Source organism: Quercus robur, chromosome 10 (assembly GCF_932294415.1).
Source record: "Quercus robur chromosome 10, dhQueRobu3.1, whole genome shotgun sequence".
In the NCBI taxonomy this organism is placed as follows: domain Eukaryota; kingdom Viridiplantae; phylum Streptophyta; class Magnoliopsida; order Fagales; family Fagaceae; genus Quercus; species Quercus robur.
In genome coordinates, this window is record NC_065543.1 from 5505237 (window position 1) to 5649415 (window position 144179).

The following is a 144179-nucleotide window of genomic DNA, read 5'->3' on the forward strand; positions in this document are numbered from 1 at the left end:
ATGTTATGCACCCTTGATGTCTGAGCTATGTTGCCTCTAAAAATTTGGTGCGACTTCAATGCGAGTGCAAGTGCTAAAAGGAAGTGTTGTTGTGGCTTCATGGCAAAAATGAACGTTGGCATGGCTTCGGCGAAAATGGAGTGTTAACGTGGCTTCATGGCTTTGGCACAAATGAAGTGTTGTCGTGGCATCATGGCAAAAATGAACGTTGGCACGGCTTCGGCGAAAATGGAGTGTTGACGTGGCTTCATGGCTTTGGCACAAATGAAGTGTTGACATAGCTTCATGACAAAGATGAATGACGACATAGCTTCGGTGCAAATGAAGTGCTGACGTAGCTTCATGGCATGGATGAATGTTGTCACGGTTTCGGCGAAAATGGAGTGTTGACATAGCTTCAATGGCAATGTGCAGTGTTGACATGGCTTCATGAATGTTGGCATGACTTCTATGCAAATGAAGTTTCGACGCGGCTTCATGAATGTTGTCATGGTTTCGGTGAATGAAGTATTGACGTAGCTTCAATGGCAAAGATGCAATGTTGGCATGGCCTCGGTATAAATGAAGTGTTGACGTGGTTTCATGGCAAAGATGAGTGTTGTCACGGTTTCGACATGGATGAAGTGTAGATGTGGCTTCAATGCAAATAAAATGTCGAGGCAGCTTCATGACAAAGATAAATGTTGGCACGAATGAAGTGTTGACGTTGCTCCATGACAAAGTTAAATGTTGGCACGGCTTCAATACAAGGACAGATGCTGGCACGGCTTCGTGATAAAAACTCTTGATGCGGCTACGTTGCAAAGACTCTTGAAATGGCTGCAAAGACAAGTGTTGGTGCAGCTTAATTGCCAAGGAAAGCATGCTACATAACAAAAACAAGCAACAACAAAGGGCTTATCAGAAGAAAATCTCATGGTACGTCTAAAAAAAAAAAAAAAAAAAAAATCAAAGAGAGAGCTTCATTTCCAATATCTAGCCTGTGAAAAAAAAAAAAAAAAAAAAAAAAAAAAATCAAAATCAGTACGAATAAAGCAAGTCATAAAGAAAAAAAAAAAAAAAAAAAATATATATATATATATATATATATATAATAAAAAAAAAAAGGGAGAAGAAGAGAAAGACATAATTTCTCTAAGCTTAGGGAATTATGCTACTTATCAAAGATGCTGCTTGTACAAATTAGTGCATGTCTTGAATGGCCTTATATAGAGATTTGTGGAGCTCAAAGTCAGATTTTACAAACACTAGAGGTCAAATAAATCTGCGCCAAACCTTGAAAAGAAAATGGTGCTCATAAATGTATCATACTGTCAGAAAGAAAATATTACGCTAGACCTCAGAAAAGATGGCTTATAGGCCTGCAAAAGTACGCATGTCATCTAAAAAACCATACAACTAGACCTGGGATGAAAATCTAGCCCACATATTTTTCAAAGCTGCCGACCTTGAAAGCAGAAACACATGCTGGACACTGTCAGAACCGCCAAAGACTATAGATCCAAGAAACCGACATCACAGAAGTCTTCTACAACCTTCGATCCACCAAACCAGAAAATTCCAGGCCCAGATGCGCCGCCACAAGCGGCCACAAACTCCTAAACGACCCGCGGCTTTCACACTCGAATCTGTGCAAATCCAGACACCACTTCAGGAAACTGAGCATACCACTCGATCCAGCGTGCCCCGATCTGCAAAACCCAAAAATTTCAAGACCAAAAACGGCCGCACGCGCCACCACGCGCCGCCCCGGAGTAGCGACGACCCGCGGCCTAGTGCTTCAAATTCGTGCAAACCTGCTTAGAATTTTACAAAATTGACCATACAGGGGTCTTGTACGGCCTTAAAACTACAAAACCTGAAAATTTCACGACCAAAAGCTTAAGCACGCGCCGCCACGCGCTGCCAAAATATTCGGCGGCGCGGCCTTCAAACCCCACGCGCCGATCAAGCTCTGCCAGAAGTCGCACCTGCCGCAGAGTCCTGTGACGTCATGGATGACGTCATCCTCCGCACGTGCCACACGCGTCCAGAGCAGTGACGTCATCCGTGACGTCACCACCCACTACGGACCGACCCGGTTTGACCCGGATCCAAACCGCCTAAAAAAAAAAAAAAAAAAAAAAAAGTGAGAGAAAATGCTTGGACCAAGCAGACTTTTGACCTTGACCAGAAAATCAAAATTTTCAAAACGGACTTGTCCCACTCGATTTTTCGAGTACATTCCGATTTTGCGACCCGTTTCTTCATTCGAAGTTCAGAAATTGTGCAAACATCCAATTTCCAAAAAAGTTGACTTTTGTGCAAATATTAACCAGAAAGTCAAAATTTTCAAAACGGACCTGTCCCACTCAATTTTTCGAGTACATTCCGATTTTGGGACCCGTTTCTTCATTCGAAGCTCAGAAATTGTGCAAACGTCCAATTTCCAAAAAAGTTTACTTTTGTGCGAATGTTGACCAAATGTCAAAATTTTTGAGATGGACCTATCTTGCTCAACTTTTCGAGTACATTCCGATTTTGGAGTCCGTTCTGTCATTTGAGACTTGAAAATTGCAAAAATGACTCAATTCCAAGTGTTCAAAACTTAGGTCCTCAAAAACAAAATTTGAGATTTATCCATTTAATTGGGATCCTCGCAGGGTTATTCTCCAGATTCCATCAAGGCTTGCCTTTCAAAGTACAAATGAACTCTCACAAGTGTGTATTAAAATTACACTAGGTCATTAGTTCAATCTGCTATTCCCGTTCGGTGCCTACCATTCCCACCTACCGTTCCAACCTACCATTTCCACCTACCGTTCCCACCTACCGTTCCCATCTACCATTCTCACCAAAAATTCTCAACTACCATTCTCAACTACCTACCTACCATTCTTCATCTCTCTACTATAAATAGGAGGGCCGGGTTCATCAAAAAACTCATCAAAAAAAAAAACACTGAATCATGAAATGAAGATTTGCCTCTTTCAGATTTTCAAATCCTCATTTTCACAACCATTTCTCACTATGACCTCATCATTCTCAACACCTAGCAACCGATTTTGCTTCATAATCGGTTTGAGATCAACCCTCCCATGGTTCGATCGAAACCCTATTTACAACATTATTGCAATTTTGAGATCCAAACAAACTTTGTTTCTCCACCTAACGACCACCTTTGTCCATAAGATTACTCATAACAAGGTCTGCATCGACCTCCCATGTTTCCGTGGACTTGGTTGGCCAGGGAATCCAAGTCCAGCGGACACACCTGTTCCTAACCTCAGGGCTCCTGTAGTCTCTTTCCAATTGCTTGATCTTCCAGCAGCAGCAGTGGTTCGGAACAAACAGCAACTTGTCTGGTTTCCAAACCAGGTTCACAAGTTGGTTCCATCTTTCATTTTTTCTGTGCTTTTCCAACAAGTGGCAGTAGATGAAGATGGTAAAAAAGTGTTGGGGTATCCTACAAATTGTTTTCCATCAACACTTAAAACAACCTCCAAGGCGCCAGCTCATCAGAATTCAGCCTTTGGTGCTGGTAAATGGTCATCAAAGCCTTATTCCATGTCCCCACTACTGGGGGACCCAAAGGTCATCGTTGCTGGTACCTCAAAACTCATTTTCTGAAATTACTCCAACTTAAAATCAGCTTGAAGAATTTCAGAAGATACTCTTCTGAAATTACTTCAACATAATGTCCGTTGGCATGGTCCCATTACACAGGCGCATTCGATTACTTACTGCCGGACCCCATGCAACGCACAGTCAGTCCCATATTCAAAGTTGCACTTCCCATAAACATCTACACCAGAAGGGTCCCAGCATACAGGGCCAGTACCATGGTGGTGTACGCTTTGCTCGTTTGCTTTGCTTCATCTCCATCTGCTTCATTGCCGCTACCAGCATACCCAGAATACATAAGCTTCTGAAATTACTTCAACTTAATTTGGGTGATACAAATATGCAGGTGCATTCAACCATTTTCCCACCTGTCCTCGTTGAAATCCAACGCATGATCTTCTGAAATAACTTCTCCAGAAGTTCTTAAGAACACGAGGTTAGTTCCATGACCCTGCATGCTGTATCCAGCCACCATTCTCTCATCTTCCCCATCTTCAACATCTTGTGATCGCCGCCAACGATCCAAAATACTCTTCTGAAAGTACTTCAACTTAATCTTATCCTCCTGAAAGCTCCACCACCTTCAACAGCTCCACCACCTTCAACAACTCCATTACCTTCAACTACTTCACTTAAAGAGTCAAGTACCAAAAATCCATTTTCGAAACTCATTCCCACACCACAACCATCAATCTTTGTGCGTGAACGAGTCTCGAGGGGGCATTTGTAGAGAGGGAAAATTCCCGACCTATCACAAGCTGACACATCACATTATCAAGTCCACAAAATACAGCCAATTACAGAACACCATGTATTGCTGCTAGGTTTTGCTATCACTATTCAGAAGCCAACAGAAATTTGCCAAGTGTCATGCAAGAGCCAATCACGCATCAGCGCACGTGTAAGCGATGACTCAAGCAGCCTCGCACGTGTAAGCGATGACTTAAGCGGACCAATCAAGCTGTGACATGTGTCACCAATCAAGCTCCGCCACGTGTCGCTCACCCACCCCAAAACTCCTATAAATAGAAGCCTTCCTGAGACATTTGGGAGGACCAGGATTCAGAAGGGAAAAAGCTCTGCGAAGATCAAGCCTCAAAGCCTTCAAGAACTTCAACCCCAAAATCGAAGAACATTCGAAGCAGAATCATCCAAATTATCTGCCTAGATCTCAAAGTTCACTGGAATCAAGCTCAAAAGCCTCCAGAAACCTCAAGAAATCACAAATCAGTGAAGCTCAACGGATTCAAGCCTCTAAAAGCCCCGAAGAACTTCCACCACAAACCTTCGAAGACGAAGAACACACGAAGAACACGAAGAACACAAAGAACACGAAGAACAAAGAATTTCTAACAAGCTCATAGCCAGAGATTCATTGTAATTCTGTTCCAAAGATTTTCGATCCATTCCTCAACCAAATTGAAGGATATCTTGTGTTCAAAACAAAATCACATCATCACAAATCCAATCAACAAGTCTTTTAAGGAGATCGAATCAGAGGATAACTCTTTTGTAATTACAGAGAATTGTACCACACAATCATCAATACAAATTCGCATTTGTGAAACTATTTTACTTGTTTGATTTATTTCGAACTAGAAATTTAGTCGCTTACAGTGGGTAAGTCACCGGAGATGCAGAGAGAGGGAAGGAGGAAGATTGGCAGTTCAATTTATAAATTTTTTTTAACTTTTTTTTTTAATTTTTTTTTTCTCGATTTATAACAATCTTTGTTTTCTTTTTCTAAAAAATCTGTTTGGATTTTGGTGGCGTAGCTCTGTGATTCAACATTAGGATTCACCTTCTTGTAATGAAAGATGCGAAAACAGACAAGTAAAATAACTTAAAGAATAAGTCTTGGCTGAAATGATAACACACAAGCCCAACGAATTTGTGGTGGGTGGGTGTGTCACCAGAGAGAGATGAAGACAAATTTGTGGTGGGTGACAGAAGAGGGATAGAGATTAGTTAGTGGAGTGGTTTTCCAGATTTTATTTTTTTATTTTATTTTTTATTATAAAAAAACAGCTTGTGATGGAAATTCTGGTTGAGTAATTCTTTTAATATATAATTAGTCGCTAACCCGTGCGATGCACGGGATAGTTAAACAAAATTTATACACATTTATTTTTATTGGTACAATCATTTGAAAATAATTCTAACTAATACCCAAATGTAAGAGACACATTGACTTACTATTTAAAGTAGTCTTCTGAAGAATTTACACATATTGTACAACTGAGCCTTAATTTCTCATCAACAATAAATACATGGAACTTCAAAACATGGAAAGAAAATAAAAATTACAACAATTAATTCCATTATCTTTCATGCTATACTTTGTAATTGTACAGAATTAAGTCAACTCAATTTAAGTAGTTGTAATAAAATTGGCTTCTACTATTCTCTATTCTATAGAGATATGAAAATATTGGATTTCTCAAACAATTACCGGTATTGCAATAAAATGATTTATTATTGAAAATAAGAAACAAAGAAAATCTATCTATAGCTTAAGAAACACAATATACTAAAATTAAAGAGATAAAATTTTTGGAGGACAAAATATTATAGATAATTTTAGAAACAGATTATACACTTAAAAGGGTTAGTAATTTATAGCACTTACCCCCCACTATTAGTATACAGACACCAAGTGTGGTCGTCGTAACCCTTTGAAAGAACCTTCCCCAATTGGACCCTATCAAAAAAAAAAAAAAACACCCAATTAACAAAATTGATCCAAAAGGGTCTAAAAAGCACACAAAATCAATTCAAAAAACAAAAATATGAGACAAAGTAATTACTTTCCGTTGCCAATGAAATCGTCTTTTGTATTGCTGTTCCAAACTGCAACACTTATCTCTCTAAGACCTTCAATTAACGAAAACACAAACTTCTCTTGGAATACCGGAGTATTATGACCATCTATACACACACACACACAAAACAAAATCAGCATAACTCACTATAACTCTATAGAAGCCTCAAAAATATAAAGAGAAATTAAAGGGGTTGAATTTGATATTTACGTTTGGAGAGAGAGAGAGTTTGCAGAAACTGTGGTTTTATATTTCTTAACTTGAGAGAAGGGTAAGGTTGCTAGGGTTTTGAGGTGTTATAATGTTTTTATTTTTATTTTTTTTTTTTTAAATATTGTGCTGACGTGGAAAATTGTGGTGTCAGCAGAGGTTTCGGTTTTATATATATATATATATATATATATAGACTAGCCATGAACTCATGCGTGATAATTATTTTTATGGTAATTTTATTTAAAAAAAATTTACAATTTAAACTAATCTAATAATGAGTAATGTATTTCATAATTATATTTTTATTTATTATAGGAACAATCATAAATGCAATATAGATCCAAAACATCAAAAAAACGTAAACTAAAAAAAATTAATAAAACTTAACAATGATTAATTGAACCAATATTAGGATAAAATTTTGTTTTTGATAATCTATTAAGGTTATTTTCTTTGTAGAAATTATAATTTCGACCGTCTAAAACATATTATCAAATAAATAATTGTTAGCAAAATCTAAGAATTAAATTTCTATACATATTATCAATTATATCTGATTATTTTTATTTGGCTAACCTTTGTTTTTCTTTAAATGTTACAAATCAAGTCTCATACTTTCATTAGTTTCAAAACAAATGCTTGACCTTCAAAATCGTATTAATTTAAACAATGGACATTTCAAGTTTGATTGGAAAGTTTCACTTCATACAATTTTAAAATTCTAAGTTTGACTTGAAACAAACGAGACTATATAGTTCACTTTGAAACCAACCCTTAAGTATAAGAGTTTAAAATGCAATTTGCCCAAAATTAAGTTTAGTATAGGCACGAGAGATTAATATCTATGTATATTAGTGTATGACCTGTACATATGCATGAGTACAATCTATATATATTTTAATAGACAAAACTCAGAGAAAGTCTAATTAGAATTTCAAATTAGAATCCAATTTTGCGTCATATGTCTTAAATTATTTATTTTTAGAAAGAGTTTTATTTCATAATTTTAGAATCAAATGTGAGATCACATCATAAATATTTATCCAAGTGAGTTATTGAGTACAAAAACCAAAGAGTTTTAAATAAATGAATCGTTAAAAAAAAAGTGTTTCATAGTAACAAAAATTAAGAAGCAATAAAAAAAAACATGGACAGTTTACATTTTGAGATTAAATTCAATAAGGACAGGGTGTAAACCCTTTGGTTTACATCAGCCAATAAGGACATGCCATATCAAACTTTTACTTAAACTCATTGTAAAATCAATACATCTTAATACACCTAATAACATCTCAACAAAAACTGAAAAACATCCTGTTGTGACTAATAATATCTCAATCAACTCCTACTTTTACCAACATCATCAATTTCATAACAAACTTAAACCCAAATCTCATCAATTCCTAACAAAAAAAAAAAAAAAAAAATCTCATTGTTTTAGCAGCATCGTGAATCCGTGATAGAGATTCTACGACCTCAAGGTTTACCTTTTCTTGATTGGACAAACTGCTTGGATGTGCTCCTTATATCTTTGAGTTGTAATTGATTCTTATTTCTTGGTTTGTTTACCTTTTCTTGATTGGACAAACTGCTTGGATGTGCTCCTTATATCTTTGAGTTGTAATTGATTCTTATTTCTTGGTATAAACCGCTAGCAAGATTCTATGTTAACACCAACTCAAATTTAGATTCGTTTCTATGTTAACAAAAACAATAAAAAAATAAAAAACAATGTTCAACAAAATCCGTATCTATTTCAAAATTGCAAAATAGCTAAACCCAATTCTATTTCAAAATAGCAAAACCCATACCTAGATATCAAAATATAGCACAGGCCATACCAAATCAATGAAGTACATAGCAAAACATGAAATAGGGCCTTTGGGGTAATGTGGCGGAGGACAGAGGTTCGGTGATGTAACGTGGCTGAAGATGGAGGAGCGGAGAAGGGAGATGAGATTTTAGGGCCTTTTCTCATATCTAGTCTAAAAACGTGAATTGGGGTGTTTTTTGAGATGTTACTAGGTGTATTAAGATGTAATGATTTTATAATTAGTTTTTAGTAAAAGGCTGATGTGGCATATCCTAATTGGAGGGTGTAAACCAAAGGGTTTACACTAGGTCCTTATTGAATTTATTCTGTTACATTTTATACCAAATATACCAATTAATATTCTTACAGGACTTTTTAAAGAGTTAACAAAATATAAGAATGACTATCAATAGTATTTAAATTATATATATAAGAATTATACTATGCATCTTATTGTATATCTTTAAGTGTATCCATGTATATCTTTTTGCACTCAATAATTTACTTGCCATAAAAATTTAAAAATTATATTAGACGTGGCACAAAATTAAATTCCAATAGAAATTCAACTTAGAATCTAATTGGATCTGAACTCTTCGATTCTTACTCCCAATAATTCACTTAGCACAAAAATAAAAAATTAAATATGACATATGATGCAAAACTGAATTCTAATTGAAATTCAATTTAAAATCTAATTGGATTTTTTCTTAGCTTTAACTATATATATATAAAAGGAATAGAAATCATCTATCCCAATTTAGGTATTTCACTTTATGTTCTACTATTTACACAATGTCATATGTTTTAATTTTTTTCCCTAATTTAAACTTTGGCTACTTTATAAGAAAAGAAAAAAGAAAAAGAAAAAATGAAGAAGATATGTGGCAGGTTATGATTGCGTATAATAAAGTGGAACGCCTAAAATGAGATAGATGATTTTTATTCATGTATAAGAGGACACTTGGGTCTCGGTTGATGTCAATCGATAGAACATAAAGTGGAGCATAATTTGTACGAAAAATAATTTTTATTCGACTTGATCATAGATATAGGTCAAATAGAAATCTCATGACCCATTTTTTATATTTCATTTTATGTTGGTATGCTATGTATTTGATTTTTTTTTTTTTCATTTTAAAATTTGGTTATTTTATAAGGTAAGTAAAAAAGAATACATTCTAAGTTGTGATTGTTAGAACATAGAGTAGAACACAAAAGGTTGGACTGAGAATTTTATTCAATATGGGTTGGGCTTCACTTGTTATATGATGAGACCATTGTTTACTTTTCAAACATCCTATATAATTCTTGAGCAAAAAAAAATCCTTTATAATACATTGCAAAGATTACACTATATTGTACATGTGTTGCTCATGCAGGATAAATTCCATGTTAAGATCCACTAGTCCCAACTCCCAAGTGAGCCCCATAATCCATGTATTTGATATAGAAATATAAAATAACATAGAGTGAGATATGTGGAGGATTCTGGCATTTTACCCCTAATTTAAAAAAAAAATTAGCAACATGCCCCTGTTTGCAAACTATATAGGAGCGTGCCTCTGTTTCGATACTCGATTATCCTAAAATCGAGTTCAATGAAATACTCGATTTGTAAATAATCGAGTTATGCCCGATCAAACTTAAAAAAAAAAATTTCCATGGAACTCGAGTTTCAGGAAATCGAGTTCCATGCAAAAAAAAATTTTATAAGTGTGATTGCCCTATATTCAGGGAGTCCTATAATGGCGTTTTTAATCTCTATAGTGACGTTTTAAAGCCCTATAGCGGCGTTTTCCTGCAGATTTTTTTATAAGTGTGATTGGCCCATATTCAGGGTGCCCTATAGTGGCGTTTTTAATCCCTATAGTGACGTTTTAGAGCCCTATAGCGGCGTTTTCCTGCAAAAAATTTTTATAGTCCCCATACCAAGTTCAAGGGGCCCTATAGTGGCGTTTTTAAGCCCTATAGTGACGTTTTAAAGCCCTATAGCGGCGTTTTGGAACTCGACTTCCCTAAAATCAAGTTCCATGCTTTTTTTTTTTTTTAGTTTTATTCGGAATAACTCGATTTTCTGCGAATCGGATATTTCATTGAAACTCGATTTTAAGGTAATCGAGTATCGAAACAGGGGCATATCCCTATATAGTTTAGAAATAGGGGCATATTGCTAAATTTTTTAAAAATTAAGGGCAAAAGGCTAGAATCTTTGAGATATGTGTAAGTGTACTGAATGTACTGGATTGTACTACCAAATTTCCATGTACTGTATAGGACTTGTACTGCCTGTACCAAAAATGTGTCGCTCTATATCTTAACTCTTTTAAGTTCAGCCTATAGTTATAGGGAATGCATGACAGTCAATTTTTTTTTTCTTCATCTAGATGATATCAGAACTCTTCTTCTAAATTGTCCTACCATATATATGCACTCTACTAAGGTCCATGTTCTCTTCTTCTTCACATATCCGCTCAATTTTATATTTCTAACCCCTCAATGTCTCAGCTATATATGCTTCTCAAGTTAATACTTTAATTTGTTAATTGCATCTCATATATGATATATATACCACACCCCATCTTTACATATTTCTTATGTAGATTGTAGATCAAATTAACGGCAATATCGCTTTGCTTTGATGATGTTTTGTCTTTTTTTTTTTCCCAAAACCTTTCCCTTCCTTCAACATTCTAGTGCAAGGCATGCCTAAAAACGTGAGCACATAAACACGTGCCAAAGCATAGTACTACCACTCTTTAGTTGGTAAAGTCTTATGTTGTCATACATAAGGATAAGGTTTAGGATCAAATCATTATTACACCTAATCATGTAGGTGTTAGGGAAGAAAAATGGCTTCCTTCCGCTGTGTGGTCCATAAACTTAACTCTTGATTTTTTCTATAATAGATAAAATCTCGAGCTCATCTTAAAAGGAGTATCCAATCTTCAAGGTAATGAAAAATGTTCATAAAGTCACACCTCTTCTCACTACTAGCTGCGTATAATATATAATTCATATTATACATAAACATGTCCTATATCATAGTTTATATTATTCTTTATTTAGTAAAGTCTTTTGATGTCTCAGATTATTCAAATTTCTTGTACCTCAAGGGAGGGGAAACTGTTATAATTGGCTCATATTTGAAAAATTTTTTTTTTCTTTTTTTTTTTTTTTGTTGAGAAAAGGCTCATATATGATAGTGGGCCACTAAGTTGAGGGCTTTAAGTTATGATGCAAAGGAGTAGAGTAGGCGAGTGAAACTGCACATAGACACACTACTAAACCACTAAACAAATTATTTTACAACAAAAGGCCAGTTCAAACATAGGTAAAAGCTAACAATCTCGTGGTACAATTCGTAAACCTATGCAACCGATTTTTTTTTTTTTTTTCCCTTTTTTTCCTTCTAATAACAATTGTGAACCCCTCCTTGTGGTGAAGTCGTAATTGAACTCAAAGGTAGCTCAAAAATTCAACCCTCATGAAGCAAATTTGCATCCAAAATGATAACTTTTTGGTCCCGTTAAGCAAACATATACGGCGATGTTGAACGGGCAAACCTAGACAATGTTGTTTCTTTTTTTTCTTCATTGACAAAAGTAAGCATGATAGGATAATTATGATCGATTTTGGTACAATTTTTCCCCCTTATTGGATTGCTTCTCGAGACATTAATGGTCTTCCAACTTGTCGGTTCGATAATAGAGGTCGGGCCAAGTAGTCAAGACAAACACCGAACGAAAGGTCAAACAACGTGCCCATCAACTTTTGGCATTGAAAGTTAGATGAATGCTCATTTAACTCGTGAGGGGAAAGACTACAAATAAAATCCAAAAGAAAAGTCAATCAAGGTGGCCATTCCATCCATCATACTTATTTCCTTTTTTTGTGGCCCATATCTTGTTTGGTAACAAGATAATAATACTTTAATTACCAACATCCACAAAATCTTTCAAGCAAAAAAATAAATAAATAAATAAATAAATAAAAAACCACAAATATTGTTAATTATATTTTATTTATATAATAAAGGGTAATGTACTAATGTTTCTTTCATTCCTTTAGGCTCTTAAATCTTGATAAAGGAATAATTTGATGAGAAATTTTGGTTTTTATGCATCATTTAGTTCAATTTTTTTTTTTAAATGATGTACATGTAATTTTATTGATATTTAGAGCAGATACTTCTTTCATAACGTTATCACTAGTCTACGCTGCATATAGATTATTCTCTTCGAATATACTGATAATTTGCATAAGAATTGAAAAGTCAAGAATAACAATTTGACAATTCTGCTTATATAACCTTAACATGAGAAAAAAATAAAACAAACTGGGTTCTTGTTAGAACAAAATATTTCAATCCAGGTACGTCACGTGCCATTGTGTGTATGGGTCTTTATTTATTTATTTGAGAAGATGTGTCATATGCGTGTATGAGTCTTTATGTGTTTATATGTATAAAGATAGTATATTATATAGGATGCGTTTAGATACCACTTATTTTTATTGAAAATTAAAAACTAAAAATAATAAAAATAATAATTAAAAAATTATTGTTTACACGTGGGTTACTATTTATTTAGCTTAATGCACTATTTATAGGGACATGAACGATGCAAGTGCGCTGATCTTATAAAAAAACGCAGACGCTGAACGCACATCAGTACCATCCCGACGCTGCTTTGGTTTTTTTTGGCCATTTGTCGCACTGTAATAGGCAACTTAGATTTCACTAAGACTTCTTGGCCTTATCTCATTTATTCACTGTTACATGTATGACATATCACTGTCTCTATCTTCTCTTCTTTCATTATATCAATCTCTTTCTCTCACTCTCTCTCTTCGCAGCCACCTACCAACTTTTTTTTTTTTTTTGAGAATCACCCACCAACGTTAATTTTCAACCTTATGTGGGTGGTGATAATAAATGCCCTCCATATAGTAGCTAGGATTCTAATGTCAACGAAAAATCTAATCCTCTTTGAAAGTTCTCAATTAATTTCCACATGGTGGTTATTATTTTCATTATGGATGAATAATAATGGTGCAATAGACCCAACTAATTTGACAATTTTTTTTTTTTTTTGCATCTTATTAAGACGACACTATGTAATTTTTGTCATTTTTTCGGGTCAAATTTTACTATATACTAATTATAATTTATTACGAAAAATGTTGTGAAATTAGACAGTAATTTATCACCATATATTGAGAGTCTAGTCTTGCACAGTTCTCCCATAACCACAACCATGGCTTCTCTCTCACAACCATCCCTTACTACCGCCACCAAGACCCACATTCCCCCTTCCTCTCTATCTCCATTCTTTCCCAAAAAAACCCAACTTTCTAAACTTCCAAAACGCAACCATCACCTTGCTCCTAGAGTAGTCTCATGCAAAGCCCAAAATGATGACCAAAATGGACAAGAACAACAATCTCCTCTAGGAAAGTTTGATAGGAGAGATGTACTCATTGGCTTAGGAGGCCTCTATGGTGCTACAAATCTTTACAATGATGACCCTTTTGCCATGGCTGCTCCTGTGTCTGCCCCAGATCTAACAAAGTGTAGCAAAGCTGATTTACCAGCTGGAGCAAAACCAGTCAATTGTTGCCCACCACGATCCACTAAAATCATTGATTTTAAGCTACCTCCACAAAACTCACCCTTGCGTGTTAGACCCGCAGCTCATTTAGCTGACAAAAAATACATAGCCAAATATTCACAAGCCATCAAGCTCATGAAAGCTTTACCAGCTGATGACCCAAGAAATTTCACACAACAAGCTAATGTTCATTGTGCTTATTGTGATGGTGCATATGACCAAGTTGGTTTCCCTGACCTTGAAGTCCAAGTTCACAACTCTTGGCTCTTCTATCCCTTCCATCGTTACTACTTATACTTCTATGAAAAAATCTTGGGAAAGTTGATTGATGACCCAACTTTTGCTTTGCCATTTTGGAACTGGGATTCACCTTCTGGCATGAAAATGCCAGCCATGTTTGCTGACCCCAAATCACCACTTTATGATACTTACCGCAATGCAAAGCACCAGCCACCGACCTTGCTTGACCTTGATTATAGTGGCACTGATGAATCAACAAGAAGTCAAGACCAATTGTCTAGCAACCTCACCGTCATGTATCGCCAAATGGTGTCAAATGGTAAGAATCCTAAGCTATTCTTTGGCGATGCTTACCGTGCTGGAAGTGATCCCGATCCGGGTGCTGGATCGATTGAGAACATTCCACATGGTCCTATACACTTATGGTGCGGTGACACTACTCAGCCTAATCTTGAAGACATGGGCAACTTCTACTCAGCAGGTAGAGATAAATTAATTAGTGATAAATTACTGATTCTCTCGTAACTTTAATCCTTTAGGATACAGTGAGTTCGATCATTTTGATCATTATTCTTAATATCTAGCCTTCCATCCATCATAGTATGTAATGCGTCTAAATTTTTTTTTTTTAAAAGGTACATATACTAGAATTAGATCAATTTTTTCTATGAAAGTTTTACAAAATGATGTATTATAAAAAAAAAAAAAACACTTATTATATTATTTAAATTACAACAATCACATTTATATATTGTCGGCTGTCATAATAAAAATTAGAGTCTATTTGGAATCCACTTATTTTGTAGAAATTGAAAACTTTTTACTGAAATTATTATAAATAAAGACAAAAATTAGCTAAAATAGTACAGTGAAACTCATAAATAGAATAAAAAAGTGCAGTGAAACTCATAAATAGTAATAAAAATAAATTGAATAATAAAATAAATTGACAAAAATAATTTTTGACAAACAGACTTTTAGAATAGCTTTAACATTTTCCTTAGATATTATTGAGGGAATTTAATCATTTGAATGTTATTCTTAGCAGGTAGAGATCCAATATTTTTCTCTCACCACTCCAATGTGGATAGAATGTGGACTATATGGAAAACATTAGGAGGGAAGAAACGATCTGATCCAAAAGACAAAGATTGGCTAAACACTACCTTTTTGTTCTACGATGAAAATGCACAGCCAGTTCGTGTTAAGGTTAAGGATTGCCTTAAGTCTACAAACCTGAACTATGTTTATCAAGATGTGGAAATTCCATGGCTAACGTCTAAACCAACACCGCGTAAATCAAAAACCAAGAAAGTAGCCAAGTTGTTTCAACTAGGAGGAGGTGTAGGTGTAGCACAAGCTGCTGAAACATCATCCTCGAGTGTTAAGTTCCCAGTTGTTTTGGACAAGGTGATAAGCGCTGTGGTGTCTAGGCCTAAGAAAAAGAGAAGCAAGGATGAGAAGGAAGAAGAGGAGGAAGTGTTAGTGGTTGAAGGGATTCAGTTTGAGAGAGATTCGGCTGTGAAGTTTGATGTGTATATTAATGATGAGGATGACTCGCCTAGTAGACCAGACAAGACCGAGTTTGCTGGGAGCTTTGTGAATGTGCCTCATAGGCATAACCATACGAAGAAAATGAACACTATCTTGAATCTTGGGATCACTGAGTTGTTGGAGGATTTGGACGCTGAAGATGATGATAGTGTGGTGGTGACCTTGGTGCCAAGGTTTGGCAAAGGGCTAGCCACAATTGGTGGAATCAAGATTGAGTTTGTTTCTTGAAATTGAATTTTCAACGATTTTTGTGTTGTTCTGCTTCTTTCTTTCTTTGTTTTTTGCTAATTTTATCGAGCAATAAGGAATGACAACTTTCTGTTTAGCACTTTACCAAAAAAATATAAATAATAATAATTAATAACTTTTTGTTTTGCACTTTGTATATTTTACTACTTTTTTTTAATGTATAAAATTATAGTCCCGCTGGTGTAATGAATAAGAAAATCACACTTTTGACTTTCCTTAAATAGTTGCGTAGGGCTTTTTGTGGTTATAAAACGATAGACAGAGAGAGGATAAGGAGGGATTGAAAAAAAGCTATTGCACGGTGCAAGTAACCATGGTGTGTGAGAGAGAGGGGTGAAAAAATAAAGTGTAAGTGAAATAGTAAAAATTTAAAAGTTAAAAAATTCTTATTTAGAGTTTGAGATTAAAAGTGAATTTTGTAATTTTTAATTTCAATCATTAATGTCTTATTGCATAGTGCAATAACTTTAATTATTGCACAAGATTTCAATCCGGATAAAGTGTGCTGAGAAATCGATAGAGGTTCATTGAATAGTTTCACTTTCACTTGGATTTTTTTGCCAAAAATGCAAGGAAGAAATTGTGGCAGGTTTACCTACGGTACCTACCAGTCTACCACCAAAGTGGACCACCACCAACAATCATAAAGTCAAAAGATAAAGCAAGATATAGATAAATTTTATATTTGGGTACACCTAGGTGTAGTAGTATACTTTTCTTTTGAAAATGACTCGTATGAAATTAGATACACTTTTATGTGAAAAAAAATGGTGTAATATGTCATAAATACTAAATAATTTCAAAGACGAGATGTGTAAACCAATAATAAAGTCAAAAGAGAAAACGATGGTAGAAATATTCACTCTCTTCTGTATACGTTTTTTTTAACTTGTTGTCGGCAAAACTTATTCAAATTTATTAATTGCTTTGAATTTTTTTGTTATAAATAATTTAATAATTCGTTTTTTCTTTCTTATATAATATATAATTAACTCCTTTACTAAAGGATAAAATTTAGGTATAAATTCTTAAGCGTTCTACATATTTTAAAATTTTCAATTAAATTTAAACAATATAACTTAGAGAGGCCAGTAGTTGGTGAGACTTATCCTTGACAACAAATACCTCAAAGTCATAGCTAGGGCATGCTAATGGTGTAACCTGGTAAACAAGTCAGTTTGATTGGGTTTGGGTTTGACCGGACGAAGTTCAGATTAAAAATAAGTCATCATAAATTGGTTGCAAAAACAATGATTCTTAGGACCCGTTTGGTAATGTTGTTCTAGTAACATTTTTTAAGTGTTGTGGAAATACGTATGGGTGAATAAATATTGTGAAAATATGTGTTGTATTGTTTAAACAACACAACCAAATAGGTATTTAATTACCCAATCTTTTGAGGATCGAGTCAACCTAATATCACCCATATTTTTTCACAAGCCAAAAAAATTATTAAAAAATAAATAAGAAACTTGATAATTTTTTTTCTTCCTTTCGTTACAAATAATATAAAAGGATAAATAAACAACAAAACTCAAAATAAAAGTTAAGTAGTACATAGATCTTAAGTTTAGAAGGTTCACTAAATTGAAAGCTTCAAGCATCGACTTCGTGTGGAAAGAATGTACGAGTGTAAGGAAAAGATAAAATAAAATAAAAAGGAAATAAAGAAAATAAAATGAAGCGAAAACACAATATCTTTCATTGGCTATACTATGTACAGTAGCTCAACAAAATGGCTTGACTTTGCCTTTCTTTTTCTTTTTTTTGATAATCTAATAGTTACAATAGATGAGACAAAGATATTATAAACACATTAAAAAATACTAACTAATTGAGTTACGAGCTCTTAGCAACTTTTACTGCTCTTGATTTTGAGTAATTGGGAATGGAAGATTCATTGAACCTCTATTTCGCGAGTTTAATCCCAGTTTTGATCCTTTGGAGGGCCTATTCCCATCAATCTGCTATTCTTATTAGGCCCAAACTTTGTACATTCGCCAATCCTTTTTAATCCCCAATATTGGCGTTTAATCTTAGTCCAGTGTCATGCAACCAATGGCCCTCTATCATTTACATAAATGCTACCCGTACATTTTGTTTTCTGAATTAAGTAATTTGGACTTTGGACTTTGGAGCACTTGATGGATTAGAGTACGAAACACTGGGCCTAGGGTTGAGTATAAGACGTATGGAAATTGAAGTTTCAAGTTTCAACACCGTTCGAGGACAAGTATATGACTTTTTTTTTTTTCACGTCATTGTGAACTTGTGAATTCTTCTTAAAATCATATCATATGGCGTAAGAAATAGACCATATACGGGATCTAGTAATGGTTTACAACAAGTCTATAAGCACAATTAAATTCACAACAAATTTAAGAACTATCCAATGTAGCAAGTAGTTAGTGGTGGATAATAAAATAGTATCGGTGGTAAGTACATATGAGAATCAATAATAACTTGCCAACTCAATAAAATTTGCTTTAAAAACTGTTGTATCTTAAGCATGGCTCATAATCCAGGATTCTAGTAGTAATAGTATACTCTATAACGTCTCATGTCTATAATTGGAATCTCATCTCCCCTTCCCCATTATATGCAGCCTATCTACTACCTTGAATTAATGGATATAGGTTATAACCTACTCAAAGAAGTGTAACAATACTCTGTTATAAATTTTGGGGTTAATTTCATTAAAATGAGTTTCTCATTAGATTATAGTCTAGCCGACGCTTAAAACCTCAAAATGTCATCCAGATTTGATAATACACATCACTCAAATTTCAACATGTTATTTTGCTTTGTTAAGTGTGTTAACTTTGACTGGAGAGTACGATCAAATCTAAATGATTTTAGTTTCAACATGTTTGCTAATTAACTAGACTTTTATTTACACGATTTTGTTTTTGTGTGTGTGTGAGCAGGTGATTAATCAGTTTGTTTGGACCTGGTGCATATACGAAAATGATGTGCTTCTTGTTGTTCATGCTTAACTAGTGGGTACATTAGGTGCTCCTTGTTCTTACTTTTTCTTTTTCTGAAGAAGAGCAGAAAAGAAGATAACCAGTACAAGCACAACCAATTTTCGTAGAGGACTTGGTTGCCAAAAGAGCTAAACCAAGCTAATTATACAAACTTTTCTCTTGCTAGTAAATTTAGACACTTGATACAGTTGCTTGCTCAAGTACCAAATATTCTCCACTTATGCACAAATAAGTTCGGGTAACACTTGGCAATTCTTGGAGATAAAGAGCTTAGCTAGTCCCTGGTAGCTTTTGATTTTGTAGAGGATTCTTTTCCAAGACAGGTTGTTTAATTAAGGAGCCAAATCGAGTAGAGTATATAAAATATTTCTCTAAAGCTTTTTTTAAAGAGAGTTTCAACCTATGACGTCTTCTCCTAATGCTAGTTTTTTATTATCAAACTAAGACACCAATTAGTTTTTGGTGTATGTGAGGATTGAATCTCAGATCTTTTATTTAACTATCAGAGACTTTACCAAAACATTTCTCTGAAGTGTGTGTGTGTGTATATTCACCTATGTTCATGTGTAATAGTATGAAAGGTGTTGATCGAAGTGGACCGATCAAATCAAAATGGACTGAAATAGACCAAACTGGATCGCAATGGAGAGAATTGACTAAGTGGATCTAAATGGACCGAAATAAACCGAAGTGAACTAAAATGGAGCATATGAACTGAAATGGATCGTAATGGAGCGTATGGACCAAGTGGACTGTAGTGGATAGAAGTGGACCGAATAGACCAAATTCGAGCGAATGGACCAAAATTAGACCAAAAATAAACCGAAATGCTATGTGGCTCAACTAAAACTTAGCAAAAATAAATGCTAATTTTCAGTTTTTAGATATTATATATATAAAGATTATGTTAGGTATATTCTTAAAGAGAATAGTTATATCCATAACATTTTTACAACAAATCATAGGTAATAAGTTATTACTAATTTTAATTTAAATCCATCGCTAAAATTATTTTTTTGTCCACTAATAACAATCTGCTACTTATGATTTGTTGTGAAAGTATTGTAAAAATGTTGTAGACATACCTTTCTTCATTTTGAAATATGTTCTTGCACATGCATGTTTATGAATTATGAGCTAGTTGTCTAAAAATTTAACTATAAATCATTTTTTCTTAACAAGGAAGTTTTTGTTAGTATTAATGAGATTTAATTTCTTTTACCTTTCATAAGACTTAAATAAAAATAAATAAATAAACCACCACCGTACACCCTTGGTGCGATGGTCACTTCACAAGTATAAGTATTTATGGGGTGAGGGTCGGGGTTCAAGTCTCCAAGAGAAAGTTTTACACACATCTACACTTAAATTAAGTTAAAATAGAATTTCTATCTTGTATAAAAAAAATTTAAAAAACTATACCGACATTGACTTTAGAGATCAAAATAATAAATCCTTAAGGAGTTTGTAAGTGTAACCCCATTAGAAGTGGTCTCCCAGTGCTTATCCAGTGTAACCCCATGTTTGTCACTTGGTGATTTACATTATGTTGAAAGCAATAAGAATAGAGAAATAATTTTTTATATAATTATTCAGGGGACCTAAAGTGATTTTTTTTTTTTAAAAAAAAAATTACTGTGATATATTGTAATGGATACCTAATGAAAATAGTGTCACTAATAATTTTAAGTGAAAATGATATTATTTAAACTTAATATATAATATCAACAATCATGAAAAATATTGTGTTTTTAACATTAAACATTTCCAAAAAAAAAATTACAAAAAGTGTCATAATAAACTTAATTCTTTTAAGAAGTACAAAAGTACATTTCATGCTCATTTACAAGCTCAAAAGTATACGTGTCAATTCTTTTTCTTTTTTCTTTTTTTTTTTGTGACTTTATATTCTATCAATTATAAAATGCTATTCTTTTTTTTCTTTTTTTTGGTTATTTTAGAAGATAAACTTTGGTTATATATAAATAAATGCCAAAAACAATTATGATAAATGTAAAAAAAAAAAAAAAAAACTCTATATTATATTATAGATAAGAAAAGTAAAAAGAAAATGTGGTACATTGTGATGGAGGGAATATTAAAAAATAAAAATAGTTAGTGAGATCGAACTTTTGTTCCGAGGAATCTGGTCGTTTTTTTGATAAATTACCGAGGTATCTACTCCTTTCCACTCCTTTGCCACACCCACAACAACTCAATAACATTCCAAGATTGAATGTATCCTATAAGAGCATTCACATTAAAGTCTTGATTTTTAGAAGAGTGGCTCACTTTTTTCATATAAAGCCAGCAGAAGCAGAGGCAGGGCAGAGGTCAACAACACAAACACCAAAAGAAAGACAAAGCAAAGCAGTAAAAGAACAATGGCTGCTGCTTCGTCTGCTTATCTGATCAATTCCAAATCTGAACTCTTTGTTACCGACCCTTCTCGTACTTTGAGACAAAAAACCACCTGGGTGGGCCCCACCACAACAAACACTTTGAGGTTGTTTAGGAACACCAAGAATTCTGGAAGCATCAGCATCAGCAGCAACAGCAACAAGCTCTCTTCTTCTTCTTCAGGTTGTTCTATTGTCTGGAAGGCTGTGTCTGTGAAAGTCCCCACTGAGATTGAGGGTCTCAACGTTGCTGAGGATGTTTCTCAGGTCAGATTATAAACCCAATCTGTTGTCTTTTTTTTTTTTCTAAGGATAAATTTGAGAATTAGGAATTGGGTCATTTTGGTTTCTTGGTAATTTTGATTGGATTTGGCTAAAGCTGATAAATATGATAATCATATGAGAGTGAATAATTATGTTGTTCTTGGGATTTTTTTTGGATGCTATGGTTCATTGGAATTGGAATTGGTTGTTCTTATTATTTGGAATTTTCAATATTGATGAAAATGTCATTAAGGTCTGGCAATAAAGTGTTTTTTTACATGATAATTAATGGAAACCATAAGCTCCAAACAAACAACAATAAGCCTTTAGCTAACTCACAATGAAGAAAAATATGATCCACAGATTCTCCATTAAATCTACACCTTCAACCAGTATGTAATAATTATATCCTGTCTCCTTAGGTTGTCCATTGTTTAAATTTCACCCTTTTCTGCAGTCTGGGAAAAAGAAAGCCACATGAGGGAAAGCTTTGACTTGCCAAAGAGCTTCCCAAGGAAAGTTCGCATTGCCTCTTTTGCTCAAAGCTTTATAATTACTGTTTACTTTAAAGCCTTGACTTTTGAAAGGCATCCAGATAATTCCATCCTCTTCTAACCTTTGTAGCATATAAATCATCCAAGAAGGATTCTATGGACTCTAATCTTATACCACCCAAATAGAGGGTAATGTACTAATGTTTCTTTCATTCCTTTAAGCTCTTAAATCTAGATAAAGGAATAATTTGATGAGAAATTTTGGTTTTTATGCATCATTTAGTTTCAATTTTTTTTTTCTTTTTTTAAATGATGTACATGTAATTTTATTGATATTTAGAACAGATACTTCTTTCATAACGTTATCACTAGTCTACGCTGCATATAGATTATTCTCTTCGAATATACTGATAATTTGCATAAGAACTGAAAAGTCAAGAATGAGCTGTTTTCAGCTCCCTCAGGGCCTATGTGAGGATCTGGAAAGCATGACAAGGAACTTTTGGTGGGGCCAAAAGCAACATGAATCAAAGATGGCTTGGGTTGGTTAGAAATAAATGTGCTATCCTAAGTCCAAAGGTGGTCTGGGCTTTAGAGACTTGAAAGCCTTTAATCTGGCTATGCTAGCAAAACAAGCCTGGAGAATCCTTACAAATCCTACTTCCCTCATTGCCCGGGTCCTCAAAGCACGTTACTTTCCTTCTGGTGACATCCTCAGTGCAACACTTGGCTCTAATCCTTCCTACTCCTGGCGAAGCATATTTAATAATGTGGAAGTCATTCGTAGGGGAACCAAATGGAGAGTGGGCAATGGCAAACAAATTCACATATGGGATAACAAATGGCTCCCCACCCCCACCACTCATAAAGTCATCACCCCCCCTAATAACCTTCTACCCTTACCCATGGTCTCTTCCCTCATTGATCTGGCCATTAAATGGTGGAGAGCTGATGTCATTCGTGCTATCTTCCTCCCATTTGAAGCGGACACAATCCTAAGGATTCCTATTAGTCGACGTTTGCCCGAGGACAAGCTAATTTGGATGGGAAACTCTCGGGGTGAGTTTACTGTGAAGAGTGCTTACCACATTGCCTTCAGTATGTTCGAAGGAAAAGATGATGTTGGTAGCTCCAAGGGAGACCCGCTTAAACCCCTTTGGAAGAGATTGTGGCACCTTAACCTTCCTGCAAAGATTAAGATCTTTGCTTGGAGGGCCTGCATTAATGGGCTGCCATCAAGGGAAAAATTGTGTGCCAGAGGTATTAACACAGACAAAGACTGCCCAATATGTAACAAGGTGATGGAATCCGTTCACCATGCTTTGCTTCACTGCGATTTTGCTATCCGGGTGTGGAGCTTTTGGGCTGATGGTGTGCAATGGCTCCAAAGAAACAATTGGACCTTTCTGGATTCAGCTATGTACTTTCTTGCACATAAGTCCTCTCAAGTTTTAGAATCTTTCTTCACTATTGCTTGGGCAATTTGGTACAATAGAAATAGAACCATCCACGAAGGCAAATGCTCTCACCCCTCGCAGGTTTGGCAGACGGCTAGGAATTCCATAGAAGACTTCACTAATGCAGCTTATACAGACCTTCCCTCCTCAAGACCGACTCTTTCTAGCTGTTGGTCGCCTCCTCCTCCTGGTGTATTCAAAATAAACGTGGATGGGGCCTCATTAGAGCTTGAAGGAACTTCTAGCATTGGAGTCATCATTAGAGATTGCAAGGGTGATACAGTTGCTGCCCTCTGCAAACCCCTCCAGTCCCATTACCCGGCGGAATTAGCGGAAATCATTGCCTTGGAGCAAGGTAACTTGCTTGCTCAAGAGATGCATCTTCCTTGTGTGTTGTGTGAAAGTGATGCCTCTAATGTGATTAATGCAATCAATGACACTGCTACTGGGACTCCGTATGAACACATTATACAGGATATTATCCAAGCTCAAGCCTCCTTTGCTTTCTGCACTTTCAGATTTCTAAGCTGGGCCTTCAACCATGCAGCCGATGAACTAGCTCAGTTTGCTCATAGGACCGGCTCTCACCAGGTGTGGTATGGGGTTACCCCTTCTTTTTTAGAATCCATTGTACAAGCAGACCTTCTGATCTAAGACCGGCTCTGCAGGTTTCTTTTTGGCCTTCTTGGTCTTCTCTGTATTCTTCTTCTCTGTTGCAATGAAATCATACTTTTTCAAAAAAAAAAAAAAAAGTCAAAAATGACAATTTGATAATTCCACTTATATAACCTTAACATGAGAAAAAAATAAAACAAACTGGGTTCTTGTTAGAACAAAATATGTCAATCCAGGTACGTCACGTGCCGTTGTGTGTATGGGTCTTAATTTATTTTTTTGAGAAGATTTGTCATATGTGTGTATGAGTCTTTATGTGTTTATATGTATAAAGTTCGTATATTATATACTTTTTGTTTTTTTGGCCATTTGTCGCACCGTAATAGGCCACTTAGATTTCACTAAGACTTCTTTACCTTATCTCATTTATTCTCACTGTTACATGTATGACATATTACTATCTCTATCTCCTCAATCCTCATCTTGCATCATATCAATCTCTTTCTCTCACTCTCTCTCTTCATTGCCGCCTACCGACTTTAATTTTCAACCTTATGCGGATGGTGATAATAAATGCACTCGATCGATGTAGTAGCTAGGATTCTACTGTCAAGGAAAAATCTAATCCTCTTTGAAAGTTCCTCAATTATTTTCCACATGGTGGTTATTATTTTCATTATGGATGAATAATAATGGTGCAATAGACCCAACTAATTTGACAATTTTTTTGCATCTTATTAAGCCGACACATTGTAATTTTTGTCATTTTGTCGGATCAAATTTTACTATATACTAATCTATATATATATATAAAACCGAAGCCGTAGAAGTTCCCACAATTTTCCACATCATCATTATTTTTAAATATCTGAATTATAAAACAAAAATTCTAATTTTAATAACTATTTCTCCCCGATACTCCTTCTCCTTCCTTATAAAAACCGATCAACTCTTTCGCCTCCCATCTTCCTCTATATCACAAGCGCAGCACAATCCTTCGCCTCCCATCTTCCTCTATATCACAAGCGCAGCACAATCCAAAACCAAATCAAAACAGTAAACGTAAGCACAAAACCAAAGCACAGTCCCAAACCAAAAGTTTCTCCAAAAAAAAAAAAACCCCAAAATAATCCCATCTCCCTCTTCGTCATCTTCCTCCTTATTCCATCCACCTAGAAACTCCATTAAAACACCTCTGAAATTCCAACAACCCAGAAACTCTATTAAAACCAAAAAACCAAAAACAATCCAAAATTCTCATATCCAATTCCATTAATCAAACAGTAAAATCCAAAATTCCTCATAATCGCTTAAAACAAAGGCAAATAATAAAGAATCTGATTTCTCGGAAACCAAACAGAGTCTGAAAATTAGCGAGAAAAGAAAAAAAAAAAGTCATAGATTACCATTTCACGGGCTTGAAACTCCTATGTAGCATAGTTGTTCAAAATTTGTGACCCACAATTTTCCACATCATCATTATTTTTAAATATCTGAATTATAAAACAAAAATTCTAATTTTAATAACTATTTCTCCCCGATACTCCTTCTCCTTCCTTATAAAAACCGATCAACTCTTTCGCCTCCCATCTTCCTCTATATCACAAGCGCAGCACAATCCTTCGCCTCCCATCTTCCTCTATATCACAAGCGCAGCACAATCCAAAACCAAATCAAAACAGTAAACGTAAGCACAAAACCAAAGCACAGTCCCAAACCAAAAGTTTCTCCAAAAAAAAAAAAACCCCAAAATAATCCCATCTCCCTCTTCGTCATCTTCCTCCTTATTCCATCCACCTAGAAACTCCATTAAAACACCTCTGAAATTCCAACAACCCAGAAACTCTATTAAAACCAAAAAACCAAAAACAATCCAAAATTCTCATATCCAATTCCATTAATCAAACAGTAAAATCCAAAATTCCTCATAATCGCTTAAAACAAAGGCAAATAATAAAGAATCTGATTTCTCGGAAACCAAACAGAGTCTGAAAATTAGCGAGAAAAGAAAAAAAAAAAGTCATAGATTACCATTTCACGGGCTTGAAACTCCTATGTAGCATAGTTGTTCAAAATTTGTGACGAAAAATAAAAAAAGAGGTTTCAGATCGTTGGAGTTGCAGAGCAAAATTAGGGCTTTCCGAAAGAGACTGATATGTGATTTTGAATTTTCTGATTTTTTTTACAGTAAAATCCGAAATTCCTCATAATCGCTTAAAACAAAGGCAAATAATAAAGAATCTGATTTCTCGGAAACCAAACAGAGTCTGAAAATTAGCGAGAAAAGAAAAAAAATAATATGGAATTTTTTGATTTTTTTTTTTAATTCCAATAATATGGAATTTAAATCAAAGAAGAAGAAGAGAGAATCTTAGGAACGAAGAAAAACATGTGAAAATGAGAGGAAGAGAGTAGAGAGTGTGAGAGAAAGAGATGAGAAAAAAAGCGGAAAATAAGAAGAGAGAGGTCAGAGGAGTCTGAAGTGAGAGGAAGAGAGAAGGTAGAGAGAATGCAGAATAGAGAGAAAGAGAAACAGTGAGAGAGAGATGACATTTATGACACCATCACATGCCTTATTATTCACAAAACTGCCATTACAACATTTTATAAAAATATTTCTTTTAAATAAATAATCAGATAATCATTTTTAAATATTTTAACTTAATAATAACAGTAAATAAATTCTGACAAAAAAAAAAAAAGTAAACAAATGACTTATTTCAATTTAGGGAAAAAAAAAAACTTATTTCAACCCAAAAATAGTAGAAGTAATAACCATATTATTATTGTCTAAAGTCTAACTAAAATGCACAAAAAAAATTGCATAGGTGATAGCTTCAACTCTTCATTCATTTTTTTTTTAATAAAAAAATTTAAGTAATAGCTTAAATTCTTCATTCATTATTGGAATTTTTTTCATAATCAATAGTTTTCCCGTGCATCGCACGGGTTAGCGACTAGTTATAATTTATTACGAAAACTGTTATGAAATTTGACACGTCTCTGTAGTCTGTATATGTGAACCTATATATTGAGAGTCTAGTCTTGCACAGTTCTCTCAAAAACACAAACATGGCTTCTCTCTCACAACCATCCCTTACTATCACCACCAAGACCCACATTCCCCCCTCCTCTCTGTCTCCATTCTTTCCCAAAAAAACCCATCTTTCTAAACTTCCAAAACGCATCCATCACCTTGCTCCTAGCATAGTCTCATGCAAAGTCCAAAACGATGATCAAAATGGACAACAACAACAATCTCCTCTAGAAATGTTTGATAGGAGAGATGTGCTCATTGGCTTAGGAGGCCTCTATGGTGCTACAAATCTTTACAATGATGACACTTTTGCCATGGCAGCTCCTGTGTCTGCCCCAGATCTAACAAAGTGTAGCAAAGCTGATTTACCAGCTGGAGCAAAACCAGTCAATTGTTGCCCACCATCAGCCACAAAAATCATTGATTTTAAGCTACCTCCACAAAACTCACCCTTGCGTGTTAGACCCGCAGTTCATTTAGCTGACAAGGAATACATAGCCAAATACTCCCAAGCCATTAAGCTCATGAAAGCTTTACCAGCTGATGACCCAAGAAATTTCACACAACAAGCTAATGTTCATTGTGCTTATTGTGATGGTGCATATGACCAAGTTGCTTTCCCTGACCTTGAAGTCCAAGTTCACAACTCTTGGCTCTTCTATCCCTTCCATCGTTACTACTTATACTTCTATGAAAAAATCTTGGGAAAGTTGATTGATGACCCAACTTTTGCTTTGCCATTTTGGAACTGGGATTCACCTTCTGGCATGAAAATGCCAGCCATGTTAGCTGACCCCAAATCACCACTATATGATACTTACCGCAATGCAAAGCATCAGCCACCGACCTTGCTTGACCTTGATTATAGTGGCACTGATGAATCAACAAGAAGTCAAGACCAATTGTCTAGCAACCTCACCGTCATGTATCGCCAAATGGTGTCAAATGGTAAGAATCCTAAGCTATTCTTTGGCAATGCTTACCGTGCTGGAAATGATCCTGACCCGGGTGCTGGATCGATTGAGAACATTCCACATGGCCCTGTACACTTATGGTGCGGTGACACTACTCAGCCTAATCTTGAAGACATGGGCAACTTCTACTCAGCAGGTAGAGATAAATTAATTAGTGATGAATTACTGATTCTCTCGTAATTTTAATCCTTTAGGATACAGTGAATTTGATTATTTTGATAATTATTCTTAATATCTAGTCTTCCCTCAATCATGTTTTGCGTCTAATTTTTTATTTTTTTTATATGTACATATACTAGAATTAGATCAATTTTTTCTATATAAGTTTCACAAAATGACGTATTATTAATAAAAAAATAATAAAAAATTGAATTATTATATTATTTAAATTACAACAATAACATTTATATATTATCGGCTGTCATAGTATAAATTAGAATAGCTTTTAACATTTTCCTTTGATATTATTAAGGGGAATTTAATCATTTGAATGTTATTCTTAGTAGGTAGAGATCCAATATTTTTCTCTCACCACTCCAATGTGGATAGAATGTGGACTATATGGAAAACATTAGGAGGGAAGAAACGATCTGATCCAAAGGACAAAGATTGGTTAAATACTACCTTTTTGTTCTACGATGAAAATGCACAGCCAGTTCGTGTTAAGGTTAAGGACTGCCTTGAGTCTACAAACCTGAACTATGTTTATCAAGATGTGGAAATTCCTTGGCTAAAGTCTAAACCAACACCACGTAAATCAAAAATCAAGAAAGTAGCCAAGCTGTTTCAACTAGGAGGAGGTGTAGGTGTAGCACAAGCTGCTGAAACATCATCCTCAAGTGTTAAGTTCCCAGTTGTTTTGGACAAGGTGATAAGCACTGTGGTGTCTAGGCCTAAGAAAAAGAGAAGCAAGGATGAGAAGGAAGACGAGGAGGAAGTGTTAGTGGTTGAAGGGATTCAGTTTGAGAGAGATTCGGCAGTGAAGTTTGATGTGTATGTTAATGACGAGGATGACTCGCCTAGCAGACCAGACAAGACCGAGTTTGCTGGGAGCTTTGTGAATGTGCCTCATAGGCATAACCATACGAAGAAAATGAACACTAGCTTGAATCTTGGGATCACTGAGTTGTTGGAGGATTTGGACGCTGAAGATGATGATAGTGTGGTGGTGACCTTGGTGCCAAGGTTTGGCAAAGGGCTAGCCACAATTGGTGGAATCAAGATTGAGTTTGTTTCTTGAAATTGAATTTTCAACAATTTTTGTGTTGTTCTGCTTCTTTCTTTCTTTGTTTTTTGCTAATTTTATCGAGCAACAGGGCATATCAACTTTCTGTTTAGCACTTTACCAAAAAAATATAAATAATAATAATTAATAACTTTTTGTTTTGCACTTTGTATATTTTACTACTTTTTTTAAAGTATAAAATTAGAGTCCCGCTGGTCCTGTAATGAAAAAGAAAATAACTGTAAGAGGCAAAATTTTAAGCCAATTATAAAATGTCACATCAAAGTTTAGTGGTAAATTCTAAATTAATGTTATTAAATTAATTAAGTTAGGTAATGACATGTGTCATCTAAATTTGCATCACATTGGCATATCAAAATTTGTCATATGTCATTTGACCCACAAGATAAAAATAAATTTCCTTTTCAAAATTTATGGGTAATTATCTATATTAAAATAAATAAATAAATAAATAAATAAAATAAAGATAAATTTTCTATTCAAAATTGGTAGATAATTATCTTTTTTAAATAAATTAAATAGAGATGATTATTTATCTTTGTTGATTATTATCTTTATCAAAATATGATCTTTATCAAAATAGATAAATAAAGATAATTATCTTTAAGAAGAATTTGGACCAATCAAAAGTCTGCTACATATTTTCAAGCATATCAATTCATAGTGGAGCTTATCCTTTGAAATCACTATAAATAGAGGACATCCCCTCTCATTTTCAAGGCCAAGTTTTCAAGAGGTCTAAACTCTGGAGAAATTCCATCTCAAGAAACTTTGAAGAACTTGAAGAATCTTTGAAGAATTTGAAGAACATTCGAAGAACTTGAAGAACATTCGAAGGGCTTGAAGTACTTGAAGGACAATAAATCTCTAAGAAGCTCAAAGCTAGAGATTTATTGTGAAGACTGATCAATCCATCTTCTAATTAAAGTCAAGAAGATTCTTGTTTGAGTCAAATTCAATGAAGATAGAATCAGAGAATATTCTTTTGTAAAAGAATCGAAATAGAGATTGTACTCATTATACATCAATACAAATTTATATTTGTAAACCTATTTCTTTTCAATTGTTTGATTTTCTACCATTGAAAAAAAAAATTGTGTTTACAATCACACTTTCCTCAAATAGTTGCATAGGGCTTTTTGTGTGGTTATTAAACATCGGAGAGAGAGAGAGAGAGAGAGGTGAAATTAATCAATAGTACGTGAGAGAGAGGTGAAAAAAATAAAGTGTAAAAGTGAAATAGTAAAAAGTTGAGGGTTAAATTTTTTTTTTTTCTTTTTTCTGATGGGATTAAAAAAAAATTATTTAAAAATTGAGATTAAAAATGACTTTTATAACTTTAAATCTCAACAATTGATGTCCTATTGCATGGTACAATATCCTAATTATTGCGTCAAATCTCAATCCGGATAAGGTGTACTAGAAAAGGAGAGGTTCACTAAATAGTTTCACTGGGATTTTTTTGCCAAAAATGCAAGGGAGAAATTATGGGACCTACGGTACCTACTAGTCTGCCGCCAATGTGCACCAACACCAACAATCATAAAAAGTGAAAAGATAGAGCAAGATAAAGATAAATTTTATATTATGGTACACCTAGGTGTAGTAGTATACTTTTCTCCAATCAAAAAAAAAAAAAAGTAGTATACTTTTCTTTTGAAAATGACTCGTATGAAATTAGGTACACTTTTATGTGAAAAAAAAAAATGGTGTAATATGTCATAAGCACTGAATAATTTCAAAGACGAGATGCGTAAGCCAATAATAAAGTTAAAAGAGAAAACGATGGTAGGAATTAATTCGCTCTTTTCTGTATAATTTTTTTTAAGTCGTTGACGGCAAAACTTATTCAAATTTATTAATTGCTTTGAATTTTTTTGTTATAAATAATTTAATAATTCGTTTGTTCTTTCTTATATAATATATAATTAACCCCTTTACTAAAGGATAAAATTTAGGTATAAATTCTTAAGTGTTCTACATATTTTAAAATTTTCAATTAAATTTAAGCAATATGACTTAGAGAGGCCAGTAGTTGGTGAGACTTATCCTTGACAACAAATACCTCAAAGTTATAGCTAGGGCATGTTAATGGTGTAACCTAGTAAACAAGTCAGTTTGATTGGGTTTGGGTTTGACCCGACTAAGTTCGGATTAAAAATAGGTCATCATAAATTGGTTGCAAAAACAATGATTTTTAGGGTCCGTTTGATAATGTTATTCTAGTAACGTTTTTTAAGTATTGTGGAAATACGTGTGGATGAAAAAATATTGTGAAAATACGTATTGTCTTGTTTAAACAACACAACCAAACAGACGCTTAATTACCTAGTCTTTTTAGGGTCGAGTCAATCTAATATCACCCATATTTTTTTCACAAGCCAAAAAGAAATTATTAAACAATAAATAAGAAACTTGATAATTTTTTTTCTTCCTTTCAATACAAATAATATAAAAGGATAAATAAGAAGTACATAGTTCAAGGTTCACTAAATCTTCAAGCATCAACCTCGTGAGGAAAGAATTTATGAGTGTAAGGAACAAAATAAAAAAATAAAAAGGAAATAAAGAAAATAAAAAGAAGCAAAAACACAATATCTTTCATAGCTCAACACAACGGCTTTACTTTGTCCTTTTTTTTTATTTTTTATTTTTATTTTATATAATCTAATAGTTACAACAGATTAGACGAAATTTAAACCTTAGATGTTAAGAACACATTAAAAAAAGTTAACCAATTAAGTTACGAGCTCTTGGCAACTTTATCTGCTCTTGATTTTGAGTAATTGGGAATGGAAGATTCATTGAACCTCTATTTCTCGAGTTTAATCCTAGTTTTGATCCTTTCGAGGGCATATTCCCATCAATCTGCTATTCTTATTAGGCCCAAACTTTGTACATTCACTAATCCTTTTTAATCCCCAATATTGGCGTTTAATCTAAGTCCAGTGTCATGCAACCAATGGCCCTTTGTCATTTACATAAATGCTGCCCATACATTTTGTTTTCTCAATTAAGTAATTTGAACTTTGGACTATGGACTTTGGAGCACTTAATGGATTAAAGTACGAAACACTGGGCCTAGGGTTGAGAATAAGACGCCTGGAAATTGAAGTTTCAACACCGTGCGAGGACAAGAATATGATTTTTTTTTTTTTTCACGTCATTGTGAACTTGTGAATTCTTCTTAAAATCATATCATACGGCGTAAGAAATAGAACATATACAGGATCAGGTAATAGTTTACAACAAGTCTATAGGCACAATTAAATTCACAACAAATTTAACAACTGCCCAATGTAGCAAGTTGTTAATGGTAGATAATAAAATAGTGTTGGTGGTAAGTACATATGAGAATCAATAATAACTTGTGTCAGGAACGTTTTTGAGACAAGGGCCGAAAATGCAAAAACGGCCCAAATCTCCCCTTGGGTTCTTTAAAAGTGTTTATTTGTGGAAAATCAAGCTCAAAATTCACAATATATATAAAACAAAGGCTAATGGTGGTTTGACACTTTGACGAGAGAAAATCAAAATGCTAATAACAAAAGTGTAGAAAAAGTATAAAAAAATAACAGGTCTGAAACTTCGACCCACAGTCACCGAGAAAAGGAAATTGAGAGAGGTTGTGAGGAAGAGAAGGAAGATTCCCTTGTACCCATATTTCCACCCCTAAGGTTCAGAATTGTGAGAATGTTTCCTAGCTCAGTGGGTTTTGGCTCTCAAGTTTCAGCTCTATGGGGAAAACATGATTCAAAAGGTCTAAAATATCGACCCCCAGTCACCAAGAAGAGAAAATTGAGAGAGGTTGTGAGGAAGAAAGGGAAGGTTCCCCTGTACCCATATTTCCACCCCTAAGGTTCAGAATCGTGAGAAAGTTGACTGGCTGAATGAGCTTTTGCTTTGAAGTTTTAGGTATGTGGATAGAACGTCCTCCCTCTCTTGTGGGCTGCTGATGAATATTTATATCAAGCTTTAGGGGATGCTTGTGACCAGTTTCTTAGTTGGGAGGAAGGCCTTGGACCTTTCAGATACTATTTCTATGACTTGATGTATTATGTTTTATGCTTAGGAAAAGGTTTGGTTGCTTTTTACATGATTTTGGAAACAAAGTTGTTTCCTCTTCATGGCTACTGTCTCTGGTCTTTACAGACCTTGGAAAACTACATTTGGGTAGCTAAGTGGGCTAGGCTATTCAGCCTTTTTCTTAGAGTCAGCTGTGTTTTGATATGGAAAATGAAGCTTGGCTGAAAATTAGGGGCATAGTCACCCAGAGCATGAAAGCTCTTTTGAGGTGGAAATTTTGGGTACAAGACCTCCTCCATGAGCCTAAAGTGCTACCAGTGTCCCTTGCCCACTTGATAGCACGTATGTGTTGGGCTCATGCAAAAGGTCCAAAAGGAATCGACGCATACCCTCTAAACCATACTTCCTCAATTTCCCCCAATAAGTCGCATGGGCTTGGGCCATGCTTAAAATAATAAAATATAATATAATACATGAATTGAGCCCACAAGAAAGTTGGGCTTGGTTGAATTGGGCTTGTAGAAAATGTGTCACGAAAGTGGGTATCAACAACTTGTCAACTCAGTAGATATGAAATTTGCTTTAAAAACTGTTGTATCTTAAGCATGGCTCATAATCCAGGATTCTAGTGGTAATAGTATACTCTATAACGTCTCATGTTTGGGATTGGAATCTCATCTCCCCTTCTCCATTATATGCAGCCTATCTACTACCTTGAATTAATGGATATAGGTTATAACCTACTCAAAGAAGTGTAACAATACTCTGTTATAAATTTTGGAGTTAATTTCATTAAAATGAGTTTCTCATTAGATTATAGTCTAGCCGACGCTTAAAACCTCAAAATGTCATTCAGATTTGATAATACACATCACTCAAATTTCAACATGTTATTTTGCTTTGTTAAGTGTGTTAACTTTGACTGGAGAGTACAATCAAATCTAAATGATTTTAGTTTCAACATGTTTGCTAATTAACTAGACTTTTATTTACACGATTGTGTTTTTGTGTGTGTGTGAGCAGGTGATTAATCAGTTTTTTTGGACCTGGTGCATATACGAAAATGATGTGCTTGTTGTTGCTCATGCTTAACTAGTGGGTACATTAGGTGCTTCTTGTTCTTACTTTTTCTTTTTCTTTTTCTGAAGAAGAGCAGAAAAGAAGTTAACCAGTACAAGCACAACCAATTTTCGTAGAGGACTTGGTTGCCAAAAGAGCTAAACCAAGCTAATTATACAAACTTTTCTGTTGCTAGTAAATTTAGACACTTGATACAGTTGCTTGCTCAAGTACCAAATATCCTCCACTTATGCACAAATAAGTTTGGGTAACACTTGGCAATTCTTGGAGATAAAGAGATTAGCTAGTCCCTGGTAGCTTTTGATTTTGTAGAGGATTCTTTTCCAAGACAGGTTGTTTAATTAAGGAGCCAAATCGAGTAGAGTATTCTAAAATATTTCTCTAAAGCTTTTTTTAAAGAGAGTTTCAATCTATGACATCCGCTCCTAATGATAGCTTTTTATCATCAAACCAAGATTCCAATTAGTTTTTGGTGTATGCGAGGATTGAATCTCAGATCTTTTATTTAACCATCAAAAATTTTACCAAACATTTCTCTAAAGTGTGTGTGTGTGTCTGTATTCACCTATTCCATGTGTAATAGTATGAAAGGTGTTGACCAAAATGGACCAATCAGATCAAAATGGACTGAAATAGACCAAACTGGATTGCAATGGAGCAAATTGACTAGGATGAGTTTGGTTCAGCTTTTTAAAACTGGGCTTTTTGAAAAAGTGCGGTTTTCAAAAAGTGCGGTATGAAAAAGTGTTTTTTGAAAAAAGCTGAGTATTTGGTAAAAACTGTTAAAAAATACTTTTTGAAAAAGCTGAGTGTTTGGTTAGCACTTATAAAAGTAGCAGTTTGAGAGATAAATTACCAAAAAGGACAATGTATATATAAGAGAGTTTATTTTATACTTAAATCAACTACTTCATATACTTACTAAAAAAAACTAATTAATAATAATAATATATTATTGGTATTATTTTAATAATGTTTGTGTTTAGTTCTTTTTAGTGTCATAATTCTTTGTTATTACCATTAATGACTTCTTATCATTATTAATTAAATCTAAATAATTTTCATCATCATGAAGCTCAAAATGAAAATGTAAAAAGATGATAAAATACATACCAATAATCCAAGTTTAAATTGTACTACATAAAAATGTAAACAATTGTACTACATGAGTTCTACTCCAATTGCTGCAACATCCCTAAACATTCTATCAAGTTGTTGTAGATTCTACAAACCTTTATGTCGAAATTTTGAAGCTTTGGGTACTTCCTACAAAATGTAATTGTCATTTCACTCATATTACAATAATATACATAACTATTTCAAACTAGCTACATATTAATAAAATACTCAACTCACTTTCAACTTTATGTCCCACCAATCATCACTAGCATCAATTGTTCCTTTCACTGCATCCCAACCTAAATTTGTGTCAAGACCCTTCAATTTTTCCCACACTCTCCAATCTGCTTTTAATACATCCCACCTACATTTTAATTGTTCCTTATCATAGTTTAGACCGATCTCATCACAAAATTTGATTACCAAATTGCTCCAACCTTTGACACTTAAGGCAGCAAAGATTCCTTTATTCCCCGCTTCAATCTCTTCCACACAAAGGTTACAAAAAGTAGTTGTCTAACTTGGATCTCCCCATAATGCTCTTATTTTGTTTGCCTCAGAGTTGGAAGTGGTATTTTTGCCCATCTATAGAGTTAAGCAACCATAAGAAATGCAAAAAATAGAATTCATAATATTCCAATCTAGTGAACTAGTTACAAACATGATCTAATAAATCCACAAAAAAAAAAAAAAAATGTTGTCTAGTTTGAGCATTAAAATAGAAAGGGCTAGAGAGGAATCTCATCATGTCACAAATCATAAGAGCACCGTTTGTACACTCACTAGTCAGTAGACACAGCCAGAAAATTACTACCATAATTGAGGACACTGGCCTCAAAGCAATCAAGTTCATTGCAATAGACTACCCTTGAGAAGCCAGGACCTCCAATTAGTGAGTGTTCACCTTTAAATACTACTTTCCCACATCAAAAGCCATGGATTCTGCTAAAGTGCTGCTTCTTTCTTCTTCCACCAACCATTTTCTGCAACTATCACCTTTAACTTAAATGCTTCATTGTGGTCTTTCTGTGGATTAAAAGCTATAGACAAGACTACTATCCAAGCTTTGACTTTTAGCTAGCAGCATGCCAGCAATAGACTTTAAACGTGTTATAGGTTTCCCTCATCTAAGCCTAGTGTACTGATAGGCCAAAAACGTATTGACCCCTTGTAATGAATTAATTGATCAATTAGCCAAGTTTATTAATTAACCAAATTAACATGCAAACGCATGGTAGTACAAACAAATCATCAACTAAGTAAATATGCAGTGGAAATTAAATTTGACACGGGTGATTTGTTTACGAATAGGGAAAACCATCGAGGCAAAACCCCACCGAGTGATTTTAAGGTTATCACTCCCAAGAATCCACTATTATCACAACAAACGGTTACAAGTAAAGAAATCTCAGTACTTTATACCAACCTATAGTTGAACCCTTACCCCAATACCCAATTGGACTTGTTTTGTAGTAACAATCTCTCATTGTAATGCACGGCTCCCACTACATGACTAATGAATTGTACGAATCCTAGTACGCGACTTTAATCACCAACTAAAGAATGTTGTTGGCTGTAAAGTCCTTCAGTTCATCACACGATGAAGATCAAGAAGCTCCTTGGTTCCAAAACTCTACGGTGCACAAACACAGCAACTTCTTCACAAGAAAGATGAACTAGGGTAAATTCTATCTCCGATCATAATTTGCTTGAACAAACTTTGCTCAACACTTGTACAACTTGTGTCACCTTTGATGACCCTTAAAATAATCCTTTTATATGTCTAGGGTTGTGAGAAAAGAAAACCCAAACATGATTGGAGTCAAAACAGAACTAAAATTTTGTTTTTCATAAACCTCGACAAATGCACATCTGTTGAGCTGCTGTCGAGACACGGGCTTTGATAATGCCTTAAAATATATACTTGTTATATATTTATGTGGGTGTTATCTCCTTATTACTACGCTTAATTTGTATAATTAAGCCATGATTTGCATTAGTCCCTATTATTTATCTTTACATAATTTCTTGAATAAGATGTCATTCATTGTGTGTAATTTTCTACTTTCAAGAAATCATGTGAGAAAGACGAGTTTACAGGAATTTGTGAGATAATAGAGGCCAAACTAGAATTAAAGTGGAGATAAAGGATCATGCTTAAATGTCTAAGGAGGTGCAGCTGGAGTGCTTGGATCGTCTATTATGATTGGAAGCTTCAAATAAGGAAAGAAATCAAAGAGACAGAATCTGAAAAGGAAAAATCTGATTTGAGCACTGATCAGTATTTTGGGCATATCTCTCTCCTCAAAAATCCAATTGACACAAGGTTGGATGGGTTAACTTAAATATCTACAACTTTCCAGTTTTGAGGTTTTTGAAATTCTCAATTTTTGAAGACCGAAATTAACTCACAAGTTACTGCTGTAAACCTAGACAGAAATTAAAATAGTAAAAGTCTTATTTTCTTTGGGACACTTTTTACGTTAGGGTTTTGAAGGGAGGCTGGTAGAATGAATTTTGGCAGAGAAAAACTTGTATTTTCCTTTCTCTAATGGTAACCTAAACTCTTTGCTAGGGCTAGGGGTTATGTTTCTTTAATACAATATGAATATTCAATGTGATTTTTTCTAGGATTTTATCAACAACATATTTGACTGTTCAATTAGATTTCTTTTGATGTATTTGTTCTTCCACGCTTTCAATAAGTTCAATCATATTTTTCTTATTGTTTAGATGAATTTCTAATAGTTTCAAATAGAAATCAGGTTTTAAAGTGAATGGGTTTTTCTGAAAACTTTTCTAACCGCATTATTAATCTAGGTTATCATGCGTTCTTGAATTGTCTCAGTTCAACCGAATCATAAGTATTTAATTGTATAAGAACAATCAATTATGAAATATATAATTTCTTAGATCACAACAAATTTCATATCGATTAGGGAAACACCCCGATGCCCTAGTATTTACATTATTGAATTAAATATGTTTTTATTACTATTCTTGTTAACAATCACCTAGCAAAAGTATTTTTCTTCTTCACCCAAATTGTTGTTTAATTATGTTGTCTTTGAATTTACCCCGCTCCTTGTGGTTCGACCTTGGTACTCCGAGAATTATATTGCTACGATCTCCGACACCTGAGAGTGAGTAAGCAATTTTGGCGCCATTGTCGGGGAGTTGCTGCGTATTCAGAGGCAATTTTTTTTGGAGCAAAGCATAGCTGGTGGAAATTCTTCTATTGGTAACTTCGTTCCATTTTTTCCCTTTTTTTTTAAAAAATTTTTCTGTTTGTTTTATTTTATTGTGCATTCATTGTTGCATGAGCATCTGGGTTAGAAACAAGAGAGGCAGATTAGAAATTTTTGAAACTTACTTTGGTAATCTTTTTGACACAGTATCACCTTCACCTTCTTCATCAATCATGGGTGATGAAACACATAATAATCATGAGGAGAATAGAAGAACTATGTATGAATTGTTGCATCCCACACAAAATTTTGTTCCTTCATGCATCATGTTTCCACCTAATGCACCACATGTAGAATTGAAACAAGGTTTATTATCAATACTTCTTGACTTTAGGGGACAAGAAAATGAAAATCCTTATGTCCATGTTAGAGCTTTTGAAGAGGTAATTAGTAGTTTCTATGCACAAAATGTTATTGAGACTGCTAAGTTACGTTTCTTTCCTTTTTCTCTTAAGGATAAGGCAAGAAGTTGGCTTTACACCTTGAAACCTAGGTCTATAGGTAGTTGGGGGGAGATGGCCAAAGAGTTTTTTAAGAAACATTTTCCTCCCCACAAAGTCCAGCAAGTAAAAAGAAAAATAACTAGTTTTTTCAAAGGAGAAAATGAGACCTTATACCAAGCTTAGGAAAGGTACAAAAATCTTTTCAATTTTTGCCCAACTCATGGGTATGAAGATTGGAGATTAGTTAGCTATTTTTATGAAGGACTTACACCTAGGGACCGACAGTTTGTTCAACTCTCATGCGGAGGGGACTTTTTACAAAAAGAACCTGAAGATGCAATGGATTATCTTGATGAGATAGCTGAAAACTCTAACACATGGACTGGACCTAGCCCTATGGACTCCACCGATAGGACTAGAACTAACACTACTGCTTCTAGTGGAAGTGTTTTCAAGTTGAGGGAAGATGATAACATGAGTGCAAAAATCAGCATGTTAAATAAAGAAATAGATGCACTTAAAGTGAAGGGAAGTAAGAATGTTAGTGCTGTCTTTAGAGAGGACCCAATGGAGGTGTGTAAAATTTGTCATGAGATAAACCATGCTACAAATGAATGTGCATCACTTTCATCATTATTAAATGTGCCAGAAGAACAAGTACATGCATTGAATTCATATTGGCCAAATAATTCTTCATATTCTAACAATTATAACCCAAATATGCGAAACCATCCGTATTTGAGTTATAAGAGTGACAATGTGTTGAATCCTCCTGCTCCAAGGAATTTTAATTCACCAAATGCATCGTCATCATCTAGACCTTCCTTGGAGGATGCACTTAGTACTTTCATTCTAAGGCAAAGTGAGCAAAATCAAAAGTTTGAATCCATGCTCACTAGGCTAGATGAAGAGGTAAGAGAGACCAAGAGTCATATAACTAAGCTTACAAATTCATTGAGTGGGATAGAGAGAGGGAAGCTTCCTTCCCAAACTCCCCAATCCTATCAATCAAAATCTAAAAATTGGCTCTAAGGATAAACATGAGGAAGTAAAAGTTATGACCATTTTGAGGAGTGGTAAAGAGATTAATAAAAGTTCTCCTTTAGTAACTAAGAAATCTAAGGAGACCCCTGTTGAAAAAGAGAAGGATGAAACTGAGTCACTTGGATTTGGTGAAATTGAACAATGCCCAATCCCTCCACCATTTCCACAAGCCTTAAAATTACCTAGGAAATTGGACACCGCATCTGAGATATTAGAGCATTTGCATCAAGTCAAGATAAATTTTCCGTTATTTCATGTTATCAAGCAAGTGCCTGCATATGCCAAGGTAATTAAGGACCTATGCACCATCAAGAGAAAGTATAATGTGAAGAAGACCACATTCCTAACAGAACAGGTAAGTGAAGTTATCCAACATAAGACCCCACCAAAGTATAAGGATCCAGGTTGTCCAAAAATCTCTTGTACTATTGGAGATTACATCATGGAGCATGCATTTCTAGATCTTGGGGCAAGTGTTAATTTGATCGCTTTCAGTGTATATCAAAAATTTGGACTTGGTGAGTTAAAACCTACTTCAATAACTTTACAGTTGGCTGACCGCTCTGTAAGGGAGCCGAGGGGGATTGTTGAGGATGTTTTGGTGAAAATTGAACAATTTTATTATCTAGTTGATTTTATTGTTCTAGATTACCAACCTGTTTTACATCCTAGTGTTCATACCCCTATTATTTTGGGTAAACCTTTTCTTGCCACAGCTAATGCTTTAATTAATTGCAGGAATGGAAGAATGCAACTCACTTTTGGTTCCATGACTTTGGAGCTAAACATATTTCATATGGCTAAACAATCACATGAGGATGATGACTATGCTTATGTGAACCTCATTGGGACAATGGTTCAAGAAGAGTTTAATAAGAATTTTTTTTTTGATCCTCTTAAAACTCTTCCTAATAATTTTGTTGGTTCTTATGATTTAGAATGTGATATTCATGTATTTGAAAATTTTTCTTTGTTGGATTCCTCATAGGTTTTGGAAGAACAACATATGATGGCAATTAATAAAGGATGGAAGCCTTGCTTTGAGGAGCTACTAGAAAATGAAAAAAAGCTCGTGCATTTAAGTGAAGAGGCACCACAGCTGGAGCTTAAACCGCTGCCCGGTGGTCTTAAATATGCATATTTAGGCCTAGGTAAGTTAAAACCTAGGTGTGATGGCCCTTTCATTGTAAGGGAAGTGTTTAACTAAGGAGCTGTAGTAGTTGAAGACCCTAGAGATGGTAGGATTTTGAAAGTAAATGGACAAAGGTTAAAACCATTCTTAGGGGGAGTTATACCAGAGGAGGAGACTATGTCACAGGAGATCCCTGCCTATTGGGATGCTATGTGAACTCTGAAAAAACCTTATGAAGTTGTACCATATTTGTTTTAATTTTCTTTTCTTCCTTTTTTTTTCCTTTTTGCCTTTTGTTTTTTTTTTTGTTTTTTGTTTTTTGTTTTGTTATTTTATTTTTATTTTTTGTGAGCTAACATTTGCAAGTGTGAAAGAAATTTCAAAAAAAAAAAAAAAAAATTAAATACTTAAGGTAACTTCTTCCCTTTATACTTAAATTTATTTTGGCTTTAATACATTGAGGACAATATAATATTTTAGTTGGGGGGTGAGGTCTACACATTTTGCTACACCTTGCATGATTTTTTTTTCTTTCTTTTTGGTTGCAACTTTTCAATTCTAAAAAAAAAAAAAAAAAAAAAAAACCAACCTTGAATTTGAATATAGAAGAGTTATAAGCTTTATTTTTATATCATGTGATGGAATGAATAATGCTGAGTTGGTTATGATAGGCCAAAAACGAATTAACCCCTTGTGATTAATTAGTCAAGTTTATTAATTAATCAAATTAACATGCAAACGCGTGGTTAACACAAACAAATTACCAATAAACTAAGTATGCAATAGAAAATAAATTTGACACGGTGATTTGTTTATGAATGGGGAAAAATTAACGGCAAAAACCCCCACCGGGTGATTTTCAGGTCACCACTCCCGAAATTCCACTATTATCACAAAAAACGGTTACAAGTAAATGAATCCCAGTACCTTATACCAACCTACAATTGATCCAATTGGACTTATTTTGTAGTGACAATTTCTCCTTTTGATGCACGGCTCTCAAGTACATGACTAACCAATGCGCGGATCCTAGTATGCGGCTTACTCCTTTGCACAAATCCAAGTACGTGACTAATACCACAGCAACCCCTTGATTGTTGTAGTTGATTTGCAACAGCTTCACATAGAAACACCAATAAGATCTTCAATGTTGGTGCAAGAGACTTTGCTTGGTTACAGAACCCAAAGGCGTATAAGAAACGTAGCAAGAACTCTTTCTTTTGTAGGAGGAGGCTAGGGTTTCAAAAAGAAAACCTTATGAAGCTCTCTAGGGTTTGATTTTTCTTTTTCCACCTCCTTTTAAATAGGAGCTTAATGGGCTCTCCTATTCCAAATAGGTTTACATAAACCTTGGCCTTTCCTAGTCCAATAAGGATTATACAAACTCATAAACAAATAGCCTTTTAGAGTAAAAACGTTGCTGGTTATAATCTGAAAACCTGTAAGCTCAATCGATCAAGACATTTGTCGAGCTTTAATGAATCTCGACAGATCGAGCTTCTGTCGAGGAGGTATTGAGACCTGCAGATTGCACTTTTCTTGAGCAGTTCTTGAGTAATCTTCATGTCTTCAATTTAACTACTTGTAATGATCATCTTGAACCTACTTAGATTTACCCAAATACAAGTAACGTGCGTTTTGTCAAAGGATATGCCAATTACATAAAAATATGTCCCTAACAGGTTATACTATTTGTTATATTAAGACTCTTTCATGAATAGCACAATTGGAAACTTTTGAGCACAATAGCCGGGTTAGTGGACGGTAGGATGTTGGATATGCATGGATCATGAACAAGCTAGATATAAGCTAAAACTCAACCCATATAGAGAGTTCTTAAGCCTTATTATTATTATTATTATTATTATTATTTTGTGAGAGTATATCTTTGTTTGAACTCTTAAATTTCTCTCATATGCTTCAATTTTTGTAAAAGATCTCTATATTTTTTGGTTGACTACTGGAAACATTATGGGGAGATATACCATGATCCTACTTATTTTTGTCCTTAGGTATGCTAGTTTATGTGGAATTTTAGGAGATGAGAGCCTAAGGCCATCAATCTTTTGTCACTAGCTAAACAAATATTCAGCCTACCTTGACATTAACCATTGTCACCATCATTTGAGCCATGAGAAATATTTCCACAATACCAAAAAACATTTTTATTTATGGGTGTTCTCTTGGGCGTTTAGTTTTGAGCTATTGAAGCATTTAGATACCACCGTTGTCTCTCTTTTCTTCCAAAAATATATATATATATATATATATATCTACCAAAAAGAAGAAGAAGAAAAAAAAGAGAAAAGAAAGAAAAAAAAAAGAAAAAAAAAGAGAAGACATACATATAAATCATTTGTGTCTTACACATCTTTCATGTATTTCAGAAGGTTTATATGGTTGAGTAAAGGTTATATTGATTCAAGTTGATTGTTACTACTATGAGTTGGGTTTGATTTGAATTTTCTGCATTTAATTCATATACCTCATATTTCAAAGAGAGCAGTTTCACCTTTACCTAGCCATAAGATTATACTACCACTGAGCTTAAAGTCCTACTTGATCCTAAAGATGCATGGCTGGTATGTGTTTGGAATAAAAACTAGGGATGAGAATGGTATTAACCTCATGTTTCCAAGAATTCAACATCCTTTCCAAAAGATTTTTTTCCGTTGTTTTAGCAACTGTTTTTGTATACACATGTGATATTCTTAAAACTTCTTCTTTCCTTTTTGTTCACATGTGATTTGAAGAGAGAAACCATTTCTTCTATGTGTGTTCTTTCAGAGTGTTGATGACTTAAGAGAGGTTTTGGAGTAGAGGCTCTAATCTAGATTATTCTTGGTCTATGCATGTTTGGAAAAGCTGGTTTGATTGGATGGGCTATGCACACACACACACCAAAAGTGAAGCTAGTGAAAACTTTTTAATATGATGAATAGTATCCCAACTCAAAATTGAAAGTTCATTTGTATGATATAATGATAAAGCAAACTAAGGTTTGCTGCAGGAATTTTTAGGAAACCTTTGACTTTTGTGGGTAGAGTCATTGTAAACCCTCACAAGAGTAAACTTGTCCACTAGGGTGACCTAGGGATTCAAAGACTTGCTGCACATGGGAAGTGTAGCCGTGTGGTCTACGAAAGTGACTTGAGTTTTAGTTTTAATTTTTTACTTTTAGTAGACATGGGTGCTTTGTGGATTGCTAGGGACTAGCAAGATTTAAGTTAGGGGATGTAATAACACCTTAAAATGTATACTTATTATATATTTATGTGGACGTTATCTTTTTATTACTATGCTTAATTTGTATAATTAAGCCATGATTTGCATTAGTCCCTATTATTTATTTGTACATAATTTCTTGAATAAGATGTCATTCATTGTGTATAATTTTCTACTTTCAGGAAATCATATGAGAAAGATGAGTTTAAAAGAATTTGTGAGAGAATTGTTGGGAAATTTAGACCCTGGTTGATAGAATTAACAAGTTTTAAATCCAATTTGTTAATTAGATTTATTATTAATAAAACTTGTTAAAACAAACAAACATCAATATCATGTCAAAATCATACAGTGAAAAAAATAAATAAGACAAGATATGATGACCTAGGAAAACTAATAAAACAAACTAGTTTCACAGTAAAAAACCTAGGGAGAAACCTTTCCGAAAAGCAATTCACTATAGTAAAGAAAAGTTCCAGATCTAGAACAAAACTTTTGTCCCTAGACTCTACAATCCCCGTAGATGAACTTATAGTAAAAACCTTCTATCGCTTCAGAACTTCTGAACTCTTCAATATATGAACGCCACCCTTTTGCATGAATCCCAGTACGTGACTAACAAAAAGATGCATAGCTCCTAGTACATGACTCACTCCCTAACTTAAAGAAGATGTTGGCTGCAAAATTCTTTACTTCATCAATAATGAAGATCAAGAAGCACTTGGTTACAAAACCCTAAGGCGCAAAAATGTAGTAGCTTCTTTCAGAGAGAATAAGGCATCGGTCACCTTTTTCATATGTTCTCCTTGTATTCTCTTATGTGACAGCCTCTAAAATAAGCTTCATATATGTCTAGGGTTGTGAGGAAAGAAACCCTACACAAATACATAAGCATGGGCTGAAAATCAGATCTAGAAATCTAAATTTCGTAATTCTCGATCGATCGAGAGGTGTCGAGGAGGTGTCGAGCCTATTGGTTGCAAGCTATCGAAGAGCTATCAAGGGGACAGAAAATTGCTCGATCAATCGACCTAGTTATCGAGAGGTATTGAGATTGCGATAAAAAGAAACTGAAGAGCTCGATAGAAAGCCTAGTTGTCGAGAGGTGTCGAGCAGCTATCGAGCTTTAAAAAATAAGCACTTTTTCACTTGTTTCTTGGACAGATTTGCATGGTTCTAATACTAGACTTGAACTCTTGTTCTTTGAAGTATTAAATACATCCTAGATCTACCCAATTACAAGTAAAGTACGTTTTATTAAAGGATTAGTCAATTACATAAATATTGACATATGTTCCTAACATTGAATCACATATGTCCTAACAAGAATAGAGGTCAAACTAGAATTAAAGTGGAGATAAAGGACAATGCTTAAATGTCAAAGGAGGTGTAGCTGGAGTGCTTAGATCGTCTACCATGATTGGAAGCTTCAAATAAGGAAAGAAATCAAAGAGGCAGAATCTGAAAAGGAAAAATCTGATTTGAGCACTGATAAGTATTTTGGGCGTATCTCTCTCCTCAAAAATCCAATTGACACAAGGTTGGATGGGTTCGAACCACGACTTAAATATCTACAACTTTCCAGTTTTGAGTTTTTTGAAATTCTCAATTTTTGAAGGCCGAAATTAACTCACAAGTTACTGCTGTAAACCTGGACGAAAATTAAAATAGTAAAAGTTTTATTTTCTTTGGGACACTTTTTACGTTAGGGTTTTGAAGGGAGGCTAGTAGAACGAATTTTGACAGAGAAAAACTTGTATTTTCCTTTCTCTAATGGCAACCTAAACTCTTTGTTAGGGCTAGGGGTTATGTTTCTTCAATATGGTATGAATATTCAATGTAATTTTTTCTATGATTTTATCAACAACATATTTGATTGTTCAATTAGATTTCTTTTGATGGATTTGTTCTTCCATGCTTTCAATAAGTTCAATCATGTTTTTCTTATTGTTTAGATGAATATCTAATAGTTTCAAATAGAAATCAGATTTTAAAGTAAATGAGTTTTTTTTGAAAATTTTTCTAACCGCATTATTAATCTAGGTTATCATGCGTTCTTGAATTGTCTCAGTTCAACTAAATCATAAGTATTTAATTGTATAAGAACAATCAATTATGAAATATATAATTTCTTAGATCACAAAGAATATCATATCGATATAGGGAAACACCATGATGCCCTAGTATTTCCATTATTGAATTAAATCCGTTTTTATTATTATTCTTGTTAACAATCACCTAGCAAAAGTACTTTTTTTCTTCACCCAAATTATTGTTTAATTACATTGTCTTTGAATTTAACCCGCTCCTTGTGATTCGACCTCGGTACTCCGAGAATTATATTGCTACGATCTCTTGCCCTTGGGAGTGAGCAAGCAAGCTTCAACAGCTCTACAGGTCTCGATAGATAGCTAGCTGTCAAGCTAGCTATCGAGCTTTAATAAACAACACTTTCTGCACTTGAATCTTGGACAGACTTGCATACCTTCAACACTTGAACTTGAAACAAGGTTTCTTGAAGTATTAAACACATCCTAGATCTACCCAAATACAAGTAAAGTGTGTTTTGTCAAATGATTAACCAATTACATAAAATAGTGACATATGTTCCAAACAAGTGAATCACATATGTCCTAACATGTACAAAACTCAACTACTTCATCAATAACTATTTTTTCTTTAAAAAAACAAAAACAAAATAGAAAGACAAAAACTAAACCAACCCACTTGAAAGTGCAATCTTGCATGAATAAGAACAACTCAGAAAAATACTACATAGCTGGCATTCTAGGACTGATTTTCTGTGGTAAATAACATGCACAAACAAATCAAATTAGAGGCAATATTTAAGGCATGTAAACAAGCCAAGCAGAAACATGAAGCCATCTACTGAATGTTCAAAAAACATAGGAACTATTTCTCTTCACAAAACTCTCTCTTTCTCTTTCTCACGTTATTGCTATTGCTATGTCTTTTTTTAGTGTTTCTACACAACCATACGGCTTCAATAATAAACTCTTCTGCCAGAGGACAAGCATTTTCCAAACCATGAAAATGAATCAAACACATACAAGACAACAAAATTGCTTTAACAAGTCAAACCTGAAACAAAAACTAGAATACCCAATTCCAAAGAAGACCCAAATCATGCTTAAACTAAAATACACCATTATCTAAAGCGAAGACACATTATACACTCAAGTTGCACTGGCACATGCACACCTCATCAGCTGCACACGCATGCCCCATCAGCAGCAGATGCACCCCACATTAGCAGCCCACGTACACCCTGCAACACCTCACCATGCAGCAATACACGCATGCCTCATCAGCACCACACGCACTCCCCATCAGCACCCCACACACATATACACCTACACACTCCTAACATTAAGATGTGACACACTAACATGTAGTTGCATCCTCAATATAAAAACATATAGGCTCCATGGCACATCTTTGACACATATTCTAGTTAATTTATAAGGTACCCTACCATCTTTAGTCTTTACTACCCCACAGGAACTAAAATACCGAATTCCAATTCCAAAGAAGTCAAACCTGAAACAAAAACTAAAATACCCAATTCCAAAAAAGACCCAAATCATGCTAAACTTAAAAAATCATATCTTAATCCAAAGTGACTTGAACAGAGAAAGGGGGGTTGGACAATTTTTTGTCATAAATTAAAAGGTGACTTGAACATAGAAATATCACATAACTTAGAAAGACAAAGCATCCACAAAAGAAAAAAAAATATATAAAGCATGTACTCACAAATTTTGTCAGTACCCAAAAGAGAACAAATAAATCATTAGCAAGAACAAAGCATGCACAGATTTGAAAATTTTTCAACAACTATTTCAAAATCTCTGGTGATACCTGGTGGTTTTTGGTAGCAGATCAGTGTTGCTTGGTGTTTTGTTGATCAAAACTCTACCTTCAAAATATATTTCTCAGATCAGATTAGACATAAATAAATAAATAAATAAAAAAAAAAAAAGAATGCGCGTTGAAGAAGACGAAGAAAGAAGAAGAAGAGGAAGAAGATTCAATGGATGACAAAGGCAAGAGAGACTTTTACCATGGAGAGGCTTGTAGCAACACGGAGAGGGCAGAGCAAAGAGAAGAGAGGATGGCGTGAGTGAGCTTCAGGGCAAAGGGCAGAGCAAAGAGATGAGATGAGAGGAATGAGGAATCTGGCATTAGAACTGAGAACATCCTCTGATTTATTGAAGGGTAATTTGGTAATTTCCCACAGAGTCCAACGTATATATAAATCAACGCGCACGGGCTTTTTCCAAAATGCACCTCAGAGCTCCTTTATGGCATTGCGCGTTCTCTTCACAAACCCAAAACGCAACGTTTTCCAAAAAGTTGCTTTTTATACCTAATCAAACGGACTTTTTGTATTTGTAGTTTCAAAACGGGCTTTTTGGGTTGGGAAAGCTAAAACAAACAGGCACTAAGTGGATCTAAATGGACCAAAATAAACTGAAATGAAGCAAATGAACCGAAATGGATCGCAATGGAGCGTATGGACCAAGTAGATTGTAGTGGATAGAAGTGGACCGAATAGACCAGATTCGAGCGAATGGACCAAAATTAGACCAAAAATAAACTGAAATGCTATGTGGCTCAACTAAAGCTTAGCAAAAATAAATGTTAATTTTCAGTTTTTAGATATATATATATATATATATATATAAAGATTATGCTAGGTATATTCTTAAAGAGAATTGTTATATCCACAATATTTTTACAACAAATCATAGGTAGTAAGTTATTACTAATTTTAATTTAAATCCATCACTAAAATTATTTTTTTATCCACCAATAACAACCTGTTACTTATGATTTGTTGTGAAAGTATTATAAAAATGTTGTAGACATACCTTTCTTCACAAGGGCATAGCTAGGAATTTATACTTGGGGGGGCTGATTTGTTATAATTTTTTTTTTAGAATCTCCACAACAAAAATTGTTGTATTAATACAATAATCATAATTCAAAAATTTATTGAATACAGAATTATCAACTTTGATATATCATCATTCTCAAAAATTATTTAGTTCACTATAGATATATACAAAAATTTTCACTATTATTTTAAAAACTATCAACCCATCATTATTTGTAATATTGAAAATTTCTTATATTTTAAAATTTTTTAATGAATTATTTAGCACCTAATTTTAAACCAAAAAAAATCAACTTAAAAAAATGATGACATAGAGAGATAAAATATATTATAATATAGCAATACAAAAATTGAAGAACAAAATCTTGATAAACAAAACATATTCATTCAACTAATTAGAAAGGCAAAAACTCATATGGTCAGATTCATATCATAATAAAAAACAAAACCATATGACCATTATCATATGTATAACAAAACTTAAATCTAAATGCCCATATGCTTGAGTTTATTTGGTTGCGTTGAGAAGTGAGTTAATGTATTGATTTGAGAGAGAACAGTGTAGGCTGGCTACAATAGGGAGAAGTACTAAAGGTAGCTTCTTGAGATTGAGAAAAATGAAAAAAAATGTCAGGTTATGTTTGGTAACAATTTTTGTTTTTTATTTTCAAAAACTTGTTTTGGGAAATATAAAGAAAAAACAATTTTCTTGTGTTTTTGAAATCAAAAATATGTTTGGTTAATTGAAATTAAAAAGATATTTTTTTGAAGAAAAAAATAGAAAATACTAAAATATGTTGTTACTAGGATTTGAACTTTAATGCTAACTCATTAAATTAAATGCGTGTTTTCATTGACTTTAGAAAATTAGAAACTGAAAACAACATTTTGCTTGTTTTCAGTTTCCTTTACAAATTGAATTTTGAGAACAGCTTTTGTTTTCTATCCATTTTGGGTTGCCAAACAAGTTTTTTTGTCTCAAAAATAGAAAATTGTTTTGGAAATAGAAAACAAGGGGAAAAAACAGTTACCAAACATACCCTAAGTTTTTGTTTGAAGAAGTGACTAAATGATGCTCTATTGAAACAGTTGTTATTATCCATTGGGTACACAACGAATCATTTGGACGATTGGGGGGCTAGCTAGTATATTATTTGAGGATTTGTGAACTTTAAGTCATATTTATTGGACTATGTTGAGATCTTAGGAATAATTGGGGGGGGGGGGGGGGGGGGGCTGTCATATTTTTTGAGGGGGCCCATTGCCTATTACTTCCTTGTTGGACCAGACCTATAGCCTAAAATTACCATAACAATAGAAGAAAATTAAAATTTGGGGGGGGGGGGGGGGGGGGGAATAGCCCTCCCAAGCAATAAGGTAGCTCCACCCCTGTTTCTTCATTTTGAAATATGTTCTTGCACATGCATGTTTATGAACTATGAGCTAGTTGTCTAACAATTTAACTGTAAATCATTTTTTCTTAACTTAATGAGATTTAATTTCTTTCAACTTTCATAAGACTTTTTAAAAAAAAAAAAAAAACCATCATACACCCTTAGTGCGGTGGTCATTTTACAAGTATAAGTGCTTGTGGGGTAAGGACCGAGGTTCAAGTCTTCAAGAGGAAGCTTCATACATATATACACTTAGATTAGGCTAGAGTAAAATTTTTATCTTCTATAAAAATTATAGAAAAAATAATTAAATAAACTATACCGACATTTACTTTAGAGATCAAAATAATAAAACCTTAAGGAGTTTGTAAGTGTAACCCCATTAGAAGTGGTCTCCCAGTGCTTATCCAATGTAACCCCATGTTTGTCACTTGGTGATTTACATAATAATAAAACCTTAAGGAGTTTTTAAGTGTAACCCCATTAGAAGTGGTCTCCCAGTGCTTATCCAATGTAATCCCATGTTTGTCACTTAGTCATTTACATTATGTTGAAAGCAATAAGAATAGAGAAATAATTTTTTATATAATTATTCAGGTGATGTATTGTGATGGATACATAATGAAAATAGTGTCACTAATAATTTTAAGTGAAAATGATATTATTTAAACCTAATATATAATATCAACAATCATGAAAAATATTGTGTTTTTAACATTAATCATTTAAAAAAAAAAATACAAAAAGTGTCGTAATAAACTTAATTCTTTTAACAAGTACAAAAGTACATTTCATGCTCAAAAGTTTATATGTCAATTCTTTCTTCTTCTTCTTTTTTTTTTTTTTTTTTTGCAACTTTATATTCTATCAATTATAAAATGTTATTTATTTTTATTTTTTTTAGAAGATAAACTTTGGTTAAAGCATTCACATCAACAAATTCCATCCTATTCTATTTTACCATCTCAAAAACATACTTTATCAATTATACAATACCATTTTACAATACACCCAGCATCCCAACTTTTATTTTTACCTATAATATATTAAAATAATATATATTACAGAATAAAATAATATAAAAAAATCTCTCTCTTCTCTCCTCTCTTCTCTCTTCATCTCTGATCTCCTTCTCTATGTTTTTCTATCTTTCTCATCCACCCACCACCAACACAAACCCACGAACATCACCCACAACCAAAACACAACTCGACCATACCCATGAATATCACCCACAGCCACCAAAAATCACCACCACCACCACCACATCAGTCACAAACCCACCACCACCAGGAAAAAACACAGTCAAAACACAACTAAACCACACCCATGAACATCACCCACGGCCACCAAAAGTCACCACCACCACAGCAACCCTCACCACCACCACCACAACCACCACCACATCAGTCACAAATCCACCACCACCAGGAAAAAAAAAAAAGAAAAAAAATCCATGACCATACCTATGCACACGGCCAAAACCCATCACTAAGAGAGCCACCAACCTCTCTTTCTCCCTCAACCTCTAGCACTGGCCAAAACCCATACCCACTGCCCAAACCCATGGCCAAAACCCACACCGATCGTCAATCCACCTCAACCGCCACCAACCCACAAAAACCACAACCACTGAACCAAGGAATGATGAAACCCAGCCACCCACACCACCAAAAATGGAACCTATCCATTGATCCATGAAACCCATACCACGGAAGATGAAACCTAGCCACCAATCCATGAGTCCCACGCCACATCTCCACCATGGAGGCTTGATTCAAGGGAAGATAGAGAGGAAAAAAAGAAGAAAAAAGAGGTTTACCATTGTGGTTTGGATTTGGAAGACGAAGTGGGAAGAGAGAGTCTAAAGTGGAGAGGAGATGAGACAATGAAGAGAGAAAGAGGTAGATATTTGTTCAGTAGGGAATAAAAAAATATTATTTAGGTATACAATTGTGCTACAATACCGTCTTACATTTAGGACGGTATTGTAGCGCAATTGCAAAATTTTTTACAATTGCACCTTTCTGCAAGACCGGATGGAGGAGGTTTTTAGAGACAAATGCTAAATAAAGGCAACATATGGCATTTAGCATTCCCAATGTAAATGCTCTTATATATAAATAAATGCCAAAAAAAATTATGGTAAATTAAAAAAAAAAAACTCTAAATTATATTATAGATAAGAAAAATAAAAAGAAAATGTGGTACATTGTGATGGAGGGAATATTAAAAAAATAAAAATACTTAGTGAGATTGAACTTTTGCACCGAGGAATCTGGTCGTTTTTTTTATACTAGTTAGGGTGGCACGTGCTACCTCCTAAGTGAAAAAATTGAGATAAAATTTCTATTTGAAGAAGTATGAAACTATATACATAAAAAAAAAAAAAAAAAAATGTATGTCACACACAATATTAGGGTAGCTATTTAACATATGAATATCTATTTTATTATAACAGTTTCTTAGTACTTATTTGCTAATGGTAGTATCCACTTACTAAAAACTTCTAAGAATGATAATGAATATTATCATCTTTCAACAATAAGCAATTGAGTTTCGCTAAGACATTGTCATAATATTTAAATTTTCATAATAAAAGATGTCATATGCTACAATTGAACCATTTCATCAAATAACTTCAACCATACACAATGAAAATTTTTTCATTCATACTTTCTTCTTTATCATTTTACATGAGTCTAGGTACAATGTTTAGCTAGCTTGGTTTTCAATGAACACCCATTTTAGGCAAGAAAAGAAAAAACAAATAAATAACAAAAGGCATGTGTCTTGAATTTTCCATTAGATAAATTATAAGTTTCGAAGATTTAAATCTAGAAAATCAATGTTCTTTAGGTAATAAATAAAATACCTTATATCATCATTTCAACTTCCTAATCATTACTACCATCTAAAACTCAAATTACGTGAAGAAAACTTTTGGAATATTAAAATTCAGTTGGAGTATTTTAGACATTACACAATATAATATTTTAAGAATTATGAGCTTTCATTAGGGTTTAACTGAAAGAATAACAATATGACACATTTGCTCTTTTTCAAAACACTAAGGAGAGAATTACTTGATTTCAAAGTTTAAGGAGGAACTGTGAACTATCTCAAACATAAAGGATGAAATGTGTTTTATCCCTAATCTTTTTTCTTTCTTTTTTTGGTGTAAAACTATGTGTTTTTACTTAAAATTGTACGTAAAGATAAAAAATACAATAAAAAAGAACAAAATTTAGTTATAAAATTAATTGTAGTCTTAGGCTACAACCTTACGAAATATCTTTTTATTGGAGGTGAGTTGTAACCTTAGGTTATAACCTCACTCAATAAAATAAATATTACTACATATTTTGAATTTCATATTCTTTACGCTCTTAATATGCATGTCAAAATTTGTGTCAATTGGATATTATTTACTATATGATCTCTAAACTTATATTTTATGCATAATTTTAAACTACAAAAACTTACAATTTAAACAATTTATTGATGACATAGCTATTGATCTTTAATTTTCTTAAAATTTTGCAAGCATGGAGGATATAAGAATAAGATGTAATTCAATGGTGAATTTGTCAAAATTCATCTCCAATAAAAAAAATATTGAATAAGGTTGTAGTTTAAAACTATAACCAATTTTGTAGCTAAATTTTATCCTAAAAAAAATACAAAAAGTTAATTTAAGAAAATTGTATGTAAAATAGTGAATTTTGGCTAAACAAAGTTGACCAAACCAAGAAAAAATTTCTAGAAACACAACATAATGGCACAACATTTTTGTAATACCATAATTTTGTTATATTTTATTTTGATTCGTAAAGAATTGATACTTTAGCAGTTTTAAAAATATTATTGTAAGGTTGAATTTAATCAACCATCTTGTTGGCTTTATTCCGTGCCAAATTTACTTGTATTTCAGCAATTAGTAACCCTGTATTTAGGTGGGATTGTTGTAAGGGTAGTGAGTGAGATAGTGTAAAGAAATGCTCAATAGTGTGTAAGAAAACAGAAACTCACGATTGGATCTCGCGGGTGACTCGCGGCTGCAAGCCGCCAGAAGTAGCACACGTGCCAAGCATGCCAGAAGTTGAAGCGTCATGCTAGCTGGAGTACTACAGGACAAAATAGGACAACTGGCCGTTCTGTTATCTCGCGGCTGGATCTCGCGACTCAGTCAAGCCGTGAGGCCAAGCCGCGAGCCAGCCCTATTTTGAAAAACCTGACTCTTCACATTCCATTCTCACCCTAGTATAAATACCTCTTATACCTACAAAAGAAAGAGAGCTTCCAGAGAGAATTTTGAGAGAGAAACCCTAAAGTAAAACAAGGTTGATTCATCCACAATCTTCACATAAGAAACTCTTCAAATTCCTTAACTCTTTTCCTCTCTATTGTTAAATCCTTAAGAGGTCTTTTTACTAAAACCTTTTCTCACCATATCCATTACTGTGAGATGGCTGTTTGGTGTTCTGGAAAGCAGTTAGGAAGGAACCAATCTACATTGGTTGATGCTATGGTCAAGTAGCGGAATCTGGGAAGCTAGAAAAGAAATAGGTTCGGCGTAACCTCGTTGGAGTAAGAAGCTTGGAGGGCTTAGGTACACTAGGTAGATTAGGCTTAGAGGATCTATTGCTATTCATGTATCCCAACTACATTTTCTAGTGGATTACTTACCGCTTGAAGGGCGGCGGAGAGGTTTTACGCCGAGGGCTTCGGTTTCCTCTTCGATAACACATCGTGTGTTGTCCTTGTATTTGCATCTTCCTTCCCTTTTATCTTTACCTTTTATTATTAGCTGTAGATGTGATTTTAATTGGCTTAGATTGTTTACCAATTCTGTTCATAGCTTTTGTTCATTTTCCGCACACTAGTTGTTTGTCATAAAGCTTGAATTGGTTATTTTGTAATTGAGAGTCTAAACGTTCAAAGGTGTTTTATACACTATTTGAACTTTCAATTATGACGACAACAAATTATCTTAATATTTTCACAAGAGAAATGTTATGTCCACAATATTTTTCACAACAAATCATAAATAGTATGTTGTTACGGGTTGTTATTGGTGAGCAAAAAAAAAAATTTCATTGATAAATTTAAATTAAAACTAATAACAATTTACCTCTTATGTTTTGTTATGGAAGTGTTGTGAAAAATGTTATGGATGTCGTACTTTTTTTTTTTTTTTACAATACCTTTATTTTTGGCTATGATTGGTTCCAGTATGATATTTTTATTATTTTATTTTGGCCTATAAGGAATTAACACCTCAACAATTGTGAAAATATTTTAGCAATTTATTGTGTTAATATTTTATTTTTTTAGAGTAGCTCATATGTATATACAAGAATAAAAAATAAAAAGCATGTTCAATAGGCCAATTTACTAACCAAATTTGAAAAAGAAAAAAAAAAGAAAAAAAGAAAAAAAAAGAAGCAAGTGAAAGTGGAAAGAGTTGAGTAAACCAAATTCACTATTTCTTTGGCATTGACACTTTTTCTAGAAACACAACATAATGGTACAATATTTTCGTAATACCTTAATTTTGTTATATTTTATTTTGATTCGTAAAGAATTGATACTTTAGTAGTTGTAAAAATATTATGACGACAACAAATTGTCTTAATATTTTCACAAGAGAAATGTTATGTCCACAATATTTTCACAACAAATCATAAGTAATATGTTGTTACGGGTTGGTATTGGTGAGCAAAAAAGTAATTGCATTGGTAAATTTAAATTACAACCAATAACAATTTACCTCCTATGCTTTGTTATAAAAGTGTTGTGAAAAATGTTATGGATGTCGCACTTTTTTTTACAATACCTTTATTTTTTGCTGTGATTGGTTCCAGTATGATAATTTATTATTTTATTTTGGCTTATAAGGAATTAACACATCAACAATTGTGAAAATATTGTAGCAATTTATTGTGTTAATATTTATTTTTTTAGAGTAGCTCATATGTATATAAAAGAATAAAAAATAAAAAGCGTGTTCAATAGGCCAATTTACCAACCAAATTTGGGGAAAAAAAAAGCAAGTGAAAGTGGAAAGAGTTGAATAAACCAAATTCATTGTTTCTTTGGCATTGACACTTTTATTTTAGAGTAGCACTATGTATATAAACGAATAAAAAATAAAAAGCGTGTTCAATAGGCCAATTTACCAACCAAATTTGAAAAAGTAAAAAGTAAGTGAAAGTGAAAAGAGTTGAATGAACCAAATTTACTATTTCTTTGGCATTGACACTTTTTATATATAGAGAAATACAAAGCGTGTTCAATAGGCAAATTTACCAACCAAATTTGAAAATGAAAAAAAAAAAAAAAAAATCAAGTGAAAACAGAAAGAGTTGAGTAAACCAAATTCACTGTTTCTTTGGCATTGACACTTTTTCTAGAAACACAACATAATGGTACAATATTTTCATGATACCATAATTTTGTTATATTTTATTTTGATTCGTAAAGAATTGATACTTTAGTAGTTGTAAAAATATTATGACGACAAGAAATTGTCTTAATATTTTCACAAGAGAAATGCTATGTCCACAACATTTTCAAACCAAATCATAAGTAGTATGTTATTACGGGTTGCTATTGGTGAGCAAAAAAAATAATTTCATTGGTAAATTTAAATTAGAACCAATAACAATTTTCCTCATATGCTTTGTTAAGAAAGTGTTGTAAAAAATGTTATGGATGTTGCACTTTTTTTTTTTACAATACCTTTATTTTTAGATGTGATTGGTTCCAGTATGATATTTTATTATTTTATTTTGGCCTATAAGAAATTAACACCTCAACAATTGTGAAAATATTGTAGCAATTTATTGTGTTAATATTTTATTTTTTTAGAGTAGCTCATATGTATTTAAAAGAATAAAAAATAAAAAATATGTGTTTAATAGGCCAATTTACCAACCAAATTTGAAAAAAAAAAAAAGAAAAAAAGAAGCAAGTGAAAGCGGAAAGAGTTGAATAAACCAAATTCACTGTTTCTTTGGCATTGACACTTTTATTTTAGAGTAGCACTATGTATATAAACGAATAAAAAATAAAAAGCGTGTACAATAGGCCAATTTACCAACCAAATTAGAAAAAGAAAAAAGTAAGTGAAAGCGAAAAGAGTTGAATGAACCAAATTTACTATTTCTTTGGCATTGACACTTTTTATATATAGAGAAATACAAAGCGTGTTCAATAGGCCAATTTACCAACCAAATTTGAAAATGAAAAAAAAAAAAAATCAAGTGAAAACAGAAAGAGTTGAGTAAACCAAATTCACTGTTTCTTTGGCATTGACACTTTTTCTAGAAACACAACATAATGGTACAATATTTTCATAATACCATAGTTTTGTTATATTTTATTTTGATTCGTAAAGAATTGATACTTTAGTAGTTGTAAAAATATTATGACGACAAGAAATTGTCTTAATATTTTCACAAGAGAAATGCTATGTCCATAACATTTTCAAACCAAATCATAAATAGTATGTTATTACGGGTTGTTATTGGTGAGCAAAAAAAAAAAAATTTCATTGGTAAATCTCAATTAGAACCAATAACAATTTTCCTCATATGCTTTGTTATGAAAGTGTTGTAAAAAATGTTATGGATGTCGCACTTTTTTTTTACAATACCTTTATTTTTAGATGTGATTGGTTCCAGTATGATATTTTATTATTTTATTTTTGCCTATAAGGAATTAACACCTCAACAATTGTGAAAATATTGTAGCAATTTATTGTGTTAATATTTTATTTTTTTAGAGTAGCTCATATGTATTTAAAAGAAGAAAAAAAAAAAATGTGTTTAATAGGCCAATTTACCAACCAAATCTGAAAAAAAAAAAAAAAAAAAAAAAAGCAAGTGAAAGCGGAAAGAGTTGAATAAACCAAATTTACTGTTTCTTTGGCATTGACACTTTTATTTTAGAGTAGCACTATGTATATAAACGAATAAAAAATAAAAAGCGTGTTCAATAGGCCAATTTACCAACCAAATTTGAAAAAGAAAAAAGTAAGTGAAAGCGAAAAGAGTTGAATGAACCAAATTTACTATTTCTTTGGCATTGACACTTTTTATATATAGAGAAATACAAAGCGTGTTCAATAGGCCAATTTACCAACCAAATTTGAAAATGGAAAAAAAAAAAAAAAAATCAAGTGAAAACAGAAAGAGTTGAGTAAACCAAATTCACTGTTTCTTTGGCATTGACACTTTTTCTAGAAATACAACATAATGGTACAATATTTTCATAATACCATAATTTTGTTATATTTTATTTTGATTTGTAAAGAATTGATACTTTAGTAGTTGTAAAATATTATGACGACAAGAAATTGTCTTAATATTTTCACAAGAGAAATGCTATGTCCACAACATTTTCAAACCAAATCATAAATAGTATGTTATTACTTGTTGTTATTGGTGAGCAAAAAAAAAATAATTTCATTGGTAAATTTAAAGTAGAACTGTAAGGACACAATTTGTAACGACCCAACACGATACTAGGTTCGCACGTAAATAGGCTCAAATAATATGATTTGTAGAGCGTGGGTGCAAAGAACTAGGTTAACTTTTGTATAATAAAAAGATTCACCCTCACGTATATTGAAGGCCCAGAACTGGCACAACGATCGTTTTCTTTGGTAATCGATACAGTTCTTTTTTTCTTTTCGTTCTTCTTCCTTTGTCTCCGTTTTCTTTCTTTCTATTTTTTTTCGATCCACTCTTGCATGTTCTTCTTTCAGTTTATATACCACCATTTGTGTTCCATCCTCACCACACACGTGTAGGTTGGGTTCGGAGGATTTCTTTCTGTCCCATCTAGCACCTCCTGGAACTTCCTATGGGCAGCTGTAAGGCTGCCTCCTTACTGTTCATGTATCACCTCCACATTAATGCGGCCAGAGAGTTGGTTGAAAGGTCATTAATGCGGAGGCAGCTGTAGTTATAGATATTTGTTTGTCTTTTCCCTTTTACCCTTGGTCTGTTATCCTATCTTCAGTGGTGACATAATTCTGAGGTCCAGTTGCAATAAGACCACGTCCTAATCGTCCTTGGACGCATACTGCCGAGGAGTATGGCGTCCTCGGACAAATACAGAACTCTACCATCGTGATATTGACTACCACCCCCCTTGGCAATTACCTTATGACCTGACTTGGCCTTCTCGGATGGATATGCATCCTCGGATGGGCCACAGGCCCAACGATCCTGACCTTAATGGGCCTATTGATCAAATGGCCCCCACAAGAACCAATAACAATTTTCCTCATATGCTTTGTTATGAAAGTGTTGTAAAAAATGTTATGGATGTCGCACTTTTTTTTTTTTTTACAATACCTTTATTTTTAGATGTGATTGGTTCCAGTATGATATTTTATTATTTTATTTTGGCCTATAAGGAATTAACACCTCAACAATTGTGAAAATATTGTAGCAATTTATTGTGTTAATATTTTTTTTTTTAGAGTAGCTCATATGTATTTAAAAGAATAAAAAATAAAAAAAAATGTGTTTAATAGGCCTATTTACCAACCAAATTTGGAAAAAAAAAAAAAAAAAAAAAAGCAAGTGAAAGCGGAAAGAGTTGAATAAACCAAATTTACTGTTTCTTTGGCATTGACACTTTTATTTTAGAGTAGCACTATGTATATAAACGAATAAAAAATAAAAAGCGTGTTCAATAAGCCAATTTACCAACCAAATTTGAAAAAGAAAAAAGTAAGTGAAAGCAAAAAGAGTTGAATGAACCAAATTTACTATTTCTTTGGCATTGACACTTTTTATATATAGAGAAATACAAAGCGTGTTCAATAGGCCAATTTACCAGCCAAATTTGAAAATGAAAAAAAAAAAAAAAAATCAAGTGAAAACAGAAAGAGTTGAGTAAACCAAATTCACTGTTTCTTTGGCATTGACACTTTTTCTAGAAACACAACATAATGGTACAATATTTTTATAATACCATAATTTTGTTATATTTTATTTTGATTCGTAAAGAATTGATACTTTAGTAGTTGTAAAAATATTATGACGACAAGAAATTGTCTTAATATTTTCACAAGAGAAATGCTATGTCCACAACATTTTCAAACCAAATCATAAGTAGTATGTTATTACGGGTTGTTATTGGTGAGAAAAAAAAATAATTTCATTGGTAAATTTAAATTAGAACCAATAACAATTTTCCTCATATGCTTTGTTATGAAAGTGTTGTAAAAAATGTTATGAATGTCGCACTTTTTTTTTTTTTTTTTACAATACCTTTATTTTTAGATGTGATTGGTTCCAGTATGATATTTTATTATTTTATTTTGGCCTATAAGAAATTAACACCTCAACAATTGTGAAAATATTGTAGCAATTTATTGTGTTAATATTTTATTTTTTTAGAGTAGCTCATATGTATTTAAAAGAATAAAAAATAAAAAAATGTGTTTAATAGGCCAATTTACCAACCAAATTTGAAAAAAAAAAAAAAAAAAAAAGCAAGTGAAAGCGGAAAGAGTTGAATAAACCAAATTCACTGTTTCTTTGGTATTGACACTTTTATTTTAGAGTAGCACTATGTATATAAACGAATAAAAAATAAAAAGCGTGTTCAATAGGCCAATTTACCAACCAAATTTGAAAAAGAAAAAAGTAAGTGAAAGCGAAAAGAGTTGAATGAATCAAATTTACTATTTCTTTGGCATTGACACTTTTTATATATAGAGAAATACAAAGCGTGTTCAATAGGCCAATTTACCAACCAAATTTGAAAATGGAAAAAAAAAAAAAAATTCAAGTGAAAACAGAAAGAGTTGAGTAAACCAAATTCACTGTTTCTTTGGCATTGACACTTTTTCTAGAAACACAACATAATGGTACAATATTTTTATAATACCATAATTTTGTTATATTTTATTTTGATTTGTAAAGAATTGATACTTTAGTAGTTGTAAAAATATTATGACGACAAGAAATTGTCTTAATATTTTTACAAGAGAAATGCTATGTCCACAACATTTTCAAACCAAATCATAAGTAGTATGTTATTACGGGTTGTTATTGGTGAGCAAAAAAATAATTTCATTGGTAAATTTAAATTAGAACCAATAACAATTTTCCTCATGTGCTTTGTTATGAAAGTGTTGTAAAAAATGTTATGAATGTCGCACTTTTTTTTTTTTTTTTTAACAATACCTTTATTTTTAGATGTGATTGGTTCTAGTATAATATTTTATTATTTTATTTTGACCTATAAGGAATTAACACATCAACAATTGTGAAAATATTGTAGCAATTTATTGTGTTAATATTTTATTTTTTTAGAGTAGCTCATATGTATTTAAAAGAAAAAAAAATGTGTTTAATAGGCCAATTTACCAACCAAATTTGAAAAAAAAAAAAAAAAAAAAAAAAAAAAAAAAAAAAAAAAAAAAAGAAGCAAGTGAAAGCTGAAAGAGTTGAATAAACCAAATTCACTGTTTCTTTGGCATTTAAACTTTTTTTTTTTTTTTTTTTTTTTCAGAGTAGCTCATATGTATATAAAAGAATAAAAAATAAAAAACGTGTTCAATAGGCCAATTTACCAACCAAATTTGAAAATGAAAAAAAAAAAAAAAAAAAAAAAAGGTCATAGCGAAAATAGTTGAATAAACCAAATTTACTGTTTCTTTGGTATTTACACTTTTTATATATAGAGAAGTAAAAAGTGTGTTCAATAGGCCAATTTACCAAACAATTTTGAAAATGGTAAAAAAAAAAGAAAAAAAAAAGAAGAAGAAGCAAGTGAAAGCAGAAAGAGTTGAGTAAGCCAAATTCACTGTTTCTTTGGCATTGACACTTTTTCTAGAAACACAACATAATGGTACAACATTTTCGTAACACCATTGTAAGTACATGATTTGTAACGACCTAAAATGGTACTGGGTTCGCACATAAAGAGGCCCAAACAATATCATTTGTAGAGCGTGAGTTTGAAAGGCTAGACCTTGCTCACCGGACGGTAGTTTGGGTTAGCTCCGGTCAATGAATCTCGTTCGAGGACTTTGGGAAGCTCTATGCTCCTCTTATTCTCCTTGTTTCTAGGACACCATGGCTGGGAGGACGGGTTGTCCCCCCCTCTCTCACACTGCCTCTCTTATCCTTTTATACGGGCATTTATCCTTTCACCAGCGTCCACATATAAGCTCACTTTCCTAGGACTTAAGACTTATTCTGTCAGCCCATACCTAGAGTGGTTGGGGGTGGTTGTAAAAGCTGAAGAGCATGGCTCTGTCAGGTGCAGAGTATTGAATGGCAGTAATGGCAGCTTTCCCTTTGTCCTTGGTCGTTATACTATCCAGCGTCTCCTTTTTTATTGACATAAATATTTTAGATTTTTTCCCAAACTGTTCCTATACCGTTTTTGCCATTTTTTCCAGGGGGACCTTGGATATGCCAAGGACAGAATCATCCTCGGCTGTGTCTCAAAACTATTTGGACTTTTATTACTCATCCTCGGCTATACCCTTCCTGGGCTTGGGCCTTGGGCCCCAATGTAAAAATGGGCCAAGGCCACAAATTATTGGGCCCCACAATAGCCCCTCAAAATCCTACTATCCGACCTCTTGGTCGGAGAGGAGGGTTTTAGTGATGCCAAGCCTTTATTATGGTTCGTTTAGCTCTGCCCTTCATTAATGTTGGTGTCTCTTCATCTGCTTAGGAAATGCGCCGGGTTACGAGACATTCTTCTAGATTTACACACGATGCGCTCCCGTCGTTTCAGTGTACGAGGCGCGTCTTTAATAAATTGCCTTTACGAGGCCAATCAAGTCTGACAGTTACAAATGACATTGGGGAGTTGAACAAACGCTACCTTACTTGCAGATCTTCTTGGAGATATGTACAGATTAAATGCCACTGAACTCACCTTCCATATAAGAAGCCAAACGAGAGGGTATTCCCTTCGCGTAAAGACTCTTTAACCTTCCTAAAACCTCAACCCTCAAGCTGTGCTCTAAGTCTTCCTTATCAGCATAGCCACAGCTTATAGTGTGGCACATTTGAAGTAGAAGTGGGGATGAAAAGATCATATCCTTCTCAGAAGCGTTCTGTCCCTCCGAAGCTTAAGATGGCTCGATCAGGACAGGGATGGCAGAGACTCAAGATACCTCTCATCCTCCCTTCAGCCAAAAGCCGAAGCAGAGGCTCGTCACGACAAACTTTTGGTGCGACTGAGCTGGGGTCACCCATTATCAGTACCAGCCGCTCTCTTATGAGCATAGCTAACATGGCACCAGCGTGTTAGGAGTTAGGACTGACGTAGGGACATAGTATCCCTGTTTCTTCCTCTCTTCCTTTACTGGTGCCTCCTTTTGCCTCCCCTTCTTCTTCTTTCCCATCACCAGATCCATCCTGGTGCTTTTCCTTCTTCCTCTTCTTCTCCTTTTCCACCAAGGGAGGTCCTCCTCTCAATATGGGTGCTACTGGGGCAGAATTTGGAAAGACTTCGAAGCAGAGCTTAAAAAGACTTCTGGCTGTTTGTTTGTCTTGTTGTTTTTTGTTTTTTTTGTAATTCGTTTTCTATATAGGCTTGTTTAAGCCCTTCATTGTACGCTGTAATACCTCTTTATATTAATAAAAGTCATCATTGCTTTATTTCGTATATTCTACCTCTTTTTTTTGAAATAGTTATGCCGTGAATAGACGTACTACCATATAACTTCTTTTTTTATTTTTACATTCCGAATGATGCTTAGGGTCGAAATCCCAGTTAATAAAAAGACCTTGCTCTGTGCTTATTGAAACTATCCGGCATAATAATGCTGATTTGAACAAATGATACTTAGGGCAGAAACCCTTACTAAGAAAAAAGAAAAAGATATTATGATGAGCTTATTAGAGCTGTCTGGCATAATAACGCCGACCTAAGAAAACAATACTTAGGGCCGAAATCCCTTATCAAGAAAAAAAGATATTATTATGAACTTATTGGAGCTATCGTGTACAATAAGACCAACCTGAAAATGGGTTGTATACCCCAAACTTGGACGAGATGATGGTCGAATGCTCGATGCCATGTAGGAAGTAATCATCCGAGGATATATAACCCAAAATGAACAGCCCCTGCATGTCGCTGAGAAATAAGGCGTTTCGCCATCTGCCTAATGACCTTCATAGCCTTAGCCTTTTCTGGTATCTGGTCCGAGGACTGAGCGACTTAGAATTCTTCTTAAGTAGCTGACTTTTCCATAGGTTTGAGTCCGAGGACCATGCAATACCTTGGTTCTGTCCAAAACTTGATTTTTTAAGTAGTTGGTTTCCCCATAGGTTTGAGTCCGAGGACCATGCAATACCTTGGTTCTGTCCAAAACTTGATTTTTAAGTAGTTGGTTTCCCCATAGGTTTGAGTCCGAGGACCATGCAATACCTTGGTTCTGTCCAAAACTTGATTTTTAAGTAGTTGGTTTCCCCATAGGTTTGAGTCCGAGGACCATGTAATATCTTGGTTCTGTCCAAAACTTGATTTTTAAGTAGTTGGTTTCCCCATAGGTTTGAGTCCGAGGACCATGCAATACCTTGGTTCTGTCCAAAACTTGATTTTTTAGTAGTTGGTTTCCCCATAGGTTCGAGTCCGAGAACCATGCAATACCTTAATTCTGTCCAAAACTTGATTTTTTAGTAGTTGGTTTCCCCATAGGTTTGAGTCCGAGGACCATGCAATACCTTGGTTCTGTCCAAAACTTGATTTTTAAGTAGTTGGGGGAGTTAACCCCTCGGCTATGGCGTGGGACTTTGGTTTAGGGGAATTACCTCCTCGGCTAAGCCCCTAGAACCATCCGTGCTGTTGACGCTATGAAGCGCAGCCCCTAGTAAAGGAACATAGCCCCTAGTGGAACTTTACGCTAGAACACTACAACCGGCTGTTGGAAATGACAAGGGGACTGTCTCAACCTACCGCCTGTGCCAATTTTGTTATATTTTATTTTGATTCGTAAAGAATTGATACTTTAGTAGTTGTAAAAATATTATGATGACAACAAATTGTCTTAATATTTTCACAAGAGAAATGCTATGTTTACAACATTTTTACAACAAATCATAAGTAGTATGTTGTGGGGGCTAGTTAATTAGGAAGTATTGTTAAAGCAGTATTAACTGGACCTATGGCCCTATCCGAGAACATTAGACCATCCAAGAAGGTCCAAATAATATTATAAGGAGAACAGAATAAAGAGAGGAGTAGAGACAATATGAGATAGGTCCAATAAGCATCCGAGGACAAAAGCCTTCTCGGTAACATCACGGACTTACTTCGGAGTTATACCACAACTAAGGCTGGGACATTGGACCAGAGGTAAGAAAAGAAAGGTAAACAAATATCTTCAAAAGCTGCTACCTCCACATTAAATGCCTCTCAACCAACTCTCTAGCCGCATTAATGTGGAAGTGATACCTGAACAGTGATGCCTGAACAGTGATTAAGCAGCCTTACAGCTACTGGTTGATGGTTCTAGGAGGTGCTGGATGGGACAGGAAGGAGTCCCCCGAATCTAACCTACACGTATGTGCTAAGGATGACACCAAGATTGTGATATATAACATGGAAAGATGTACTGAGAAAAGGGGGGAAAAATCAAGAAGAAGGCCTGGAACTCTTGTACAATTTGATTATTCAACAAAACCATATGATACGAACTACTTAATCTATTCCGAGGATAGATTTTCTAATCTTATTTGTGTCAAACCATCTTGAACCGTTAAATCTAATCGTTTTTCTTCTGGGATAGATCTAGTTCTTCTATCCACGCTCTACAAATTTATTGTTTGGGCCGTTGGGGTTTGAGCCCAATCCGGTTTTGGGACTAATCCAATTTCAGTCTTTACAATTGGTGTCGTCTGTGGGAAGAGCTTGATCTAGGCTAAAGGAAATCTGATTACAACGTTCACGATGGAGGAAGTAGGTCCATACCAGGCAGCAATAAGGCTGCACCAGATAGATGCTGACCTACATCTAGCAGAATCAAGGGATTCCCAACATGGCAATCCGCGCCGGAGCCTCGAACGGAGAGGGGGCTGTGAGGGAAGTGTGTGCATAACTCATACCAGTAAAAGTCAGTCTCGAGGGAAGAGTCATGTCTCCCATACAAAGAATGACAAAGATATGCAACGTGAAATTGACGACTTGAGAAGAGAGTTGCGTCACGCTCGGCGAAGACGTTCCCCGTCCAGCTTCGAACTGTCCTTTGAAGAGACAGATGGTGCTAGTTATAGACGGAGATCCAAAACTCCGCCTAGTGAGACTTTTTCCTATGAAGAGGAGCACCACCATCGACGTAGGTACAAAAGCCCACCTCGCAGAGGTTTGGGGAACAATGCCATGAACAAGGCATTGAGTCAAGTTTCTAAATCACCCTTCACACAGAACATAAAGGATGCGAGTCTTCCTCAGCGATTTCATCAACCTACATTTACCATATATAATGGTTGGACAAACCCGGTAGAACACGTTAGCCATTTCAGTCAAAGGATGGCTATTCACTCCAAAGATGACACCTTGATGTGTAAGGTCTTTCCATCTAGCTTAGGCCTGGTGGCGATGAGATGGTTCAACGGTTTAAGGGCTAACTCTATCGATTCCTTCAAAAAACTCACCCAGGCTTTTGGCGCCCGCCTTATTACTTGTAGTAAGGTTCCTCGGCGTTTGAGGTCCTTATTGTCTATGTCCATGCGAGAGGGTGAGACTCTGAAAACTTATTCGGATAGATATTGGGAAATGTTTAATGAGATAGAGGGAGAGCATGATGATGTGGCCATAAGCACTTTCAAAGCCGGTCTTCCAACCAAGCATGATTTGAGGAAATCTCTAACTGGTAAACCTGTTACTAGCGTACGCCAACTGATGGATTGGATCGACAAGTACAGAAGGGTAGAAAAAGACCAACAGTAGGGAAACGGGAAGGCTAAGGTGATCTCTCAAGAGAGGAGGGATTCCAGGTCGGACCGATACAACAATAACCATCTTCAGATAGACTTTGCTGGGCAATCAAGTTCCGCCAACACCTAGGCGGTTAATGTTGTGTTTCGGGAGCCAGTGCAACAAGTACTAGAGAAGATCAAGAATGAGCCATTTTTCAAATGGCTAAACAAGAAGGCAAGAGAGCCTATGAGACGCAATCAGAATTTTTATTGCCACTATCATCAAGATCACAAACACACAACTGAGAATTGTAGGAATTTATGGGACCATTTGGAACAGCTAGTCCGAGAAGGGAAGTTGAAGTAATTCTTGCATCATTTTAGTGGTCGGGTAAGCCAAGCAGGCTTGGAGATGCTTCTTCGAGACTCCCCCTTGGCACAATAAATGTTATTTTTGCTGCCTCAGGGAGGACTGGGTCTTGTCCCTCCAGGGTAATGTCAGTATCCCGATCTCCAGCCGAGGAGTACAGCTCAATGTCTAAAAGAGCCAGGATGGACATCCCGTTAGTTTTGGGTTTTTCAGATGAGGACAAGGTTGGAACCATACAGCCCCATGATGATACTCTTGTGGTCACGTTGAGGATTGGCGGGTACGAAGTGAAAAGGGTGATGATTGACCAAGGCAGTGCTGCTGATATAATGTACCCTGACTTGTATAAGGGGCTAGGTTTGAAGCCTGAGAACTTGTCGGCCTACAGTTCCCCTCTAGTGAGTTTTGAGGGAAGAATGGTGGTCCCAAAAGGTTAGATCAAACTACCTGTGTAGACCAGTACGGATGTGGTGGAAGTGGACTTCGTCGTTGTAGATGTTTTCTCTCCATACACGGCTATTATGGGCAGACCTTGGTTTCATACCCTGGGAGTAGTCTCCTCTACTCTACACCAGAAGGTAAAGTACCCATCCGGAGGACAAGTTTTGGAGATAGTAGGAAGTCAGGCTGTAGCCCGACAATGCTTGGTAGCGGCTATCCAACATCAGCCAGAGGCGGAGACCTCAGCTACTGCTGATAATGGTTTATAGCAATCAAAAGCCCCAGTATTACCCTTAAATGGACCGGCCAACGAGGCAAAATGCGAAGATCTGGAGAGGGTAATTGTTGGTGATGATCCGGAGAAATTCTTTCAGGTTGGGGCTAAACTGCCTTCGCAAGAGAATGAGCAATTGGCGAAATTCCTCAGAGAAAATGTTGATGTGTTCGCATGGGGTGCATATGAAGCCCCAGGTATAGATCCGAGCTTCATCTGTCATCAACTTAATGTGAATCCTTCCATTATTCCGAAGAGATAGCCACCTCGACGCCCATCAAAAGAGCATGCCGAGGCTATCAGAAGTGAGGTGGCCAAGCTCAAGTAGGCAGGGGCTATCAAGAAAGTTTTTTATCCTCAATGGTTAGCCAACACAGTGGTGGTGAAAAAGAAGAAGGGGAAGTGGCGAATGTGCGTGGACTTGACGGACCTCGATAAGGCTTGTCCCAAGGACCCCTTTCCTATGTCAAGGATAGACCAGTTAGTGGATGCAACAGTAGGTCATCCTCAGATGATTTTTTTGGATATTTTTCAAGGATATCACCAAATACCATTAGCATTGAACGATCAAGAGAAGACAGCTTTTGTCACCCCCATTGGAAACTATCATTATAAAGTGATGCCCTTTGGTTTGAAAAATGCAAGGTCTACCTATCAACGGATGATGACTAAAATGTTCGAACAACAACTGGGCAGAAACATTGAAGTCTATATCGATGATATGGTTATGAAAAGCAAAGTGGTGTCCGAACATGTGGAAGATCTTATGAGCATTTTTGGAATTCTGGGAAAGCACAAGCTACGTTTGAATGCCTCAAAGTGTTCCTTTGGTGTAGGCTCCGGAAAGTTCTTGGGGTACATGGTGGCTTACAGGGGAATTGAGGTGAACCCAGACCAGATTAAGGCCATTAACAATTTATAAGCACCTCGGAATCCGAAAGAGGTGCAGAAACTAACAGGAATGATTGCTGCATTGAGCCGATTTATCTCCAAGTCAGCTGATAGGTGCAGACCTTTTTTCCTTTTACTGCATAAATGGAAAGGATTTGAATGGACCGAGGAATGTGGTATAGCATTTCAGCAGCTGAAAGAGTACCTATCTCGGCCGCCTATCATGTCTAGTCCTGAGATGGACGAGGTCCTGTTTGCTTACCTAGCAGTTCCCTCTCATGCAGTTAGTTTTGTCTTAATACGAGAGGATAGTGGCGTTCAAAGACCAGTTTATTACGTAAGTAAGTCACTTTATGAAGCTGAGGTGCAATACTTATCGCTGGAAAAGGCCATCTTAGCAGTGGTCCATGCAACACGTAAACTCCCACATTATTTTCAGGCACACATCGTAGTAGTTCTAACTCAGCTACTGCTCAAGTCCATACTTAGAAGCACAGATTACACGAGGAGGATTTCTAAGTGGGGCACGATCCTAGGGGATTTCGACATCAAGTATATGCCTCGCACCTCCATGAACGGCCAGGTCCTCGTCGATCTAGTAGCCAAGTTCGTTGAGCTTCCAAAAGAAGCTGAGATGAAGCAGCATGACATGGATGAAAAGTCGGTTGGCCTAATCTCCACACAAGACGCCTCATCCTGGAAAGTATATGTAGACGGAGCAACAAACCAACGGGGAGCAGGAGTGGGGCTAATTCTGGTATCCCTTGAAAAGATCATCATTGAGAAGTCCTTGAGGCTGGGATTCTTAGCTACAAACAACGAAGCGGAATATGAAACTTTGCTGATGGGAATGAATATGGTCCAGAAAATGGGTGGAAAGGTAGCGAAAGTGTTCTCAGATTCAAGATTAATAGTCAGCCAGGTGAAAGGGGAACTGGAAGCCCGAGATGCAAGAATGCAGGAATATTTGAGTCAAGTTAGGCGTGTACAAACGAAATTTGAATCTTTTGACTTGTCACATATTCCCAGAGGTGAAAATACCCATGCAGATTTCTTGGCAACCCTTGCCACTTCCTCAGCGCGGAATTTGCCCCGAGTGATAATCATTGAGGATTTGTGCACTCCCACCCCAACAAGGAAGGATGTACTCCAGGTTCATCAAGTCAACTTAGCGCCGAGCTGGATGGACCCCATACTGCAATTCCTCGAAAGCGATACATTACCTGAGGAGAAAATAGAAGTCGAGAAATATGAAGGAAAGCTCCTCGGTTTTGGTTATCCGAGGACAAAAAGTTGTATAAAAGTTTTTTTTCTAGGCTGTATTTACTTTGTATACATCCGGAGATGTCAGAGTCACTTCTAGAGGAACTGCATGAAGGAATTTGTGGAAGTCACATGGGGGGAAGGTCCCTATCTCACCGGGCCATTACTTAAGGATACTGGTGGCCAAATATGCAGAAGGAAGCGCAGGAGTATGTTAGAAAATGTGACCAATGTCAGAGATTCACTCCAAACATCTACCAGCCTGGAGGAATTCTTTATCCTTTTTCTAGCCCTTGGCCTTTTACTCAGTGGGATTTAGATATCGTAGGTCCTTTTCCTAAAGCATTAGGAAACAAAAAGTATCTGTTGGTCGGCACGGATTATTTCACTAAGTGGGTCGAAGCTGAACCTTTGGCTAACATTAGAGACGTAGATGTTAAAAGGTTTATCTGGAAGAATATCGTTACGCAATTCGGAACTCCCCACACCCTTATCTAGGATAATGGCCTTCAATTTGATAGTAAAGCCTTCAGGCAATACTATTCTGACTTAAGGATAAAGAATAGATATTCCACTCTGGCCTATCCTCAAGGGAATGGGCAAGCTGAGGCTGTCAACAAGGTTATAGTCAATGGACTTAAAAAGAGGCTGAATGATGCAAAAGGAAAATGGGTGGAGGAATTGCCACTTGTCATTTGGACGTATCGAACAACGCCTCGACGGTCAACAGGAGAAACTCCTTTCTCAATGACATATGGAGCCGAGGTCGTCATCCTTCTGGAAACTAGTTTCCCAACGTTAAGGACTAGTGCATTTACCTCGGACGGTAACGATGGGCTATTAAAAAGAAGTTTGGACTTGATCGAAGAGTGAAGGGAGAATGCAATGGTCCAACTGGCTTACTACCAGCATAAACTCAAGCAAGGCTATGATACCAATGTAAAGCTGAGGCCGTTAGCTGTAGGAGATCTGGTGTTGAGGAAAGTTCTGGGAACCACCAAGAATCCAGCTTGGGGAAAATTGGGGCCTAATTGGGATGGACCGTATCGGATTACTTCAGTAGCCAGAATAGGAGCCTATTATCTAGAAGACTTAAACGAAAAAGCTGTACTCTATCCTTGGAATGTAAACAATCTGAAGATGTATTATTATTAATAAAAGTAATCTTGTTTGGTTTTCTTTTAATTTATACCAATCATACATCATGTGTTTCCACATCTATTGAAGTATTAAACAGAAACTAAGTTATGTCAGGTTCCTTGGACCACAAACTTAGTGGAAATTAATATCCTATGACATCTATTGTAGTATTAAACAGAAACTAAGTTATGTCAGGTTCCTCGGACCACAAACCTAGTGGAAATTAATACCCTATGACCTCTATTGGAGCATTAAATGGATTCAATAGAAACTAATACAACCTCTTGTTATTAAAATGCTAGCACCACACAAACTTGGGCATTTCAAAGGAGTAAACCCTTAAGTCCCATTCTCGGATCATAGGGTTTCTAATTACCTAGTAAAGATATAAATCCCAATAAGCTTGTGAGCATCATTTAATGCATATTGAGGTGCTCTAGACTTAACTTTATCCAGCTTTTGAATGCTTTCTTAAGGTTCAACTTGTTAGAATGGATATATATGTATCCAAAATATATCTATGTGATGTTATAGATTCAATGGTTATCATCCATTTTAGCTGCCAACTATAAATGTGTGTAAGTTATGTTTTTTTCTCTTGTATAAACAAAGGGCAATCAAGATGAAACTACTCAAAACCAAAATAACAAAACGAATAACACAAAAATGAGATAAACAGCAACTCAAACTGATTCCAAAAAGTAAAAATGCACACTTCATTAAAATATGTCTGGAAATAAAAAAAAAAAATCCCTTGCAAAAGTCCTAAATGTATTACAAAAGAAAGCTTATTTTTTCAGCTTAATTTGAAGCTTGGGAGTTTTGTTGGCCGGGTTATCTGCTTCCAAGGTAATTATTCCCTCTTTGTCTTTAGAAGCTCACTCAGCGGGCGTGATTGTAGAAGCCAAGTCTTGCTAAAAGCCTTGGGAAGTTGCCCCTACCTTCGGAGCGGCTACAGCCTTATCCGAGGATACTTCTTGGGAAACACCGGTCTCGTTTGTTGGTCCTTGTTGGCTGGGAGGAGGAGGATCCTGAGGCAATACTTCTAGATTTGGATCAACAGTTATAGAAGCCACATTATCTTGAGTGGAAGGAAGGTCCGAGGCTCGAATTGCAGAAGGGTAAAACACATTGTCTGCTTTCCTCAATTCAAATGAAGCCTCAACCCCAGCTCAATTAAGGGCTTCATCCCAAGTTTGGGCGCAGTAAATGCAGCACACCGTTGGGACCTCTGCCCTAAGGGTTTCCTCGGTCTCAGCCACTCCAAGGTCATAACCCTTCTGTTCGGCCTTGTCCCTTTCCTTCTCGGCCTCAACCCTTGCTTTCTTAGCTTCAGCCTTGGACCTCTCGGCTTGATCCTTTAGCCTTTGGGTTTCCTCTAATTGTTTTTTAAGGGCTTCCATTTGCTCCCTGGCAGCCTTCAATTCGTCATTTGCCTCGCGTAGACGCCTCCTCTGGTCCTCGGCTTGCCTCTTTGCGCCTTCCAAGGTCGAGTCAGCGCTACGGCGAACCTGCTCCTCAGCAGTCAACTTTTTCTTCAGCTCGGCAAGATTATGCTCAGATATAGTCAATGTCTGTATGGCTGCCATCTGTTTTTTCCTTTCATCTTCCAACTGCTGGTAGCAGTTATTGGTAATCTCTTCCAGTCTGAAAGTATTTTGGATAGCCTAAAAGGGAAGGATCAACACCATAGCCAATAAAAAGTACATATCAATAAATAATAATTACAAGTAAAAAAAAAGAAAGGGGAAAAGAGTTAACACTATACCATTCCTAAATATCTTTTGCAGTTAAGGAAGACTTCATTCTTTCTCATATTTTTCAGTTCGGCCATATCTCTTGGAAGCAACAAAGCCTCCTCCACGCCCGAGGCTACGTGGCACCCAATGCCACCATTGAAGTCCCTAAGTGATGCATCATCCCTCAAGGGCTCCCCACCGTGCATGGGTGCTATTAGCCAGGCTTGTGGCTTAGGAGGCTGAGTATCCGACCTCTCCAGGCCCCGTTGTGAGGTGTGGCTGACCTTTTGCTGCTTCGCAGCTCGTTGGGCCTCTTCTTCCCGGGTTGGACAGGATCTTCCAATATCCACCATGTCTTTCCCTTTCTGCTCCCTTCACCTTTTTGGATCAGCAGCTTCAGGTTTGACCGACTGAGGTTAGTGAGGAGCAGGAGGAGGAGATTTGGTGGGAGGAGGGGGAATCTGAGACTGTGCAAATCTCCCCGGTGCACCTTTCCCAGGCTGGTTCTCTATCAGCTCCATTAGACTCCTTTGGGGTTTCCTTTGGACACCCATTTCATCAAAAGCGTCATTGGAGTGTATAGTCTGATTAAAAACCTTGAATTCGTTCGAGTAGTCTGTCAAATCTACAACTTCCTCCGGATTTCTTTCTTCTTCTTCTTCTTCTTTTCTTCTGTCCTCCTTTTCTCTGATGTCGAGTTGGGATGAGGATGCTCCTATTGAAGGAGTGGCAACGAAAAGTGGCTGGGCGCGGAGAGTGTATCTAAGGAGTGGAACACCCTTTGGAACGACGAACCCCTGGTAGGCAACACTGATACAGTGGAGCCGAGGGTCACAAGCTCTAATTACGTATTTAGGAGCTTGGAAGTCGAACGAGAGAGGTGTGTATCCGAGGATTAAATGGGCTGCTTGGAGTTGACCGTCAGTTTCGTTCACATATATTTCGGCTTGCAATACCCTATCTAAGCTCGCTTTGTTGACTAAGTTGAGTTTGGGTTTGGTAGAACGCCTATCTACAAAATCATTAAATTAAAATGAGGTTTCATTAGAAACAAGAATATTGAGACACAAGACAAAAACTAAAATTCATGAATCTATGACTATACCCCCACCTGGTTCTCCCTCCTCTGTTGGGTAGGGCAGACCATCGTGCCATTCCCCGGAAAAGATAATGAAATCCTCCTTTAAGTTCTTGTTTGAAGTGGGAAGACACTAGATTAGCCTTACTGCGGGATACCTCGATTTGAGGTAATATCCCTACCCCTTCAAATGGTGCAGGTTGTACACCTAATTCACGTCATGGTGGGTCAGGTTTAGGTTCATTCTCTCATTTAAAGCTTCTATACTTCCCAAGACCCTAAACATGTTCGAGGCACACTGTGTGTGAGATAACCTAAAAAATCTAAGGTAATTCCTAGTAATAGTACCCATGGGAATGATCATCCCACCCTCTATGAAGGCAATCATGGGAATGACCACCTCCCCTGTTTTCCTAGTGCCGACCCACTCCTCCTGGGCCGTATACCTTACACCCACTGTTGGTGGGATCCTATACTTAGCCCTGAAACTTCTCATACCCTCCTCGGATTCAACCAGACATTTGAACTTACCCATTTTCCTAAAGGGTTTCAAAGAAAAATTAACAAGTTTAAGATGAAAGCTAAAAAGGTTTTAAGAAGACTTACAGGTTTGAAAGAGGGTCCTCGGACAAGATTCTAGTATTTGTAGATGCACAGGGAAACGAAAGAAAGAGACAGGTTCAGTGTATGAGCTCTAGGATTGTGTGATTGCTGAAAGTAAGAGAGAGAATTGATTTGAAAAGCTATTTATAGTAGCGTAGAAGTTACAAGCGAGAAAGTTCCCGCTCGTAAAACAAGAAAAACCCTTCACCGTTCGATTTACATTTTACCATTGAACGTGGGGGACAGAGGCATCGCCAAAATTTAATGCTGGCACGCTCTGGACGTCGAAGCGTCAGGAGTGTGTCCAGAGCATACAAAAAGACATGTAGGAGGTCAGGAATACAGAGTAAAACAAAAAACGAGATGGGATAAGGACAACAAAATCATCCTTTTCTTCCGAGGAGTCAAAAAGCAAGATTTTGAGGGGCTATTGTGGGGGCCAGTTAATTAAGAAGTATTGTTAAAACAGTATTAACTGGGCCTATGACCCTATCTGAAGACGTTAGACCATCCGAGGAGGTCCAAATAAGATTATAAGGAGAACAAAATGAAGAGAGGAGTAGAGACAATATGAGATAGGTCCAATAAGCATTCGAGGACAAAAACCTTCTCGGCAACGTGTATCCGAGGTAGATTTGAGTGCCATATCATCACGGACTTACTTCGGAGTTACACCATAACTAAGGCTAGGACATTGGACCAGGGATAAGAAAAGAAAGGTAAACAAATATCTTCAAAAGCTGCTACCTCCGCATTAAATGCCTCTCAACCAACTTTTTGGCCGCATTAATGTGGAAGTGATGCCTAAACAGTGATCAAGTAGCCTTACAGCTACTGGTTGATGGTTCTGGGAGATGTTGGATGGGACAGGAAGGAGTCCCCCGAATCTAACCTACACGTGTGTGGTAAGGATGACACCAAGATTGTGATATATAATATGGAAAGATGTACTGAGAAAAGGGGGGAAAAATCAAGGAGAAGGATTGGAACTCTTGTACAATTTGATTATTCAACAAAACCATATGATACGAACTACTTAATTTATTCCGAGGATAGATTTTCTAATCTTACTTGTGTCAAACCATTTTGAACCGTTAAATCTAATCGTTTTTCTTCTAGGATAGATTTAGGTCTTCTATCCACACTTTATAAATTTATTGTTTGGGCCGTTGGGGTTTGAGCCCAATCCGGTTTTGGGACCAATCCGATTTCAGTCTTTACATATGTTATTACGGGTTGTTATTGTTGAGCAAAAAAGTAATTTCATTGGTAAATTTAAATTAGAACCAATAACAATTTACCTCCTATGCTTTATTATGAAAGTGTTGTGAAAAATGTTATGAATTTCGCACTTTTTTTTTTTTACAATACCTTTATTTTTTGCTGTGATTGGTTCCAATATGATATTTTATTATTTTATTTTGGCCTATAAGGAATTAATATCTCAACAATTGTGAAAATATTGTAGCAATTTATTGTGTTAATATTTTATTTTTTTAGAGTAGCTCATATGTATATAAAAGAATAAAAAATAAAAAGCGTGTTCAATAGGCTAATTTACCAACCAAATTTGAAATTGAAAAAAAAGAAAAAAAAAAAGCAAGTGAAGGCGGAAAGAGTTGAATAAACCAAATTCATTATTTATTTGGCATTGACACTTTTTTTTGAGTAGCTCATATGTATATAAAAGAATAAAAAATAAAAAGCATGTTCATTATGCCAATTTACCAACCAAATTTGAAAATGAAAAAAAAAAAAAAAAGTGAAAAGAGTTTTTTTTTTTTTTTTTTGGAGAAGGGAAAGCGAAAAGAGTTGAATAAACCAAATTTACTATTTCTTTGACATAGACACTTTTTTTTTAGAGTAGCGCATATGTATATAAAAAAATAAAAAATAAAAAGCGGGTTCAATAACCAACTTACTAACTAAATTTGAAAATGAAAAAATAAAAAAAAGTTAGTAAGAGCGGAAAGAGTCGGAAAAAATCAAATTTACTGTTTCGCATAGGCACTTACTAACTAAATTTGAAAATGAAAAAAAAAAAAAAAAAAGTTAGTGAAAGTGAAAAGAGTTGAAAAAACCAAATTTACTGTTTTGCATAGACACTTACTAATTAAATTTGAAAATGAAAAAATAAAAAAAAAGTTAGTGAAAGCGAAAAGGGTTGAAAAAATCAAATTTACTGTTTCGCATAGACACTTTTTATATACGGAGAAATTACCGAGGAATCTACTTTGCCACACCCACAACAACTCAATAACATTCCAAGATTGAATGTATCCTATAAGAGCATTCACATTAAAGTCTTGATTTTTAAAAGAGTGGCTCACTTTTTCTGGTGAACAAAATAGAAAAGAGTGGCTCACTTTTTTCATATAAAGCCAGCGGAAGCAGAGGCAGGGCAGAGGACAACAACACAAACACCAAAAGAAAGACAAAGCAAAGCAGTAAACGAACAATGGCTGCTGCTTCGTCTGCTTATCTAATCAACTCCAAATCTGAACTCTTTGTTACCGACCCTTCTCGTACTTTGAGACAAAAAACCACCTGGGTGAGCCCCACCACAACAAACACTTTGAGGTTGTTTAGGAACACCAAGAATTCTGGAAGCAGCAGCATCAGCAGCAGCAGCAACAGCAACAAGCTCTCTTCTTCTTCTTCAGGTTGTTCTATTGTCTGCAAGGCTGTGTCTGTGAAAGCCCCCACTGAGATTGAGGGTCTCAACATTGCTGAGGATGTTTCTCAGGTCAGATTATAAACCCAATTTGTAGTCTTTTGTTGTTTTTTCAAGGATAAATTTGAGAATTAGGAAATGGGTCGCTTTGGTTTCTTGGATTTGGCTGATTCTGATAAGTATGTTATTCATATGAGAGTGAGATAATAATGTTGTTCTTGGGATTGTGTTTTGGAATTTTGAATTGGGTTCTTTTACTTTGTTGAAAATTCATATTAAAGTTGTATTGGTTTTGGATGAAATGATTCATTGGAATTGGAATTGGTTGTTCTTATTATTTGGAATTTTCAATGTTGATGAAAATGTCATTAAGGTCTTGCAATAAAGTGATTTTTTACATGATAATTAATGGAAACCACGAAATGAGTAATTCTCATTTGTTAAGAATATGGATTGGAATCGGCTAATGTTACACATTCGTGATTCAGAAGAGGCAGTTTGGAGGAAAATTTTATCTTTGAATCTTCTTTGTACTTTTTGTGATTATTGATGGTCAACTCTTACTGTCACTATGGTAGCAAGGTTTTGAGGTCAATTTAACTGTAAAATAGGATGAAAATAACAGCGCTTGAAACCAGTTTGACTTAATTGATTATGCTGGGCCAATAAGAGGAGTGAGTTGTTATGTAAATTAATTATATTTTTAAGGAGAAGAAAATTGGCATTTCTGGGATAAAATAGTGAAGTGGGTCAATCATTTTTTCCTTTTTATTTAATCCTTGAAAATATTGTGTGAATGTAGTTCTATATACATATAGTTAATAATAATAATAATAATAATAATAATAAAAGGGAAATAAAAGAAAAATGTGAGTCAATAAAATTCTGAGAACTATATGTAATTCTTGATCTGGTAAAACCATTACTTTTGTTTGGGAATTTTTTGATAGATAATTGTAATTCAATTAACGAACAAAAATGGGCGCTACCCTAGTACATAAGAAGTATACATGGGAACACCCAAAAGGAAAGAGAAAATAAAAGAATACAAAATTAACATCTAAAATAAAAGAAGTCGATGAATTCTAACAGATTTGAAGAAGTGAATGAATTAGCAGTCAGCTAGAGTGCATGTAAAGACCACAGGAACAGGAGCTTTAGATGAAACACTGCTAGCTCACGAGTCACGACCCTTCAATTGTGCGTGCGTTTTCTCTCTCCAAATGCGCCACATCAAACACAAAGGAACAGCTCTCCACAACATTACCTTGAGTATTTATTTTTTATTTTTCCCAAGCTATCTTTCCAACAGGCCAATAGATCAAGCATTGTCCTAGGCATCGCTGAGTTGACTTCAAATAAGCTCCAAACAAACAACAATAAGCCTTTAGCTAACTCACAATGAAGAAAAATATGATCCACGGATTCTCCATTAAATCTACACCTTCAACACCAGTATGTAATAATTACATCCTTTTTCCTTAGGTTGTCCATTGTTAAAATTTCACCCTTTTCTGCTGTCTGGGAAAAAGAAAGCTACATGAGGGAAAGCTTTGACATGCCAAAGAGCTTCCCAAGGAAAGTTTGCATTGCCCCTGTTGCTCAAAGCTTTAAAATAACACTCTAAAGCCTTGACTTTTGAAAGGCATCCAGATAATTCCATCCTCTTCTTCCCTTCTAACCTTTGTAGCATATAAATCATCCAAGAAGGATTCTATGGACTCTAATCTTATACCACCTGAATAAAAGATGGATTCCACTGAACATTATATGTCAATAAATCCATATAATCTGCCATCTTTGCATCTCTATTTCTAGTTATTAGAAATAGCATTGGATATTTTTGATAATTTGATAATTGGGGGAGGGGAGATTTGAACCCAGACATCTTTGTTGGAAACAACAAGAAGTGCAGTTAAGCTACATGCTTTGTGGTTGTTACAAGTCTGAAAGTTAATTTGGATAAGAGTGAGGTGGTCTGCGGTAAGCAATGTGGGTAATATGGAAGAGTTGGTTGATATTCATGGTTGTGAAATTGGGAATTACCATTTACTTATCTTGGGATGCCTTTAGGTGCTTTCTTAAGGTGACATTGATTTGGAATCCTATTTTGACGAAAATGGACTGTAGGCTGTTAAAAAGTACACTTTCAAGTTTACTAAGTTATTACCTTTCATTATTTACTATTCCTACTAGTGTGGCAAATAGGTTTGAGAAATTACAAAGAAATTTTTTGTGTGGCACCTCAAACGTGGAGTTTAAGTTCCCTTTGGTGCCATGGGGACTGTGCGTTCTATTACTTCAAACGCTTGAGGATTTGAAGGTTGGGAAACTTTAATCAGGCCTGATTGTAAAAGTGGTCAAGTGATTTGGGACTGAGGGTTACACTTTTATGGAGACAGGTGATTCTAAGAAATTTGGGGAGCAATGGGGTGGTTGGACTTTGGGTTCTGTTAGGGTACCTCATGGGTATAGCCTATGGCGGGGTATTAGGATGAGTTGGGGCACTTTGCAGCAATATGTGTATTTTGAGGTCGGGGACGACACTCAATAGAGCTTTTCGAATGATGTTTGGTATGGAAGTCAGTCTCTTAAAGAATTGTATCCTGATTAACTGCCTTGTTCAATTGATCATAATGCCTCAGTCCATTCAGTCATGGATAGCCCAGTAGGTGGGGAAGGCTGGATCTGGATCATGGAATTTCACAGAGATGTTCATGATTGGGAGTTGGAGTCAGAAGGTTTTTTCTAGATCTTCTTTACTCCAATATTCTTTGGAGAGATGGGCGTGACAAGATAATGTTGAAATGGAAAGAGGGTGGTGTCTTTACTGTTCGCTCTTATTATGATGTTATCCACAATACACCAACTAACTCTTTCCCCTGAAAGAGTGTTTGGCATTTTAAGGCTCCTAAGATGGTCTTGTTTTTTGTTTAGACAGTGGCATAGGGAAAGATCCTTAACTGTGATAATCTCACAAAGCGAGGATTTACCTTGGTTGGATGGTGTTGCATGTGCCGGTGTAGTGGAGAGAAGTAGATCATTTGTTCATTCATTGTGATGTAGCCTATGGTTTGTGGTGTCTGTTTTTTAGAACATTTAGGATCCATTGGGTACCAACAAGGAGGGTGGCAGATCTTTTGTTTGGGTGGAAGAATTAGTTTGGGAGACACTCTTCGGAGATTTGAAATGTGGTACCATTATGTTCGATGTGGATCTTGGGAAAGGAGAAAAATAATCACACTATTAAATATTTTGACAAATCAAATATTCGTTTGGAAGCATTGTTGATTAGAACTCTTTTTTATTGGTCTCATGCTTGGGGTCTTACATTGCAACACTCTTAAAGATTTCACAGAATCACTTCTATTTTGTGCATAACCTTCTGTAATTTTTTTAGTTACAGAGTGCTCATCATCCTGAGCATGAAGTAATCATTTTATTTGTAAATTTATTACTAATAAAAAAAAATAATTAAAAAAAAAAAAAAAAGATTGCTGGAAAATATGGACAACAGTTGTGCTTTGGGATTTATGGCTAATTTGATATGTTATTTGGTGGATATTACTAGAGAAAATATGTGGGATTTTAATGTTTTGATAGGTAAGGAGACAAGCATGATTTGGGGTTGTAAAGAAGAACAAAAGGAGAGTAATTTGTTGCTGTTCGTGGACTGTATGAAACATGACGTGAACAGTAACTGTGCACCAAAGAGAGAGAGATAAGAATACTCTAGGCACTTTAGCCTCATTTTCCATTAATGAAAGTCTGAATAAAAGACTCCTGATACCTTTAAGAAGCTCTAGAATAATCTAGATCAAGCATTATTTAAAAACTAACCCTAAGAAAAAAAATTATGCACAGGACTTTTATGAAATTTCTATTTTTCCCTCATAAACTAACTTTAACTTATAAACTAATGACTCAATTTAAAACTATTTTAACCCTGAGACTCTCATTATATAACCTTTGAAAGTATATAGATTTGCTTCAATCGGATACGGCATGATGGCCTCACACATGGAAAGCTCTTAAGCTGTCAAAACTGAAAATTTCTCTAAAGACAACGACTTTGACTCTTGTTCCATGGCTATATCAATAAAGCTGTCTTCTTTTATTGCATACATAAAAGAATACTAATCCATAAAAACATCAAACTGCTCTTACTTATTTTTTCTATTGGTTACTTTGTGACACAGCTTATTGGGAAAACCCCAATGGTTTACCTGAATAATATTGTAAAGGGGTCTGTAGCAAATATTGCTGCCAAGCTTGAGATCATGGAGCCGTGTTGTAGTGTCAAGGACAGGTAAGTAAAAAATGCTACTTTATTTATTAAACTTTTATGAGCATCTTGTAGTTAGTATTCAAGGTTTTCAAGAATTAAGGTAGAAGTGATAATTGGCATGACCCACTTTGAGAATTATGTGGTCTTACGAATGTTCTTACAAGGTTCCTTTTTATTTTTCTATGTGGATAGTTGATTTTCAAAAAAAAAATTCCAGGATGTCCCATAAGTCAGATTGTCAATATTATCATTTTTTATTTTTTTTTATATATTTTTTTTAAAGGTCATTTCTTAAGCCAGTAATCTAGCTCTCTGTTCTAAGTTTCTATCAAGTTCACAATTTAGGCAGCAAATATGTTAATTTATAGTGATTAAAGACTAGATAGAATTCTTAGGCTAACTCCACTATTGAGTTCTTACAATCGTATCCATCCAATGCAAAATGAGTGGATTTGATTTTTCCATATCATTTGCATTTAAACAAGCATTGACTATTGCAATTTTGGTATCTATTTTACATCATTGATGATGTGACAAATCCAATTCATTTATTTCACAATTTATGGATAGAATTTTTAAAAACTCCATAATGGAATTAACTTAGGAACTCTATAGAGAATCTTAATCCTTAAGGACCCATATGTCTTGTTCCTATACTATGAGGATCACATAATCTCATCCATATGAAAAGCTAATATTGTAATTTCTGGCCTTAAAACTCTTTGGAATTAGACTTGGGAATTGATTTTTAATATTCTCACTAATGATTCTGATATTTGGCTGCAGAATAGGTTACAGTATGGTAACTGATGCAGAACAAAAAGGACTTATAACGCCTGGAAAGGTAAGGGGCAGTAGGTACTACTCTTACGCATATTGTTGGAATTGTAATGTGAACTTACTTTAATGGAAGAATTGTCTTATGGTTTTTCTTGATATGAGCACTTTGGGGCTGGAAATTTGGCTTCTTATAAAACAAGGTAGCCTTCCTTTGATTAGCTGCCTCAACAAAAATCAACTTGACAGAGAATGATGACTGATGCTGTATGCAAATTTTTCTAAGCATAAATACTGAAATACTTTTGATGCTATATTAGCATTGTTTCTATAAGCCTAAAGCTAGAGCTATGATTTACCATCAGACCTTGACCTTTAGTTTGAGGATCAATTTAGGGTTGGGTCTTTCTGTAGCTGGAAGTGGGCCTTGATGCATGACTTTTGTCATAGATGACAAAGGGCCTGCTTCACACATACTTCAAGCCAGTAATTGGATATATCATTCAGGTTTTGCATTAAATAGTTTTTGCTTTATAGTGCCAAGTTTGATATTATACTGGAAATGCCAATAGCAAACACTACTTGCAATTGTGATGACAAAGAATTTTTAGGGTTTTGACTATTGTGAAAACTAAAGGCCTCCTATAGACTATAGTGGATTGACTTAGTGAACCATTGAGTTGCTTATTTGTCACCTGTTAATCTTACACTTAATTCATGTGGGACACTAGGATCATAATATCACTTTTGTGCCGGAACGAAGTAAATCAAGTCCAAATGTGTTAGTTGTCTTTTATATTTAAATTTGAACAAATACTATTGTTTGGTATTTTTGTTAGAATTTGCATGAGATGACTCCTCACAAATAACTATTCACATTATTTTTTCAGCTTCCATTCTGACACACAGATTTTTGAATTTGAACTTCATCTAGTTGTTCTTGCATAGCTTCCAAAGTCATTCTGAGATAGCTGTTCTCTTTTGTGTATTTTTTAGAGTATTCTGGTGGAACCTACAAGTGGAAACACAGGCATTGGTCTTGCGTTTATTGCTGCTTCAAAAGGATATAGACTCATCTTGACAATGCCAGCATCAATGAGTTTGGAAAGAAGGGTTCTTTTAAAAGCATTCGGGGCTGAGCTTGTATTGACTGATTCAGCAAAGGGCATGAAGGGAGCAGTTCAAAAGGCTGAAGAGATTTTGAAAAGCACACCCAATGCCTACATGCTTCAACAATTTGACAATGCTGCTAATCCTAAGGTTTGTGGTCACAGTATCCTCATAACTTGCTGCACTTCATATTTATCTTAGGAATTAGTGTATACCTCTACTCTGGCATTGCTTTTTACTGCTACCTTGTGTCATGGACTTGGTGAATACCAACTGAAGGGAAAACTCATGTCTGAGAGGGAGGATGCCTGATGTACTCACACTTTGCTAGGATTATCGTTGCTTTATATTTTCTTTTCCAATTAAAGAACATGCAGTGCAAAGTGTGGTCGACCGGTCATTAACTGAAACATTTCACAAAATCAGGGCAATCCCATCGATTCAGAATAATATGCTGATTTGTTTATTTATATTACAGAATAGCTGTGAGGAGCCATCTAAGTGTTCTTCATGTGTTGGACTGATGGGATTGACTTGCCAAAATGTTGTGAACCTTATTTTTGGATCTCTAAATAGGATTGTATAAAAAACCTGAAATGAGTATACCAGTCTAGGGTCCTTTCTAGATGACACCAAGTCAAATATCATGTTCTTTTTGTCTTGGAAAATTTGTCTTTCGAAATGTATTGGTTGTGATGATTATTTTATTATTAATAAAATATAGAGTAGTGTTGTTGTTGATGATGATGTCAATGATGTTTTGATCAACTTCTAGCTAGCCACATATATGAAGCTGATGTTATTTTAGAGATTGAGTACTCAAATTCAGGACTTTTCTAAAAAAGTGTTCTTAGTTGTTCCTAGAAGATTTCTCTAGTCATGTAGGTCGGATAACACTATCAGGTTAATGTTGTGGCCTAGAGATCTTCCATGTAGTTATAGCTTGTTGGCTTTGATACAATGAGATACAAAAATTTGGAAATTAATGTCTTAATGTGCAGATACACTATGAAACAACTGGTCCAGAAATTTGGGAAGATACAAGAGGCAAGGTGGATATATTTATAGCAGGCATTGGAACTGGTGGAACTATTTCTGGTGTTGGTCGGTTCCTTAAACAGCAAAATCCTAAAATAAAGGTAAATTTTGCCAAACCATATAGGATATTTGTCTTCGATTTTGTGTATGTGATTGCCCTGAATGGTGGGAAAAATGTTTTCAAAGAAAGGGCTATCTTCTTTTGCCTTATTAATCTGTTTATTTATTTATTTGTGAGCATTCTCATTCGACTCCATGATGTATCAGGTAATCGGTATAGAACCTACAGAAAGCAACATACTTTCTGGTGGAAAACCTGGTGAGAGAACAAATAAGCTTTTGTCCCATTATCAGTTAAATCTAATTTTCTATTACTTAGTTATTAAATTTTTTTCTAATCTTGCTGCCATCATTTATATGCAGGTCCTCATAAGATTCAAGGAATTGGAGCTGGTTTTGTACCCAGGAATTTGGATCAAGAAGTTGTTGATGAAATCATAGAGGTAAGTGTTAATTCTATGATTTGCCATATTCTCTTCAATTGGATTATTTATTTTCTTTCTCTACTTAGGGAGGTTGTGGAATCTCCTTATGTTGTGGATAACTGACCACCTCAATACCAAGTAATGGGACTTTTGTTGATTTGGGAAATACAAGCTTTGCTCATCTTAACATGGAATTTTGCTATTCCTGCATCTATGTATCATTATGCAATGGATTCTTGTTAATGTGATTGGTTACTCAGCATAATCAAGTTTATTACTTGGAATTATGCTATGTGCAGATGCTAACTTTCAGAATATACTAACTCTTTTAGTTATGGATCAAAGTTATCACTTGGTCATTATCTTTGTTGCTGCTATGTAATGCAGTTTTAAACTAGCTCAGATATGACCTTTTTGCTTGTGCAAATGAAGACTGGAGGATCTTAATGAGGGTCTTTCACTAGCCTTATTTTTGCAGTACATACTCATCTAATAACACGACACATAGGACTTTGCTTACACATGAACATAGGTTGTCTTGGCCTTCACACAAACATTGGTTTTATTTAGTAAATTCTTCTTGTCACAATAATCTTTCAAAACAAAAGAAAAATGCTTAGACCACTGGCTTCAATGCCTATCTTTCCTGATTTTTTAGTTTAGTTGTCCGCTAGTAAAGCATGCATCTGCGATTAGTGAGCACATGCAGTATGTCTAGTCATGCAGGCACTAGTATTTTTCATGTAAATAAACTCTTTTCTGGTGTATTTTACTTGATTCATATGCTGTGATTTGGCAGATATCAAGTGATGAAGCTGTTGAAACTGCAAAGCAATTAGCACTCCAGGAAGGGTTGCTGGTTAGTGATTTTTATTTATTTTTTTGACCATCTCAAAATTGAAGATGAAGCCAAATTCAAACAGTATGCCCTGTTGTATATGCATTCCCCTCTGTGTTGACATGAATGCACTAGAATTGCTGGAAATAAGTTTTTGTTAACTAGAGAAAGATGAAAACAGAACAAAATGATTAAAGGTAGACTCTTTCTTATCAGGTTTAATAATCGATCAGATAAATCCTTTTACTCATGTAAAGATACCCAGAGGGCAATTGGCACCTGCTCCCCCTTGTGCCTGTGTAACTTACCATCATATGTATACTAAAAGAGCAGTTACATTATAGTCATGAATGTCTCACTAGTAAGATCTACATCTAGTTCATTATAATATTTAGTTAATTGAAAGGAACCAACAAAACTTGTAAATCAACTGAGGTGGCAATAGATTGTTCTGCCCAATTTTTCAGTATTGTGCAGTTGGATTTTTTGTGCATATATTAGCACATTCCCACTCATCAAAGTGATCAGAAGTAGTGGGAGGTTTGTCACTATGCTTTTTCTTCTTCTGAGTTGACAATGGCATAACCTCTTTATGTTTTAGTGGATTTCTGTTTAATACATATATGGTACTTTCATTTACATTTAGCCCCAACCCCGCAACCCCCCCCCCCCCCCCCCCCCCCCACCCAAAAAAATCCCTCTATTCAAGGAGTTTCGGGTTCAATCCACTTGTAGGGTAAGGAATTGTTTACCAAATAAATAATTAAAAGAAGGAAGCCTTCTCTCTCTCTCTCTCTCTCTCTCTCTCTCTCGTATATACACAAATATAAAGCACACATACACGTGTGCCTGTTAAGGTATGTATGCATGTATGTATTTGCTAAATTATTGCTCTTTTCTTAAGTGGTATCTTTTCTAACCAGGTGGGTATCTCCTCTGGAGCTGCTGCTGCTGCTGCCTTGAAGGTTGGAAAGAGACCTGAGAATGCAGGGAAGCTTATTGCGGTATGTCCCTTTTTTGTTTTAATTAACAATGAAACTAGTGAGAAATAAATCCATCTTGAGTTAGCTGCAGCTCTAAAAAGCAGAAAGTTGCCCACTGTGGAAAATTAGAACATCATTCTGAGAATAAAACCAACTTCAATAGTCATATTAGTGTACATCAGGCCCATGCCTATCCTTGGGCCTGATGTACCCTAAAAATTAAAATGATTAGGTAGAATCAGTAAATTGGCAGATATTGAGTAACAAGGCTTAAAAGGAATCAATAAAACATTTTTAGGAAGTAAAGGTTGTCCTGGATGATTAATTAATATTGTACCTTGCCTAGCAAACAAACAATACCCACCCAACCGTACAACTAGGAAATGATCTGGTGGACTATTGGATAGGCTGGACTTTGAATTAGCTGGTGTCTGATTCTATATTGGCTGTGCTTAGGCTTTGGTTTTAGGAGGTACTTTTCACACCAGCACAGCTTAAACTGCTGCAGTTGTTTTCACATATCAGATAACTAGAATTATGCTTTGAGAATTATGTTCTTAGTCTCTTTTGTTTAACCTTTTTATAGCTTGTATATTAGTATGTATCTAGGATTTTGCAGTAACTTCTATGTTCATCTTCCATTATTTATATTATTTTCTTGAAATATGAAGTGGCTGTCATTGATAGGTTTCATTTTATCCAGTCAGACAAGTCATCAACTCTAGTGACCCCAGGTTCAAATCCCAGTCATTGGAAAAGAAAAACTTAATTTTATTCAAATTAGATGGTACAACAGAGGTAACAAGAAGTAAAATGATGGCACTAGTACTATGGATTTTTGTATTTCAATTCCAGACTTCTTTTCTGGCGGTTAGTGATAGAATATCCTTAAGTTGACCAAAAAGAAAAGATGTTCAAGCTGCAGGGAGAGTATAGCAAAGTGTGGACATGCAAAGTTGGCACAAGGACCTTTCTTAATAAACCTATACTCTTCTACTGAAAGCCAACCAGTCAAATTTTGGTATCCTGGGTTTTGCACAATTGGTGGATTACTTTAGTTATAGTTGCCTCCTTTTTCTTTTGGTTCTTTTTGTTCAACAATGTTTTTAAATGTTTTGCTTTTGGTAATGTCGAGCCAAAAAATAGAGCAGTCACATGTGAATCCATTCAGGTCTGTGGGTTTGACCTTGTTGTGGCATTGGTCAAACCAACAAATTACTTAAAGGGCTGCTAATGGGTTGGCTTGTATTTTTATTGATTGGTTGACTGATGTTCTGCAGTCTGGCCATCTAACACATGATATATTTCTTATTAACTTGGTTTCCAATGAGGTTGAAGCACTTTAAGAGCCTGGATTACTTAATTAAAGTGTTTTAGTTGGTTCAAGCAACTGTGGTTCTCATTGTCAGCACTTTTTGAACTGTGTCATCAGCAACTGGAACAGTCAAACTTAAATCTGCACTAACTATTTAAGTATTTATAAATGATGGACCATGAATTCTCTTTTTGGCGCATGGCACTTAAAGCTCCATATGTTGTTGAATATGCTGTTAATTATTTAATTGCTCATTCCAAATAATCTTTGTCCTTATTCCCTCACATATCAACTCATTTGAGAATTTAAAATGCTTGTAGGTGGTGTTTCCCAGCTTTGGAGAACGATATCTCTCCACAATTCTTTTCCAGTCGATCAGGGAAGAATGCGAGAAAATGCAACCCGAGCCATGAAATCCCTTTGTTTGAGTTACAATTTAATGAAATAAAGTATTGTTGACTCCCTTTGTTTGAGTTACAATTTAATGAAATAAAGTATTGTTGACTCAAATTGTTTCTAATGTATCTGCATATTTGTATTCCAAATCATCCATTATGTACTGTATGTATCTGCATATTTGTATTCCAAATCATCCATTATGTACTGTATGTTCGATCTGGGTCTTAGGCTTGTGAATGGTATGCTTCTCTTTGAAAGATGAATCCTAAGAATCGAAATTGTCCCAGGTGGATTCATGTACATTTTGCAGCCTTTAAAGTTTCACCATTTAGAAGTCCTTCACATAGGAAAATTTTCATAGCTCCTACATGGTGTGAAATTATGCAAGTTTTGGATCCTGCTAGCTCTAGGATCGACCATGAAATTAAAATTCTAATTATCGGAAACTTCCCAAGATGAGAATTTCTCAACTTGGCTAAAGAAAAAAACCACAGGAGAGAACTTAAAGGGTGGGTTGAATAACCATCTCTTTCCATCCACAAGCTTATCTTCCATGAGTTTGCAAGCTCTTTTTGCGTATATTTATTATTTTTTACAAAGAAGGATGATTTTGCAAATAGGTTACAATTAGCTCAAACTAGTAAAATTTCTTCTTGTTAAATTAGAGATTTAGGGTTTACCAAAAACTAATTGGTTTTTTAGTTTGATGATAAAAAACAATTATCATGAAACAAGTGTCGGTCCAATAATTGTATAGGATCTATATATTGTAAGATAAATGTTGTATATAAGGGATACGTGAAGTGTAAGTTAGGTTAATTTTGATAGGTAATTTTTCCATTCCCATTTACTTTTTTTTTTTTTTTTTTTGAAACCTCCATTTCCATTTACTTGGTTTGACTAGTCGTTTTCCATTCCCATTTACCTTTGTTTTATAAACAATTTCTTCATCACAGAATGTGAATCTATTTTAATATTTCTTTGTAAGGTGTGTCAAAATATATGAAAGTACTATTTTTTTTTTCCCACTAGAATAGTAGACGGTTAATCCTTTCACATGGATTTTCAAAGCTGATAGGTGAAAGGGTATATTTTATGTCGATCTCTTCGTTCAATTCCATATACAATATACTTATTTTTGGTTAAGTTTTTCTAATTTTAATAATTTCTTTTAAAACTTTGACTCAAAAGAATATTCATAAACAGTTGAATATTGTACGTCAATGTGAGAGACCATAAATAAACTAGTGAAATGGAAGAAAGGGTGTGGAAAAAAATGGAGATTGAACTAATTCTTTTATGAAAAAAAAAATGGAATAACATCACTAAACCACAAATCTCTTTACAATTTTTTAGATTTTTATTGATTTTTTTTAAAGTCAAGTTATTGTCGGACTTGAACTTGTGACGTGTGACTTTCGGTAAAGGACACTTGCTATCGTACCAAGACTCGACTTCTTTTGTGTCATTTTTTATTTATATAACCATGACCTATACATACATTTTTTATTTATATAACCATGACCTATACATACACCTACCGAATATGGTTTATTTATTGTTTTTTTTTTTTTTTTTTCATAATAATAATAATAATAATAATAATAATAATAATGGGCCCGCTTGCCCACACAAAATGCCTATTATAGTAAAAGAAAAGGGTATATTTTAATTTTATCACCTACTTTTTATTCAAATTCATATATAATGGGTCCGTTTGGATGGAGCTTATTTTTGCTGAAACTGAAACTGAAAACACTATAGCAAAATAATTATTAAATGTGTAAATAGTACCGTGGGACCCATTTTTAATTTTTTTTCCTAAATAAAGTGGCTGTGTGTCTCATAAACAGTGCGTGAACAATGCGTAAACAGTGACATTTGTCTCATGAACAGTAAATTTTGTCTTCTCCTTGAAATGTGTAAAAGCGAAAAAAAAAAAAAAAGAAAAAAAAAAAAAAGAGAGAGAGAGAAAAACGCAACGTAGGATTCAGCGGAAACGCTGAATCCAAACATTACATATTCCATTATATCCTTATTTTGGTTTATGTTTATGTTTTTTTTTTTTTTTTATTATGTGTCAATTTTTAGATAATTCCTTGACCCAAACACCCCCCCCCCAACAGACACACGTTTATATATATATATATATATATATATATATATGTTGTATATAGATTTTCATCACGTGTTCTATTATGTCAATGTGAGTATCACGTTGCATATTTTAACCCTAATGAACCCATCTCTAGAAAGGGCTTGCCCTTCATCAATAAGCATTTTTTTCTTGTTCACAAAGCAATAAAGACTCAACCATCTCGTCAAAAGAGGAGTCCACTCCAGAAGAGAAAAAGGAAGGAAACCGCATGCTTTTTTGATTCCTGGAAACCACACAAATTCTCATCTCATTCCTATTTATATACTATATAGTTGTTAACTGTAAACAATTAATGTAGTGGCGGCTTTCACATGCATTTCATAATTTTACTTAACAAAAGTCTATAATCACTTGCCTAATCTTGGCTTTTGCCTTTTGGCACTTATAAAACTGATATATAGGCCTTAAAGAAAGTTAGAGGTCCCCAAGCTAAACTCAGCTAGGCATGTAAAGAAGGGATGAGAACTAATAGCAGAAAATGGTCAAATTTGATCATGACATGAATTAATATTAATTTAAAGCAGTTTGTTAGTTTGTGTCTATTTATTATTCTCAGCTTTTTAAGCATGACACCACTTTACTCATGGATTCCAAGCATGCAAAGCATAAACAGTATTATTTAACGTTATTAACTATCCCCATATGAACATTATTACTAATGATTCCAGCACTAGACATACATGGAATCATATCTGATGTTATAGTGTAGCTCAAATAAAAATGAAAGAAAGAGATTAGCTAGGAATGTCTTGGGGTGATTGAATAGATGTGTTATATATTTAAGATGAGAAGAAAAAGGAGAAGATGACAGAGAAAGGGATAGCCAGAATATGCTAACATACCCTCAGGACTTCAAACTGAAATCCAATTCTCAATAATTGAACCAAAGTGGATTGAATTTTTTTGTAACCGATCAATTGACATACTTTAGAAGATAGTTGTAATTAGCATCCAATGATTCCAAACGTAACTAATCAAACCAAAATACTATACTAAGGTGTATATATATAGGTTATGCTCCTGAATTGAACAATACATGTGTATCATATGAAATATATTGTATATATGAGACGATATATAGATATGTGGGTTAAAATTGAGTTTTTGCTAAAATTTTTACTTTGGCTTAAGTTCAATAAGTTGTTGGACTTGTTTGAACACAAAATTCTTCGGTTATTCAGTCAAACCTGATAAAATAACATTTCCATGATTTTTTTTTTCCTCTTAAAGAAATCTAGGTATAGTAAATTTATATGAAAGTGCAAAATTCTTTCTATACCGCCAATAAAGTATTAAATCATTCTAAAAAAAAAAAAAAGTATTAAATGATAATATAACCAGTTTTTTCAAATTTTATTATTAATATTGTTATAAGTTCAAAAAACTTGAATGCCAATAAGAAAGGTACATAAAAAGTTATTATAATAGAAGAGCAAATGTTAGAGATAATGACTCATATTTTGAATGAAAAAATGACACTGGTCTCGGCCTTGGGGGGGGAGGGGTGGGGGTGAATCCTCCTCATGATATGGTAATAGTACGTTCGAAAAATTGTTGTATTGGATTAGGGTTTCTCGAGGGTAGTAAAAATTCTTTGTAAACCCTTATTTTTCACATATTGGATTTATTAGTCATGAACTTAGGGACGTTAGAATGGGAGTTCCAAATATACAAAGAAAATCTATGATCTTGGGGACAGAAATAGAGAGTAGAAAATAAAGGACTCAATAATTTCCCTTTGTTTAACTAATACGCCAGTGCATTTGGCCGGCAAGGATGATCTTATTTTTATTTTCGAAGTCACAACATTTGGTCCATTTCCACGTGCAAGCAATGAACCAAGTACTTAGCACCAAAGAATAGATATAGATCTCAGGAAGGAAATTGCATAGAAGTTCGGGTTGTGCAATTTGGGGAATTATATAAGTTACAAATTTATGGCTTGAGAGCTATAATAATTAATAACCTTCCTCGTACCACAGAAAAAATAATATATCTACCACTTGTTCATTGGTGAATGATTTATTCCATTGTTTTTATATTGAATAAATAAATACCTGCTACACCATGGTATATATATGCAATTCATAAGTCTGTACAATGTGTTTGTCTAATAATATGGAATCAAAATGGTACGATTTGAAATTTTCTTAGGGTCAACATGTCAACGGTCAAATGAAAAAAGCAGATTTTTTAAATCAATTTTGAAAGCAAGGCATACAAATGATTAATATTGACTGTTCCTTACTCTATTGATTTTTTTTTTTTTTTTTTTTTTGGAGAAGTTTACTCTATTGATTTTTTTTTTTTTTTTTTTTTTGGAGAAGTTTACTCTATTGAATTTTTTTTTTTTTTTTGAGAATCTACTCTATTGAATTTGAGAGGCTTGATTGCACTTTTTTTTTTTTTTTTTTTTTTTTTTTTGAGAATATGTTGAGCTATAGCTCTTTAGCCCATACAAAATATATATATATATATATATATATATGGCACTATTTTGTCAATGTCATAAGATTTGAGTGTCTTAGTTTTTTCTTTCTTTGGATATAATGGAATATGTTATGTTACGGTGATAATCATATACTAACATACATTAGCCTATATATGGAATTTTCAAGATAGGAGCATATAATTGTGTTTTTTTTTAATGATATTTGACAATAATGATATTAATTAACAAATGGTTGTGTGTGGTGGGTTCCAGTTAGCTCAACTGGTAAAGTCTCTGATGGTTGTATAAGAGATCTGGGGTTCAATCCCCGTCTACACCAAAAACTGATTGGTGTCTTGGTCTGATAATAAAGAGCTATTATCAGGAGCGGACGCCATAGGTTAAAACTCTTTCAAAAAAAAAAAAAAACAAATGGTTGTGTGTGTAGTTGAGTGTGATGCAAAACTGAACAAAATTTCAACGTGCGGTAGGGCTACTTTCCTGTTAGAATTCAAATAGAGTACAATAGAATACAAGAGCCTTTGATTTAATGTAAGGCAGGGCTACCTATATAGAAATAGAATACAAGAGCACGTTGCCTTATGGTATAATATTTATTGTCACTGTTTACCAAAAAAAAAATATTTATTGTCAGTTTGTCACCGTGTCTCTTGCCTTGTATTTTTTTCCCTTATGTACTATATATAGGGCATCTCTCACGCTCTTCTATACACCAACACAAACTGCACCCATTTGTCCTTCAAACGATGGAGTACTCCAAAGAACATGAGGCACCTTTTTCCTCTCCTTCTCTACCCTCAAACAAGTAAGCACTAAACAATCTCTCTCTCTCTCTCTCTCTCTCTCTCTCTCTATCTCAAAGTCTCAAACACACACACACACACACACACAAATCTTTTTCCATGGTAACAAATTTTGTTTAACATATATATATATATATATATATATATATATATTTCATGAAGGTGGTGGTCCAAGGATACTGTGGCTATTGTGACAGGAGCAAACAAGGGGATTGGGTTTGCCATGGTGAAGAGATTGGCACAACTGGGATTGACTGTGATTTTAACTGCTAGAGACATAGAGAAAGGGCACAAGGCAATCGAGGAACTGAGAAACCAAGGGCTTGATGATGTACACTTCTTTCGCCTTGATGTCTCAGAACCTGCTTCGATCAACACTTTTGTATCATGGTTTGCAAGAATTTTCGGAGCATTGGATATTCTAGTGAGTTTGTTTGCTATCAATTTTCTTTTCTTTTTTATTCTTATGCATATATGTTTATATACAGTTTTTTTTTTTTTTAATTACTATTTTTTTCTTCTATATACAAGCATAAGGACAAATAAATTTCAGTAAATAATTAGCAAAAAGTTGCATCCAAATGCACCGAATGCAAAAGGGTCAAAGAAACTGACTTTCCTTAATTTACCATGGTAAGCAAAAGGGACAAAGAAACTGAATTCCTTAACTTACTACGGTAATTATGTTATTATTGACTGTTAATAGTTTCAGTTTATGTTGACTAAATATAGATCCGGTGGATAAGGTTGATTTTGCATGTGTTCGCCGCATGAAGCTGATCAATCAATCTCACATGCATTACATATCATATCGGTTTTTTTTTTTTTATAATTTTTTTATGTAGTGGTGGAAGTTTTTTCCCCTATTAAATGTTTGCTGCAATGTTTGAGTTCATGTGTTAGAGTCTTAGAGATGACTCAAAGATATATGACAAGAAAGGTGGAAAAATAACCTTTATGTTTGAGTTGTAAGGTACTAATAATTAATAGAAATTTCAAAAAACAACATTGCATTTAATTTAATTTAAGTTAAGCAAATATATTTTCATTATCATTTAGGTGTATTATATGCATTTTTGTTAAAACCCCAAGCCAATTGATCTTATGATAATGTGATCTGGCCCTAACGGCCTAAACCAATTCGAGTCTTTAATTATATGATTTATGCATTTAGAAAAAGCTATAAGAGTTTTATAATTCATTTGATTAGTACCTTATTTTTTATTTATTTATAAGAAGATTGGATAAAAAAATAAATAAACTTTATAAGTGCTGAAAGTGAATGCAAATTATGTAGTGAATATTTGATATTTGTAAACGTGGCTAAAAAAAATGCGGCAATAACCCGCTTTTTTTTATAGTGAATATAATAAATTGGTTATTATAATTCCATATTTAATAGTAGAGTAACAGATTATACAATATTACATATTTAATTATGTAGCAGTAATTGAGTGGTTATACATTGGGAACCAGATATCATTACATGATTTGACTCTCCAAAGAATCTTTAAAATATCAAGGTTTGCTAAATTAAGAATATTCGTTAACAAGGACTTATTTTAAATGTAAATATTTCTTAAATAAGATTGATCTACCTTTGAGATCGTTACAATTATTAGGATTGAATCTCGTGAAATGTTAAAGTCAAATAAATCATTCTTTTAAGATGATAGTACTCATAGTACTCCTCACCTCAAATTTCTTAGGTATAGAAATGTCGGTGTCCACTTTCTATTTTCTAATGCTACTATGCTAGGCTCAAAAATTCTTAAGAATAATGTTGCCCAACTCACAATTTATACATAAAATAATACTTAAAAGTTTTTTTTTTTTTTTTTTGATAAGATACTTTAAAGATGTTAAGTGTTACTCACAAAACCTGAAATGAGTTTTCTATTTTAATGAAAAATCATAAGTATTTTATCTATTTTTCCCTAAAACATAGCCTCTAATTAAACACACACATTACATGTATGAAAATGCTAGTATTAACATTACTATCTTTAGCAAGATTTCTACTACATATTCGGTTTGAACTTGCCTATCACGCATTATTTTCTCAAAATAGGAACATCACATATCAAATTATATGGGTCTTTTTCTTTAAAAAAAAAGAAAATAAAATAAAAACGTTTTTAATTTTTCACGTCTAAGTAATTTGACATGACCATGATTAATCACATTGGACATCACGCAATAATTTGTATTTTAAAGGCAACATACGAGGCCCATTAAAACTTGTAGCTCATTGAAACAAGTAAAAAATATTAAAAAGCTCATAAGGAAATAATGATTTGTTGTGTTTTTACTGTATAGTTTAGACTAAGACCTTGGAACCCAAACTATTTTGACATCATGTCTTTTTTTTTTTTTTTTTTTTTTTTTTTTTTAAAGCATAAACATTAATGAATGTATCTGCAAGAAATGTCAGAATTTATATTTTAAAAAAATGAAATAAAATCTGCAAACACACTTTTTTTTTTTTTTCCCATATATATACCTTATTAGAGTACATCATCAACATTTTTGCTGATTTAGGTTTTTATTTTTATTTTTCTTTTTGGTGGTAAAAATTATTAATTACTTTCGATTGTTAAAACTTCATTCCTTTTCAATTAGCTTCTTTTTTTTTTTTTTTTGATTTGGAATAGGGGAAGGGGAAACCTAGACTCAAAGCTTAGCAGAATGGAGTAAGAACTTAAATTCACACACTAACTCCAAAACTGCATGCGGCAGTTGGAGTCGCAGACCGAGTTATAAGTCCCTCTCCTAACACAAACCTAAGCGATGAGAGACTAGACTTGACTTTGAACCGATTTTTTTTTTTTTTTTTTGATTTGGAATAGGTGAAGGCCTTTTCAATTAGCTTAATTATTTAGTTTATGTTTAATTTTTCAAAGTTTACATTTTTAGGTACTATTATACTTTCTGTCTAGCTTATTTCTTATTCTTAAATTCAATAAGTTAATGAAAATAAGCTCTTTCAAAATAGCACTTAATGGATTCCAAATTGACAAGTATCTATATAATTGCTAATAGTTCAACTCTTTCCTGACATTTCTTCAATTTCTCTTTAATGACAAAATTATATCGTTTGAATATTCTTCAGGTGAACAATGCCGCTGTGTCATTCAATGAAATCGATGAGAATTCAGTGGAGCATGCAGAGACAGTGATCAAAACCAATTTCTATGGAGCCAAGTTACTGACTGAGGCTCTATTGCCCATGTTTCGTCTCTCACATTCAAAAAGCCGGATTCTCAATATTAGCTCAAGACTTGGCTCCCTAAATGTGAGTGAAATTAATTCTTAACAGTACGTTTAATTATGTGCATGCAATCTGATATAAATCAATCTAAAACTTGAATAAATTAACTAAATCAGCTTTACTAGTGCCAAGAAAAAAATGTAAACAAGATGAATTTTTTTTTTTTTTTTTTTAAATGTTGATATGTATTAAGCAATTAGCTTGAGAACATTATCATTAGAACATGATATATTGGTATTTTTGTTTTCATTGGTAGAAGTAGAACATGATTGATAAAGAACAACGTGTAAGCTTGAAATAAAGAATTTGTTGAGTCCATGAATTGGTGTTTAAGTATCTTATCATAAAGCTTTTTTGAGATGAAAGCAACTGTTACATTGGCTTGTAAACTTGAAATAAAGTATTTGTTGAGGCCATGAATTGGTGTTTATCTTGTCAAAAAGCTTTTTTGCAATGAAAGCAACTATTAATTTGGAGTGGCAATGAATTGGTGTTTAAGTATTTTGTCAATAAATTTACTCTTTCTCTCCCTTTCAAGTTATTTACACCTAGTTCTTCACTTGCAATTTTTCTCAACAAAAAAGAAAGTTCTTCACTTGCATTGACACTCAATTATTCAAACCAGAAATTCTAATAGATAATGAAATTAGTGTAATTATTTTTTTCTGAATACATGCCCGACATTGATTACAATGTATATATCCGATCCTAACACATCTCCATGAATTTTAATGTTTCTAATTGAACTGCATATATACATATACCGCTTTATTTTCTCAACTAGCTATTAATTACTAATTATTCCTTCATATATGCAGAAGCTGAAAAACCCTAATATAAAAAACATACTACAAAGTGAAAATTTGTCAGAGAAGCATATTGAGGCTATGGTAAGTTTGTTTCTTCAAAATGTGAAGAATGGAACATGGGAAAGACAAGGGTGGCCAGAATTATGGACTGACTATGCGGTATCAAAGCTTGCACTAAATGCATACACAAGGGTTTTGGCAAAGCGCTACATGGGAAGAGGTATAAGTCTGAATTGCTTTTGTCCTGGCTTCACTCAGACATCAATGACTCGCGGTAAAGGCACACACACTGCCGATGATGCTGCTGATATTGGAGCTAGGCTAGCCTTGCTTCCACCTGAGGAATTACCGAGTGGAAGATTTTACTTGAGTGGTACAAGTATTGTTAATTCTAAGTTATAGAATGATTAATTCTGTAAAGATCGATAATAACTAATTGATCTTGGACATGTGAGGGCTCTCACTAATTTCAAATTTCAAAGTTTGAAGTGAGATTTTGTTTGACCAAATGCTATTTTTATTTTCTCTTACTAACTCTTTCTCTATCTCTCATTTATAAAATGGTATAGCGTAGAACTTGTGACGAATATTTTCATGTGGAAGAGAATTATAATGCTATTTCACCCCCAACCAAATTACTAATAGAACCATAATGGTTGCCAACCATTGCTCCCAATTCGCTCCTGCAGATCAGCATATATACATAGCATGTTAAGAGAACTACTATATGCACAAAAAATGGAGCAACAAAACTAAATAAAAAATGAGGATATTGAAGAGATCGATCCGTAATGTAGTCCAACGACGAAGTAGGATTTGTTTGACTTAATACATAAGTTGTTTCTTTAGTCCAATTGAACTAGTCATATCTTGTGTTTTCTATGGCATGTGATAAGGAAAAGTCTACTCCTCCAGAATGGATTCTAAATTTCTAATAAAATTTGATAAGTGAAAGCTGTTCCTTAGGTCAACAAAGGAAAAAAAAATGGAGTCATTGATATAAATAAAAGTAGAGAATATAAACATGGTTTTCCACAAGCAATGACAACTCATTGTCTGTGAAAAAAAATAAGAAAATTTACATACCCATACTCAATTCAAAGTTCAAATAGTAATAATCTTTACTTTTTGTGAGACTTTTTGACATGCTATAACTTTATGTGAAGAAACTTTCAAGTTTTCCTTTAATAGAAAGTAATAGAGCTAAAATATGATGAAAATTATGAGAAAAAACCTCTCACAAATAAGGGTTCTGCTCATGAGTTTTTTTTTTTTAGTTATTTATAATTCAATAGCTACAATATGGAGGAAGGATTTGAATCTTGAATTTTAAAAACACACTAAGAAGTGCCAACTGGTTGAGTTACAAAACTCTTGGCTTTCATGAGTTTCTTTAAGGGTACAAGTTAAGGAATAATGAATATTTAATTATGAACTATAATGCATGTTTTTCAAATTAAAAAGAAAAATACTCTTGTTAATAATTTATTGATTTGCATGCATATATCCATTGTAAAAATAAAAAAAATATATATACATTCAATATTTTGAAGTGGAGGGATTTAAATACTAGATATTTCTATTGAAATTATCAGAAAGTGTTAACCAATTGAGATACAAGATTATTGGATATATAGTCTATATTCATTGTAGCTGTTTTTGCTTTTCTTGATATGTGTGCAATTTTTATTTTTAAAGAATGAATAATAAATAGTATTTAATACAGCATTAAATACATCTTAACTCGTACTCTTAAGGAACTCATTAGTAGAAACTTTCATTAACAGCTCCCAATTTGGGTGTAGTGGCACCTCTCCATGAGCTCACTTTTGAGCCTAGATAAAAGAAAGAGCACATAAGATGATGAGGATATGTTGGAGTAAATTTTTTTTTTTTTTTTTTTTGTTAAGTCAACTTATTTGTTTAAAGTCACTTTTTGTCTCACTTCTAAACAAATAAATTAGTCAAATGCATTGTAAGATCTCACATAGAGAGTGAAATTAGAAATTAAGAACTGTTTTGATTACCTAATGTTAGCATGATATTCATTAATTTAGTGAATGGAGTATTTAAGGTTTAAAATGTAAAAAGAATATAGTTTATTACAAATATAAGTTGTAAAATAAATGTGAAAATGATTTATGTATTTCAACTATGTTTTAAATGGATATAAATGCTAAACAAAAAAATCTAATAAAGTACGTGTATCATCAATGACATTAAGCCAACGCAAAATGTTTGAAGATTGAAAACTATCATCTCACCAATAAAGGGTCGTATAATTAACATTTGCATCTAATGATATTGCTCAGTCAAATTGACAGGAATTCTTTTTCAAAACCGATTTCTTCTTGTAATTTCAACATTAGGAACCATTTGTAACTTGCATGCATGTTGTTTGATTTGGAACTAAACTACTCCGATCTCGCATAATTTCATGTCTTTGTCTTACGTAATTGGCTTTTCTTCGATCTTTGTCTTCTAAGTCTAAAAGGAAAGAAAAAAAAAATTCTCCATTGTTGTCTGCGGCATTAATCTCTCTCAGGAATAAGATGTGCAACTTTATTTCCAGAACTTAATTATACATCACATTAGGTGAGAGTCACGATGTTAATGTTATTTCCTATCTTTGCACTCATATTTTTAGGTCCAAATTGTCTGTAAGTTGAATGGTTCTATATTAGACTTATCTATTTTATACATAAATCTGAGGAATAAAATTTTGAAATAAAAGTTAAGAGTCTTGTAACTCAATTGATACTTCTTAATTAATGTTTTTAATGAATATATTCATGGTTCAAATTTCCTTACTTTCAACTATCGATATATTAAAAAATATTTTTTTAATGAAAATTTTTATTTCTAATAACATAATGGCTTTAGAGATTGTTGGCCTTGAAAAGGGTCTTTAGATTGCTCTCGAAGTCAACAATGAACTTGGTAAAAGCTCTAACCTTAAACATTGTGGATACTTAAAAAGAGAAAGGATTTTAAGATTTTAACAAATTATTATTATTATTATTATTTTTTTTTTAGAAAGTTAATCAAATTAAATTCACCTTTCATGTAGCAAACATGGAAAAATCTTATGGACCCTCAAGTAATCAAAGAGTTCGCTATGCAACAATGTAGTTAAAAAAGAAACTCAACCGCAATAGTCACATGTATAAGATATTTTTCATGCAACCCAAGAACGTAGAGCATAAGAGCCACAAACGAAAAGAAAAGGAAGAGAATTAACTATTGTTTTGTTCTTATTTATATTGATATATGGCTCTTTATTTTTCCGAGTTATTCTATAACTACAACATTTATTACAGTATTTTCTACAACTATTTTATGTGGTAAATTGTAACTAACTACTTGTTATTGTCACTTTTACATAGAGTTATCATTTTTTCTTCACCAGTTATAGTCTATATTCTATAACATCAAAGTTGTGGCACAAAATGTTACGGTCCTAAATTTTCTCTTTTTTTGTTATATTGTTCACTTGTTCTATTTGGCTTACATGGGGGTTTAGCAAAAAAACAAAATTGGCTTATATGGGAGAGTAGTTCTGCTATAAACACATAAAACTTCACAGAAATTTTCACCATCCTATTTATATATCCAATTTATTGGGTCTCACACTCAGTATAACACAGATATTGGTGAAAAGTCCAAGCTTTTAGGCTTTCTTTAGAGTTAATTTCGTATTCATCTATACTATTTATAAGAGGATTCTCCTCTTTAAACTGGACTTTTATATAGTTCAGAAATACCCCTAAGTCTTACGTTTAATAGGGAAAAAACTTGAGGACAACTTGTAAAAATATATCTCCAACTCCACTTAAAATGCCTACAAAATAGGATACTCGCCTATTAATCCATGTCTTCAAAACAAACTTATCCACACAAAAAAAAAAAAAAAAAAAAAAAAAAAAAAAAAAAACCCTCATCTCACGCACAAAGTGCAGGTGATGAGGCTAGTATTTCATACTAATGTTATATCGTTGCCCTTCTTATGAGTACCAATGTTGTTAAAATCAAATCGAATTGAATTGAATCGTTTTAGTTCTTACAATCCCAATCGATTACTACCGATTCAAAAAGTCTACTAGTACAACAAAATCTCACAATAATTTTTTTAAGTTGTATTAGTGGGTTTCAATTAATTTAACTAGTAAAACCTCTCTCATCATTGAAGAAGTGGTTCGAACCGTGCCTACATGATAAACCAATTGGCATCATATTCTGATAATAAGAGCAATCAACATAAAGTAGATATTACAGATTGGGTGAAAGTTAGATACAATACTTTAAGTGTAGTTCCTTAAATTTTCTTTGGTCTGTGTTAGATGTGTATTTATTTTCACTTTTCATTTTCAATACTCATTGTCTCTTTCTCAAATCTTTAATCTTGTACTCATTTTCTATTTCCAACTCATTTTATATTTGGCACAAATTTTCTTGTCTGCTTTTTTTGTTTTCTCTTTTCACTTTTCAATTAAAAATTCAATACAAATTTTGAGTTTTTTTTTTTTTTTACAAATAAGCCACTTTATTCATTTATAGTGAAAATAAAAACAGAAAAAATGTGTATTAATTTTTTATATTCAAACTCATTTTTTTGAATACTGAAAATGAAAATTTGAGTACAAATACCAACCAAACCCAGACTCAAACCCAGCACCAACGCACTGCCACCATAACCCAAACACAACACAACCTACAGCCACCCAAATCTAGCTAGGAAAAAGCTTCATGCTCTAGTGATGAGTTTTTGGTTACAGATCCTTGGGCTTGAGATTAATGTTTGTGATTGCCGAAGAACTGAAACCAAAATCCCAACCCAATCCTACTTTTATATTTTAGGCCCTTTTGGGCCTTTTTTCACTGGGTCTAAACTAAGTCAAAATATAAGAGATTCAAGCCCAATAAAAAGGACAAATGGCCCAAAAATATTCCTTGAAAACCCAACCGTGGCTACTCAAAACAGAATTCCCAAAAACACTCCAACAGAAGTAGAGAGAGAGCTGAGAAGAAGTTGCCTTCGAATCATCATCGGTGTGTATTTCTCTTTCTCTGTTAATCTTTTCACATGTTTTTTTCTATGATGTGTGGCTGTTTCCGACATAAGAAGTTTTGAGTTCGATTCGATCGTGTCTCTTGTTTAGTTCAATCTCTATCTATGCCTATTATGTATGTATGTATGTATGTATGTATGTATGTCTTAGTTTTACTTAGGTTGCAAATGGGTCAGTGGCTCTCATGTAAAATAAGTTCATGTTGTCTTTGTTGTGGTCAGTATCAGTGTTTCACTATTGTATTGATCCAGTTACGATATTGGTTATGAGTTATAACTTATTATAAGTTTAATTTACTCCGGACATGAGTAATTTTTTTTCTATTCTTCTTCATCTTTCTTTCGATGAATAAAAAATGGGAATGTTAATTCATTGACTTCATACCACGTGATGATTAGGTAATATTATGTGCATTACCAAGGTTTTGATGTGGTTATTGTTGTGGGCATAACATATTTGGAGAAGCATCACTGCTTGAACCACTTAACTCATGCCAAATATCATGTGAAGTGATATGAGAACTCTTACCATCAAGCCACACTCACGCGCTACTAGTTAATTTAGTTCTTATAAATTTGAAACATTTCAATGTTATTATTTTCTTCACTTCCTAATATTATTGTTTTTTTTTTTTTTTTTGAAAAGCTCAACTTTATTTTTAAGAATTTATTTTAAAAATACAACGATTTCAAGTATAATTATTATTTTTTTAATAATTTGATAATTGGGGGTGGCGGGGGAAATTTCAATATAATTATGATTATAAGTGATCACAAGTTGTTTAGTGTCAACCCACTAACTGACTTGATCACATCGGGATTTGAAGGAATTAAAATTGTTGTCGGCTGTGAATATGCATGTTGTTAATCGCAGTTTGATCTATTGTACCTATTGGTTGTCTTGTCGATGTTAACAATTTAGGTGACATCATTGTTGACAAATCGGTAAATTGATGGATATCTAAAAATCTCTATCGAAACTCCATGTAAATTAGGTATGAGATGGGGAGGGTGAGGAGGGATGCTGACATGTGAAGTGGAGATGATGAGAGGATTAGCACCATGACGGTCTGTGACTAGGGAAGCAAGGAATTGCACAAAACTCTTTTAAACAAGTGTGGTTCATTTGATTTCCATATGGAAACCTCATAACTCGATTCAATCTCATCAAGTTTTACCAGTATTAACTCATTGCTAGAATGCTAGTCGATCTCATTGGGCATGCCAAGCTCCGACCTTTAATTATATCAAATTTATATTTAAGAAGATGAAAAAAGATTTTTTTTTTTTTTTTTTCAATTAAAAAGTATAGTTTGAGGGTAAAAGAGTAATATTATCAATAATAAACGTTATAAAATACTCCCATATAAACTTCAAACTGAAATCAAGTTGTTCACAACCACTAGCAAATAAAAAACTGTAGCAAAAAAAAAAAAAAAAAAGTATAACAGCTATTTCAGTTTCACATTTCTCTCTCTTTTCTGTGAACTTCAACACCAGCGTTTTCTCTCGGTCTCTCCCGCCATTATCAACTTCATCTTCTCTGACTCTCTCTCTCAAATCCCTAACCCTAAAAATTCCACCATTCCTTTCTCTCCACATTCCTCTTCTCCACAATGATCATCTTCGCATTCTAATCCCCCCCCAAAAAAAAAAATGCGACTCCACCGCCTCCTCAATTCCCCGCCTTCCGATCAGATCGCCGCGTCGAAACCCTAAATCTCGGATCCGGATTCGCACAATGTCTTGGGGATTAGGCTGGAAGCGACCTTCGGAGATCTTCCACCTCGCTCTGAGCTACCGCAATGAAGAACCCGTGGAAAGTCCCGGCCGCGTGTCTTCGTCTTCTTCCGCTTCGTCGTCGTCGACGATGGGCTCGGCGTCGTCGATAGTGGCGAAAGATCAGGAGCTAGGGTTTCGGAATGTCGGCTGGGGACGACGAGGAGCAGATGGCTCTCAGGCTTCAGTCGCAGCTCATGGTGGCGCTGCCGATGCCGCAGGACAGCGTGGAGGGTGGTGTTGAAGGCGGAGGATGAGAATGTGGCTGTGGAGATGACGTTGGTGAAGCGGAGGGAGCCTCTGCGGGCCGTGACGATGACCAAGGTGGCCGGGTCGGGTCAGCAGAGCGACGGTACCGGCGTGTTGACTAGACTTTTGAGGGCCAAACCCAGCACCAACGCACTGCCACCATAACCCAAATACAACACAACCTACAGCCACCCAAATTCAGCTAGGAAAAAGCTTCATGCTCTACTGATGAGTTTTTGGTTACAGATCCTTGGGCTTGAGATTAATGTTTGTGATTGCAGAAAGAACTGAAACCAAAAATCCCAACCCAGTCCTACTTTTAATATTTTAGGCCCTTTTGGGCCTTTTTACACTGGGTCTAAACTAAGTCAAAATATAAGAGATTCAAGCCCAATAAAAAGGACAAATGGCCCAAAAATATTCCTTAAAAACCCAACCAGGGCTACTCAAAGCAGAATTCCCAAAAACACTCCAACAGAAGTAGAGAGAGAGAGAGCTGAGAAGAAGTTGGCTTCGAATCATCATTGGTGTGCATTTCTCTTTCTCTGTTAATCTTTTCACATGTTTTTTTCTATGATGTGTGGCTGTTTCCGACATGAGAAGTTTTGAGTTCGATTCGATTGTGTCTCTTGTTTAGTTCAATCTCTATCTATGCCTATTATGTATGAATGTATGTATGTCTTAGTTTTACTTAGGTTGCAAATGGGTCAGTGGCTCTCATGTAAAATAACTTCACGTTGTCTTTGTTGTGGTCAGTATCAGTGTTTCACTGTGTCACAAATTTCATTCAAAGATGCAATCTTGTTGAGATATATAGATGAAATGAGTTTTTAGAAGTTATCTTGATTTTAAAGTCACCCCATAAGTTCTTTCTTTCTTTTCTTTTTTTTCTTTTTTTTTTTTATGTTGTTTATTAAATTTTAATTTTAACTTATTTTAGTTATTAACTTTATTGTGGTTTTGACTCTTTGAGACTGGGAGCTTTGAAAACATTTTCCTTTTCTTTGTCTTGATAGTTGTTTGGTACTTAATTGTAACTAATCACTTATTGAATCTTTTGCATAAATTTCTCACTAATCACTTTTTGAGAAATTTATTGAGACTAATACCAAGAAAATTTTGATACATAAGATTTTTTTTTTTTTTTTTTTTAATTTGTATTTGAAAATATTCATAAAATTCTCAAATGGAAATTCATTTTGAGTATAATTTTGATTGACTTCCTGCTTTCAAATCTCCCTTGAGGACTCAAGTGAGTGACTGGCTATAGACACAACAAAGGCAATACCTTTTTCCTGAAACCAAGTGACGACTGTCTTGGAGTTACAGCTTTGATTATTGTCATTCAGCCACTCAGGAATTAGTTTCCTTTTAGCAAAATAAGACAATTGGGTTTATTTGAATTTGAGAAAGATGTAGAAGAGAGGGGAAGGAAGGATGGAGAGACATAAAATATTGTGATTTGTAAGGCATGGTAATTGATTGATACTAGGGAAGTTTGCTTTTATGTACTGGTTGAAGAGTGGTGTCACTTTTGCTAAGCAGATTTTAGTTTGTTAATTGTGTAGATACCCTTGCATCTTTTCTTTTAAGTCGAATGGATTACCCTATATTGTAAGTGATATTTTTTAGAGTTTAGAGGAATGGACAACAAAAAAAAATTCCCATAAATGAACTTTTTAAATTTCGTGGTCACCCTCATTTCATCAAAGGGTTCTACTCTCTTAATAATAGTATAGCTTCCTTACAATATTAAAGTAATTGAGAATCATTCTATTTTCTTTTTTGTTGAGATTTACACCTTTTACAATTTTATTTAGACTAAGAAGAAAGTTTTCTTCCAAACTTGGTTAGACAACTCTTCTCCAACCAATTACATGGGAGCTCATAAAACCAAACCATCAACATTTATTTTAATCACATGGCTCATTAAGTCATCTAAAGAAGTCGCATAGCTATTAGATAGGTCATGTAATAAAAGTACATGTGGGGTATTCATTTGAGTAACTACGTATTAGTTAAGTTGGAGGGACTTTCCTCTAAATTTGGAGGAAAATGTCGTCCAACAGAGAAGTGGATGGTTGCTGGTAACTATCTTTCCTTTATATATTTACAAGACAAAAACAAGTAAACAACAATGATTTGGCTTGGTTTGCAGAAATTTGGAAATTTGATATATATGAATAATGATGTCCTTTTGTACTTATTTGGTGATAGTATTTTTTAGATCATAGTGATATTGAAACTCATGGAAAACATCCCTTCAAGAACCTAATTTTATTGATAACCTAAAGGGGTAACACAATCAGCTAGGAGCCATGCCTCAGGAAGTGGAAGTCACTAGCTCAAACGCCCCTTCCCCCTCCTCTTGGAACCAAAACTCACTTATCAAAAAAAGAATATACTACTACTGCTGATCCTTTGTGCCAAATTTGCCTCGTATCAGTGTATTTTGAATGGGTTTTCCAATGAGTAATACCTCCTGCCCCAACTTTTGTAAAATTCTAATGCTCGATCAAGCGTTCTCAGCATATAAATTAGTTCTTCCAATATAACGTTACTTTATTTTGAGTCCTACAGGTTGTTAATAATCTTTAGCTCAACATTCTAAATCTGAATTTAAAATATCAGCTATTACATTTTTAAATCTGTTATATGGTAGATTGTGTTGCTCTAGGAAGTTCTCTCCATAGAACAATTATTTCTTTTGATCTATTACATTCCCATGCATAATTGTTGTATACTATTTGATTTTTCAAGATATTCTGGGCTGATGCATCTTTCTAACTGTGAAATATATATTATATACAATTTCTGGGGCGGTGGGAGAAGAGAGTAAGTTCTGGGCTTCTGTGATGCTATACCAGTACTATTTTCCATTTATTTGTGCTCAACCTTCTTTGTTTTTCTGTTTTTGGAACAATCATATCCATATTTTTGCCCTTATGGCTGCTGTGTTTAGTATCTCGTTTCAAGCTTGGACATTTTCTGGCTTTCAGAAAATAGATTAATGCAATAAATTCTCTGTAATTGCAGGAATCAAAGATCACAAAGTGCTTTATATTTTTCCTTGCAAATGGCTGGATTTAGTAGCCTTGCACCTAAGATGAAGAATCTAGTTGTCGCCGGAAGCTTGACAGGATTTGTCTTTAGTGTGTACTTCTACACCATGAGAGCTGTTGCCAGTGGTGATGAACTGCAGGTGGCTATTGATAAGTTTGAAGAGCAGAAAAGCAAGGATGTGTCAACCGTGCCATCAAAGGTTTAACTTAGTACCCAGTTTAGTAATAATGTAATCAGGGGACACAGCTGAATTTTAATTCTGTGATAGTGAGAGAGATCATCTGAGTTTATTGTTTTATCTTCAGACATGGCACTAAAGGTTTAATAATAAAACCAGCTTTGTAATAATGTAAGCACGTACAAAGTTAAATGTTTTTTGTGAAAGTGAGCATGCTATAGTTTTGTTCTTCAATTCTGTGCATGTGTGAGATAAAGAGGAGTTGAAAAGGGCAAATATAGTAGGGAAGCTATCAAGCTAAAGTTACACAAACAAGAAGTCCATTGAAGTGAACAATACAGGAGGCAATGTGAATGATGAAGATGTGATCATGTCTCTGATAGGCTGTGTAATGAAAACTGTTCTGAGTTGACAAATGTACCAATTCAAGTATGGAAATGGAAGACCTACCATCCATTCTGATCAACGATGATACTGATGACTAGTTTTAGAATATTGGGTTAAGCTTTTGGACATTTGTGGCTACTCAAAAGGACTCCCCAGGTAGAAAAATTATTCAGTATAAATATAAAGGGCGGACAGCCACTCCCAATCAATATAAGTAAGTTATTTCTTATCTAGTATTAATTTAAAGAGTTAAGAGAACATTATTTTTTGGTGTTTCGTGGAAAGGCTTGTACAACGGTACAAGTTGATTGAATGAAAATAGAAATGGAGAAAGCTAGGAATCAAATACTTTATGATGTGCATGAGAAAATCCAATCAGTTTCTCATAATTAGGGGTAATGGTTAAATGCCTAAAATCTCATCCAAAATTAAGAGAATCCAAAATCAGCCCATAATTCTCCATAATGGAGGCAGCAATGCCCCTTATCATGGCCATAATTAAGAAAATGGCTAAAATTAAGGTAAAAGGCAACAATATCATTCCTGAATATTGGGAACCCTAAAAAAAATGGGTTTTATGAAAAAATGAGGGATGTTAACTTAGGTGTCAAAGAGTCTCTCATGGCTTATCACGCTGTTTTCTTCAATCCCATCTCGCTTTTATGCAGGTATTTGGAATCCAAATTTGTTGTGTAAGATGTATGCTTCAACCCTTTGTATCGATTCCATATCTTGGAAAATAATGCAAAAGAAATCTTAAAGTATAGTGTCTTCTTTATATTTAATTTTTTTTTTTTGAAATTTCCTTATAATTAATATTATTGTGTGAAAATTGTCCAACTATCAAACTAGTATTTCCTTTTGCTATGTGGGGCAGCATATTGTGAACTTAACAGGACCGGCACTCGATACAATTTTCTTGTTTAACTATTTAACATCAACTTGTAAAAGATGTTCTTAATTCTAATGGTGTGTCAATCACTTGATAAGTGTAAAACCATCTTCTCGAATCTAAACTAAAGAAAGCATCGCACTTATTTTCACCTAAATCAAACTCACTTATGGTTTTGTGAGTGTTATTACTTCTCCAATTGACAAATTTGGAAAAATCCATGATGGGTGAATAAAAATAAAGTCAAAATAAAGTGTTCTAATTCTCTACCTTTTCAGCAAATTTGAAATTATTGCCTGTATACATGAGGTGTATTAGTAGCCTAGGAAACATTACACAGTGAATTTAGGAATGATTAAAAAATTTAGCTGAAACGTGTTGGGGGTGATGAAAATATTGTGCAAGTAGTTGTTTTTCTACAGCTCCTGCAACCATTATATCCATATTTACATATTCAAATTTCTTGCATGAATCATATTTGATATTTCTATCTATCTATCTATGAAACTTCGCATCTGTATTTACAAAATTAGATGTCATCTTTCATCCATCAAAAATTGTAAGCAGCATTTTAATTTTGTTTGCAAAGACAACCCAAACTAGCTTATTTGAAAAAGTGCCCGTTTGAGCTTCTCTAAACTTTGTCCTGCATCACAAAAAATTAATATTATATCTGAGTTCACAAGCAGATTTCCATTGTTTTCCATCATTCCTATGGTCATCATTCAGAGATCAAAATACATGCACATCTGAAGAATTTCCAGCCATCCATATAAATCTGTTTTGAGCTAAATTTGTATATTATTCACTCATACATCTTTATGATTCAGTGTCACCAAAAATATGACACTGACACTTAAAATTCCTGAGTATTTTAAAACATCAATTGTTGACTGCAATTTAAATAATATGAAACTAGTGACTGATCTTGAGGCCTAAAAAGGAATTGCAAAACAGAGTTCAATATCTTTCACCATTATCTTTTTCAGTTTCCAAGGATTTGAATGTGATTAAAATAAGGTTACTCTTTCATTTAATTACTAATTGAAAAGGCAGCCTTCAACCTTTGACAAAGATGTGGCAGCATCTTGATGCCGTCCTGGGTTGATTGATCCACACAGGACTCCAAATCATTTAGTGCACCGGGTTTGTTCTGTTGCTTAGCTGTCTCATACTTGTCTTGGCAAACCATCAGCGATCTATTCAATTTTTCCTGCATCCAATAAAATAATATTTGAATAATCTTTATTAGTATTGAGAAATTTCTTCAGCAATGGCCAGGAAAAGAAAAATATTCTGCAAACTTAAATACATATAATGACTTAGCGGGCATGCTCATGCCCACACACAAAAACACATCCTTATACTCATACATAAAACTTCAGCTTAATAAGTTCAAAAGGGAAAATTAGGAAGGCACACAAATGTTTACAATATATTTTAGAATATTCCCAAGAAGAAACACCAAATAGCTTAATTATTGTTTGTCTCACACTCGCTTGTAGAATATCTTAAAATGTCTTGGGACAAACTGAATTCTATCCAACAATTGTTTTTTGATAAAAAAATTCTATCCAAATATTAACAACTTTCTTTCCATTTCCATGCTCATAGTATTCCTGAACAGTAGTTTCAATTTTGAGATTAATATCAACAACTCTAGAAGGTAGATGTGATTACATCTTTGTTCTAAGAGGAACCATCAGGCAAGCAAACTAAGACCTCTTATCAATTAACATTCCCTGAGATAGATTCCAAGGGTGCAAGACCATTAATACTGCCAGGTTTAAAAATGGTGCAACCACTCAATGTCAGGAATTTGCAATGGAGGTAGTACCTATCCATTGTCACCTGGAGTTATTTTCTAGTTACACAACTTGTCTAATTGAGTCAAGAGAAAAGCACTTGGTAATCATAGCAAGAATAATCCTAATTAATTCTTATGGATTATTCATGAATGAAAATGGTGGCAACTAGTCACCAGAAAATAAAATTAGAAATTCAACTGAAGGTCAAACTAGACAAGATCCTAAATATTGAAACCCGGCCATTGGTAATTGGCTCATCCCATTAGGTAGTCTACTGCAAGCGAAAGGTTGAGCCAATAAACCATCTATCACATTTGATCACATTTAATTTGAAATCTCATACACCGAATAAGGTTGCAATTAGATTTGAGGATCCAAAATCAAGGATTTGAAGAACAGTTGCTAATATAAATTGCTTTATATGAATTTAACTACACAAGATGATTTGAGCTTTGGAACTTATCCAAAAATAAAAAAAGATGATTTGAGCTTTGGAGGTTTTGCTCTAACAAAAACACTGGTATGTTGTGGGTTTGAAATTAACATTTTTATATCTAATCATTTCAAATCCACATATTAATAAAGCTCAAATCCATCCATAGATTTCATCAACAGGGAAAAAAAAATTGCCCCCCATATTTATTCAAGCCATTTAAACTAGAAATTGAAATCGAAATAATTTTTTTTAATACTTCTATCCAAATGAACCATAAAGGAATTTTACAGTTCAATAGAAGAGACTCTAGGGTCAGGAAAAGAAAGAAATAAACAAAAGAATATCCAATAATGGGGGGAAGTCAATGTAAAGTGTAGATATCCTTAAGTACTTCCATGAAGGTTGTGGTGATGCAAAGAAGAAAGGAGGTAGAGAGATGCAAATACATGGGACTATCTTCAATCAATTTGGAAATAAAACAAATAAAATGTAGATCTAGAAACTTGTAAGTTGTCCCATAAAGGTGTTTTAAGAATAACAATCCACTAGTTCTACAGACTTTCCACTTATCTTATATTACTCACCAAATATCAAGCAAATATTATCAATGCAAAAAAGGAGTAGCACATGGTTCCACATCATGACAAGTAACATTTAAGAAGGTACAGTTTATTACCCTGAATCCCTGATATATTGCAACAAAAAAGAAAATCATATGATTTGACAGTTTCAATTGTCCAGATTAAAACAACAACCAAGTCTAGGAGCCCCATAAATTGAACTATTTCAAATCCTCAAGAAACTCAAGCGGAAAATATAGGACTGAGCATATATGAGGTTCTGTAAAACCAATTAAAGCCAAAAAGAAAGATCAAATGTAAAACAAACCATAAAAGAATTTAAAGAAGAGGATAACGAGGCTAATAATAATCAAATTTGTACATGTTTCAATTATGATAAATAAATATTCAGCCCCAATTAAAAAAATCATATAACCCCTAAACCTCAACTCAGTCTGTTAACAGAGAAATTGTCCCCTGAAAGGTAATGTAGTATTTTACTTTTCTTCAGTTTGTGGAAATTTAAAGAAGAGGACAGTGAGTCTAATAACAATCACATTTCATTGTACATGTTTCAATTACGATAAATAATATTAATCCACAATTAAAAGCAATCACATAAGCCCTAAATCTCAACTCAGTTTGTTCAGAAAGGAAATTGTCCCCTGATAAGGCAAGCAAGTGTTTTCCTTGTCTTTGGTTTGTGGAAATTCAATGCATATTCAACAACACATCCTATTAACAAAGCTTCTTAAAATTGAATATTTGTAAATTTTTTCTTGGCAAGAAATTTTGCCCAGGGTATAAATCCCTCCGAAAGAAATGGAATCAATTAGAGAAGCAAAATAAAAAGTAAATAATTACACAAAAGGAAAGAAAAAAAACTTACTTGAAACTTGGCCATCTCATTCTCAACCATCTGTTGAGATCTAACAACTGGAACACTGCAATTTTCTACACAATTGCTTATCTCATCTTGGCTTCTTCTCCTATCAAAGCACTCATGTGCACATTTGAAGTATGCTTGCTACATCAATCATCATTGAGAAATTCATTGTAAGAAAAGAAGTGCAAAAGGAACAAAGAGGAAGAAAGAGACTAATCTCCAAAAGATATAATTAATACTTTATTTTGTTGCCAAGACAGCATGAGAAAGGGAAAATTTGAAACTAGAACCCAAGAAAGCTAAACACTCCCTTGAATAGTAAAGATGTAATAGTGCTCTATTTATTAGTTGCCAAGAAAGCTTGGAAAAGGGAAGGTTTGAAATTTGAATCCATTGAAGCTAGACGATATATGCTCCACCATTCAAAAGTAATAAAGCACAAAAATATGGGTATGTTGAATTGAATTTCTCAGAAATCAGAAACCACAAAAGACATAACACTCTATATGGATGTTGGGAAACTTGAAGAAAAGAATCAAAATTAAAAAAAAAAGACAATGATTTTTCATTTGTAAAACGTTTTTATCTACCAAAAAATATAAAAATTGAAACTTAATCACTTGAACTAAGCCAAACAATTGTATTAGATACAATTTGAATAAAATTCAGCTTTCTCAACTCCACAGTCACATAAAGCTGAATACTTGGAACTCTAGTTAATTTGATTTCCCTACTTTTTCTCAAAATGAAACGTTTAAAAATTGAAACTTAATCACTTAAGATATGCCAAACAATTGTACTAACTACTAAGTACACTTGGAATTGAATTCAGCCTTCTCAAGTCGAAAAGCACATTAAGTTGAAGACTTGGTATTCTAGTTAGTTTGATTTCCCTACTTTTTCCAGAAAACAAACAGAACCCAAAAGGGCCAAAACCCAACCCATCATTATCTTCTTCTCTCTTTTTTTCCCACAAATTTCTCAGCAACCAAACAGTAGAAACAACATTGAACCTATACCCATCAGAGACAAAAGTCCATAAATACATTAAAAATTAAAAATTTATACCCATTTGTACAACGTTTTTTTCCCTACAAAAAATTCAAAAATTGAAACCTAAACCATTAAGCTGAGCTAAACAATGAAACATTTGTGCTAGATATATTTTGAATTGAACTCAGCTGTCTCACACATAAAGTTGAAGACTTGGGAATTTAAATTAGTTTAATTTTCCTAATTTTTTCTCAGAACCCAATACCCAACACATCATCATCTTTTGTTTTCCCACCAATTTCTCAGCAACCAAACAGTAGAAACAACATTGAACTTATACTTATCAGAGACGAAGTACACCCACATTAGAAAAACAACTGAACTTCCCAAAAGTCCAAAAACACATTAAAAAACAAAAATTGAACTTATGCCCATATTTTTTCCAGCCAATTTCTCCGCAACCAAACAATAACAACATTGAACTCATACCCATCAGAGACAAACCACACCCACATCAGAAAAACAACTGAACATCACAAAAAGTCCATGAACACATAAAAATTAAAAACTGAACTTATGCCCATCTTTTTTTCCCAACAATTTCTAAGCAACCAAACAGCATAAACAACATTGAACTCATACCCATCAGAGACAAACCACACCCACATTAGAAAAACAGCTGAACATCCCAAAAAGTCCATAAACCCAAAAAAAATAATAAAAAAAATGAACTTATTCCCATCCTTATTTTCACCAATTTCTAAACAACCAAACAACAGTAATAACATTGAACTCATACCCATCAGAGACAAACCACACCCACATCATAAAAACAACTGAACATCCCAAAAGAAGTCCTTAAAAACAATAATACACATACATGCATACATACAGAGAGAGAGGGAAGTAGAACCTGAAGGGTGAAATTGACATGGTCTTGAATAGGAGAAAGATGTTCTTTAGCGGCTATATTGACCTGGTGAAGTCTTTGTTGCACTCTCTCCGAAACCATTCTCTCTTCAGCTCCTGCTGCGTAATCCATCTCTCTCTCCGTCTCTGTCTGAGGACTTTGCTTGCAAATTGACAATTGAGAATTTGTGGGGTTTAGGGTTTTTGCTTCTTACTTTTTAACTATTGCCTATTTTTTACTTTTTTTTTGAGACCACCTATTTTTTACTATTACTAGTATTATTAGGATTTTAATTCTTGAGGTAGAAGTAACGGACCCCATGTATCCGACCCATGCCCGAACAACTACTTTTTTTCTTTTTCTTTTTTAATTACGTAATAAGTTTGAGTTTATATATATTTCAATTTTTTAAAAATTTTATCTATTAAAGTCAAAATATTATAATTCATTTTAACTTTCTAAAATTGTTTCTCAAAAAAAAAAAAAAATCTAAAATTTAGCACGTGCATGTTTGTGTTTCTAAGTAATTTTTTCTCAAAACTTCAAATACTGCAATAAGCTTAGCACATATCGATTTAGCTAACATAACCACTTGGGACATGTGAAAATAGCCTTTGAAGGTTGGTTGGTCTTGTGCCATGTCACTCCCTTGTGTCACATTTGCATGCCATGTCAACATCTTTTATGTATTGCATTAGATTAATGTATTAATAATTTATTATTATAGTTCTCTAAAGGAAAACTTTAGGCTAGTTTGGTTGGATGGAAGGGGAAGGAAGGGAAGATATAAGAAAAGAGTTATTTTGTTTGGTTAAAATGAAACTGAGGAAAGAAAGGAAAATTGGAAGAAAAATATTTTTGTGGGATCCACCATTTGTTCAATTCTAAACTTGAAAAGTTTTAACTTGTTGTGAAATTACTTTTATATCTCTATTCATTTGTAATTTTAAACTTTGCTTATTTTTGTGCTTAGTATTATGTATTTAGTTCACAATTGATCTCAAGTCTAGGTAAAGGAGGAGGGTTGCAGTATGTTAACGGCCTATGTAAAATTTAGTTACTTTCTTATGAATAGATCCAATTATATAGAAAATTGTTAGGGAGTCTCCTATTCATATGGCCAACCCAATCTAATTTGTCGAGAATTCATAGTTGACCTCAATTTTTGGGACTAACATTTTGTTGTTCTTATATTAATTTATAATTTAAAATGATAAATGTCAAATATATTTCCTCTCTTTTTTTCCTCTTCTCCTTTACATCCAAACATAAATTTTTTTCCCCCTTATTTATCCTTTATCTTTCCTTCTATTTTATTCTCATCCATCCAACCAAACACCACCTTAAAAATCAAAACTACATGGATAAATAACCCCATGAGGGGTAATTGTGTAATTTAATTTTTAGTTAATTAATGTCCGAAACGGACACGGAGCACGCGCCCTATATAATTGTAGTCTAATGCTGTGGACTCTGATCTCAGGTTCTCTTTGCTATCGCTCAGTAGCTTGCTTGCAGAGGAGGTTATCTCAATTTTCAGTTCTCTTCTTCTTCTTCTTCTTCAATCTTCACTCACAAGAAAACGTAAACACATCATCTGCACTCTGAAAATCAATGGCTCTAGACCATGAAGACGTTCTCAAAGAAGAAAAGGTTATCCCACTCGACGAGGATGACATAGCTATCCTCAAGACCTATGTATGTGTGCTCCTAATGTCTCACTCCGGGGTTTACTTATCTAGTTTTATGCACAACTAACATGTGTTTGATAATTATATAAATATATAAGCTATAAAACGTTGATCTTTTGTACTCTGTAATCTTATACAGGAGGACTATTCTTTGTAACCCAGATGGGTTTTTTCATTATTAATCAATTATCAATGTTTTAATACTCTGGCTAGAGGACTTCCTTTTTCACTTTGTTCAAATATGAATGTTAGGATTATGTAGTTATATAATATATTATAATGTTAATGCTTTATGCAGGGTTTACTTACCTTTTTTTTATTATTTATTATTTATTATTTATTTTATATTTAATTTGCAACTAACATGCTTTCAATGATGATATAAACTATAAAATTTTGAACTTTTGTACTTTGTAATCTTACATGAGGGCTATTCTTTGTAACCCAGTTGGGTATTTTGATTATTAGTCAATATTTTAATACTCTAGCTTGAGAATTTATGATTTTCACTTTGTTCAACCATGACTATGAGTGTGAATGTGCTTGAGATTTTGTTTTTATATGTAATAATGTTAATCCTTTATGCAGGGTTTGGGTCCGTATAATACAAGTATCAAGAAAGTAGAGAAAGAAGCTAAGGACTTGGCTAAGAACGTCAATGATCTGTGTGGTATATATGCCTCCCTTTTTCTCTTATTAATTAAACAAATTTTTTGAAGTTATTGATATTCTTCACTTGTAAAGAATTTATTTATAGTTTTAAGGAGGCTGTACACATTTTTTTTATTTATTAAAAAATAAAATTTTTAATGTGATAACACTCTAATAACTATATGAGAGGTGTGGAATATTGTCGTACCACTGTCAGGGCTGGCCCTTGGTCTAGGCCATGATTTTTTTTTTTAATATTATCTTTTTTAATTTAAAAAATATATATGTAACATTTTTTCTCCAATATTAAGAAGGCATAAGGAATTGAGTACTGCTAGAGATATTTCAAATTTTATTACATAGGTCTTACAAATTGGGGTGTCACCAATCACAAGAACTAATTAAATACTCATTTATGAATTATTTTTAAAGAAAAAGATTTAAATACTTGTGTTGAAGTGCCACTAATATAGAACATTAACTAATATTATTATTTAAGTGATATTTAAATATAAAAAGGTAAGTTTTCATCTTAGGCTGCAAATTGTATTTAGGCGGCTCTGACTATTGTCAAACTATTGTTGTTTTGCTCTCTCTGCATATGTTCTTAGGTCCACTCTGCCATCTTTTTCTTAAGTGTATGATGAATGGCTTTCATTTGTACTAATAAGAGAAGTATGATAACCAAGTTTTATGTGTATTATTTTATGTGCATCATCAATTCCTTTTAATAATTTCTAGCATCTATTTACTTGGTTGCTGCTTTTCCTGGTTTAATTGCCTATTAATGATTCTCCAATAGCATTGGATTCTTGTCACTTATCAGAGTGTGTCTAAAATTCTTTTTTCGATATCATGTTTGTGTGTTACAGCATGGTCTATATGTATCTTGTTTTTGTGTTTGGCTTCTTTCTGTTCAATGTCTTCACTGCATGGGCTGGCTGTCAAAAAAAAATCCGAATATGTGAAATCATAATGTTGATCTGCACTATTCTATAGGTATTAAGGTGTCTGACACTGGCTTAGCTGCACCAAGCCAGTGGGATCTAGTAGCTGATCAGCAATTGTTGAAGGAGAAGCCTCTGGAGGTGTGTATTTTGCTTATATAAGGTCCTCTTTGGCAATAAAGTGTTTGTAACAATCTGAGAAGAATTCTTTGCTTTGTCAACTAGGTGGCAAGATGCACACAGATCATCAGTCCAAACACTGAAGATGCCAAATATGTTATAAATTTTTGTTATCCTGGAAAGGTACACTTCAATTTGGCCTTCACCTCATGTAGTACATTTTTTTGGAGGTGTTTGAAATATGAAATTTTTCTTCACCCACCAAAACTAATACCACCATTTTTCAAGTTTTGTCCATCTATTTTTATATTTTTCAAGTTATTTTTAAGCTTACATTGTCCCTATCAGTGCCTTTTCTTTTCTTTTGTTGAAATATGAACAAGTGGGAAACATTTTGCTTTTTAAACTTAAATGTTCAACTATGTTTTCTAATGATATTTGCATTTTGAATTGCTTCAGTGTCTTATATTTTATGCCCTGCAAACAGACGGCGGGATTTTATATGGACATGGCATTTTAGCTTAAACATACTGAGCCTGAATCTTAATTTTTTTTATTAACTCTTTTAGTCATGCATGTAACAATTGGATCTGATATAATTCTAATTTATTGACTGCAGTATGCTGTTGCTCTGGGTGACACAGTTTCCCCAACTGACATTGAAGAAGGCATGCGTGTGGGGTGAGTTTCTTATTTGTTACCTTCTCAGATTTTACTAAAATATTTTGTATTTTTTTGCAACCTTCTCTGGTTATTCCCTATTTATACATTCTTTCAACATAAATTGCATGGAGTTTGTTGCCAAGAGGAGGTCAATTATTACCTTTTTGTATTAAATTTTTATTTGTATGATACTTTGTATATGCTGTTGGACAGTAGCAATGAAAGACATTTAGGATAGTTTCTTGTATACGTGTGATAGTATTAAAGAAACTGAACTTGCACTCCTTTCTATTTTTGGATTGACCTTCAGTCTATCATTGCAGAGTTGATGATCGCGGTAGTGGACATCGTATACGGATTCCCTTGCCTCCAAAAATTGATCCTAGTGTGACCTTGATGACAGTGGAGGAAAAGCCTGATGTGACATATAATGATGTTGGTGGGTGCAAGGAGCAGATTCAAATGATGCGGGAAGTGCGTATAGCATTGATTTTTTTCATGTTATTTTTCATTCTGTTATATTTCTTTCTTTGGTGTACATTATGTGCAACATAATAAGTGATTTCTTTGAGTCCCAATAACAAAAAAACATAATTAGTGACTTCACATTCAGATATTAGAACTAGTCAAATAGATACAGTTGGTATGTATGCCTTACTGATTTTGATTGTTTTTCCAGGTTGTTGAGCTGCCCATGCTTCATCCTGAGAAATTTGTGAAGCTTGGAATTGATCCTCCTAAGGGTGGCCTTTGCTATGGTCCTCCAGGGACAGGTAAGACACTGTTAGCTAAAGCAGTGGCTAACAGAACTGATGCTTGCTTCATTCGAGTTATTGGGAGCGAGCTTGTTCAGCGATATATTGGTATGGGAGCTAAGATGGTTCGAGAACTGTTCCAGGTTACTAATTGTGCATGTTCAGCAGTTTCATAACTTCTCTTTTTTATTCATATGGTTTTAATTATACACTTATCATCTAACTAGTACTGCAATTTGCTGCAGATGGCACGTTCAAAAAAGGCGTGTATTATATTTTTTGATGAAGTGGATGCAATTGGAGGTACACGTTTCGATGATGGTGTTGGTGGTGATAATGAGGTGCAGCGTACAATGTTGGAAATTGTAAATCAGCTTGATGGCTTCGATGCTCGAGGAAACATAAAAGTTTTAATGGCTACAAATAGGTTGGTTAAGTTGGTTACTTATCTATCAGGACCATTTTTCTGCTTGATGTTGTTACAACACTTATGGCACTTAAACAACCTTGTTTTTCACTTTAGAAATAGAAATGGTGTTTTATACACTAGCTTATGTTGTGGATTTCGATTGCCCCTTTTTTCAGGCCTGACACACTTGATCCCGCATTGTTACGTCCTGGACGATTAGATCGAAAAGTTGAGTTTGGCCTTCCAGATGTGGATGGTAGGACACAGACATTTAAGATCCATGCACAAAAAATGAACTGCGAACGAGATATAAGATTTGAACTTTTGGCTCGACTTTGCCCAAATTGCACTGGTAAGAACCATTTATTATGGATAGTCTTTGTTCACTATGCCAAGGGTGTGTTATGACATTGGTTTTCTGACATGAGTTTCTCTCTCAGGAGCTGAAATAAGGAGCGTGTGCACAGAAGCTGGCATGTTTGCCATCCGAGCACGGAGGAAATCTGTGACAGAGAAAGATTTCCTTGATGCAGTGGACAAGGTCATCAAGGGATACAAGAAATTCAGTGCAACACCCACGTACATGGTTTACAACTGATTAAGCTGTCATGAACCATAAGGTTCTGCTAGGATTATTTCATTCATCATTAGGCTGCATAGCTTGGAACAATTGTACTTATTAGGTAGCTCTCTCCATGTGAAGTTGTGAAAGTGTATCAAACCATGTTTTACTACAAATTTAAGCCGTTACTTCTGGAATCATTATAACTCAATGCTTTGAATGCGGATATCACTAACCATGCTTCAAAATTATTTTCCATGAATCTAAGGTGTACATGGTGCCCTGTTTCAAAGAGATTATTATACGAGGAACCGGTGCAATTATGTATTCAATAGGTTATTGAAAGTTGTGCTTGAAAGCTTGTCCTCAAAATGTAAAATATGCTAATCTGGATGGAGCCTTACCTCAAAGGCTCAAACTGTATAGGGCTTAAATGTAGTCCATGAAAATTTGTGAATTAAATTGTGATAAGATCAAATCAGTCTAGAGTCTAAGGTAAATTATAATGAAGCCTCCTTAGTAATGAATTATCCAAAATTGAGAAATGCAACAACAATTTTGCCACCAAAGCGGATTGCAACTCTTCACATGTGCTTTCTTTCTTTAGTCAAATTGTTTTAAAATCCATTTTTAAGAACTTAAACTTACTTTTATTTTTTCTTTTTTTTTGGAGGGGGGGGGGGGTGGGGGAGGTTAGGTCTAACATTAGACAATTGTATATTTAAATAATTATTCTTGCTATCATATGTGAGAGGAGAGGATAATGAAATATAGCTAAAGTAATTATTTCTTCTTTTTTTTTTTTTTAATATAAACTTTAAATGGAGGAAGAGGATTTGAATTCTGAACGGTTTTCATTAAAAACATTAAGAAATATTACATGACTTAGGGTCTGTTTAGGATCAGGTTATTTTGCTGAAATAGTACAGTGGACTCATGAATAATACCAAAAAGTATAGTGAGACCCATGAATAGTAGCAAAAATAAGTTGAAAGGTAAAATAAGTTCGCTTTTTTAAGATGGAGCCAAATGCACACTTAAGGCCTCGTTTGGGAGGAGGGAATGGAATGGAATGGAATGGAAAGGAATGAAAAGAATCATTTTAGAATATTCTTCCATTCCCTTGTTTGGGAGTTTTAATGGAAGGAATGGAAAGTTCATTCCCTTGTTTGGGAGTTTAAGTAGGAGGGAATGGAATGGGTAGGAGGGAACACTCATTCCTCTTTTTTCCCTTAAAACCTCAAATTTTCATTCCCTTCGAAATTGGGAGGAATGAGAGGGAATGAAATTAAATTTAATGATTTTTTTATTAAAACTCCCAAATTACCCCTATATATTCAATTCCTTATTTAAAAATAAGGGTCTAATAGTAATATTGTCATAAAATGATTCCATTCCATTCCCTCCATGTTACTCCCAAACAAGATTACTTACATTCCATTCATTTTCATTCCTTTCCATTCATTTATTTTAAAACATCCAATCAAGGTTACTTAATTCCATTCCATTCCATTCTTTTCCATTCATTTCCCTTACTTAAATACATTCCATTCCATTCTATTCCTTTCCATTCCCTTATGATTATTCAATTCCATTCCATTCTCTTATGAACTCCCAAACGGAGCTAAAGGTTGTAAAAATTAGGATAAATTAAACTAACACTTTCCATATCAAGAAATGATAGTTCACTGTTCACCCTACATGGTCAAAATAATTCAAATCTCACTCCCGTTCTCATACTAAATGACTAAAATAATTAGCACTTAAGAGTTGGAAATTAGAATTTCAATTATTTTGAACTTTTTTTTTTTTTTTGGGCTAGGTAAGTGCGGGGATTGAACTCCTAAGCAACAGGTCACTTAGGATCCCGAGTACCAACTCGCCTAGATGGACGGTGGTAATTATTTTGAACATTTAAGATAGTGTCATTCATTGAAAATCATGTATCATGAGTCTAATTTTTTCACTTCAATATAATTAACTTGGGTCTAGTACTTCAATACAAGCACATGCCCCACAATCCTTGCCCAATTTTTTATTATTTAGATGTTTACTCATTCGTAGTATTATTACTGGTCAATCCAAATATTATGAATCTATGATCGACAATAATCACCTAGCACAATCCTTGCCCAATTTTTTATTATTTAGATGTTTACTCATTTGTAGTATTAGTACTCTAGTCAATCCAAATATTATGAATCTATGATTGACAATAATCGCCTAGCACGCCTTTTCCAAGTCTTCGAGGCTCCACTTTGTTTTATAATCAAAAAGCTCATCAATCCCTCCGACCCATACACTTTCGTCCCCATTGTCTCACTCTCAAGCAAACCCAATCCCGATACAAAACTCTCACAGACAAAAACACAAACACCTAAACTACAAAAAAATCTCCTCATGGAAAAAGAAAAACCCAATAATATAAACTCAGCAACGTGTCAACAAGTCCCAAAGCTTCTCTCCTCTTTCGTCGACACTTTCGTCGATTTCTCCGTCAGTGGCGGCCTCTTCTTACCAAATTACCAAAACACCCCTCACTCTAATGCCCCTGTAGATAACCAAAATTATGAAAATGCCCTCAAAACTCGGTATCCTACTCCACCGAGTCGACTCGTCGCGATCGGCGATCTCCACGGCGACTTGGAGAAGTCGAAGGAGGCGCTCCGTCTCGCCAATTTGATTAACGACTCCGGTGACTGGACCGGCGGGTCAACCACCGTGGTTCAGATCGGGGATGTGCTCGATCGCGGCGGCGATGAGATTAAAATACTTTACTTCCTCGAGAGGCTTCGCCGGCAAGCGGCGAGAGCCGGCGGAGAAATCATCACCATGAACGGAAACCACGAGATCATGAACGTGTGTAGAGATTTCCGGTGCGTGTCGAAATCGGGTTTGGAAGAGTTTAGGGTTTGGGCGGAGTGGTACCGTGTGGGCCAAGTAATGAAAACTCTCTGCGAGGGTTTGGAAAACCCTAAGAACATATTCGAAGGAATTCCTAAATCACTTTGCCGAGTCAATCACGATGGTGATGAAGCTTTTGTAGAAGGAATCAGAGCGAGAATCGCCGCTTTACGACCTACCGGTCCGATATCGGCGCGGTTTTTATCGAAAAACGCGACTGTTTTGGTCATCGGCGATTCAGTTTTCGTTCACGGTGGCCTCAAGCCGGAGCACGTGTACTATGGATTGGAGAAAATCAACGAAGATGTGAGAGACTGGATCAATGGATTGGGGGAAAATTACACGCTGAAGCATTTTGCTAGGAAGAAAGATGCGGTGGTGTGGATGAGGGATTTTTCGGATGATTCGAAGAAGAAATGTGATTGTTCAGCTCTTGAATTGTTGCTTAACACAATTCCGGGGGTGAGGAGGATGATTATGGGACATACAATTCAGAAGAATGGGATCAATGGAGCTTGTGAAAATCGGGCGATAAGGATTGATGTGGGGATGTCCAAAGGGTGCGGTAATGGGTTGCCGGAGGTTTTGGAGATTAGTGAGAATTTGGGGTTAAGGATTTTGACGTCAAACCCACAGTATCAGAATAAGTATAAGGCTTATTTGGATAGTGAGAGGAAGGAAGGGCTTGGGTTGTTGATTCCAGAACAAGGACCAAAACAAGTGGAAGTGAAGGCTTAGGAGTTTGGGTAATCTAAACTTTTAACATCTACATACATGTTATTTTATATGTTGGAATTGATCATTGGAGCTTCATTTTGTGGGGTATATAATTGTGCAATTGTTTTCTTATAAGCAATTGTTATTGTAGGAAAAATTAGATATAGAATACAGATTGTTGTGGCATTCCTTGCATTTGAATATAAGTTAAACAACTTTCTATTCAAAGTTTTCTCCAGCATTGTGATTATTTGAAAATTTGGATTCATGTTTCTGTAGTTTCTGGTTTTAATAAATTGTACTTACTAAAAAAATGCTTATATCAATAAATTGTTATTATTTTCAGGAACTCAGTTTTGCCGTTTTAGTTGAATTATAAACCACTGGGCGATGTGTCATAACTTATAAGTTAAAACTCTTTTACCTTCTCCTTGTGGAACCATGATATGAGTCATATCACATATTGATAATTTAAATCTGTGTTTCTAGATTAGCTTCATGAATTTGGTCTTGACGTTCTGCATCATCATTGTTCTACATTCTGTAAAACTTTGTACTGCTAGTCAATGTCTCATTAGCGTAGTCCATATACTCTTTGTCTTGTCCTGTTAACACGAAAATATGAGCTCTAACGCTTATGGGTGTGTCAATTCGTCTCTTATATTTATTTGCATGGCATATTGGCTTAAAAAAGTAAAGCTTGGCATCATCAGGAATAGCTGCTGTGAGGACCGTGATATTTGCCTATTTTATTTCTTGATTTAATGACAGCATTCTAAATATATTTTTATTCACACAACTACAAAAAATCTAAATATATATTGTTATTTGCTTTTGGTTTGACTCACTGGATTGCCTCTGCAATTTATTATTCTATTTTATTTTTTCCATGTTATTCTTCATTCTGTTATACTTCTTTCTTTGGTGTACATTATGTGAAACATAATGAGTGACTTCTTTCAGTCCAAATAACAAAAAAACATAATGAGTGACTTCACATTCAGTTATTAGAACTAGATACAGTTGGTATATATGTATGCCTTACTGACGATGATTGTTCTTCTAGGTTGTTGAGCTGCTCATGCTTCATCCTGAGAAATTTGTGAAGTTTGGAATTGATCATCCTAAGGGTGTCCTTTGCTATGGTCCTTCAGGGACGGGTAACACACTGTTAGCTAAAGCAGTGGCTAACAGAACTGATGCTTGCTTCATTCAAGTTATTGGGAGTGAGCTTGTGCAGAGATATATTGGTATGGGAGCTAAGATGGTTCGAGAACTGTTCCAGGTTACTAATTGTGCATGTTCAGTAGTTTCAAAACTCCTCTTTGTTATTCATATGGTTTTAATTATACACTTATCATCTCATTAGTACTGCAATTTGCTGCAGATGGCACATTCCAAAAACACGTATTTTATTTTTTGATGAAGTGGATGCAATTGGAGGTACACATTTTGATGATGGTATTGGTGGTGATAATGAGATGCAGCGTACAATGTTGAAAATTGTAAATTAGCTTGATGGCTTTGATGCTCAAGGAAACATAAAAGTTTTAAAGGCCACAAATAGGTCAGTTAAGTTGGTTACCTATCAGGACCATTTTTCTGCTTGATGTTATTTAAACACTTATGGCTCTTAAACAACCTTGTTTTTCACTTTATAAATAGAACTGGTGATCACTTTTTTTTTCCTATTTGTAAACTTCTAACAATTGAATACACTAGCTTATTTTGGGGATTTTGATTGCCCCCCTTTTTAGGCCTGACACACTTGATCCTGCATTGTTACGTACGATTTGAACTTTTGGCTCGACTTTGCCCAAATTGCACTGGTGATAAGAACCCTTTATAATGGATAGTCTTGTGTGGCACTGCTGTTTGTTATTTGTTCACACTATTCCAAGGGTGTGTTAGGAAATAGGTTTTCTGACATGAGTTTCTCTCTCAGGAGTTGAAATAAGGAGCGTGTGAACTTAAGCTGGCATGTTTGCCATTCGAGTCCGGAGCAAAGCTGTGACAGAGAGAGAGATTTCCTTGATGCAGTGGACAAGGTATTCAAGGGATAAAATAAATTCAGTGCAACACCAAAGTACATGGCCTACAACTTTTTATTTTTTTGAGATTTGCCTACAACTGATTAAGCTGTTATGAGCCATAAGGTTCTGCTAGGATTATTTCATTTATCATTTGGCTGCATAGCTTGGAACCAGTTTACTTAGGTGGGTTTCTCCTTATGAAGCTGTGAAAGTGTATCAAACCATGTTTTGCTTTAAGCTGCGACTTCTGGAATCTTTGTAACCAAAAATTTGAATGCTTTGAATACGGAAATCACATTGACCATGCTTCAAAATTAATTTACATGAGTCTAAAGGTGTACGTGGTGCCCCCTTTCAAATAGATTATATGAGGAACCTGTGCAATTATGTACTCAATAGGTTATTGAAAGTTTGTCCTCTAAATATGTTAAATATGCTAATTTGGATGGAACCTTACTTCTAACTGTATGGGTGTTTTTTTTTTTTTTTAAAGAACTGTATGGGGTTAAATGTAGAGTGAAAATTTGTGAATTAAATTGTGATAAGATTAAACCTAACTACTGGTCCGTTGGATTAAGGGAGAGAAAGGGGAAGTAGAGTAGATTAGAGTAAATTTGGCCCAAAATTAACATATTTTCAGTCAATTTTACTCTACTCTCCCTCCTTTCCCTCTCAATCCAAATAGGCCATAAGGTAGTGGTAAATTGTAATGAAGCCTCCTTAGTAATGAATTATCCAAAATTGAGAAATGCAACTACAATTTTGCCACCATGCGGATTGCGTCTCTTCCCATATGCTTAACAATTCATTACTATTTTTATTTTTTTGGAGAAGAGACAATCCATTACTAGGGAGGCTTCATTACAATTTACCTTAGTGTGGTTTGCCAACAATTTTTCCACCAAAAAGGCTTTCTTTCTTTATTCAATTTGTGGGGGTGGGTTTGAATTTGATGTAAAGTTGTAACAAAATTGATATTTCAAACCATTGTTTGAGGAAGCCGATTTGAATTTTGGAACCTCTTGGTTAAAAAGGAAAATGCCAAGTTCACTATATTTTTTCAACACTTGCACAATAAATCTTACGTTGTATGTTGTTATTAATTATTACTAGTAGGCAAAAAGATAATTTCAGTAGTGAGTTTAAATTATAATTAGTACAACTCACCATTTATAATTCATTGTGAAAATGTTACGGACGTAGCATGTTTTTGATTAAAAACATTAAAAAAATGTTAATTGACTTAAAAATTAAGTAAAAAATTAGGATAAGCAACACTAACATTTTCCAATTTTCAAGAAATGACGCTTCATTCCAAATGACCAAAATAATTCACATCTACTTCCTTTCTCATACTAATTAGTGTTTTGAGAACAATTTATCTAGCTTTTGTTGAAAGTGCTATATATGAAAATTAAAATATAAATAAAATAAGTTGATTGATTTTTTGTTGAAAGTATTATAGAAAAAAAAAAAAAAAAAAGTGAGGTCCACAATAATAAAATAGTACTTCTCATTTTGAGAAAAACCATAGCTTGAGGCTTTCATTTAGTTAATTGTATTTACTTCTTTTAACAAGAACATAATAGTGGGACTCATAAAAAAAACTCCTTTATCGGTAGACTTGCAAATAGTAAAAAAAAAAAAAAAAAAAAAAAAACTGAAAGCAAGCTTATAATTTAATCCTAAATACACACTAATGACCCGAATAATTTACGTTCTACCTCAAAATAATTCAAAAAAGGGATAGATTGTCATTATTTTTAAGAGTTAGAAATTAGAATATCAATTATTTTGGATAGTGTCCTTCATTGAAAAGCATGTGTAAAGAGTTTAATTTTCCTTTACCTTGGTCAGGAAAGTAGGTAAAATTTACCTAAAATATTTAATGGAATTGGTTTGGGTTTGTTGGAATTTTGACCAGTGTCAAACACTTATCATATGGTCACATCCTAATGCACTAAACTCAATTTTTCCCTAGTTTTAACTATGGGTAATTACATTTATTTCTTTCGAAATTTGAGAGAATTACATTTCACCACAATCTTGAAGGAAAAAAACACTTCTCCTTGGGATTTGAAGAAAATAACATTTTACTGTTAAAAAAAAAGGTAAAATTTGTTGTGTAAATCCTTCTATAAAAAAGAATGGTGTGTAAATCCTTCAACTTAAATTGAGGACTGATCTATATATTTAATTGAAACTAGCCTTGTCACACATGCTTCGCGCGTGTAATGAGGTTGTTTTGTTTTTTGTTTTCTCAAAAAATGAACATATATTACACATTTATTTTGTAGCAAAAAAAAAGACCTTGTGTTTTTATTTTATTTCTATATATTAAAAGGATTCAAAAAGTTAATTACTATCTTTTTTTTACTTTAAAAAATACCCCTAATTTAATTAACTAATCCTTATTCTTAAATATAAGAAATAAGGTCAAAACTATAAATTCACAAAAAAAAGAAAAAGAAAAAACCTTCCCATTTTCGTTCCCGCTATCCCACGTTCTATATAAATAAAAATTGCCCACAGTACCTATCTGAGCATTCTCATAAGCTCTCTTATAAAATGTGCCATTTTGACACACCAAAAACTTACTTTATTATTTTACCACATCATTTTACAATTTCCCATTTATCACATCTTCTATTCTTCAATTCTATACATTAAAATAATATATCCAACACATTAAAAAAGTTTAAAAAAAACTTTTACAAATATATATATATATATATATACACACACAAAATCCTCCACTACCCACATCCATAGATCAACCGCCACAGCCCACAACCATCGACCACCCCCACAAAATCAACCACCGACCACCATCTGCCCCCCCCCCCCCCCACACACACACACACACAAAGCACAACATCAACCACCACAACCAATATCGGCGACGGCACTGTGAGACCCATCCATAGTCACAAATCTCACACCCATAACCCGATCTCACACCCATAACCCACAACCCGATTTGAGACCATCCTAAATCTCACACCCACAACCCGATCAACCCACCACCTTCAACCAAAATCAGCCAACCACCATCAATCAAAACAACCAACCACCATTAGAAACATTGCCACAACCACCAAGAGAGAGAGAGAGAGAGAGAGAGAGAGAGAGAGAGAGAGAGAGAGAGAGAGAGAGAGAGAGAGAGAGAGAGAGGGTGAGCTGTGGAGAGGGGAGAGATCAGTAGCTCTAGGTTTCACTTGTCTTCACGTCCTCAGAAGCCATTTTCTACGGATTAGTGAGAGCAAATCAAAGTTTTCGCTCGATCTCGGCCTCGTCAATATGAATCAGGTCAGATCTCCGGCGATAATACTGAGAGGAGAGAGGAAGAGAGTGAGAGATAAAAAAATGAAAGTGAGAAAGAAATAGGGAGCAACACAGAGATGGAGACCAGAGAGGAGAGAGAGAGAGAGCTGTGTTGCAGACAGAGAGAGAGATATGTGTTGAGAGGAGAGAGAAAAGTAAATAAAATAAACAAAAGAAATTATAGCATTGATGTCTATACCGTCTCATATTTGAGACGGTACTGTAGTGGTGTGTCAAATTTTTTGACATTTGACACACCTTATGAGGGTCTGTTTTTGGTGTTTGGTGTGCCAAATGCCAAATATTTGGCATTTGGCACACCTAATGAGAATGCTCTAAGCTCCTAACAAATAAGACTTCCATAAAAATTAAAAAAAAAAAAAAAAATCCTTCCAAAAAAGAAAAAGACTTCCATAAAAAAAAAAAAAAAAAAAAAAAAAAAAAAAAAAAAAAAGACATATGCAAAAACCAATTATAACTTCTTGGAAAAAATTAAATAAATAAAAAAGAGCCTTATCGTACACGCGAAGTGCCTATGATTAGGCTACTTTATATAATTTTTATTTTGAAAATATAATTTATAAGTAAATAAAGCAATTTAAAAATCAACAGGAAAATGACCCTATTTTTTAGACAATGTTTTAGTAGGAGTTAAAGTTGTATTTTTACTAGATTGTTATTTAATTTTGTTTCTACTTAAACATAGGGGTGTAATGACATTAAAAAAAAAAATGAGGATCTCAAAAAGAGAAAGTTCTTAAAATAGTAGTATAAATTATTCAAGTTTGATATCAAGTTTGAATTGTTAAGCGGTCTAGCTTCAGTGAGTTCATATTAATTCTACAGGTAAAGTTTCTACCTTTGCCCTAACCTTAGAATTTCAAATAAATAAATAAATAAAAACTAGTAAAATTTCTTATGATCACATAACAAACCTAAGTTTTTTTATTTAAAAAAACTGAGTGGGTTGATAAAGCCGCTAAGAGCATCCGCAGTGGCCCAAGGTAAATAGTATATGTTGAGGAATTTACAATTCAAAGCAAAAATCAAGTCAACATCAAGTCTTGCTTGATGGTACTGTAGTACAATTGTAAAAAGAAGTAATAATTTTTTTATTCAATCCTCTCTCCTCCTACTCTCTCTCACGTCTCAATCTTGGTCTCTCTCTTCATGTTGACTTTTATTTATGTTTTGAAATATATAATTTTATTGTGTAAATATATAATTTTAATGTGTTATATTATAAAATAAAAATTGAGATATTATAAATATTATAAAATAATATAATATAATTGATAAAATAATTTTTTGAAATGGTAGAATAGAATAGAATAGAATTATATTCACCGTTGTGAATACAGTAACGATTAAATAAGAGATCTTTATTAGCATCCAGCTTTGACAATAAAGACCACAATCTCATGTTGACTTGGAGAAGTATGGTACAGTCTATATTATTGACAATCGTGTAGCACGCCTTCTCCACATCATCGAAACCCCTGTTTGTTATATCATCGCAAAGCTTCGCATTCAATCTCTCCCGTCCCTACTCTTTCGTCTCCATAGTCTCACTCGCACCCAAATCTCTCACAGACAAAAACACAAACACCTAAACTACAAAAAAATCTCACAATGGAAAAACCCACAACAAGCTCAACGTGTCTACAAGTCCCAAATCTTCTTTCCTCTTTCGTCGACACGTTCGTCGATTTCTCTGTCAGTGGCGGCCTCTTCCTACCAAATTACCAAAACACCCCTCACTCTAATACCCCTGTAAGTCACCGAAATGACGAAAATACCCCTGGAAAGTTCAAAACTCGGTATCCTTCTCCGCCGGGTCGACTCGTCGCGATCGGTGATCTCCACGGCGATTTGGAGAAGTCGAAGCAAGCGTTACGACTCGCTGAGCTGATAAACGACTCCGGCGACTGGACCGGCGGGTCAACGACCGTGGTTCAGGTCGGCGACGTACTCGATCGCGGCGGCGATGAGATTAAAATACTCTATTTTCTCGAGAGACTTCGACGGCAAGCGGTGAAAGCCGGCGGCGAAGTCATCACCATGAACGGTAACCACGAGACCTTGAACGTGGAAAGAGACTTCCGGTACATGTCGGAATCGGGTTGTGAAGAGTTTAGGGTTTGGGCGGAGTGGTACCGTGTTGGCCAAGTCATGAAATGTCTTTGCGAGGGTTTGGAAAACCCTAAGAACATATTCAAAGGCATTCCTTCATCTTTTCCTGAAATCGATAACGATAATGAAGCTGTGGTTCAAGGTTTCAGAGCGAGAATCGCTGCTTTACAGCCTAACGGTCCGATTTCGGCGCGGTTTTTGTCGAAAAACGCGACGGTTTTAGTCGTCGGCGATTCGGTTTTCGTGCACGGCGGCCTTAAGCCGGAACACGTGTACTATGGATTGGAGAAAATCAATGAAGATGTGAGGGATTGGCTCAATGGATTGGGGGAAAATTACACGGTGAAGAAATTTTTGAGGTATGCGGATGCAGTGGTGTGGATGAGGGATTTTTCGGATGATTCGAAGAAGAAATGTGATTGTTCGGCTCTTGAATTGCTGCTTAGCACGATTCCGGGGGCGAGGAGGATGATAATGGGGCATACAATTCAGGAGAATGGGATTAGTGAGGCTTGTGAAAATCGGGCGATAAGGATTGATGTGGGGATGTCGAAAGGGTGTGGTGATGGGTTCCCGGAGGTTTTGGAGATTAGTGAGAATTCAGGGTTAAAAGTTTTGACCTCGAACCCATTGTATCGGGATAAGTATTTGCATAGAGAGAGGAAGAGAGGGCTTGGGTTATTGATTCCAGAACAAGGACCGAAGCAAGTGGAAGTGAAGGCTTAGGAGTTTGGGTAATCTAAACTTTCAACATATATGTATACGTGTCATTTTTCATGTTGGAATTGATCATTGGAACTTCATTTTGTGGAGAATAGAATTGTGCAATTGTTTTTTTCATAAGCAATTGTTGTTGTAGGAAAATTAGATGTAGAATAAAGATAGCTGTGGATTCCCTGCATTTGAATACAAGTTATACAACTTTCTATTCAAAGGTTGCTCCAGCATTGTGATTATTTGAAGATTTGGATTCCTGTTTCTGTAGTTTCTGGTTTTAATAAATTGTAGTTACTAAAAAAATGCTTATATCAATAAATTGTTATTAGTTTCACGTATCCAGTTTTGCCATTTTAGTAGAATTATAAACCACTTGGAAATGTCTCATGACTTAAAACTCTTTTACCTTCTCCTCGTGGAACCATGATATCAGCCATACCACATTTTGATAATTTAAATGCGTGTTTCTAGGTTAGCTTCATGAATTTGGTCTGCTCATACATTCTGTTAAGCTTTTATCTGCTTGTCAATGTCTCATTAGCTTAGTCCATATACTCCTTTGGCTTGTCCTGTTAACACCAAAATATGAGCTCTATAGTGTGTCAATTTGTCTCTATTATTTTTGAGCGTAGTATATTGGCTTTAAAGTAAAGCATGGCATCATCAGGAATAGCTGCTGTGATGACCCTGATATTTGCCTATTTTATTTATTGATTTAATGATTGCATTTCAAATATATTTTTATTCAAACAACAACAAAAAAATCTAAATATATTGTTTTCTGCTTTTGATTTGACTCATGGGATTGCTTCAGCAATTTGTTATTCTGCTATTCTATTGTATTTGTTTATTCTTGTTAAAAGTATGGTTGCAATTTCACTCTTAGCCCTTATTAACAGTAAACATTGTAGTGTATTCAAAATGGAATGTATTTAATTCACCCTATACCAAGGCTTTGGATTAGTTTGCCAAGAGTCATATAGCGTAGCAGTATTGACGGGTCTCCTTTATAAGAAGAACCATGGTTCAAATCCCCCCTCCCCTCTTGTAAGAATTATCAAAGAAAAGTTATGGATCAGTTTGTGTATCATGTATACTGGTTCTTGTTAGTTTAATAAAAAATAAAGCATGGTATTGGGGGTAACTTTGATTTTTTAATCAAAGTAATATATTCAATATCAAACAAATTTTTGCCAAAAGCCTCGTACTTCAACAAAGACGTCTAGGATTCAAATCTCCCCTCCCTTAACTATCAAAATTTTAATATCAAACTAGTTTTTCATGGTGCAGTTGTCCTCCTTTTTTTATTAAACAATGTTGTCTACCTATTTTCTGTTATCCACCAAGTTGGGTTACAGTGAATGCTATCTGATTCTCTAATCCAAAAGCACAGATACTGGCCTTTTAGTTGTTGATTCTGAAGAGTTTGCCAGTGATGGAGATTACTTATTTTATATTCATCAATCAAATCTATACATCATTTTGCTTTCATTTTTCATTTTATATGTTGGGCGACATTGAGAGCTTTAATAATCTAATTTTCCCATGGATGGATATTTTGAGAGTGAAGTGAATAATTATTGGCCTTTTTTTTGCTGATTCTGAATGGTTTGATCAATCATACTTGCTGCACAGTTATTCAGGTTCCGCAACTGTACAGGAGAATGGTTCTTGGACAAGCTGTTTTGAATTGCGCTTGTTTGGTGTCGAACAAGTGCTTATGGATTGATGTGGGGATGTTGAAAGGGTGCAGTAATGGGTTGCCGGAGGTTTGTGTGATTAGTTGGACATGAATCCAGTTGGTTTTGACATCAATCCAGTTTAGGATTTTGACATCAATCCAGTTGTATCAGAACAAGTTGGTTTTGCATACTGAGAAGAAGGAAGGGTTTTTGGAACAAGGACCAAAACCTTTCATTGGAAGTGAAGGCTTAATGAGTTTGGGTAATCTGAACTTCTATAAATAATGTTTATGAGGAACCCTCTGAACATATATATTCTTTTCCGTGTAGGAATTGATCATTGGAACTTCATTTTGTGGGCTATAGAATTGGAACTTGTTTGTGGGCTATTAGATTAAGAAAAGATTGTGGTAGCATTCTATGCATTTGAGAATTAAAATATAACTTTTTATTCAAAGATCAATCAAGCATTTTGAATATTTATACAAAGAAGTCTAGCCTGCCAAGGAGCAAAGCATGCTCATGTTAACATATTTGTAATTATAAAAAAATAAAAATCTTAAATCAAGAGATTGTATTAGTTACATGATTAATTCAGTTTTGCAATTGTTGGTTTTAAATATATTCATACATTTCCTTAAATTATAAACTACAGGCAATGTCTCATGTCTTTTTAACTCATTTGCCTTCTCTGGCACCAGGATGAGTCATGCTGTTTTTCTACTTGTCAGTTGATCTTTGTTGGTTATATTAACAAATTAGAACTCTAGCATTCTGATTATTTGATAATATAAATTTGTCTTTCTATAGTTTCTTTATCACAGGATCAGGTTACCCATGCAAATTCAGACTTAGCATTCTACCTTATCAATGTTCATACATTTTGCTAAATTATAAAAATGCGGGGCCATGACTCTTGACCTTGGTCCATGCAGTCATGTGCTCCTTTAGCTTGTCCTTTTTACTCCAAAATATGAGCTCTACCACTTATTGGTGCATTGATTTGTCTCTGTCATTTATGAGCATAGCATATTATCTTGCAAAGCATCTGGCATCATAAGGAATGGCTGCTATGATGACCCTGTTATATTTTATTTCTTGATTTAGGGATGGCATTCTAAATATATTGTTCTTTGCTTTTGGTTTGACTGTAGGGGAGGTACTCAGCAATATATCTATCTATTTCATTTTCCTGTTGGTTCATCTGCGGGTGGGGATATAATTTCAGTGAGAGTTCCCCCCCCCCCCCCCCCCCTCCCCCTCTTTTTTCCCTTTTCCTTTTCTTTTACTGGAGGTCATGAGATTCAAGTTGTGAGCATAAATCAAGAAATAGATATTGATTACCAGAGTGCATAACAGATTGCGAGTGCAGGAGCCAGAGTCTTTCTTCTTCTCCATGCACCCACCCCAGCTCTCTCACTCTCTCTTACTCTACCAGTTGTGGATAGAAAGCCAGAGTGCAGAGCAGATCGCATAGCCAGAGATCAGTTTCTTATTCTCAACACACACTCAGTTTATCACTCTATATCTCTCTCGTGTGCTTTATTCTGGATTTAACTGAGATCTAGTATCTTTTTGTATTGAATGAGATGTGTCCAAAGTTTGGATACGAGCAAAACTTGGTTTCTAAAAGAGCTGTGTATGTATGACTAAGGTTGCGTAGCCATGCCTCCTAGGGTGCATATGTAGGGTTGAGGCTGCATACGCTCCTTGATGCAAAAACCTGAAAACTTCTACATTTTAAACTAAATTGTACTCTCTCTTTTTCTTTTTTTTTTCTTTTTTTTTGGGAAAATTATACTTTACCATCCTAAATTATATCTATGATTATACTTTGCACCTTAAATTTTTTGAATGCACGTTTTGCACTATAAACTATGGCTCTTGTTACACTTTGCACCCCGACGTTAAGTTTTTTGTTAACTAATGGAAAAATATAACACCACGTGAAAAGACGTAATTGTCCTTCTTCTCAATGTTTTAAAAACAATAGATAAATTATATTGTACCACTTTAAACTATACTCTCAATTACACTTTGCCACCTTAAATTTTGAATTTTTATCTAAGTTAACAGAAAACTTAACGACATGGTGCAAAGTGTAACAAGGGACATAATTTAGGAAATAAAATGTGCATTTGAAAAGTTTAGGGTGTAAAGTGTAATATAATGTATAGTTTAGAGTGGTAAAGTGTAATTTCTTTTTTTCTTTTTTCTATTTGTTTTTAAGAAACAAACATGAACAAAAGGGAAATCGACCGAGGTATTAACGCAAATATACAATATGAACTTTATTTAAAAGTTATAATAACTATTAAAGGAAGATAAGATAAATTATATTACACAATAAATTCTCTTAAACTTTTTAAATGTACTTAATTGAATATAAAACAAATTCACATTCTTCTTCCAAATTAAAATAGAGAATAATCAATACCTACGTATTATAAAGTTTATGAAAAGTCTTAGAGGGACCTCTTTTTTTTTTTTTTTGAGAGAGAGAGAGAGAAGTTGGTATGGATTCAATTGACAGGATTGATATAATTGATAGTACGGTACAATAGTAACTGACTTTATATATATATATATATATATATATTTATAATAATTTGATAATTATAATAGGAATAATTTGAACGATGAATGTTTAAATTGAAAAAAATCAGGAAGTTTTAACTAGTTCAACTACGATGCTTTTGGCACAATTTTAGTTTAATGAAAAATGATCGGTATTACCAGTACTTGTAAATAAATTACTCTGTGAATAATTATGAACAAATAAGTAAATTGACAAATTAAAAACTGGCCAAAAAACATAATTTATAGAACAACACAGAGTTGATGTATCATCTCAACTTGCAGTGAATCACCGCAGAAGTGCAGTAGTAGTTTTATATGCATTTTTTATTATTATAAATAATTCTGGGATTTTTCATTGAAAGAAAAATATGGTAAGACTAGGGCTGGATCAATGTATTTTGAGACCTGAAGAGAAATTTTAAGTAGGCATTTTCTTATATTTAAATATTAATTAAATAATATCTATTAGTTTTTTTATATCATTTTATTTCAATCTATTTTTAATATTAAATTGCAGTAAATAGAGTGCATAGCATTAAAAAAAATGCAATTCTAAAAAAATAACTTTTATTGATTAAATTTGTTTGGGGCATTGCATTTTAGCGGCCTTAATTTTAGGTAATGAAGGGAGCCTTATTTAATTTGGGGGGTCTTAGGCCAATGTATTAGTGGCCAATAGTGTTGAGCTGCCCCTGGATAAGACAACATAGGTAACATAAGCGAAATAAATTTTTTTTTTTTTTTGTTGAGGTGTCAAGACTAAACTATCATATTGAATCAAAATTGAAGTAAAACTCAGTATATACATATATGTCTTCGTGTATTAGTTTTTTTTTTTTTAATTATAAAAAATCTAAAATTTAATTCCAAAGTCATTATTAGTGGTTTCCAAAACAAATACCACTAGCTAGCAAGGGTTCGAAACATAACCTGATCAGTGGGTTTCAGTTAGCTCAACTGGTAAAGTCTCTGATGGTTGTATAAGAGGTCTGGGGTTCAATCCCCGCCTACACCAAAAACTGATTAGTGTCTTGGTTTGATGATAAAGAGCAATCATCAAGAGCGGACGCAATAGGTTGAAACTTTCTAAAAAAAAAAAAACATGATCAAATTCCCTTAGGTAAACAAATCACAAGCATCACTACCACATCCATTTTAAGCGGTTCAAAATTTCTAAGACATACAACAAACACGTTTAGAAAATTCACAAGCTTCACATTTGAATTGCATATTATAATAATTCTATAATTCTCTTTTATCCTATATTAATTAAGTTGTACATGACTTCTTATTTGATGCTTGCTAAAGTTTTTGATGGGAAATCTAAGTTTAGATCAATGATTATCTTTGAGCGGGTTAACAAGTTTTGGCTTTTGGGTAAAGTTTTGTCACCCCTATATAGTTGTGACCGATGGAACATAAAACGGAATACAAAAAGTAATACAAATCTGTATTACTTTTTGTGTTTTGCTTTATGTTCCATCAGTCACAACTTGTCATGTATTTAATTTTTTTTTCCCATTTCAAGCTTTGACTATTCTATAAAAAAATTTAAATAAATACATGATAAGTTGTGATTTGTAGAATATAAAATGGAACACAAAAAGTAGTACAAAGAATTTATATAGAGTTTTCTAACTTTAATAATTAATTAAAAAAAAAAAGTCACAATAGTAACTTTTCCCAGCGAACACACACTGTATATATATTGTTGAGTGGAACACAAAAGAATAGTTCGTTATGTCTTTATTTTTGCTTCCGCATGGCTGCGTGTAAATAAAGCTTGGAATTTCCAGTTACCAGTTATATCTTAGAACTCTTTTTCAATTTTGAGTGAGGAGGAAAAAAAAAAAAAAAGAAGCTTTATAAAAATGCTTACTTTATTATTACAGTATTTTTTTACACGCTGTATTTAGCATTAGAACAACTATTTTAAAATATGCAAGAAAATGCTACCAATCATTTTAACTTGTAACAAAAAAATCATTATTCTAAATAGGAGTCTACCATTTTTCCACATAGTCTAAAAATCTTAATATTGAATTATATTCTGAGGATAATGTTTTCCTCACTTTAAAATCTTAAATGTTAAACGAATAGGATTCTCTATCTGTTATTACCAATCATCTATGGACTATATGGAGTGGGTTGGCGTGGAAGAATGTTTACTGATCTCCTCAAGATAAATGTTCATTTTAAGTTGAAAAGCTCATTATTATTTGTTATAGATATGATACTATTTTAATTTATAGTGTCTGTTTTATATGATCATTTTTTATAGTCATGCAAACCCACTGATTGATTTTAGGTGTAAGTAGAGTTTGAATTTCAAAAATTTTATTTAATTATAAGAGAATTTAACTTTGAGCTAAATAAAACTAAGGAAAAGCACATCAATATTATAACATTTTAATCTTTATCCACGGAAATCATTATTTAATAATGATAATACATTCTTTAGGGCAGGATTTCCCATATCAAAGGCCTCAATAAGCATTATCATCACCCTCCTCCAGAGCAGGCTTATTCAGATCAAAGTTGAGAAAAGTCTCTGGAGCAGACAGATTCAAATCAAATTTATCAGAAGCAAGGGCTTTCTCTTGTGCCTCAGGAGCTGCTAGCACACTCAAATCGAATTCAGGAGAAGCATGGGGTTTCCAAGTAGAAGACTCACGAGGATTCAGACCCCGCCATGTGCGCTCGGGATGCATTCTCATGTGACCACAGACAGCTTGTTTCGAGTTGAACACTTTTCGACAAACCATGCACTTGAAGTAGTACTTTGGAGGGTCTTTCGAGTCACCAGCAGCATCATGAGCATGGCCAACATGAACATCTTGAGCCTTCACATTATTGCTTCCTCGAGCAACCGCATGAACCCCAATCTTTTGAGCCCTAAAGGGAGTGACTGAAGATATGAGGCTCATGGTGTTCTCAGTTTCATGCACAGTTGCATTATCACCAGCATTCTTAGGCCTAATGTGAGGAAATGAAAGATGATTATTGTTCATAGTATAATAAGGAAAGGTTTTCAGTTTGTGTGAGATTGAGATTGGAAACTGCAAGAGAGAGATTTTATTATAGGGATTATATAGGCTTGGAGAAGTACATGTTTCTTAAAGTACATTTGTTTTTTAAAATCTGTCGTGGAATATTTTGTATACAAAGCATACAAAATATTCATTGGGACTATGAGGTTTGAGAATAGATACTGTTCAATATTAAAAATAAATATTATTAATTTGTAAATTTATATTATAAACGCATAAAATGTGTACAATAAAATTTCATAAATTATTAGTTTATATTGTACTAGTAATGTAAATTTACATTATAAATATATAAAATGTGTACAATAAAATTCTATTAAGTTTGAGATTCTTGTTAGATTTGGGGTTCAATTCTCATCTATACACCAAAAATTGATTGGTATCTTAGTCTAATGACAAAAGCTCATCGTCAAAAGTAGACGCTATAAAATATTAAAACTCTAAAAAAAAAAAAAAATTTGAGATTCTTGGGCTATGTCCTCCTGCAGGCCCCATCAGATGCACAAAATAATATGTTCTTTATAGTAAATTTTGCACAATTTTTTTTTTGACAAACAGATCGCACGAAAATTAATAGTTTGGGCCCCTAAAGTTGTACATGCACCTTAAGTTGGTAAAAAGGAAAACAAAAAACAAAAAAGAGATTCCAATGGATGCAAGTTGCAACGCCCTTCTACAAAAAACCTTTTGCACGACACAAGTAGATCTATTTTTTGCAAAATTGGGGTTCACACTTCCAACATCATGATTTCATGAAGAATAGCAATATTCCTTGGACAAATGTTCTTAATCCTCAAAAGACTCATGCTTGCATCATAAAAACAATGGTTTTGGTGTGATAGTATTTTAAATTTATGCATCCGTTTTATAATAATTATTCTTTATCATCATCAAGTTAAGATATCAATTGATTTTTTATATAAGTAAGAATTGAATCTTAAATATCTTATTCGATGATAAAAGATTTTATCAATTGAGCCAACTAGACGTATAGTACTTATATATAAATTTAAAAATGCACTTACATATAAATTTAAAAATACATATATAATTAAGATACATCCAAGATAGATGTAGTTATACATGAAACTTAATCAACTTGATTCATGGATGAATATGAGATGCATGGGTTTATGCATGAAAAGTCTATGTCAGTAGGAAATCCATTATTTTATCGGGGAATTTGTCATCTATGCAAGTGAAATTATTCTTAAAATAATGCATGAGCATGTTATGAATCCATGAGATGAAGAATGAGGAATGTTTATGCCATAACAATTACCTTTCTTACTAATAGTAAAATAAAAACAAAAACAAAGAGTGTTATGTTGATATATAGGTATGGACTAGAAGAAGTGACCTCGTCTTGAGGATTTGAGGATGCTAAAGGTCTATTTGGATATTACTTATTGTTGAAAATTGAAAACTTATTGTTAAAAACACTGTAACAAAATAATTTTTAAAAGTCTAAATAGTGTCGTGAGACCTAGTTTTAAAGCAAAATTTGCGTTTTTCCATACTTGCGAGTCCCGTGAATAGTGCACGGGACTCAGGGAAAAACGCCAAACGCCAAACGCAAGCGCAGACATGCAATCCAAACTCAGCTTAAATAAACCAAGGAGAATGGAGAATATATAAACTTAATTAGGAGAGTTTCATTAAATATAAAATTTTAAATCGTAATGAAATTAGATTTTTAATGAACCAAGGAATTATAAGAGAATGAGTTGACCGAAAAGAAAGAAGATGAAATAAATTACAAAGAATTTGTGACACTAAAATCTTAGAGAGAGAGAGAGAGAGAGAGAGAGAGAGAGAGAGAGAGAGAGAGAGAGAGAGAGAGAGAAGTGGTGTATTAGGAAAAATAAATTGCGACACTTTAACAGTAAGGGAAAAAAGTGATATATTAGGAAAAAAATTACGACATTACAAACTTCACTCAAAAGCGATAGTAGCACTTCAATATATGTAATAGTTATTTATTTTACAATAGAAAAAAATTAAAGGAAGCAGAAGAGAAGTTGATAATAACAATTAAGGTTTTGTATTTATCAAAAAAAAATTTAAATAGTAGAGAAAAAGTTCATAAAAATAATTAAGTTGTTTTGCGATTTGGTGCAACCATATAGCAATTAAAATATAGGTATAATATTCACTTAATGCAACCATGACTTCTAAGACTCAATCTTTATTATATGAGCCTTATAATATGATTTTTGAATACTTGTAAGACTAGTATAAAATTAATAATTTAAACATTTATCTGTATATATTAAGAGGATTCAAAAAGTTAGTTATTGCTTTTTTTACTGTCAAAAATACCCATACCTAAAACTTAAAAATGGGGTTAAAATAGTAAATTGACAAAAATAATAAATTCCTACTTCTACATTGAAATGCCTTCTTGCTTCTAATAAACTCCTACTTTTACGTCAATTTAAATTCCTACTTCTACTCTCTAACTCCCTACAAAATAAAATCACTCTTTTGTTAGTTTTAACACTCCTCAAATCTACAAAACTCACTCCATGTATTCTTTTTTTTTTTTTTTTTTTTTTTTGTGATTGGAAAAAGTAGAAATCCCAAATTATAATAAATACAAATTATTAATCTTTACCCAAAAAATAGAAAAGCCTCTGAGCACGCGCGTGAGCACGTACTTAGAGGCTAGTATTTATTATGTTGTTGAAATTAACATTAATCATATAG

General features: G+C 34.2%; 9 protein-coding genes and 2 long non-coding RNA genes across 24 annotated transcripts; 8 read left to right on the forward strand and 3 right to left on the reverse strand.

Annotated features, from left to right (window-relative positions):
• Positions 1-6142: 6142 nt before the first annotated feature.
• On the reverse strand, positions 6143-6688 carry LOC126703117 (uncharacterized). Its single transcript, XR_007647940.1, has 3 exons — positions 6636-6688; positions 6411-6531; positions 6143-6304 (listed from the first exon to the last, which is right to left on the reverse strand). It is a non-coding gene; the product is annotated as an uncharacterized LOC126703117 (long non-coding RNA).
• Positions 6689-13674: 6986 nt separating this feature from the next.
• LOC126701545 (polyphenol oxidase, chloroplastic-like) lies at positions 13675-16235 on the forward strand. 2 transcript variants are annotated; one of them, XM_050399708.1, is made up of 2 exons: positions 13675-14784; positions 15349-16235. In XM_050399708.1, the coding sequence occupies exons 1-2, from the start codon at positions 13710-13712 to the stop codon at positions 16083-16085; spliced, it is 1812 nt and encodes a 603-aa protein (XP_050255665.1). In that variant the 5' UTR covers positions 13675-13709; the 3' UTR covers positions 16086-16235. The 2 variants fall into 2 exon arrangements, with proteins under 2 accessions (XP_050255665.1, XP_050255666.1); XM_050399709.1 differs by having other exon boundaries at positions 13677-14784; positions 15352-16235.
• Positions 15380-29136, reverse strand: LOC126701549 (uncharacterized). Its single transcript, XR_007647396.1, has 2 exons — positions 29028-29136; positions 15380-15539 (listed from the first exon to the last, which is right to left on the reverse strand). It is a non-coding gene; the product is annotated as an uncharacterized LOC126701549 (long non-coding RNA).
• LOC126701548 (cysteine synthase, chloroplastic/chromoplastic) lies at positions 21370-90130 on the forward strand. 7 transcript variants are annotated; one of them, XM_050399717.1, is made up of 11 exons: positions 21372-21676; positions 78587-78669; positions 82797-82906; positions 83672-83729; positions 84659-84922; positions 85774-85911; positions 86078-86129; positions 86234-86313; positions 87095-87154; positions 88057-88137; positions 89752-90130. In XM_050399717.1, exons 1-11 carry the CDS (start codon positions 21478-21480, stop codon positions 89842-89844), a joined length of 1218 nt encoding a protein of 405 aa, XP_050255674.1. In that variant the 5' UTR covers positions 21372-21477; the 3' UTR covers positions 89845-90130. The 7 variants fall into 7 exon arrangements, with proteins under 7 accessions (XP_050255675.1, XP_050255674.1, XP_050255670.1 ...); XM_050399715.1 differs by lacking the exon at positions 21372-21676 and having other exon boundaries at positions 78191-78669; positions 89752-89846; positions 89892-90130; XM_050399718.1 differs by lacking the exon at positions 78587-78669 and having other exon boundaries at positions 21370-21759.
• Positions 27285-29723, forward strand: LOC126701546 (polyphenol oxidase, chloroplastic-like). The gene is made up of 2 exons (XM_050399710.1): positions 27285-28469; positions 28840-29723. Exons 1-2 carry the CDS (start codon positions 27395-27397, stop codon positions 29571-29573), a joined length of 1809 nt encoding a protein of 602 aa, XP_050255667.1. The 5' UTR covers positions 27285-27394; the 3' UTR covers positions 29574-29723.
• Positions 90131-95134: 5004 nt separating the features above from the next.
• On the forward strand, positions 95135-99853 carry LOC126703332 ((+)-neomenthol dehydrogenase). Its single transcript, XM_050402298.1, has 4 exons — positions 95135-95245; positions 95406-95667; positions 98356-98538; positions 99333-99853. The coding sequence occupies exons 1-4, from the start codon at positions 95187-95189 to the stop codon at positions 99723-99725; spliced, it is 897 nt and encodes a 298-aa protein (XP_050258255.1). The 5' UTR covers positions 95135-95186; the 3' UTR covers positions 99726-99853.
• A 4381-nt stretch (positions 99854-104234) lies between these two features.
• On the forward strand, positions 104235-109894 carry LOC126702328 (uncharacterized). Of its 2 annotated transcripts, XM_050401002.1 has the most exons (3): positions 104305-104333; positions 106902-106946; positions 109456-109894. In XM_050401002.1, exon 3 carries the CDS (start codon positions 109496-109498, stop codon positions 109685-109687), a length of 192 nt encoding a protein of 63 aa, XP_050256959.1. In that variant the 5' UTR covers positions 104305-104333; positions 106902-106946; positions 109456-109495; the 3' UTR covers positions 109688-109894. The 2 variants fall into 2 exon arrangements, with proteins under 2 accessions (XP_050256958.1, XP_050256959.1); XM_050401001.1 differs by lacking the exon at positions 106902-106946 and having other exon boundaries at positions 104235-104372.
• A 1795-nt stretch (positions 109895-111689) lies between these two features.
• LOC126702991 (uncharacterized) lies at positions 111690-116738 on the reverse strand. The gene is made up of 3 exons (XM_050401874.1): positions 116536-116738; positions 114633-114770; positions 111690-112152 (listed from the first exon to the last, which is right to left on the reverse strand). The coding sequence occupies exons 1-3, from the start codon at positions 116662-116664 to the stop codon at positions 111973-111975; spliced, it is 447 nt and encodes a 148-aa protein (XP_050257831.1). The 5' UTR covers positions 116665-116738; the 3' UTR covers positions 111690-111972.
• Positions 116739-118026: 1288 nt separating this feature from the next.
• Positions 118027-122530, forward strand: LOC126703616 (26S proteasome regulatory subunit 7-like). The gene is made up of 10 exons (XM_050402639.1): positions 118027-118230; positions 118812-118893; positions 119874-119962; positions 120047-120124; positions 120561-120622; positions 120928-121078; positions 121284-121502; positions 121605-121786; positions 121945-122120; positions 122209-122530. Exons 1-10 carry the CDS (start codon positions 118147-118149, stop codon positions 122364-122366), a joined length of 1281 nt encoding a protein of 426 aa, XP_050258596.1. The 5' UTR covers positions 118027-118146; the 3' UTR covers positions 122367-122530.
• Positions 122531-124499: 1969 nt separating this feature from the next.
• LOC126703615 (shewanella-like protein phosphatase 2) lies at positions 124500-135938 on the forward strand. Of its 4 annotated transcripts, none has more exons than XR_007648141.1 (3): positions 124504-125980; positions 127018-127236; positions 127339-127518. XR_007648141.1 is itself a non-coding variant. In XM_050402637.1 (2 exons), exon 1 carries the CDS (start codon positions 124536-124538, stop codon positions 125970-125972), a length of 1437 nt encoding a protein of 478 aa, XP_050258594.1. In that variant the 5' UTR covers positions 124500-124535; the 3' UTR covers positions 125973-125980; positions 135794-135938. The 4 variants fall into 4 exon arrangements, 2 of the variants coding, with proteins under 2 accessions (XP_050258594.1, XP_050258595.1); XR_007648142.1 differs by having other exon boundaries at positions 127018-127201; XM_050402637.1 differs by lacking the exons at positions 127018-127236; positions 127339-127518 and adding an exon at positions 135794-135938 and having other exon boundaries at positions 124500-125980.
• LOC126703618 (shewanella-like protein phosphatase 2) lies at positions 132730-137015 on the forward strand. Of its 3 annotated transcripts, none has more exons than XM_050402641.1 (2): positions 132730-134175; positions 136995-137015. In XM_050402641.1, exon 1 carries the CDS (start codon positions 132941-132943, stop codon positions 134165-134167), a length of 1227 nt encoding a protein of 408 aa, XP_050258598.1. In that variant the 5' UTR covers positions 132730-132940; the 3' UTR covers positions 134168-134175; positions 136995-137015. The 3 variants fall into 3 exon arrangements, with proteins under 3 accessions (XP_050258598.1, XP_050258597.1, XP_050258599.1); XM_050402640.1 differs by lacking the exon at positions 136995-137015 and adding an exon at positions 135794-135938; XM_050402642.1 differs by lacking the exon at positions 136995-137015 and adding an exon at positions 135802-135876.
• The last annotated feature ends 7164 nt before the right edge of the window (positions 137016-144179 follow it).

What these genes read in the sequence shown, in the direction of transcription:
- LOC126701545 (XM_050399708.1), top strand. Translation starts at nt 13,710, where the DNA reads ATGGCTTCTCTCTCACAACCATCCCTTACTACCGCCACCAAGACCCAC. An exon ending in GGGCAACTTCTACTCAGCAG is followed by an intron (nt 14,785 to 15,348) that starts GTAGAGATAAAT and finishes TGTTATTCTTAG; the next exon opens with CAGGTAGAGATCCAATATTT.
- LOC126701548 (XM_050399712.1), top strand. Translation starts at nt 22,808, where the DNA reads ATGTGCTATCCTAAGTCCAAAGGTGGTCTGGGCTTTAGAGACTTGAAA.
- LOC126701546 (XM_050399710.1), top strand. Translation starts at nt 27,395, where the DNA reads ATGGCTTCTCTCTCACAACCATCCCTTACTATCACCACCAAGACCCAC. An exon ending in GGGCAACTTCTACTCAGCAG is followed by an intron (nt 28,470 to 28,839) that starts GTAGAGATAAAT and finishes TATTCTTAGTAG; the next exon opens with GTAGAGATCCAATATTTTTC.
- LOC126703332 (XM_050402298.1), top strand. Translation starts at nt 95,187, where the DNA reads ATGGAGTACTCCAAAGAACATGAGGCACCTTTTTCCTCTCCTTCTCTA. An exon ending in TCGGAGCATTGGATATTCTA is followed by an intron (nt 95,668 to 98,355) that starts GTGAGTTTGTTT and finishes AATATTCTTCAG; the next exon opens with GTGAACAATGCCGCTGTGTC. An exon ending in CAAGACTTGGCTCCCTAAAT is followed by an intron (nt 98,539 to 99,332) that starts GTGAGTGAAATT and finishes TCATATATGCAG; the next exon opens with AAGCTGAAAAACCCTAATAT.
- LOC126702328 (XM_050401001.1), top strand. Translation starts at nt 109,496, where the DNA reads ATGGCTGGATTTAGTAGCCTTGCACCTAAGATGAAGAATCTAGTTGTC.
- LOC126702991 (XM_050401874.1), bottom strand. Translation starts at nt 116,664, where the DNA reads ATGGATTACGCAGCAGGAGCTGAAGAGAGAATGGTTTCGGAGAGAGTG. An exon ending in ATGTCAATTTCACCCTTCAG is followed by an intron (nt 114,771 to 116,535) that starts GTTCTACTTCCC and finishes TGATTGATGTAG; the next exon opens with CAAGCATACTTCAAATGTGC. An exon ending in ATGAGATGGCCAAGTTTCAA is followed by an intron (nt 112,153 to 114,632) that starts GTAAGTTTTTTT and finishes TATTGGATGCAG; the next exon opens with GAAAAATTGAATAGATCGCT.
- LOC126703616 (XM_050402639.1), top strand. Translation starts at nt 118,147, where the DNA reads ATGGCTCTAGACCATGAAGACGTTCTCAAAGAAGAAAAGGTTATCCCA. An exon ending in TGAAGGAGAAGCCTCTGGAG is followed by an intron (nt 119,963 to 120,046) that starts GTGTGTATTTTG and finishes TTTGTCAACTAG; the next exon opens with GTGGCAAGATGCACACAGAT. An exon ending in GAAGAAGGCATGCGTGTGGG is followed by an intron (nt 120,623 to 120,927) that starts GTGAGTTTCTTA and finishes CTATCATTGCAG; the next exon opens with AGTTGATGATCGCGGTAGTG.
- LOC126703615 (XM_050402637.1), top strand. Translation starts at nt 124,536, where the DNA reads ATGATTGACAATAATCGCCTAGCACGCCTTTTCCAAGTCTTCGAGGCT.
- LOC126703618 (XM_050402641.1), top strand. Translation starts at nt 132,941, where the DNA reads ATGGAAAAACCCACAACAAGCTCAACGTGTCTACAAGTCCCAAATCTT.